General features: G+C 41.3%; 1 protein-coding gene across 2 annotated transcripts; it reads left to right on the top strand.

The window, feature by feature from the left end:
* The first annotated feature begins 33,553 nt into the window (after positions 1–33,553).
* Positions 33,554–121,512, top strand: LOC148013351 (haloacid dehalogenase (HAD) superfamily protein). Of its 2 annotated transcripts, none has more exons than XM_087668004.1 (5): positions 33,554–34,190; positions 34,343–34,420; positions 76,535–76,608; positions 110,085–110,192; positions 121,019–121,512. In XM_087668004.1, the coding sequence occupies exons 1-5, from the start codon at positions 33,632–33,634 to the stop codon at positions 121,145–121,147; spliced, it is 948 nt and encodes a 315-aa protein (XP_087524130.1). In that variant the 5' UTR covers positions 33,554–33,631; the 3' UTR covers positions 121,148–121,512. The 2 variants fall into 2 exon arrangements, with proteins under 2 accessions (XP_087524130.1, XP_087524131.1); XM_087668005.1 differs by lacking the exon at positions 121,019–121,512 and adding an exon at positions 114,443–114,623.
* The last annotated feature ends 22,667 nt before the right edge of the window (positions 121,513–144,179 follow it).

Raw genomic sequence — 144,179 nt, 5'->3', positions numbered from 1 at the left:
CCTGCGTATTTTTGGAGTAAGGCATCCTGCGATCGCGATCGGTAGTACAAACTGCCACAAACGAGAAAGCATTATGAACAACGACTACACTCCAAATAGCAAAATACACAAGCCACTTACAATCCATTCGTAGTACAAACCTGACATATCTTATGCCAGTCATGGGATTTTAGTCCTAATAATTAGTCATCTTTAGAAAACACAGACCTGAGAGAATGCATCATACCCATCGGAGTGTGGATAGACTTGACTATTTGCTTCACAATACGCTCTTCTTTAGTGGACAAAATCTAAGGAGCGCAAGGTAGCTGCAAGTGACCATCATCACTCAACTACGGCCAAAGCACCTCCATCTTACCTACCTCCTTCAAATCCATTCGTGCCCCTATAGTATCTCTCTTTCTTGTGATGCGGTCCCATAGCAAGCTACCCACGTTCTTGAAAATATGCATGAAATCCAACAAGTGGTTGATTTGTAAGTGGGTCCAATATGGTAACTCGTAGAAAACTGAGAATCATCACATTCCGTTTGGATCTGACTCCATGTGGACCATTTTCAGCTCATACCAGCTTTGGGCATTCATACGTGCTGGAAGTCATCCAAGAAAACCTTCCCTGAGTTTATGACCCTCTGGCAAGAAAGCAGTGTGTCCTTGATATACCATCTTCTTCATGGTTCATGACCTTCAAGAGTCTAATTGTGGCCCGCACAATGGACATGCACGATAACCTAAGGTAACCAGACATGTCCCAATACCTCTATCCAGTGAATACAAACTTGAATGAGCTATGATAGATATTACCAAGGAGAACGGAAGCCTACTTACCTGAGCACTCTCCGAATCCCGGAAAGTCATGCATCGTCCACATGAGAATGGCTCGAATATTGGCAGACCGTCGACCATCGCGCTTGCTTATATATTGCATGAGGACCCCCTCCTCCCACAAAATCTTAAGCTCATCGACTAATAGACAAAGATACACATCCATATTTTTAACTTTGTAGTGGTCGGGAATGAGTAAGCTAAGAATAAGATGTCCTTTCTTCATAGAAAGCCATGGAGGGATACTGTAGTTGACAAGGACTATAGGCCACACACTGTAAGAAGTTGAGCGCAGACTGAATGGGTTCACACCATCCATTGCAAGACCGAGCCGAAGATTCATTGGCTCTCGAGCAAAGCCTGGGAAGGTAGAGTCAATGTCAAAAATCACAAATGTTTTTAATGATAGTGCCAAAAAGAAATCAACAAAGCGTACGTACAAGGTACCTGATCAACTCGGTCACACTCGCATCGCTCCACCCGTATTTTGCTTGCAAACTTAGGAGTGCAAGTAATGTCTTCAAGTGAGATACTTGTCACCCACCATATAATGGTATGGATGCTTCCTCTCTAAGCGAATCAAAAGTCTCAACATCCATGGGCATCAATGCATTGATCATTGCCTCCATCTCAGGCTCCAAGATTGTAGGTAAGTCTCGAAGGCTGTCTAACTCCTCTGGTATTGATGGTATAGATTGGATAGTACCTTCCAAGTGGTGGATTAGCTTAGGCACTCCATCCATCGCATGCCTACGAACTCTTCTAACTAGGTGCAAAAGGTGCACTCCTCCTTGGGACGAGACATCACCTCCCTGGATAGAAAATTTGCCAGCCACACCTAATCTTTTTGTATATGGTATTCAATTAGCTTGCAAATACAATGCATGATTGATATAAACTTTTATTACTGTTTGCTCAAAATCTAAGATCGCTTGATCAATGATCTCAGATTGAAACTCGCCGAAGCATCATACCTGTTCTATAGATAATCAATGTTTTCGTCTAATTGCCAACTTACATTGAGAGCAAGGACACGGGACATGCTGATTAAGATATGCCTCACGATCTTGAACATCATGACCTTCATCGTTTTTCATTTTGTCTACGTTACGACATATTTCACTTTCTATCTTATTCATTGATATTTCAAATCTCTTACTATGTAGGAAAGATGGTTACGTCTAAGGTAGCCACAAAGAAGCTTCCCCTTAGAGCCCCATATCATATTTAACTTCACGGAGTATCTACTAGCTCATATACAATCTTGGACAATAGCACTTCATAGCCTACAAACTGACCACTCAAGCTGCCATGAGAGGGATCTTCATCAGCATCCCTATAAGAAACATAGTGAAAGCCAGGTATAGTGGCCCTGAGAGAAATCAGGAAGTATCAGTTCTCTTTTGATCTTGTCATTTTTGAAGGTGAGTTTCTCAAGGCTTGTTCGTGAGATTGTGCAAGACCTCTACCAAATAGAATATAGGAGGTGGTTGTAATGTCCTCATTACTAATGTGCGTATATATTCCAAAGAAAATTGATTTATGTTGCACATTTAAAAAAAAATAGCTCTAATTATGAAACTGACTCTTATTATGAAGATAATAATTATTATTAATGAGGTATTATATGCCAATACATGGAAGAAAGACTTGGGAGACCCTCCTAAGACTAGCTTATTAAAACTATATTTGTAGTATAGAACAACAAAAAGAACTAGCCTAGTGGATAGTCACTTGGCAGTTAAGTGCACTTAGGTGACGACATTGTCGGGATGGGTGACCCCCCGAGAAGATTTTACTACAAGCTAGTGGGAGCTTCTCATGGGCAGCCAACGGCCCCAACAAAGCCTTCATGGCCCGTTGTCAAGTATGCCAAGGCCAAGATGCCAAGTTCTATGCCTTCGCTACCTTGGCCGTAAGCCTTGGAGTACTCGACGATGCACTATAAAGATGGAGCTCCCTCTTTGATGTCATCATAAGCGCTAAAAGAAAGTGCTCTCTCTTTGTCATCGATGATGTCATCAAAAAATGCTAAATAAGCAAGCATCCTCTCTTTTACCCCCCCTACAAAACTATAAATTGAGGGCTTGGGGATGACTAGGAAGAGGGAAAGCACAAAGATAAAGAGCTCCCTCTTTGATGTCATCATAAGCGCTAAAAGAAATTGCTCTCTCTTTGTCATCGATGATGTCATCAAAAAATGCTAAATAAGCAAGCATCCTCTCTTTTACCCCCCTACAAAACTATAAATTGAGGGCTTGGGAATGACTAGGAAGGGGGAATAAGAGCAATCTTGATGAGGATGAGACATTGATCGAGAAGGAGGAGACTCTATTCCATGAGACGAAGAGACATCATTCCATTCAACCCAAGGAAAGGGATACGCAGAAGGTCTCTCATCCTCTTCTACTCTAATTCGAGAAGAGAAGACACTGAAGAACTTTATCATATTCTATCAATCTGGTTAGAAGTCATACCTCTACTCTCATCCTATTCCGTCTATTAGAGAGAGAGAAGTATTGCTCTCCACGAGGCAAGAAGAACCATCCGTGAGGCCTACATCATTGAATCCCACAATAACCATCATCATCATCGAGATTCTTACACCCTTGCCAACCGGTATTATTGATGTGTTCTTCTCCTTCTACGAATCATATTTCCATCATGGCCCCAAAGAAAAAGAATTCAAAAGCAGAAATCGTGAATAACCCTACTAACGTAAAAAGCAACAATTGAAGTTGCAAGCATGGGAGTCACTAATGGAGTCACGGGTGCGGATAACAACCCTTTACCAATTTCGATACCATAGGTTTTTTTTTCCTAAAATTTTCTCAATAGAAATAAGATACGTCTCTTAAGAAATATTGTGATCTTAGAGTATTCACTTGGTAAATTATTAGAAGATCTTATAAGCTAGAAACTATTAGGGAAACTACAAAATTCTAGAACTCAAGAGAAATTATGAGGAATTTTTCAAGACAGATTTATTAAGAACGAATCCCGAAGAAATTAGTCAAGGATATAGTTTAATCTAGAAGCTTTGATAGAAGATTTTAAGACCGAAAATATCTCTAAGTTAAAGAAACTGACTTAATGCCAAGAAACTTGGTTACAAGAATAAGCCTTAAACTGGAAAGTTAGAGACCCCAAAATCTAGATACCCTTAGTTAGATTCCAAGGGAAAGAGTTCATTATGTGAAATTCAAGTATCGATTGCAACTAGATTAATCATCATTTGAAAGTTGTATAATTAATTGAAGTCGTAATAACTGCTTGGAGACATCAATCTTGTTTGTGATTTTCTAGATTAGATCCTGATTGAATTAAGTATTGGAACATATATAAATTGAGGAGCCTTATACCTCCCCCAAGGATAGGTGTTGAATCCTCATACTAAGAGGGGATGTTTTTATCACCGTGGAAGCATGGACCAACTCCGATGGCGAGAGATCTCCCAACAAGGATCGTATTAAATAGGAGGTGGTTAAGGTGCCAAGGGGGCTCTAGCTAGTAAATCCTTTACGCACCTAAGAACTACTTGGTCCCTTGTATGGCCCAAGTTCTATTTGGAACACCTGAAATTGCTAGCTATAGGTGGATTTGATCTTGGTGGCGTGCAGATGCGCCGGATGAGGCAACATGTGAAATTATAATTTTTCTCCTATATGGGCGGGAGAACACACATTATGGAATATAATCAGTGAATTTTTTTATTTTAATTGTATGTCCATGAGTAAATTACGCAAATGAACAACTATGCATAAAAGGATTCTTTTTAATTAATGAAGTTGTTTTTATATGTTTCACATAATCTGGTAGGTAATTAGATAACTATGAACTTCCATAGAGGGTATTGGGTGCCGACGAATCTAGTCCTATGGCAGGGTGGTCTCGGTTAGCCGAGAGGTTTCCCCAAAAACTAGGAAGAAACTCTAGGAAGGGCCAATTTGCTGACTTACCTAGGGTTTGGTCTCAAAACCCAAATCGTAAATTATCTTAGGGGAAAGGTACGACGTCTGTGCGAGAGCACTGCAAGGGATTTCTAATGCCAGGAGGCATATTCCACGGTGGATTCCGTGAGGTTTTGCGATGGATTCCGTAAAATTTTATTACCGGGGCTCATACACAAGGTGGATTCTTTGTGCGAAAAGTCGATGGGGACGCCTATCCTTTTCAGGCGTTTTGTTAATTTCATGTGTAAGTGGGTAATTCCATAGCGGGTGATTTTGCAAAATACATATTGAAATTAATAAACATTTATGAGTTTAGAGTGCGCACTCGTAATAAATTAAGGTTAGGATTGAGTTCTAACCAATTTATTTATTTTTGTAGCTAAAGATTGCTAGGTATTCACTTTTGTCGGTTTAATTGTATTATTTTTCTAACAATTGTGAATGCTTCAATTGTGTGTAGAGCAAGCAGCGATGGCATTGGGAAGCATTGGAGGATAGCGTGTATTCAATTTATCATCAATTTTTTATGGGAGCGCGTATCTTAGGCATGGCGCCCATATTTTGACGCGCTTATTTATTAAAGCGCTTGATATTTATTTATTATTTTTGTATGTGCATGGGCGCACGATTTCAATATTTGTATTGGAGATTGTATTTGGGTACCGCTTGACTCCTTGGGTGCCCAATAGCTTTAATTCTTTACTGGCACAAAAGCAAACACAAAAGCTAAAGTGTGCTAATTGTAAATTGGGCTATTTTTTGAGCTTGAAGATCAATAATATATAAAATACATGCTTTGTGGAGCGCTCACACAAGGCATGGGGGGAGATTATACCCAATTAGTCTTTTGCTTCATGTCATGCAAGCTTTCTTCTCTGTTTTTTGTGCAAAAGTAGAGTTCTTTTGTTCTTGGGGACCTTCTGACGCTCACTATGCACGCATACGGTGTCCAATCTGTGCCCCAGTGGTATTAGAGCGAAGCTGAGATCGAGAGCTTCCAACAATCGCTTACCATCTCACGCGAAGGCGAAGATACTGAAACAATCGAGCTCTACAATCAGTCTCATGGCAAATGGTCGATACCAGCGTGTTCCTAGCAGTCAAGAAACCCCTGCTGTACACTCAGATAGCGAGGGACCGGCCTCTGCACGCGGAGGACCATGTGGAAAGATCCTTCATCAAGTCATTGATTTTTTCTCAACAGATAAGAAATTTTCCCATAGCTCTTAAAGCTTCAAAGATAAGCTTGCAAGGCTTAAAGAGAAGCTTATTAAAAGCTTCAAATTTCGTTTTAACCTGTCGGCAGGCGACAACATGTACTGCCCGTCGCCGAAATGGGCGAAAACATACTCATGTCCTTAAAATCCACGATTAGTTAGAAAGACTAAAAACTCTAAGTCACCAAGGTTCTAAAGATCATAAGCTTCAATATCCAACAGCTACTATAGAGGCATTTCCTATTCGATAACACACGAATCTACTTACTACTCTCTGGAAGCCCCTGTTCACACCTATGAATTGACAGAATTAGATTCCAACGAACAATCGGCAACACGCAGTTCATATGCAAAATTATTTTCTCCGAAGACGACTGTGACATCGAATTTTACAATCGTAAAGGAAAAATACTCCAAAAGCCAAACTATATATATATATATATATATATATATATATATATATATATATATATATATATATATATATATATAAGCCTTGTAAACCCGCCTTTGAGCTACGGTCATCCCGCTAACAAGATTTCGAGTGTGTGAGGTCTTTTGGAATTTTGCAGGATGACTGATCAAACCATGGAAGATTTTATGGCTGAAGGTGATCTACCCGAACCAACAATGGAGCAAAAATTAGATTTGATTATGATGCAGCTTCAAGAAGAACGAAGAGCACGACAAACTTTGCAAGCTCAATTAGCCAATCTGCAACAATCTACCGCCGACCAAGATGGACCGCAACGTGAAGATCTTATACGACGTACTATCGATGCAACACTTGAAGCCCAATCTATTCGGAAAGAAACAAAGATAAGTAAAAGAAACTTCAAATTTCGTACTTTCAATGGATCACGCGATGAAAAGACTGTACTTGCTTTTATCAGTCAATTTGATGATTATTTCCATGAAGAATCATATGCTGAGAAAGACAAAATTAAATGTGTCACTAACCATTTAGTTGACTGAGCATCCTTATGATGGACTGTTGTCCGCAAAAGCGTTGATTGTCCACTACCTGGGAGACTTTCCAAAAGAAATTTTTGCAGAATTTTCTTCCACCTCAATTCCACGAAAAAGCAATCAAACAATGGGATCTTCTACAACAAAGGGATCGTGAACCTATTCACAATATACTGAGCGTTTCTGGAATGCTCTATTGCAACTACGAATGCTCGAAGATGTACCTGAAGCAACTCATAAACGCAAGTTTATGTCTAGCCTACTTGGACATTTTTATGCGGAGGTCAATATGTTCAAGCCAACAACCCTTAAAGATGCAATTTCCTTAGCCCATGACACTGAAGACAAAATTCACGGATGAGATAAGCGACCACAACAATTTCCAACTAATGGTAACTTTGGTTCCAAGCAATTCAATTCAAATTTTCGAAGATTCAATCAAAGTCATTTTCTTCCATCTTCATTCCGTAAATCTTGGACACGACCACCTGCCTTGCCATCAAACACAAATCCAAACCCTAAGCTATCTCTTTAATCAAATCCCAACATTCCTAAACTTCCTACCATTACCAATAATGTATCCAAAGCAAAACCCATAGTTTGTTACAAATGTCATCAACCTGGACATCTAGCAGCCATTTGTCAATCCAAAAAGCCATATGTTCATATCAATTATCTGGGAGCAATAGAAGATGAAGAATGTGAAGAGATGCTAGATTTTACGGAAGATGATGACGACATTGGTACTACTTCTGATACTTTGCCAGGTATGCCAACTCCCCATTCCTTATTAACAATGAAATGTTTTGTGCATGGTAAAGAAAAGACTATTTTTACATGATGATGGGAGCACACACGACTTTATTTATGCAAAATTGGTCAAAGAATTGAATTTACATACTATTTCTACATATTATCGCATCAAGGCTGCATTCCTAAGTACGAGATATAATGGAACACAAGAGGTGTATAATTTAGAAATTAAAATTGGTGATTATACTGAACGAATAAATTTCTTATCTGTACCTTTGCAGTCTAGTGACATTATCTTAGGAATGCCTTGGCGTTATCAATACAATCCTGATATAGATTATTCTATGCATTCAATAAAAATTTATTTTCAGGGAAAACAAATCACACTGCATGGTATGCACACTTTCAATAATTTTCCATTGCTTACTCATACTCAGGCTAAACGTGCATTATGTAAAAGTAGCAAACCCTATTTAATGTGGGTGAATGAAATTCAAGCTAAAGAAAACCAGATGCATCCTAGGCATGCACAATTTCTTTCCCAATTCCAAGATTGTTTCGCTGCTGATTTACCACCTGGATTACCACCTGTACGTCCTGAAGATCATAAGATAGATTTAATTCCTGGATCACAACCCCCATGTAAAGCACCATATAGACATAACCAAATTGAACAGAAAGAAATTCAAAACCAAATAGACGAATTGCTTAACAGAGGATTAATTAGACCTAGTAGTTCTCCATTTGGTGCACCTGTCTTATTAGTGAAGAAGAAAAATAATACCTATCGCATGTGCATTGATTATCGTGCCCTAAATAAAATTACTGTTAAGAATAGATACCCAATTCCTAGGGTAGATGATCTTATGGACAAGCTACAAGGATCTGCCATATTCAGTAAGATAGATCTTAAATCTAGATATCATCAAGTAAGATTGGACAAATCTGATATATTCAAAACTGCATTTAGAACACAATTTGGACACTATGAACTCCTGGTTATGCCTTTCAGTTTAACTAATGCACCAGCCACATTCAGTCGTATGATGAATCATATATTTTTGAAATATCAGCATTGTGTCATTGTTTTCTTTGATAACATATTAGTTTTTAGTAAAAATGAGAATGAGCATTATGAACATTTGTCTTTAGTTTTTAAATTATTAAAAGACAATCAATTATATGCTAATCCTGAAAAGAGTGAATTTTTCCAAACAAAAATTGAATATTTAGGACATATTATTTCATCAAAAGGTATTAAAGTCGACTAAAAAAATAGAAGCAATTTTAAATTGGCTAATACCCAAAAATGTGCATGAATTACGTTCTTTCCTAGGCCTTGCTAGCTTTTACAGAAAATTTGTGAGGAATTTCTCATTACTTGCATTACCTTTGACAAAACTCTTAAACAAGGGTATCGTGTATAATTGGTCTGACAATCAACAAAAGTCCTTTGATTTACTGAAACATACTTTAACTCATGCTCCTGTATTACAATTACCTGATTTCAATAGACCATTTTTCTTAGTAGTTACTGACGCTAGTGGATCTGGAATAGGAGCAGTCCTTATGCAAGATTCTCATCCCATAGCTTACTCTAGCTACAAACTCAAACCAACAGAACTTAAATATTCTACCTATGACAAGGAATTGCTAGCCGTAGTACAAGCCTTACGTCAATGGAAACATTATTTAATGGGATTTGAATTCATGAACAAAACTAGCCAACAAAGCATTAGACATCTCCTTAGTCAACCACAAATATCTGACCGGCACATTAAATGGGCTGCTTTTATTCAAAGTTTTCATCCCCTTATACAATATTAACTTGGAAAAGAGAATATTGTTGATGATGCTTTGAGTAGAAGTCCGACAATTCAAAATATTTCTGTGATATCATTTGATTCCCTTATCCCTATGAAAGATACTTATCACCAAGATCCTACTTTTCAAGCTGATTGGAATAAACTAGTTGCAAATAATTGGATTCCTATTGGTTTATTGTCTTACACTAATGGATTTATGTTTTATGAAAAAAGATTATGTGTGACTGTTCCATTTCGATCATTTGTTTTGCATGAAATTCATTGTCCCCCATATCAAGGTCATAGAGGAACTATATCTACTTTGCGTACATTGATTGAAGATTTTTATTGGCCACACATGGACACTGATGTATCTAATTTTGTATCTGAATGTCTAATTTGTCAACAAGTAAAAAGACACCATGGTAAACAATATGGTTTACTAATGCCGTTATCCATTCCATCATGACCATGGGAACATATTTCAATGGATTTTATCACTAGTCTACCTAGCACTAAAACTAATCATGATATGATTTGGACTATTGTAGATAGGTTTAGTAAACAAGCATATTTTATTCCATGCAAGAAAACCTTAACTGCATCTCAAGCTGCTCAATTGTTTTTGAAAACTGTTTTTACTAACCATGGTTTACCAAAAGTCATTATTTTTTATCGTGATTCTAGATTCTGCAATAATTTTTGGATTAGTTTGTTTGCTAACTTAGGAACAAAGATTGATTTTTGGATTACTTTGTTTGCTAACTTAGGAACAAAGATTGATTTTTCATCTGCATTTCATCCTGAAACAAATGGTCAAACAGAAGCTACTAATAGTACTATTTTAGATCCTTTGCATGCCTAGACAATTTCAAAACCACACACATGGGATACATATCTACATTTACTTCAGTTTGTATATAATAATACACCACATACAGCTACAAAGAAAGCACCATTTGAAATTATTTATGGATATCAATTGCCTACACCTATTACATCATTATCAAACAAAATTCAAACTGCTGATGATATTGCTAACATGCATGCTACTATTTTTGATGAAGTTAAAGATATGATTGCCAAAGCCCAACAATCATACACAAAACAAGCAAACAAGAAAAGAAAAACTATGAGTTTTAAAGTTGATGATTATGTTTGGTTACGAATTGAAAAACGAAGATTACAAAGTGTAGATAAACACCCCGTTGTCAAATTAGCACCTAGATTTTATGGACCATTCAAGATCATACACAAAATCAATGACAATGCATTTAAACTAGAATTACCACAACATTGGAAAATCCACAACACCTTCCATATCAGTTTATTACGACCTTTTAGAGGACAACTACCTGTACACCCTATCTATGAAAACCCTCCTTTGCTAGACGAAGAAACTCTCCTTTGCTAGACAAAGAAACTGAAATTCTTGAGCCTGAAACTATTATAGATACTCACTTTATGACCACTAGAACTGGCCGTAGATATTCTAGATATTTGGTTAAGTTTAAAAATCATCATGTTGAAGAGGCCCAATGGATGCACGCTAGAGACATAAGTGCTTTTCCCACACTGTTAGCTCCACATTGAGCTAATAGCAATTGAGGACAATTGCTATCCCACCCCGGGGGTATGATGCCAGGAGGCATATTCCACGATGGATTCCGTGAGATTTTGCGGTGTATTCCGTAAAATTTTATTACTAGGGCTCATACACAAGGTGGATTCTTTGTGCGAAAAGTCGATGGGGACGCCTATCCTTTTTGGGTGTTTTGTTAATTTAATGTGTAAGTGGGTGATTCCATAGCGGGTGATTCCGCAAAATACATATTTAAATTAATAAACGTTTATGAGTTTAGAGTGCGTACTCGTAATAAATTAAGGTTAGGATTGAGTTCTAACCAATTTATTTATTTTTATAGTTGAAGACTGCTAGGTATTCACTTTTATTGGTTTAATTGTATTATTTTTCTAACAATTGTGAATGCTTCAATTGATGTATAGAGCAAGCAGCGGTGGCATTGGGAAGCATTGGAGGATAGCGTGTATTCAAATTATCATCAAATTTCTATGAGCGCGTATCTTAGGCATGGCGCCCATATTTTGGCACGCTTATTTATTAAAGCGCTTGATATTTATTTATTATTTTTGTATGCGCATGGGCGCACGATTTAAATATTTGTATTGGACATTGTATTTGGGTACTGCTTGACTCCTTGGGTGCCCAATAGCTTTAACTCTTTACTGGCACAAAAGCAAACACAAAAGCTAAAGCGTGCTAATTGTAAATTGGGCTATTTTTTTAGCTTGAAGATCAATAATATATAAAATACATGCTTTGTGGAGCGCTCACACAAGACATGGGGAGAGATTGTACCCAATTAGTCTCTTGCTTCATGTCGTGCAAGCTTTCTTCTACTGGAAAAAAGTGTTGTACTCCATGAACCAATGGTAATGGCAGTCACTCCTTCCGGACAAGAAGCCTCTTGAAGGACACCTCCGGATGTGAGCTAGTTGTTGATAGGTGACTATTAGTTCAATTAGGAACCTTCAGGTCAGTCCTTCATGGGGTAACAACAGGACACTTTTCTTGCAAGGTAGACCTAGGGTTATAGAATCGAACAAAATCCGATCATTCTGGTTAGAGTACGAATGGCGACAGCTAGAAGGTAAACTCTAGGCGACTACTAAATGTTGGGGATAAAGGCGCCTCCGCCTAACCGCCCATGTATTACTACACTGACAGTATCCGCTACTACACATTGTAGGTGGTGGGCACCCGCCATCACTGTCACTTTATTCTTTATTCTTTTAGTGACAAGTTGAATAAAGAAAGGCCCAAGTACACATTGTGACTAGTGGAGTTTCCATTTTGTCTCTCTCTTTATTGCTCTTGATCTCCCGCCATAGCTCTTTCAACCAAGCTTCAATCCTTCTCACCTTTCAACTAGTATTAGAGCATGGTTTCTTGAGCATTCCGACTTGGTTTGTGATTCCTTCAGCTTCCTATTGATTACCTACACTCATTGGGTCTCTTCCTGACAGCCATAGCCGACTCTCTCGAGCTCCCATCACTCCTCGGCTTCTTGAGCACCTACCCAGCCCCTTTGGGCCCCCTCAAGGCATTGCATCATAGGCATTTGTTTATTTGTTTCAAGGTTTCATTGAGTTCACAAGTCTATAGATCTAAGAAGAGAAAGGGGGCAGCACCATTGAAGCTCTCATGCTTCATATCTCATTATAGACCTCTTGTGGCAACTTGAGGCTTCTTGTGTGCCTCCCTTGACACTTGATAAATCCCTTTAGCACCCTCAATCCCATCATTTATAGAAGTAGCAACCTCAGGTAGATCAGTGTGAATAGTGCTTGCTATAGGCTAAATTGGATAACAGCTCCCCACATCAAATAATGGTCATGCCTTACTCCTAGATCATTGTGGCACCCCTGGTAATGATGCTTGATATGCTTTGAAGCCTCCCAAGCCTTGAACAATGATTTGAGGTCTTGTAGCACTGTTTTGAAACAATTTACAGCAGCTTACAGACACTAAATTTCAATGCTACACTAGCAGTTGATGCCTATGCTTATTTGGAACTTCCTAGTTAAGCAGTTTGATGCCTATTGATGACCAATTGTTGGGGGATGGAAGGCATATGTTTTGCCATGATCTTGGACTAATTTTTGGGCTGAAAAATCACAGTTTTTAGTAGTAAATCACATTTATAAAACAGTGGCCTGAAGCCTATTACTTCATGTTCGCCTATGCCTCTTGGAATCGGGACATGCTTTGGAGATGTACTTTGATGTATTGATAGTCAGGGATCGGACTTTGAGCTTGATATTGCTTCGGATCATTGGTTGAGCTTGAGCTCCACTTTGTAGCACTTGAATATCTGCCTTAGGATGTACTTTGGCATGTACCTCACTTATGTCTGACCGGTCTTGACATGCTTGGCTTATGCCATCTCTATACATGCTAGTTACATTGTCTTGGAGTTGAATGCTACTGCAACTTACTTGGGCTTGACATTGGATTGCCCAGAGCTTAATTTGGCTATTTCTTGGCTTTCCATAGTTACAGTTTGGATGTACTTGATGTCTATGTATACTATCTGTGGATGCTATACGGCCTACATGCTCGGGATGTCTTATTGATACTTGATCTTGGACACTTGTCACTAGTGTACTCTTACATGCTTTGTTTGAGCTTTCTTGCTTGACACTTATGGCTTTTGTGCCAGTAGGAGCATCTTTGGATGCTTGACAGACATTGAGCAGGTGGCTTATGCTATTGAGCACTTTGGATACTTGAGACTACTAGAATTTTTCACTTTGGATGATGCTTGGCTTCTACTGTTTGGTCCACTGTACTTGCTTATGAGCTGACTTGGGTCCCCATTCTTTGTGAGCTGACACCTAATTGTATCAAGTCTTGGCAGTGTGGCGGGTACATTTTGCTCCATTGATTGGGAGTGTACCGACTCACTAGCAAATGTTTGTATGATATGTTTGGGTGTTGTTTTCATAATTATCAGCTGTCATATGCTATGCTATGGCCACATGATGGTAGTTTTGGACTTGGCAATATTTGATTGACTTGGGATCCGCTTCTGACACTATCAGCTCTCACTTTCACAGTCATGTAATTTATTACAACAAGCATTTATGTATGGACTGACGTGGAATTTTCATGCTGAATCATCTTGATTTTATGTACTTTTGATGGTACTTGGTGCGCAGCATCATTAGCTATTGGTTCATGGTCACTTTGCGTTGGCTTTGGTGGTATTTTGGATGTTTATAGTAGAAAATAGCAAGTAGTTTTGAACTTTCTACATTGTTTTGGACTGTAGTATGGCATTTTCTTCCACTGACTGTGCTATCTTCAACATCACTAGATGGTACGAATTATGCCTATTGGAACAGCCAAGTTTGGCAAGTATTAGTGTAGAAATAGCATATAAAACCACTAAGGTTGCATGGAGAGCAGCCTGAAACTATGATTGATGACGAATGGATGGAGCTTGATGAGTTATGCAAGTCCACTTTTATCTTGTCTCTCACTGAACAGGTGCATTACAATGTGGTTGAGGAAGCACAGAGTGCTTGGCAGCTTTGGGATAAGATCAAGAACCTCTATGACAAGAAAAGTCCAGCAAGTCAGATATATTGGCTGAAGCAACTTATGGAGCTGTGCATGAAGGAGAATATGATGACATCTGCTCATTTGAGCCAATTCCATTCTATTCTCAAGAACTTGACTTCGTAGGGAATTACCTTCAATGATGAGGTTCCTCCATTGTTTTTGCTTGGGACTCTGAGTGAGTCATGGGATGTATTCTGCACTACCTTATGTGCTCTTGCTACTATTTTGAACTTGCCTAATGTAGAGAGTGCTCTTTTGCAGGAAGAGATCAATCGTAAGAACTTGGATGCCTCTCGCGTATTGCATGCTTTGACTATTAGAGACATAGATGGTAATGGAAAGAATGACCATGGGAATGGCTGTGGCAGAGACTCACAAAAGTCTACGTTTAAGTCGCATGGTAAGTCACGCAGCAAGTCTCGTGGGAGAAATGCTAATGTGGCATGTCATCATTGCAGCAAGAAGGGTCATATATGCCCACAGTGCCATGAGTTGCGCAATGAGAAGCACAAAGAGAAGGGAAAAGACACAATATAGGAAAAGTCCTCTGATTGCAACTTTTGTGCTACGAAATCCAATGTGAAAATCGAGGAGATAAATGTCATGCAGACTAATGACTCCGATGGGAAGTACATACTTGCAACTAGTTCTTGTGATGCTATGCCGTTGGACCGAGGTTCACTCTATGTATATGTAGTGCTGGCTTTTGGATTCTAGTGCTTCATTTCATGTTACACCATGCTGTGAGTGGTTCCACTCCTACAACACTGTCTCTAGTTTAGTTTGCTTGGGTGATGATAGGTCACTTGCTATTGTTAGCATTGGGGATGTACGGCTGTAGCTCTCTATTAGGAGTACTTTTCTATTACAGGATGAATGCCATGTACCTGTGCTTTCACATAGTCTTATGTCTACATAGGGTAGCTTGATGATGTTGGGTTTTATGTCTCTTTTGGGGATTCTTCCTAGAAGATCACACATGGCAGACTTGTGCTTGCTAGAGGTGCTAAGGCTAGTAGCCTCTATCCTCTCGTAGTTGATGGATCCTCTGTTGATCATGTTTTGTCAATGGGTTCCATCCCACATGTATCTCTTTGGCATGCCCGTTTGGGCCATATGTCCTTGAAGGGAATGAAAATGCTTTCTGTTTGCAGTACTTACCACCCCTTGACTATGCATACTTTGATTCATGTGACCATTGTCTTGATGGCAGACAGACTAGGAATATGCATAAGAAGTTTGGTAGGACACGCATGAGTGAGCCCATAGCATTGGTACATTCGGATGTCTGTGGGCCTGTGCCCTGTCAATCTATGGGTGGTGTAAAGTATTTTGTGATGTTTATTGGCCATTTTTTGCATAAAGTCTGAGCCTATCTCATTAAGCCTAAGTCAGATGTCTTGGATGTGTTTCAGAGATGGCTTGCATTGGTTGAGAACTAGATTGGGCATAGGCTGAAATGCCTTAGGACTAACAATGGGGGAGAATATGTGTCATGTGCCTTTGAGTAGCTATGTCACAGTTGGATGTCCCCTATACTCCACCCCAGAATGGTTTGGCTGAACGGATGAATAAAACCATCCGGCGTGTACACAGTATGCTTAGCCATGCAGGCCTAGCACATAGCTTATGAGCTGAGGCAATCAATACAGCTGTGCATATCATGAATAGATCATCTTCCAATGGTTTGGATTTCCATGTTGCAGAGGAGATATGGACTGGAAAACCTCCATTTTATGCTCATCTACATGTCTTTAGATGTGAGGCATACTACCATGTGCCCAAGGACAAGTGTAGTAAGCTAGATCCTAAAAGTGTCAAATGCATTTTCCTTGGCTATGGAGATGTAGGCAAGATGGGTTACCACCTTTGGGATCCACAAGCGCGGAAAGTCATCCACAGCCATGATGTAGTCTTCCATGAAGACAAGATTCATCGACAGCCTAATAAGGTGGTAGAGATACGCATGGTTATATTCCAAGAGGAGCCACGTGCTCTTGCACAGCCAATTGGACACCCTGCAGCAGTAGTTGGTACACATGTCCAAGGTGTTGGACAGGATGTTGGACATGCAACAGCCTACAGTGAGATGGTCTACTAGAGATAGATGTACGCCTAATAGATTTGAGCCCTCGATGCATTATGTCTTGGTTACAGATGCAAGAGAGCCTCTCACCTATGATGAGGCTATGTGTAGGGGTGACAATCACTCATGGGAGAGGGCTATGCAGTTTGAGATGGACTCCCTACATAAGAATATGACTTGGGATTTGGTTGCATTGCCTAATGGCAAGAAGGCTTTGCTATGTAAATGGGTGTACAAGCTAAAAAGTACCCCTGGGCACCCCAAGCCCGCTTATAAGGCAAGTATTGTTACTAAGAGTTTTAAATAGGAACATGGAGTTGATTTTGCTGAAGTCTTTTCTCCTGTGGTCAAGATGACTACCCTATGCTTGGTCTTGGGCTTAGTTGCGTAGCTTGACTTGGACATGTATTAGATGGATGTCAAGACTGCATTCTTGCATGGGGATTTGAATGATATACATGGAGCAGCCCAAGGGATTTGCAGAACCAGGTAGGGAGCACCTAGTGTGCAAGTTGAAGAAAAGTTTTTATGGCTTGAGCAAGCACCTAGGAAGTGGTATCATAAGTTTGATGCCTTTATGCAGTCACAGGGCTACAGTAGGAGTGCTATGGATCCGTGTCTTTACAAGAAGAAAGCATGTGATGCCTCATTGCTTATTTTGATCCTTTACATGGACGATATGCTGATAGCAGGGAAAGCTCATGATGAGCCTGATGCTCTTTAATCTTAGTTGAAAAAGAGCTTTGAGATGAAGGATTTGGGACAGGCCTCTCACATTCTTGGTATGCGCACTAAGCGCGACAAGCATCAGGGACTTCTGTACCTCTCACAGAGGGAGTACATTCATAAAGTCCTCGAGCATTTTTGCATGCAGGACGTGAATCCTATTTCCTTTCCATTACCTTCTTATGTGAAGGTCTCACAGGCCAAGTAGAGGGTCGAGACAGCCAAGATCCCTTATGCATCAACCTTGGGAAATTTGATGTATGCCATGATAGCCACTCCTCCAGATATTACCTTTGTAGTTGGTATTGTGGCACACTATATAGCCACACCTTGTAAGAAACATTGGGATGCCATGAAGGGTATCATGAGATACCTAAAGGGCATAGAAGATATATGTTTTTGCTATGGCAGCTAGGATACAGGAGTTGTGGGGTACACATACTGTGATTATGCAGGACATGTAGATAGTAGGAAGTCCACTTCTGGCTATGTGTTCACCTATGCTATAGGTGTTGTCTCTTGGATGTCCAAGGTTCAAAAGTGTACGACTCTTTCTACCACTTGGACTGAGTATGTTGCAACCATTGAGGCTTGCAAGGAGGCCATATGGTTGGGCCATTTGGTTCATGACCTTGGGATTGATGCTATATCTACACTGCATTCGAATTCTATGAGTGCTATTCAGTTGGCCAAGAATTCGGTCTTCCATGCGAAGACAAAACACATTGAGATGAGATATCACTTCATACATGGGGTCATGGAGGATAGGCCTATTGACCTTGTCAAGATCTCCACTAACCAAAATCCTACAAATCTACTCACAAAAAGCCTCACTACTGAGAGATTTGCCTTCCTCAAGAGATTGATGGGCATTGGATGAGATGACGTTTTTCCTCATCCTATTGTACATGTGCACATTGTACTGTCTTTTCCTTTTTCCTTTCACTCCTCACTGGGGAAAATTCACCTTTAAGTAGGAGGTTGTTTGGGGTAAAGGCATCTCCCCCTAGCCGCTCGTGTATTACTACACTAACAGTAAATAGCATCAATGGCACTATTTTGTATTATTCATCGAGAAAAAAAGGAAATCATTTGAATACACAAAAAAAGAAAAAGAAACATGATTTAGATTAAAATCCCTTTCAAAATGAGGAATTTAATTAAACAAAAAGGTCAAATGTAAGGCTTGACATGGATTTTCTTTCCCCCAAAAAAACATATAATAATAATAATAGTAGTTGTAATCTATAATGTATGTGTGTATTATTGAGGAGAGTGGGGACTGTGGGAGGGGGGGACATAAGTGTTAGGGAGTGGGGAGTATGGGCTTGTCGCATGGTAGGCCGTTCAAATCATGGCCTGCCACAAGTGGCAGGTTCATATTCAACAATCCATTGAACATTCTCTCTCTCGATAGGTTTGCAAGTAAAGCCCCTCTCTCTCTCTCTCTCTCTCTCTCTCTCTCTCTCTCTCTCTCTCTCTCTCTCTCTCTCTCTCTCTCTCTCTCTCTCTCTCTCTCTCTCTCTCTCTCTCTCTCTCTCTCTCTCTCTCTCGCAAGATCTACAGGGCACAGAATACAAAACAAATCCCATCCCTCTAGGGTAAGGGGGTCAATTTAGTGACAGCTACCGGCCCCCCTTCCGATTGCCATGGATTGAGCTCAGATGATTGTCACCAATAGAGGGTTGGTGTCGCTGCACATAGCTAGACTACCAAAAAAATTTATGGACTCTTTGCTTCACCTCACACCTAGGCAATGGCTATCAACATGAATTCTAGTATTGCAAAAATTGCCCACATAAATGTGACAGTGGTGGAGAGCCTTGAAGAAAAAGCGTTAACAACCCAATTATGTGATAGCCATTAATCACTCTTTCACCAATCAAAAAACTCCATTTCATCACTTTTTGAAGAAATCACATCTATTAGCATTATAAAATTGGTCCGCTCTCATGACACTTCAAATTGTCACTAATTTGGGGGCCTTCATTTTATCGGCCCCTTTACCCTATCTCTCTCTCAACAAATTTTTGTTTGTTCACCCATCCCTATCTCTTTGTCGATAGATTTGCATAGAGCATCGAGTGCATCACAGAGCCCTTCCATCTCTCTCTCTCTCTCTCTCTCTCTCTCTCTCTCTCTCTCTCTCTCTCTCTCTCTCTCTCTCTCTCTCTCTCTCTCTCTCTCTCTCTCTCTCTCTCTCTTTGTGGGCAATTTTCTATGCTCATCATCCTCTTTGACTATCCATTCTTCCCACTTGAATACAAGAGGTTGTCACACAAATCAATTCTTGAGTTTGAAGGTGTAGGCCCTCATCCTCTTCGATAGATTTTTGTTCGAAGCCCTTCCCACTTGAGTGCAACAGGCTATCACACATAGCACATTCTTCAATTCAAAGGCATAGGCCATCACACAAAGCATGTTCTTCAATTCAAAGGCTTTGTTAGTGGGGGTGAAATAATCTCAAAAGCATTAACAACAAGAAATCTTGAAAGGTTAAAAGCATTGATAAGAGGAAGCCTTGAAAGGTTAGTGATATGGTGATGCTAGCTCATACTAATCATTGCCTTCTTCTCATTTGTACTTATTTTTGTACTACAACATTCTAATTTATGATATCTATCTCTCATTTCCTTCTTCCCATTCCCACACTCACCCAGTTTCCATTCTGCCACAAATTTAGCAACTACTACTGTAATGTTGTCCAATTCTCACCATGTTTTCCATCTCTACCTCACAATGCAACAAGACCCCTCTATGCAATTGAATATCTAGAATGGACCTGACAAGCATTGTGAGCATTCAGTCAACTGTAGTGGTTGCTATTATCAGTAGAGCAAGAGGTGAAGATGCCCTTCATAGCCGTAGTAAGCAAGGCTAGTGCTATAATGTTTTGACTTTCTAGGGTGTCTAAGTGAGAGGCTTCATTAAGTTTACAATATATTGTGTAGACCTCTTGGTTATTTAGGTGCATTCAATTGATTTTATCTCTATCTCTTTGGGCAGCAATAGAGAGCAACCATGAAGGCAGTGAGAGACATAGAAGAGGAAAAGAGGCCTTGGTGAACCTTCATAAGTGAACAGATGTAAGGCTTTCAATGGTATTTTGTGCCTTTTAACGGGTTCTTGCCCACCAAAAGAGATTTGAACTCTTAGCCAAAACTGATGTTTGTTTAAAAAGAGATAAAGTCCATTACCAAAAGTATTAATTCTAACGGTATTGGTTTTGAATACCAACAAGCAAAGGAATATTGAAAATCGATTAATGTTATATCTTCAATTAGAAGCGCTTTAATGAAACATCTATCTCAAATGAAATCTATCCCATCACCACACAATCCTATTTCTTTAGGCAATAACTTAATATTTAAAGCCATAAAATGCAAAAAATAAATGCCATAGAGTGCAAGAACTTACCTTTTCATCTTGAATATGAAGTTATCCAGATATTCATCTGTCCGCCTATCTAATGTTCCCTTCTTAGCCTCGCATATGCGTTCTATTGAACACCAGGCAACTCCCAAACCAAAGAGCCTCCAGCAGTGATGCTAGGAGGCATATTCCATGGTGGATTCTGTGAGTTTTTTATTCCACGGTGGATTCCATGAGGTTTTGCAGTGGATTTCATAAAGCTATATTTATTTGTCGGGGCTCGTATACAAGGTGGATTCCTTGTGCGAGAAGTTGACGGGGACGCCTATCATTTTCAGGCATCATGTTAATTCAATGTGCACGTGGGTGACTCCACAGCGGGTGATTCTTCAAAATACATATTTAAATTAATGGACGTTTATGAGTTTAGAGTACACTCGTATTAAATTAAGGTTAGGACAGAGTTTCAACCTATTTATTTATTTTGTAGCTGAAGACTGCTAGGTATTCACTATTGTTTGTTTATTTTATTTATAAACAATTGTGAATGCTTTAGTTGATATGTAGAGGAGGCAGCGGTGGCTTTGGGTAGCATTGGGCGTTAGCGTAAGTCCAAGCATAAATTTTATTATTAAAATTATTACTCTATTTGTAAGTTATACGTTTAAACTTATTTAGTAATAATTAGATCATTGTTCACTACAAGGATATAAGCTTATAGCGACAGCGGGTAGTGACGCTCCACAGGGAAAAAAAACAGGCCGAAACCGAGTGCGGCTTTATTTCGCGTCTTTGTGTTTTGAGAGCGAGAGCAAGGGAGAGAGCGACCGTCGTGAGAGAAGGAGAGGAAGAAGACTTATCGCCGCCGCCGCCGCCGCTGTTGCCGTCGTTCGCGAAAGAGAGGAGGAGCCTTCATCGCGAAGAGGAGCCGCCCCACAGTCACCATATCTCATCGGTGAGTCTCCCTCTCTCCTTCTTTTGCTTATTTAAGGTTTAAATCACTTTCTCTTTTGCTTATTTAGGAGAGAGAGAGAGAGAGAGAGAGAGAGAGAGAGAGAGAGAGAGAGAGAGAGAGAGAGAGAGAGAGGAGAGGGAGAGGGAGAGGGAGAGGGAGAGGGAGAGGGAGAGGGAGAGGGAGAGGGAGAGGGAGAGGGAGAAAGAGAAAGAGAGGGAGAGGGAGAGGGAGGGGGAGGAAATGAGAGAGGGAGAGAAAGAGAAAGAGAGGGAGAGGGAGAGGGAGAGGGAGAGGGAGAGGGAGGGAGAGTGCATTCTCCCTCTCCCTCTCCCTTTTGCTTTTGGAGAGTGTTAGGATATATTGTGAGAGGGAGACGAAATGAGAGAGAAAGAGAGGGAGAGGGAGAGAGAGGGGGAGGAAACGAGAGAGGGAGAGAAAGAGAAAGAGATGTATACTCAAAAGGATAGCTTTATGGAGATGTATGTCTACTCAAATGGATAGCTTTTGTCTACTCAAGATGTAGTCCACCTGTGTGTGTATATATTGGAACGATAGCATATCCATGATTATGGTAATGGTATGCACTTTGCTTTTTTTATGGGTATCATTACATCGACTCCTTAAGAGGGCTAAAAATTGGTCATACACTTTATAAAGTCTAATTAGGAGATTTAAGATACACGATAATAGACTTATCGATAATGGTATGCAATGTGCTTTACCATGGGCCACATACATTGGTGACTCTTTAAGATGGCTTAAAATTGGTCATATCTTTCATAATGTCCAAGTAGGGGATCTAATTGTGATATGCATAATTCCTTGTTTTTGTATTAACTTTATAGGCATAACAAATTAGTAATCATGCCAACTAGTCAACAGAAGGACTAAAAGAAAATGATCCCCTAGCTAATGGTCATTATGGTACTTCATCAAAATGAAACCAAAAGTATTGCCATAGAAGAAGAATCCCCTAAATTGAGCATAGTATATTTTCTTCAAATGTTATGACTATGAGTATAATTGATTGGAACAAATTTTATAACTATGGTACACACACACCCCCCCACACAGGCACAAACATTTTTACTATTTGATATTGTCTTTGATATGGTAACCTTGTATTACATTGTTGCATTTGATGTCTTCCAATCATTACAATAAAAGTTGATAAATTTCATAGATGGCATTAATTTTTATACATGGACCTAGGACAAAAAAACCACATTACTAAGATGCTTTTTGTTGAGACTGATTTATTATTAGACTAAGAGATCCTCAATGATACTCATAAATTTTGTTGACTAGGATTACTTATACTCAAAGTCCTCTAGTGCAGTTGTATAAGTAATCCTAGTAGAGCCCCTCTAAGATACTCAAAGTACATAACCTAGAGACCGTAGCTAGGTATATAAGGTATAATGGCCATATAAGAAGACACCTCAATAATTGATTGATCACCACTAAATCCCAAAGAAGAATCGTGTTCCACCCCCTTCAACTCTATATTCACCTCGTGAAGAACCTCATTAATCATAGCATCCTTGTCACCAATCTTTTTGTTGCAATGATGAAGTAACATATTCATCACTTTTCCTTTTAGCATCTAAGGCATTATCCAATCTTTTAGTCAAGTCCAAACATTTAGTCTTCAACTCATGAACCTTATGAACCAATGCTTTTTTTTTCTACAATAATAAATAATTATCTACCGGGACAAACAAATCCTTGAGCATGATATATGGCCGAGATATAACATTAATAAATCTCTCAACTACTATGTCCCATGCATTTTTTACATCAATCAGTAAAGCATTTCTTATATCTTGAAGTTTAGATTTCAACACCACGGATGCATCAATATCAACCTCAATGTTTTTCAAAATTTTCTTCTCAACCTCTTGCAGAGGCTAAAACCTCTCAAGCAAGAGCTTATGGTCAACTTGCAACTTGACATGCATCTCCATAAAGCTATCCATTTGAGCCTCGTTTTCCCAAATTGTATTACGAGTCATTAAATTGTTTGTTGTAACGTAGACAAGATGGAAAACACAGAAGGTCTTGTTGTTCAAGATCGCGAGGCGTATCTTAATCAGCGTGTTCCATGTCCTTGCTCTCAATGCAAGTTGGCAATTAGACGAAAACGTTGATTGTCTATAGAACACGTACAACGATTTGGCGAGTTTCAATCTGAGATCATTGATTAGGCGATTCTGGATTTTCAGCAAACGGTAATTTGAAGTTAATATCAATCATGCATTGTACTCGCAAGCTAATTGAATACCATATACAATAAGATTGGATCTTGTTGGCAAATTTTCTATCCAGGGAGGTGATGTCTTGTCTCAAGGGGGAGTGCACCCTTTGTTGCCAATTAGAAGAGTTCATGGGCATGCGATGGATGGAGTGCAGGAGCCAATCCACCACACTCGCAAGGCCAATCTATACTGTCAATGCAGAGGAGACAGACAACCTTCCAGACCTACCTACAATCTTGGAGCCTGAGATGGAGGCAATGATCAATGCATTGATTCCCATGGATGTCGAGACTTCTGATCCGCTTAGAGAGGAAGTATCCATACCACTATATGATGGGTGCCGAGTATATCGGTTGAAGACACTGCTTGCACTCTTAAGTGTGTAAGCAAAATACGGGTGGAGCAATACGAGTGTGACGGAGTTATTCAGGTACCTTGCACATAGGCTTCATTGATTTTTTTTTTACACTATTATTACAAACATTTGTGCTTTTTCAAGGTGTTTTATGATTTTTTTTAGGTTATTGAAATATCATATATTACCACCTGCAAATACTATGCCTGAGTCTCGTGATGATGCACGACATGTTTTACGGAAGCTTGGCATGGACTACAATAACATCCATGCATGTATCAACGATTGCATACTATTTCGAGGAGAATACGAGACTATAGAGAGATGTCCAAAGTGTGGTGCTCACAGGTATTGACAGGACTTGCAAGGGCAAACCATCCCTCAAAAAGTTCTCAGACACTTTCCACTCATCCCTGGCATAAACCACATGTTTCGTACGTCCGGCATGGCGAGCTTGACAACATGGCATGTGCAGAATGGGTCCACGGATGGAGTTCAACGAATATCAGCGGATTCGCGCGCATGGAGCCACATTGACTCTACCTTCCCAGGCTTTGCGCGAGAGCCAAGGAATCTTCGGCTCGGTCTCGCAATGGATGGCGTGAACCCATACGATCTGCGCTCAACTTCTTACAGTATGTGGCCTATAGTCCTTGTCAACTACAACATCCCTCCATGGCTTTCTACGAAGAAAGGACATCTCATCCTTAGCTTCTCGTCCCAGGCCGCTACAAAGTAAAAAATATGGACGTGTATCTTCGTCCATTAGTCGATGAGCTTAAGATTTTGTGGGAGGAGGGGGTCATTGTGCAAGATATGAGCAGGCGTGATTGGTCGGCGGTCAGCCAATATTCGAGCCATTCTCATGTGGACGATGCATGACTTTTCGGGATTGGGAGAGTGGTCAGGTGAGCAGGCCTCCGTTCTCGCTGGTAATATCTATATTTTATCTCATTCAATCAAGTATTTCACTAGGTTGTGGTGTTGGAACAGGTCTGGTTACCTCAGGTTATCATGCATGTCCATTGTGCGGGCCATAGTTAGACTCCCGAAGGTCACGAACCATGAAGAAGATGGTATATCAAGAACACGCTTCTTTCTTGTCAGAGGATCATGAACTCAGGGAAGGTTTCCTTGGACGACCTCCAACACATATGAACGCCGCAAGCTGGTACGAGCTGAAAATGGTCCATGCGGAATCACATCCAAATGGAATGCGGCGGTTCTCAGTTTTCTACGAGTTGCCATATTGGACCCACTTACTTGTTCGATCCCATGCATATTTTCAAGAATGTGGGCAGCTTGCTATGGGACCACATCACAGGAAAGAGAGACACTATATGGGCACGAATGGATTTGAAAAGGTAGGTAAGATGGAGGGGCTTTGGCCGCAGTCGAGTGCTGATGGTCGCATGCAGCTTCCTCGTGCTCCTTGGGTTTTGTCCACTAAAACAGAGCGCATTGTGAAGCAAGTAATCAAGTCTATCCGCACTTCGACCGGTATGATGCGTTCTCTCAGGTTCGCATTTTCTAAAGACGACCAATTGTCGAGGCTAAAATCCCATGATTGGCATAAGATATGTCAGGTTTGTGCTATGAATGGTTTGTAATTAGCATGGGCATTTTGCTATTTGGAATGTGGCCATTATTCATAAAGCTTTCTCATTTGTGGCAATTTGTATTACCGATCGCGATCACAGGATGCCTTACTCCAAAAATTCGCAGGGCCATTTACAAGTTGTCGACTTTGGTGCAATGGATCTCACAGAAAGAGATTAAGACGTTCTCTATTGAATCCGCGAGGCGGGGAGTAGTGCAGACGGTCTGTCTCTTTGAGAAATACCTGCCCACCAGCATGATTATGATACAAATCCACCTTCTTGTGCATCTTGTGGACAAAGTGAAGATTGTTGGACCTGTCCATATGCGATGGATGTTCTTCCTGGAGCACTTCATGAAAACCCTGAAAGGCTTTGTGCGATAATGAGCTCGGCCAGAAGGTAGCATGGCCGAAGGTTGGTTGGTGTCTGAGGCGCTAGTGCATATTTCACAATGGCTACCAACGGTGGAACCAGACAATGAAATGCTATGGTCGCTGAAGGATGATGATAGACCGACTGGAGATGCGGTGGTTGGAAATGGGGTAGAAAAAAGAATGAATGTCTCAATGGAAGAGAATGTGAACCGCTTTTGTATGTTGCACCATGCCTCTATGGAGACGTGGCTCACTAAGTACCAGATTACAAGGCAAGATCTAGAGGAAGCACGAGCTGAATTCCGACGTAGTATACGTCATCGACCGATTCGATATCCCAAAGGCATAGAGGAGATGCCGCAGTTTATGTCAACGCGATGGTTGTATGGAGCCTTGACCGCAGCATCTCGCGAAGGGACGGAGGTCTCAATGGAGGAGTGGGAATTCTCGAGGTGATGTAGTCCAAAGATGATAAGGGGTTTAGAATCTGTCGTATCTAAATTTTATATGCGACATCTAATTTGAGTATTTCAATATACAATACAAAATATATAGTGCAGCGTGGTCGCGCGGACAGCATTTTCGCGTGGAGCGTATTGACAAAATGCGCTCCACAATGGACTGTGGTGTCATAGCAAGGTTCGAGCAAGAGAGCCGGCGACGAGCAACGGATCCAAACATGGTTGTGGATGAAATGGAGTATTTTGGAAACTTGCAAAGTATTATTATGGTGGATTATCGTAGCTTCTCCATGATACTATTCGATGTGCAGTGGTTCAAAGTAGTACTTGGAGGAGCTAGAGCAACAATTCGATGCGGTCCATCTGGATTTCTCGAAATAGATTCCGAAAAAAAATGGACGGATTTGCGCGACACCTTTGTGTTGCTAGTCCATTGTGAACAGGTGCATGGAGTCATTTGCTTGCTAATTGTATTACGACATGGTTTATGTCACAATGGTTTCTCTTGTACGTGTTTGTGAACAAGTAATCTTCTATTCAAACCCCCGACAACCTCGATGGTGGTATGTTATACCTTCAACTCCCCGAAGTGCGAGAGTATATGATCAAAGCGATGTTCCGAGCATAGATGAAGATAATATGCAAATAGAGGGGTCGATATTGCAAGGGGTGGAGGCCTCGAAAGCTTAGAGCCAGCATCGTCTAATAATGATGAAAATACAGGAGTCCAAGAATTTTTTGAGAACGAGGTGGACTCATTCTTTTGTGGTGACATGTCTATCGACCTTCTAGTGTATGCAGAGTTGTGTCAGGAGATTAACATGGGACCATAGGATACTTCATACTTGGAGCATCCACTTACTCAATTCGTTGACCAATCTCTTATAAAGGTACATAAGATATGCATTTTAAGTGAGATTTTTTAAAAATGATTTATATTACTGTGCTTTGTATGATTTAAATTGATTATTCTAACATCATTTTTTGTCTGTGTAGGTGACATTTTTAGGATGAGTCGAGGGATGAGCGATGAGGAGTTACAGGACATCTTCGCACGTATGTCTCCAAACCAGATCGCCAGATTCAAAGAGATGGCAGACCAGGAGCTGTCTCGTTCTTCGTCACGGCGCTCTCCTAGATCTGCTTCAGCGCGATCGAATGCTTCGGCTTTGAGCAAACGATCTCGACGCTCGCGACTTGGGCCAGAGGGAGGGAGTGCATCGGGATCAGGGGGATGCTACTGTGGAGACACGGATGTGGTGTCTCCATCTCGTCGTTCAGCTGGAGCTGCGTCATCTCCAGGATTTGTCACAACTGTGGGGACGTCTACTCCAGTTACTCTGGCTTTTGTGCAGCTGTCATAGCAGGGTGGCACCCCTTTGGGTGCCACTCCGAGAGAGATTACCCCCGTCGGTACACCAGATGAAGAGGGGTCTCCTGGATATGCCCAGGAGTGTGGACGCAGATGGGAGAGGACCCATCTTAGGTAGACTCCTAGGGGTTATGGATATCTGGTTGATAGTAGGTCAGGAGCCATCATCATGAATGATGAGGGGAGGAGGGTGATGGCTCGCATGAGAGAGTTGTGCCAACAAGTTTTTCGGCACAACGTCTTGGATCATTGGAAGAACATATTGGAGGGGAGCAAGGACTACATAGTAGCATCCTTGCACGAGGAGTTTCTGGTGCCAGCCGCAGTAGATAGATTCTCTACGGGCTGGATGATGGATTGCATGCGTGCATACGTCACATAGACGATCCGACGCACTTAAGGCAATCAAGAGTGGGGCTGCAAAGCCCGAGTGGTTAGATGCAGACGACTAGCGTCGACTGAGGGAGGAGGCTACATATTCTCCAGGACGTTGGAGTCAGCAGCGCGAGGCGACGAGGGCATGACTTGAGGTCGGAGTGGTCCATCATCTTGGGAGTGGTGGCCACAGGACATATTTGGAGGACTTTGTAAGTTTGTCTTTTGTTTTGCTTGTTTGTTTTTTTGAAATATTCTTTGTACTGACAATCATGTTTCTAACAGTTAGCATTTTGTTTTCTTTGCAGCACTCCACTACAAATCGCGATCCGACTGGCCTTGAGACTCGATATGCAGAGAGGCACGGTCTCACTGCATTGATCGATCGGTTGTATAGACGCGGTGGCCTTGTAAGTCGCTCATCTTTCTTGTCCGTAGTTACCATGAGATATTTGAATGCATTATTGTATGGTGGATTGATGTGTTGTTTCTTTTTCTGTAGAGTCCGTTCGATGCTCCTTTGCGATGGGATGAGCTTTCGGGGGACGAGGATTTGTAGCTCGCCCTTGGATCCCTGGAGCTCATACACCTTTATTTTTGAGTCGCCTGATCTATGTAGACATTTTCTATGTATTAGTGATATTCTGTCGTGATTGTACCAATCACTTTTTATGCGATCATGTATTTATTTCATGTATCAGTTTTATGATTTCAGTATACATTCTTTTTGTTTACAAGCGCTTTGTACACAGTAGTGCAGAAACTATTTTGTATGGCTCTCATAAAGCACACATTGCTATATGTGGCAGGGTAGCTTGCTGCCCTACCACAAATTTTTTTAATCCCTGTTACCGTCGATATTAGCGTCACAAATTTTACTGCTCGCGTCGCTATTGCCGTCACTATGCGCGTCACAAAACGTCGGTATTAGCGACGCTAATACCGATGTTTCTATGGCGTCGTTAATAATGATGCTTTTTGCGACGACGAGGGCAAATTTTGTTGTTTGTATTTTCGTCGCTTTAAACGTCGGTATAAGGCCTATATCTTGTAGTGGTTCTTAGTACTATTAATTAATTTATTTTTAATATAAATTATTTTAGAATATGAGATTTAAGACATGCTTTTATTGAAATAAGCTTTCGTTATAAAATACTTGTTATTTTCTTAGTGTGGTTAAGTTTAGAAGGATTTTCTAGCTTTCTTTATAAAAAAAGCAACAGGATCACGCGCAAAATAAGAGAACATGGTGAAAACTTAGTTTTTTTTGTTTCTTTCTCATTTGGAATCGAAATTCAGAGCTTCAAGAGTCATTTTGGGGGTTTTGGCACACTTTGGATGTGATGGTGATGTCAAAACGTCAAGATTTAAAGAATAGAATTTTCTACAGCAACTGCACCATGTTATAGGATACCTCTTGACTCTTAAAACTCTGTATTTTCAATTTATATTTGTACTTTCTTTGTAATTATATGTAAGATATGTATGTAAATATCCAAAATCATAGCTTTTGCATTGGGGGAGGTTGGGCCCAGTCGTGTGTTTTTCTCAATCTATTGAGTTATTCAAATTCTCTTATGTATTATAATGTTGTTTGTATTTAATAGTTGAGATGTTTGATTTATTAGATTTTTTCACTAAATTCTTTGTTTGTGATTGAGATTTGATTTGCTAGATTTGCCATGTGTGCTGCTTTGCAGTAAACAGCCTAGCCTAAGACCTTGAAAAAAAGCTTAAGAATTCAACACTCTTTATATTTCAAATCATAGGTCATTTTGTTTATTAATTTATGCACTTGTAGGTGGGGCAAGATCAAAAGGTAGAAGTCCACTTTGGTGCTGCAACCTTCCTTGTGCTTGAAATTGCAAAAGGCATGATTCACAGACATAAGTATGACAATCATCTTAATTCTCAAAATCAAAAGCATCACTATAGAAATTAACCTATCCAAAAGCTCACAAAAGCAAAATAACACTGATAAAGCTATTCCTTATATAAAGATCAGATGGTGTGTAAGGATTGGATGGTGGAAGATGGCATGGGATATCATAATTGCAAGTCTAGTCTTGGCATCAACAATTACATGTTCATTGCCATAATCATAATCTCTATCTCTCTATACTTTCTTTACCTATTTCCTAAAAATATAGCTATATTTGGTTCTTTGAATAGAGCCATTGAATAAGAGTTAATAACATTTGTCTAATGTAATGAAAATTTCAACAAAAGAAATTTAATTTCCATTCTTTTGTTCTTCAAATGTAATTTTTGAGAGGGCTTGAGAGGGATTTTAAATATATTTGTGCACTTATTTTTTGAGTTATACTTGTACGCTTGCTTTTTTAGGTTTTTTGGATAGAGTCCCTCAAATAGGGCCACTGACTATGAGTCCATAATGAAAAATAAAAATTTCGATGGCTTAACTAAGTTGACATGTGTAGCTCAATAAAGGAGTTTAAAGTTCTATATGCAATTATTACATGTTTGTTATGTAGCAGTTTTATTGATGGTGTTTAGACATGCATCGTGTTTCAAAGTGAAGTACGTTTGTAGATAAGTTTTTGTGTTGTTTAAATACATGGAGGATGTCAAAAGGAGAATACATATGCATATGTAGTTCGAGCCATTGATCGTGATTTTGAACGTTCACATTTCTTTTGGTCGTAGGCGCCATGGCCAAGTGGGAATAAGAACCGAAACACTACATTTCCAAGGTGATATCTAGGCAAGGTGAGGTTCTTGCAAGTAAGCTGTCTTTCCTGAATGTTGTTGTTCTTTCAACGATATGGTTATTATTCCGTAGTATGATGTATGTGAACTCATGCTGATCGACTCTTTGTAATGTTTGTCGTTGGCTTGGGTCGACTACATTTTTGAGCAAACTATAATATCTTTCATTCTCGTGATGTGCTTGGAGCATTGGGTCGAATGGAGAGCTTTGATGACGGAGCTCTATAATCCTTTCAATGGATCGCATGTCGAGGATGCAAAGCCCTATCCTTGGATGTGGATGTTCTGCTATAGGTATGTACTTCTAGATTAGTGGATTATATAGCATGTTGAAAGCAAACACATCCGCAATATCGGATGTAGTCAAGTCAATTCTAGTAGATGGCTATGAAAGTGATCCATCATTCCAAGAGACTAGAAGGTTATCAAGAATAGATTGGCAGTCCAATGTTCCGCTCGCAATCACTCTTGTTGTTTTGTAGACCGAGATGGATGCATCAATGATGCTCAATAGTTGAAGTCGTAACAACTTTACATTGAGAATTGATTTTGTTCAGTCTAGTAAGAGTGTCACTACGTATTTGTTTTTCTCTTTCTTTGCAAGACACGTTTGGCATTTAGTATCATTGTATTGACTTCGTGTTGTTGGCATGCAAGGATGAGAGTAGTGCTTGATAAAGCCATTGTAACTTGTATTAACAGCGTGATGTTGTATTTTGACTATACTGCAAGATGCATACATTGTTAGTCTTCCAATGATGCTTTTACATTTTGTCACCCAAGATTATTCGAATTTTTCTATGTCATACCAAGTTGCAGTAAACGGTTTTAGTAATGTTTTTTTGGAAGCCATAGTTTTCATTTTTCTAGAAGTCTTGAAGGATGCCTTGTGACTTTATTTCTTCGTAGTGCCCATTAATGTTTGTGAGAACAATATATTATTCTCAGAAAATTATAGTACACTTGTTCATGGAAAAACATGCTATACTTCGTAATTTTATTAAAAAAATATAGTTTATTTTTTGATGTGCAAGAATGATGTTTAAAAAAAATATTAATTCTAATAAAATAAATAAATAATAAATAAAAATAATAAGAATACTTCAAAAACTTTAAAAAAATACATGAAACAAGAAAACATGTTATATAGCATACTGAAGAGTTGGCACAAATCTCTTCATAATTAAATAATTATGGGAGAAGGCGCCATTCCTCCATTCATTTAAAATATCTGCTTTGTTGAAGTTTTGCGTTTTCGTTTTTTTAGGACATTCGAAAGTTCGTTACGCTTTCGTTTTCGCCATACGTTTGAAAGATTGTTTTCTTTTGTTTTTGTTTCACTACTATTTACTAATTCTAAAAAGAACGAATGATGAAGATTTGAATCTAACCGTAGTAAACTAAAAAGACGAATGACATAAAATGAGAAAACATGCTATATAGCATATCAAAAAGTTGGCACAAATCTCTTCGTAATTAAATAATTATGGGATAAGGTGCCATTCTCCTATCCATTTAAAATACCTGATTTGTTGAAGTTTTACATTTTTATTTTTTTCATTATGTTCAAAAGTTCGTTATGCTTTCTTTTTGCCATACGTTCAAAAGATCGTTTTCTTTCATTTTTGTTTCACTACTAACTAATCCTAAAAAGAACGAATGACAAAGATATGAATCTAACTTTAATAAACTAAAAAGACGAAGGTCAAAATTGTTTAAACTAATCCTTAAAAGAATGAATGACGAAAATTTGAATCTAACTCTTTAGCTTGCAAATGTGATGACCGAGGAATTGATGTACGCGTCTCCACGCACTTGTGTATGACCTTTCTCTCTCTTCAAATAAGAAACAAATTTCGTAATGAAGAGAATGAACCATACTACTTAATTCTCCCTCCTTTATATAGGCTTAAGGCTTCCCAATGTTCAAAGCTTTCTTTTAGGCTTTTTAAAACTTTTGTAATTGACAAACTCGAAAAACCTAAAAGCTTTCAAATGTTTAAGCTTTTCTTCAAATTTTAAATGTATGCTTATATTTTCCTTCTTTAATCCAAAAAATAACAAAAATAATGATTACAAAATGTCACATAACTGCATTTGTAATAAAAATTTAATTTTCTCTGAAATTCTAAGAAATACATGTTTGGTGAGAGGTTCGGTTACATCCTAAATTAAATTAAGAGAGAGTATAGATATAGATTGTCTACAGCATGGATCGTTGAATTGAAAGAGCATTATTTTGCCCAGAACAAAGGACTTTGTTAACAGGCTTCTGGCAGCAAAAGTAAGCTGCGGTATGCATGCCTTGGCTGCTTGCTGTAACGTGCGATCCCCTCTAGCGTGCCTGAGCGCATCGTACCACTCCCTTGAAAGGGTATCGGTATCTGTCTCGACTGCAAAGGGGCTCTCAGATTGCAGGAGAAGATATAGCAGGAGCTCCCGGTTACATCTAGCGGATCAATCAGACATTTACCGGCGTCCTCTGTTCAATGTGGCATGCAAAGGAGCCGCAGGCACAGAAAGCAGCACCATCTCAGATTCCATAAACAGGAACATGCCTGCCAGTACCATGTTCAGGAAGCTTGGACAGAGTTTTAACCCCGCTGGTATCATCTTCACTTTGAAGGTTGTCTTCAAGGAGCCTCATTTGGCCTTGCCTCACTTGTCTGTCCCAGACATCAGCTGGATCGATTGGAGCACTCTCCGGCAATGTGGATTTCGCGGTGTTGTGTTTGACAAAGATAATACTCTCACTGCTCCCTATGGTATGACAGTGTGGCCATCTCTTATCAGCTCCCTCGATGAATGTAAGGCGGCTTTTGATGGTCGCATTGCCATTCTGAGCAACTCTGCAGGCATGTCAGAATGCAAATATTTTATCTGATCATTGCGTCATATGTGAGGTTTATACCAGTGAAGTTTTTACTTGTACAATATTTCAGATAAAAGCGTTTATTGGTTTAGAATACAAGCTGACCCTTAGATCCTTTCTTGGCGGACAGCACAGGGCTTTACCAATATGATCCAGATGGGGTGGAGGCTAGAGCTATTGAAGATAAGCTTGGAATACCTGTAGTTCGCCATGGTAAGCAGCAGAATGTTTTTACCATTTTTGTGGCAGTTTTCAATGTGGGGTTCCCTGTATCATGGTTTTGATAAATCTCTGCCGGGATTGTATTGAAAAGCAGGATGATGTTTTCTGTATTATGGCTTTGATCAATATTGATGTTGATTATGAGCTCTGATGCTTGTATCAGAGTAAAAAGTTTGTTAGTTCTTGAAAGTAATGTGGGATATGTTAGACTCTCATTTTCTTTGAATTTTGACCTCAGCCTTCCCTACAAAGGTGGTGGTTGACGTGCTGGACAAGCTAGGGAATAGGAGGTTAGCTGTGTGGAGCTCTTGGGCGATCCTCATCTAGCAAAGGGAGGTGCATTGTGTCCTTTGAAGGAGGAGAAGATGTAGTCAGGGTAGGAGGAGCTACCCTCTCCGAAGAGGAAGGCAACCGATTGAAGATCACATTTTTACTAATGACAATGGAGAGTGTCTCCAGATCCTAAAGCTGGTAGGCCCTGAAAATAGTGCCATACACACAAAATTATCCTTCTGAGACTTGGGGTCCAACTGCTTCCTCTTCTGTGCTACCACATTGTTCATCATGTCCAAAAATGTAGGATTGTACAACTGAAGGACTATATATGTGAGTAAGCATGATGTCATCTAGTGCCGATGTAGGACAGCGGTTAATGATGTACCTAGCAATTGACTGCTCTGAAAGATAGTCTATGCTGTGAGTGCACAACATGGCCTTGGCCATCTTAGTATCTGCAATCCTGATATCGCCAGTCAGCCTGATGATGAAGAACAGTTGGGCGGTAATATCTGCACTGTAAACACAGCCTGATATGGATGGAACAGGGTGCCAAGCAGCAGACAGCTACACAGGATTGTCCACGGATTGAGATGTCTTCCAAATAGGAGCATAGACAGCATTGGAGAGGCTGAGGAATAGAGTGGAGAATGATGGGAGAAGAGAGTGATTAGATAATGAGGGAGGGTAGAGTTTCAAAGTTTGTGCCCTATTTATAGATATGGGGGTGTCTTGGGTGGCACCTTGGAATGTGGGTGTTAAGCCCTTTTTGGGGCTATAAGTGTAAAACCAAAAGGAATTAAGGAAAAGAAACGAACTTAATGGATGGGTTTCTCCACACCTAAGGATGAGGCTACCTATGTTGGTTGCCTCGTAAGCAGCTAGTGTTGAGCTAAAATATGCATTACTTGCTAATTAGCTTCTTAAACAGCCCCAAATTACACTAAACATGCTCTTTTAGAGTAACACCCTAAAATGGGGAGCGGTTTGAGAGAGTTCAGTGGAAACCCAAAACGGGGAGCGGTTCGAGAAAGTTTAGTGGAAACCCTAATTTTTGGGGCACCCTTTCACATCTATAAATAGACAGGCTGCCCCCATTCAGCCATCATCCTTGTTTTGCAGGTTATACCAGCCCATACACCCTCTGCTGCTGTTGGCGCCTAGTTTCCATCCTGCAGCCCGCCTCCATCTGCTGTCCAACCATCATCGACTGCAGCCACATTATCTTCAGCCTGTCCATTGCTGTAGGCGACAGCTCTTAGCTGCTGGCGACTGCTCCAAACTGTCCCAAACTGCTGTTCAGCCTGTTGTCCATCATCTCCGGGGTCAGCCAGCCTGCGTTTTTAGCATTGCAGGCCCTGACACTCAGACATTGTTTTAGCTTGCTGTTTACAGCAAACTGTGCACAGTTTCTAGCCCTCGATCGGTGGTACACTGTTGCGTTTACCAGTTTTCAGCCTCCAGACTGCTGCGTTTTGGTGACCAGCCTGCTGCCATTCACTATTTAGCACTCCTACACTCCGACTGGTGGTCACAGACTTGGGATCCGTCTTCGGTGGACGTCACACTCCGACATTGCTCTGCCCTTGAGCACACTGTACACTCTTACATTCATTTACAGTATTCATTCATTTTAAAGTTGTGTTCTCTCTCTCCCTTCTTCTGTTTGTGTTTGAGTTTTTGTGTTTGAGTTTTGAGTTTTGCATTTAGGGTTTGAGTTTTGCTCTCTGTGTTTGTGTCTGTGTGTCTTTGTGTTTCTGTCGTGGTTTTATACTTTGTGTGTCCTCAGTGCAAACCCTAGTACTCTTCTTAACTTTTTATCAGAGCCGGTACTCTTGTAAAGAGTATCCTGCGGATATTGTTGAGAGCTAGTCTTTGTGCAAGGCACACAATACGACTCGTAACTGAATCACAATGTTCTAGACACCTCCTTCTTCAGTTCCTATGATGTCTTATTAGGCTTCTCCATCATTGGAGGCCTTGAGATGGCATTATGGACTCGGTGAGGAGGACGACACTCCACCTTCACCAGATTTCACTAGCATGACAGAGGACTTTGAGGAGTACTATCGCAACAAGTACGGTGATGTTTACACCCCTCCTACTAGTTTTGCTACCACATTTGGACCGATCGGTGAGGCTGGCCACTTCTCCGATCATGGAGGACATACGGCATTCGGAACGTCTGGCGATCCATCTTCATAATCTCTGCCAGGTCTAATGTCAGGTTTGTGCAATTCTTTTATGTTGCATGAATCAAAACCCTCGCTTGTTTATTCTTTTGAGGTACAGGATCTGGATGGCTTTGCATATGTGAACTTCAATAGAGGGGGCTCACGAAGCAGACGAAATTCAGGTACATCTATAGCTTCTGTTTCATTTGAGTATATTATACACACTCCTCACTTCCCTCCCATCCCACCCTCTTTTATATCACTCCTCCATAATCTCTCATCATCTTTTCAAAATCTTGGATTATACTCCATATCTTCATCACACACCCTAGGGGTTGGATCTACCATCTCCGCTCCTAGCACCTTTTTCTTCTCCACCCCATTCTCTACCTCTTTGCACCATGGTACTTCGTTAGGGGGAATGCCACCTTTTAACACAGTGCCTCTCTCCTTTCAGCAAATGAGCACACCCATCACTCCTGGGTCGACTGTGATGGGCATTCCTCTCACTATCCCCAGCTTCACAGCTCCCATGACCACTCATACGCAGGGGTTTTCATCCTCAGCTTATGGTGTGTCTTCACACTCCTTGGGTTACACCTACGCAGGGATTCCCATCTTCTGCTCCCCATGTTCCCATCCCACCTCCTCGGGTTCCTCATGTGGCTACCATGCCCATGCCTAGTCAGCCCATCCCTACCTATGGATCCACCTTGCACACTACCCGCATGCCTAGTAGGCACTTTGGGGCCCATTCCCAAGTGTACTCCACTCTCCCATCCTACCCCCACTACACTTTTTCACACTATCCATCTCCGAGCACTACTATTGTTGCAACGGCCAAGAATGCCTTTACGGATAAGACACGTTTTACGGGTCAAATTTCACTACTTGGTTGAATTTCATGCAACAAGTGCTTGAGTCTCAGGGTCTTTGGAACCTCGTCATTGGTCTAGAGCCTATGCCGGATCCTTGACTAGCTCACCCTGACTACATCCGTCAATGGAGAGTTCCTGAGTTTCACTCTTAGTTGAGGATGAACACTCTTAGCTGACTACATCCGTCAATTGAGCTTCCTGAGTTTCACTCTTAGTTGCAGCACTTCCCGCTCGCGTCAGAGCGTTGGAGTCACCTTCTCGACCGCTATGCGGCTTGTGATCGTACTTGGCGCATCAATCTCGACTTTGAGCTTCAAGAGTTCTCTCTTAAGGAAGGGGATGATCTGAATGTCAAGCGGCTGACTATAGGCGGTTACTTGCCAAGTTTGCCACTACTGGCTCTCCAAAGTCAGATGACGATCAGATTACATTCTTCTTGAATAAGTTGTTCGCAAAATACTTCAATTTCATTCAACACATCATCTCCCAACCTCGATTGCTAACCTTCTACGAGTTTGAGTGCGAGTTCTTGCGTTACGCAAGGCTGCATGATCAAGTCCACAAGAAATCCTCATCACAACCTTATTTAGAGCAGAGGGGGTTGGTTGCTTCTTCTTCGAGAGGGAAAACCACCAGTGGCAAGAACTTGCTAGATGCGAAGACAAGCCAATCAAAGGGTGACTTCTCTTCCTCCGATGGAACCAAAGAATCAAGACCTATCTGGCAGCAACTCCCTAAGAAAAACTGGTTTTGCACACACTGCCAGAGAGCAGGCCATGTGGACGAGGAGTGTCGCTCCAAGGCCCAAGGTCTTCCACCTAAAAAGCCTCAGCAGTCCGCTGCGACTTCACAGTCCAGTGGGGCTACGCCTTCCGCTGCTGCCCCATCTGCTTCTCCAGGCTCCACAGCGATTGCTGGATATGTGGCATCCGCACAGCCTCAGTGGCCATCCTTCTCTACTCCTGAAGTATTGGTTGATTGGTCTGCAAGTTTCGATCCCGTTGCACTTCATGCATGCGGTGAAGCACAGCCTAGTGGCCTGTATCACACAATATAATCTCTTTTCGAGCCGACAATAACTGAGAGCTCTAAGTTTCACCGCTTTCAAGCTTTAGCCATTGCACAAGAGCCTATAAGCACTAAGTGTCTTTGGTTTTTTCGCTTAGGACATCTTGGATATGTCTCTCTTGATGAGTTCTTTGTCGACAAATGGTTGATGGCCTTCCATGCCTAAAGCTATCCTAGGATATTTGTAAAGCTTTTCAACTCGGGAAGCAACAACATATCCCATTCCCTCAACAGTCTTCATATAGAGTTGAGACGTCTCTTAGATTGATTCGTGTTGATCTTTGTAGGCCAATATCCACCACTGCCTTAAATGCCACATTGTATTTCTTTTTGATTGTGGATGATCGTTCTAGACACATGTGGGTGTACTTTCTCAAGTATAAGTCTGATGCCTTTATATATTTTTCTGCTTGGATGTTGCTGATGCATAACTAGACTGTGTGTTGTGTAGAATGCATGAGGAGTGACAATGTATAAGTTTGAAGCCTTTATATTTTTTTGCTTGGATGTTGTTGGTGTATAACTAGATTGGTTGTCATGTAGAATGCACGAGGAGTGGCAAAGGGGACGAGTTTATTGTAAACGCCCCGAACAACGTAGTATGCTTAACAATTATGATATTCGCTTGTTTTCGAGATTTAATATAAAAGAGAATGAACAATTAAAGCTGAAAATGAAAATTACTCACAAAATTACAGTCATGAAAATGTAAAAGTAATGGAGACAAGATTGAGGGTTGAAGATGGGCAACCCCCCCCGAAGGAATGTATTTCTGCTCAACCCAAGTCCCTTAGGGAAGAGCACAGTTACAATCAACCTGAGAGTGAGGAGAAGTAATTCTCACTCTCACAAGATCATGCAAAGATGTACAAACACACATGCATTATCTATTATGCAATGATAAGAACTGATTTCTTTACAGTATGAGAGAAGAAAGAGGGGAAATCAGCCTTTCTCCATCGTTGAACAGTAGTACATGGATAGGGCTTGCTTATTGTTGCTAAAATGGAAGAAAGAGCTTGAGAAGGAGGTGCTGTAATGAATTTACAGGCTTGCTGTCCTGTAAAACAGCAGTGATAGAAGAGGGAATATGGAGGAATTTGATAATGGAAAAGTGGGGGATGATGATGGGGATGGATGGGGCCAGTTTCTGGCTATCTGGGGGTGCTGTACATGAGTTTACAGTAAAGAAAAATGATGCTGAATGAAGAAAAACGAGCTCTTATTTATAGGAGAGGGAAGAGCTAGTACAAAAGGGGAAAGTGGAGTAGCACAAGACAAGTGTCCAGCCACATGTCATGAGATGTGACAAGTGGTGGGACACTTGAAAACTTGTGTGACAAGTGTCTTGACACTTGTCTTTTCTCTATGGCCTTCCTTTTTGGGCTGAATGCTGTCAAGAATAGAAACAACCAAATTTAATAAGCACAGTCAGAGTACAGAACTTACTATTTTTAGAATAACATCCCTATTTTTTAGGACTAGCATTTTTAGGCTAATTCGAGGCTCCTAAAATTTAGGGACCTCCTAAAATTTAGAAATTTAGGGATCCCCCAATTGGGTGTCATATGAAAGCTTTTTCCGTGTACATCGCAAAAACGGTATCAGAATCTTCATGTGACTTTCCTATGCAAAGAAATGTGCATTTCAAGCTTTCAGCCCACACATGCACATTATACAAGCATTTCATGATCATGCCATCTTGTTGATTGTAACTGTCTGTTCTGGTGGATCTAGCCCACACTTCAAGGCATCAATCTTTTCTGTGTGCGAGTCTAACCCTGATATGCGTGAGTTCTGGTCACAGGCGCCCAATCGGGCCATATAGGTGGAAGTGTGAACTATCTTTTCTCTAACCCACCGCGTGGGTCCACCATAACCTGTGACCACTCATCAGTGGCCAGCTCCAATGCACTTTTCTTTATATCTAATTAGTGCAAAGGAAATAAATTTAATAAATCATTATATAGACAAATTAATGAAAAAGGATACAAATTCTGTTTCTATAGAGTTGTGACAGCCCTCTGGCTTTTATTCAGCTGTCCTCAGCTGAAAAGCTTCTTGATATGGCTGAAGAATGTTTGGGTAATCCTTCATGAATTTTTCATCTACCCACAGTGCATCTGTTGTGGGTAGATTCTTGAATTTTAGTAAGAATTTTCGTGTCACAAGGCCACTTCTCGTGGTTCGATCCTTGTGAAACAAAATCTGTTCAGGTTCCAAGAGTTGCTTTGTTTCTTCAACTTCTAGGGGATCTTCAGTAATGGGTTCCTTTGGTTCTGGTCCTATGTAAGGTTTTAGCAAACTTACATGAAAAGCATTGTGTATTTTCCAATGAGCAGGAAGCTCAAGTCGATAAGAAACTTCATTTATTTTCTCAATCACTTTGAAGGGTCCAAAGTATCTACTGGAGAGCTTTGGAAAAGATAAATTTTGACCGGAACCTTGTTTGAGCCTGCTTTTATCAAACTTTAGCAAGACATATTGACCTTTTTCAAAAGCCAAAGGTCTTCTTCGTTTATCTGCTTGCTTCTTTTGTCGCTCTTGAGCAACTTTGATAGTGGCTCGAACTTGATCCATTGCGGTTTTTAAATTTGAAGCAAACTCATCAGCAGCAAAAATCTTATCTTTAGTGCGAATAATTGGAGGAGGAATCACTTTACCCTGTACTATTTCATTTGGAGCTTTCCCTGTGGATGAGTGCACTGTATTGTTGTAAGCAAACTCCAATAATGGAAGATATTTCTCCCATTGTGACTTATGTTCACTAACATAAGCTTTCAACATATCCAAAAGAGTGAGATTCATCACCTCTGTTTGGCCGTCAGTTTGAGGATGAAAGCTGAGGAGAACTTTAAAGTGGTTCCCAAATTCTCAAATAAAGCACGCCAAAAGTTACTTGTGAATTTGGAGTCTCTATCTGAAATGATCTCAGAAGGCATACCATGTAATCTGAAGATACGTTGAATGAAAAGTCTTGCAGCTTGTGCGGATTTCAATGTTTTATGACATGGAATAAAATGTGATTGTTTGTTGAATCTATCAATTATGACCCAAATCATATCATGACCTTGAGGTGTTCTTGGAATACCTGAGATGAAATCCATTGTGATAGATTCCCATGGATCTTTGGGCACTGGAAGAGGTTGCAACAATCCTGGAATCTTCTGCCTATCATACTTGGATTTTTGGCATACCAGACAAGCCTCAATGAAGTTATGTGTATCTCTTCGTAATGTTGGCCAATAAAAGTAGCGCTCAATTGCACTTAGAGTGGCTGCCCTCCCTCTATGCCCTGCATAAGGGGGTTCATGACTTTCTTTAAGCACCTTTTGTCGAACAGGAAGAGTGACACAAAGGCGATTGTTCATGAGAAGGTAACCGTCTTTGATGGAATAATCTGGATGAGAACCTCCTTGCTGTAAATTTGACCAAATTGCTGCAAAATCAGTATCTTCATCATAAGTATTCTTCATCGTTTGAAAATCTTCATGATGAGCCACTGTAACAGTTGCAATGCGAGGCACTCTAGAAAGTGCATCAACAACTACATTTTGTTTCCCTGGAGTGTACATAATTTGTCTATATAATGATTTATTAAATTTATTTCCTTTGCAAAGAAATGTGCATTTCAAGCTTTCAGCCCACACATGCACATTATATAAGCATTTCATGATCATGCCATCTTGTTGATTGTAACTGTCTGTTCTGGTGGATCTAGCCCACACTTCAAGGCATCAATCTTTTCTGTGTGCGAGTCTAACCCTGATATGCGTGAGTTCTGGTCACAGGCGCCCAATCGGGCCATATAGGTGGAAGTGTGAACTATCTTTTCTCTAACCCACCGCGTGGGTCCACCATAACCTGTGACCACTCATCAGTGGCCAGCTCCAATGCACTTTTCTTTATATCTAATTAGTGCAAAGGAAATAAATTTAATAAATCATTATATAGACAAATTAATGAAAAAGGATACAAATTCTGTTTCTATAGAGTTGTGACATTTATCTCCCACGAGTTTTCTGAGTTTCTACAGGAGCATGGAATTTCACACTAGCTTCTCTCTACTAACTCTCCTTCATAGAATAGAGTTGTAGAGTGTAGGAACTAGACCATCATGAACATTGCACGCTCTATATTATTCACAGCAAAGCTCCCTAAGCACCTTTGGCCTTTGGGTTGAGGCTATTAACACTTTGATATACGTCCTCAACCAGTGCTTAATTGTGGCTCTCTCTTAGAGGACTCTGTAGGAGGCATTTTTTGGCTCTGGTCTTGTAGTGTTCTACTTTATGCTAGGTCAACAAGCACACCTATAGATTTGTGGTAGGGAAAGTCCTTTGGTTGATTCACACTAGGCCAGATGTAGTATTTCATTGCACCTATGTGTTAGCAGATTAGTCAGCTTAGGTGTGAGTTTGTGCTGCAGAGACTACAATATTTTTTCTGGCATTTTCTAGTGCCCTTTTTAGGGCTAGGGAGCATTTAATGCTGGCCGACTGCATTTAATGCTCCCCCCATTTTATGCCTATATATTGCCGGGCTCCTACTCCTCTTCAATACTTCAGCCATCATTTTTGGATTCTTCTGAGGAGAGAGGAGCCGGTGCCATGGTGCCCACACAGCCAGTGACTCACTGTTGTATGCTGCTGTCTCGTGTTCGATATGGATTCTGTTTCCCGGGCATACATCTGAGTTCTCATCTGTATTTGTGTTTATTTTTCTTGTCTTGTGTTTCAGCAGTTTATTTCAGCATGTTGTTTATGCTTCCATTGCTGCACCACTTTTGACATGGTATCAGTTTTCAGGTTTTGTGTTTCTGCTGTGTTTTATTGCTGATTTTTGGACTGTTTTCACCCTTGCTGTTCAGGCGGTTGCTGCTCCATACAGGCGACCTGTTTGACCTGCGTCTTTTGCAGATTTGTCATTGCCTGCTGTCCAACACCTCCTGCTGTCTGTGTTTTCATCATCAGGCTGCTGGCGACAGTTCCCTACACCTGTTTATGCAGTGTGCAGCCTGCGTTTTGTTGTTTTCAGCACTATTTTGGGCTGGGGGACTGGCAGAACAGGCCGTTTTTTGTTGTTTCTGGCAGATTTGAACTAATTTTTTGACTTTGTGCAGTAGATTTTGGCTTCTTTTGATAAGCTTTTGGATTATACTGTATGTGAACTTTTGTTTTTTGCAATCTGTGCTTGTGGCTTGGCTGTGTTCCCTCTCCCAATCCCTTCTTTTCTCTACTTCTTTTCTAAATCCTCTCCAGCTCCTCCATGCACATCCACTGATGACAAGCTCCATGGACCTGATTATTACACGTGGAGTGCAGTGATGAAGGCTTGGTTTATTCAAAAGTGGTTATGGTATGTGGTTAACGGAGCTGTGGCACGTCCTCGACAACCTTCTCGAGTTCCCTCTGATTTTGATGAAGACAACCATGAGGAGGCAGTGCTTACATGGGATTCGGATGATGCCCGTGCTTATTTAGCATTACTTCGATGTATTTCCAAAGAAGTCCTACCAGTGGTCACCTCTTGTACGACGGCTTCAGACATATGGTCGAAGTTACAATTGATGTACGAGGCTCCTTCCACCATGCAGGCCGTTACTCTCTATGGCCAACTCCAGCAACTGAAGTTTGAATCCAAAGATACGATTCAATCCTTCCTACTTCATGTTACCCAACTCCAAGACCAGCTTCGCACTATGCAGTCTGCCCTATCAGAGGCACATCTTGTTGGTACGGTACTCTACAAGCTTCCTCGGGAATTTGATGGAGTGGTGAATGCTTTATGGGCGCAGACATCTACGACTCCTGTCAGTTTTCTTCACATGTCCTCCATGCTACTTGAGCATGAGGCTACTTTGTGACTACAGGGGAGGCTTCCGTCACATTATGGAGGTTCAGGTGAGGCTCTTGCAGCTTCAGAGAGGGGTTCCCAGTTGAAGAAGTCGAAGGCCTAGTGTTATCACTGTGGCAAGAAAGGTCATTTAAGGAAGGACTGCAAAGAGTTAGCGGCTTCCAGGAAGACAAAGGAGCAGAGGACAAAGCGGGATGCGGACTCCTCCGACGAGTCATAATCTGCCTCAAATTCCGATCTCGATCCTCCAGCCAAGGCGAAGTCCAAGGCATGGAAGGGATCCTCTTCTTCGGATCGTGAGAAGGGCTTAGTGGCCCCTTCCTGAGCTGCTTTCTAGTGGTGGTGATGCGGACATACCTCACAACTCTCTAAAGCCAGAGAGGGAGTGTGAGAGGGTGGTGAGATGGGGCAGCCGTGCCTCATCTATATGTCTATACAGATGCACAGGATCCAGAGAGGGACTTCCTTGATGCATCGACCGAAGTCTGGCAGGTACAAATCCTGGAGCTAGGATTGACATCCAGGTTCATGATGGGCTGGTTACTTGACAGAGAGCGAGAGGTTTTCGTCTGGAACTCACATGAGGGGACACTTTGGTGGTTTTGGCCGAAGGCGGGGATTCCATGGTCACATGTTCAGAGACGTGTTTGGCAGATTGGTCTTGTATGTCCTGAGTGACATAGGTGACATAACACAGAGAGCTGCTATGATTCTTCTCTATTTTCAGGTGGTGCTGCTATGATCGACATCGACGTCAGATACTCTCCGAGGCATCTTGGTGGTGGGATGGCCACTCATTGCTTGGATATCCATGGTTCTTCTGGTGGTTCTATGTTGTATAGTTTATGATACCCCATCATTGTACTATTGTCTTGTATTAGATCACCCCTGATTTGAGAGAGGATGTTAGCAGATTAGTCAGCTCAGGTGTGAGTCTATGCTGCAGAGACTACAGTATTTTTTCTGGCATTTTCTAGTGCCCTTTTTAGGGCTAGGGAGCATTTAATGCCGGCCGACTGCATTTAATGCTCCCCCCATTTTATGCCTATATATTGCTGGGCTCCTACTCCTCTTCAATACTTCAGCCATCATTTGTGGATTCTTCTGAGGAGAGAGGAGCCGGTGTCAGGGTGCCCACACAGCCAGTGCCTCATTGTTGTATGCTGCTATCTCGTGTTCGATATGGATTTCGTTTCCCGGGCATACATCTAAGTTCTCATCTGTATTTGTGTTTATTTTTCTTGTCTTGTGTTTCAGCAGTTTATTTCAGCATGTTGTTTATGCTTCCATTGTTGCACCACTTCTGACACTATGATGTCACATTGGATTGCATATCTTCATGTTTTGAGATATTTGTGGTGTACCTATTCTTATTGCCTGACTTATGATTTTGGTTTATGTTTGCCAGGGTATATTGACTCTGACTGGGTTGGAGATCTTGACACTTGGCATTCCCATGCAACTACCTATGGTACCATGGAGGCTATTTACTTGAGGAGCTTATTGGGGCACTTCAGTTTCCATGCCACTCTGCTACCATTGTCTATTGGACAACTAGAGTGCCATTGCCCTTGCTAGTAATCCGATCATTACACCACACGGACGTGGCATGTGCGGAGTCCACTTCCACTTGACCAAAGAGCAGGTTGAGCTAGGCATAATCTGCCTAGAGTTTGGGCATTCATTAGATAATTTTGCTAACATATTGATTAGCGCGGTCAATCGGCTGGTGCTTTAGTATCTGTTACATAGAATCGGCTTGGGTATCCTCCCCTACATCTTTCGATTGATGGGGGGAGGGTGATCTCCTCTAGCTTTCTCTTCCCGTTTGAGAGGGGGTGGCTTTCTTCTCTTGGTAGTGACAGGATGTTGTTTACAGTTTCTTTTTTAGACATCATGCTTATTGTACTTTGTATCTTCATCCGCATCATTAGGGTGACATGACTGTAAAAGGGTGCTTGGGCAACTGAACAATTGCCTTGCGAGGGCATTGTCCAAGTGACACCATTGTAGCAAATGCAGTTGCTGCCCTGTCCCAACAATAATAAATGCTATCGCCTACACTTGGAGACCCAAAATCAACTGAGGTCTTTAGTCTAGGGCTGTCATCCAGCTGCCTAGGATCTCGTGCAGCTATTGGCTGCTCCGAATCTGCAAATGTTTGCTGGTAATGGCAGACACTTAGCTCACAATGGCTGCTCTAGCTTCTCACAATGTGTTTCCAACAAGAATGAATGATTCTCTCTCTCTCTAAGCCTCATTTTTGCTCTCCTAGCCTTCTCTATATTTTTCCCAACCTCTCTTTGGAAAATTTAAAAAGTGGCAGTCTTTCCAAATGAATTTCCAGCATTGTCCACATTACCATATTAATTTTCAGTCTAAAAGTACTGAAATTAATATAACCATTATTTCGGTGCTTAGAAAAATACTCAGACTAGCCATTAATCAAATTGGGGAGGCCACTTCATCTGCGGAATGCCCATGTGCCATTTTTAACAATCAAATTAGTGTTAAGTACCATTAAACGCTACATCTCTAATATCACCAATTGACACTTATGGTCAAATAAATGACTCAGGCCAATAACTGGCACTAGATACCACCTAGTATTTGTGTGACATAACTAATTGCAACTTTTGCCTTTGACATCCGCTGATTCCCTCGGTACCTGGGCTCATTAATTTGCATTAACCTTAGTTGCACCTCGCACGTGCAACATTTACTTAAACATGTGATTAAAAATTAATCCACATGTTAAGTGAGGCTTGCAAAAATACATGTCCTCATCACAACCCTCCCCCTTAAATCCTTGCAATTATCCTTGATTGCATTGCCAGATGTATCAAAAGCAAAGTACTGCATTGGAATTTCCACAAGGCATCATAGTCAACACAACATTGAGCACTGTTGTTCAACCATTCTATATACCTACACACGTTGAAAATTACGAGTCAACATAACATAACACAAGACTCACAAAGAATTTGAAAAACATTGCTAGTTTATCATGCGATGGGTCCATTAATCATGAGCTTAATTAATTTGACAAAACTAAACCATAGTGTAGCATAAAGCAAGCATAAAACATGGTTGAAACATCAACAACATCATAACATATGCTGTTATCTATAAAATCAGTTGAATACAACAGAAAATTAATGAGCATACTCTGAAAACAAGTATTCGATAATCAGCCCTTGATGATCATTAACTGATGCAAATGTACAATTTTAGAGCTGCAGATAGTAAACCATACCATATGCATACCAAGCATAGTGCCCAGGACACTGAATAGTGATCTCTTGGCAAACATACAGTTAGCTAAAGCACCTTGAATGTATTCTAAATACATCTGAGATCCACTACATCTAGAGTTGTCCATCAGTGAGGAGCGGAGGTTCAAGCTCCCTCAAGAGCATTAGGTAATACTCTGGACCCTTGCGTTGCTGAGCCTGACTGAGCGTGATCTAAAGCCGGCTCTAATTGGAAAGCATCAAGGTAGAGTTGTAACAACTGAGGATGGTCTACCAAGTCATTCTCCTTTAGACATTTGGCATTCATCAAGGAATACTTCTGAAACTTTACCAAGTACCGTTTGGAAACCTTATCCTTGATCTTCCGCTCTTTGTGTGTGAAAAATTGCTTTGGTACCAGTACCCCGTTGAGCTCTTCAACCTCAGGCTGAATTTCAGTAAGTACATGCTTTGACACATCACCATGAAAGGGCCTAAGCAAACTCACATGAAAGGCATTGTGTATCCATCAGTATGGAGGCAATTTCAGCCCATAACGTGAATTAATGTTCCTCTCTTAACACTTGAAATGGCCCATGGTATTGCATACTTGGCTTTGGATATAATCTCTCTTTGCCTTTCATCTTTTTCAGTTGTGCCTTTTCAAAATACAGCTACACATAGTCGCCTTGTGTAAAGTGCAAAGCATGCCTATGACGATTAGCTGCTCTCTTTTGCTTATCTTGTGATTTTGAAGCGCATACTTGAGCTTTTGATAAGCTGCATCCATGCTCTCCACATAGTGATCAGCCTCAAAGATCTTAATCTTTTGTGTGCAAAGTAGGGGGTGCTTTCTTACCATCCTCTACCATCTCAAAAGGAACCTTACCAGTGGAACTATGCACCGTGTTGTTATATGCAAACTCAACCAACGGCAAATAGTGTTCCCATTGCGCTCTATGGTCTGATACATAGCACTTTAAAAGATCTTAAAATGTGGAGTTAGCCTCCTTGGGTTGACCATCAGTTTGTGGATGGAAGGATTGAGAGAATTTCAGCGTTGTGGCCATATTCTCAAACAATCCTTTCCAAAATAAACTTATCATCCATAGGTCATGATCACTAATGGTCGACTCTAGCATACCATGGTACTTAAACACATGTTGCATAAAAAGATGTGCCATACGATCAGCCTTTATCTTTTTCCTCATTGGAATAAAGTAGGCTTACTTACTAAAATTGCATATGATAGTCCATATCCCATCATTCCATGTAGATATATGTGGTTTGAGCTAAAACATGCATTACTTGCTGATTAGTCTCTTAAACAGCCCCAAAACACACTAAAAAATGCTCTTTTAGAGTAAAACCCTAAAACGAGGAGCGGTTCGAGAGAGTTTAGTGGAAACCCTAATTTTTGGGGTGCCCTTCCAGATCTATAAATAGACAGGCTGCCCCCATTCAGCCTCATTCCGTTTGTGCGGGTTTCTCACTCCACGTGCAGATTTGAGCCATTAGCCTCCTCCCACGTGGTCGTCTAGCCCTCGAGATTGTTGCCACTTCATCCGTGTTTGCTCCTGCTGCTAGCTCCTTCATCCATGTTGACGTCAGTTGTTGGCGACATCATCATCTGCTGCGATCTGATCATCTAGTCATTGCCAGCCACATCAGACACCGTTTCAGCCTGCTGTTTACAGCAGATTGTGCACAATTTCCAGCCTTCGATCGGTGGTCCACTGCTGCGTTTACTAGTTTCCAGCCTTCAGACTGCTGCGTTTTGGTGATCAACATGCTGCCATTCACTATTCAGTACTCCTACACTCCGATTGGTGGTCACAGACTTTGGATCCGTCTTCAGTGGACGTCACACTCCAACATTGCTCTGCCCTTGAGTACACTGTACACTCTTACATTCATTTACAACATTCATTCACTTCAGAGTTGTGTTCTCTCTCTTTCTTCTTCTGTTTGTGTTTGAGTTTTGAGGTTTGTGTTTAGGGTTTGAGTTTTGAGCTTTGCACTTAGGGTTTGAGTTTTGCTCTTTGTGTCTGTGTCTGTCTCTTTGTGTTTCTGTTGTGATTGTACACTTTGTGTGTCCTTAGTTCAAACCCTAGTAGTTTTCTTCACATGGTATCAGAGCCGGTACTCTTGTAAAGAGTATCCTGCGGATATTATGGAGAGCTAGTCTTTGTGCGAGGCACACAATACGACTCGTAACCGAATCACAATGTTCCAAACACCTTCTTCTTCAGTTCCTATGATGTCTTATGAGGCTTCTCCATCATTGGACGCCCTGAGACAGCATTATGGACTCGGTGAGGAGGACGACACTCCACCTTCACTAGATTTTACTCACATGACAGAGAAGGACTTTGAGGAGTACTATCGCAACAAGTACGATGATGTTTATACCCCTCCTACTAGTTTTGCTACCACATTCGGACCGGTTGGTGAGATTGGCTACCTCTTCGATCATGGAGGACATACGACATTCGGAACGTTTGGCGATCCATCTTCATAATCTCAGCCAGGTCCAATGTCAGGTTTGTACAATTCTTTTGTGTTGTATGAATCAAAACCCTCGCCTATTTCTTCTTTTGAGGTACAAGATCTAGATGGCTTTGCGTATGTGAACTTCAATAGAGGGGGCTCACGAAGCAGATGAAATTCATGTATTTCTACAGCTTTTGTTTCATTTGAGCATATCATTTACACTTCTCACATCCCTTCCATCCCACCCTCTTCTATATCACACCTTGATCACCTCTCATAATCTTTTCAAAACCTTGGATTACACTCCACATTTGCATCACACACCCTAGGGGTTGGATCTTCCATCTCCACTCCTAGCACTTTTTCCTTCTCCACCCCATTCTCTACCTCTTTGCACCATGGTACTTTGTTAGGGGGAATGCCACCCTTTAACACAGTGCCTCTCACCTTTTAGTAAATGAGCACACCCATAACTTCTAGGTCGACTGTGATGGGCATCCCCCTCACTATCCCTAGCTTCACATCTCACATGACCACTCAAACGTAGGGGTTTCCATCCTAAGCTTATGGTGTGTCTTCACACTCTCCTTGGGTTACACCTACGTAGGGATTTCCATCTTTTGCTTCCCGTGTTTCCATCCCACCTCCTTGGGTTCCTCATGTGGCTACCATGCCCATGCCTAGTCAGCCCATCCCTACCTATGGATCCACCTTGCACACTACCCGTATGCTTGGTGGATACTTTGGGGCTCATTCCCAAGTATACTGCACTTCCCCATCCTACCTCCACTACACTTTTTCACCCTATCCATCTCTGCGCACTACCACTCCTGTTGCAACGGCCAAGAATGCCTTCACGGATAAGACATGTTTTAACAGGTCAAATTTCACCACTTGGTCTAATTTCATGCAACAAGTGCTTGAGTCTCAGGGTCTTTGGGACCTCATCATTGGTCTAGAGCCTATGCCTTGACTACATCTGTCAATGCAGAGTCTACAATGCTACAGCCAATGCTGAGCTAATGCAGGGGTTGCTTCCTGAGGTTCACTCTCAGTTGCAGCACTTCCCGCTCGCATATCAGAGCATTGGAGTCACCTTCTTGACCGCTATGCGGCTCGTGATCGTATTCGGCGTATCAATCTCGACTTTGAGCTTCAAGAGTTCTCTATTAAGGAAGGGGATGATCTGAAAGTCAAGCTAGCTAAATATAGGTGGTTACTTGTCGAGTTCACAACTAGTGGCTCTCCCAAGTCAGATGACGATCAGGTTACATTCTTCTTAAATAAGTTGTCCGAAAAATACTTCAATTTCATTTAACACATCATCTCCCAACCTCGATTGCCAACCTTCTACGAGTTTGAGTGCGAGTTCTTGCGTTACGCAAGGCTGCATGATCAAGTCCACAAGAAATCCTCATCACAGCCTTATTCAGAGCAGATGGGGTTGGTTGCCTCTTCTTCGGGAGGAAAAACCACCAGTGGCGCAAGATGCAAAGGCAAGCCAATCAAAGGGTGACTCCTCTTCCTCGGATGGAACCAAAGAATCTAAATCTATTTGGCAGCAACTCCCTAAGAAAAATCGGTTTTGCACACACTGCCAGAGAGCAGGCCATGTGGACGAGGAGTGTCACTCCAAGGCCCAAGGTCTTCCACCTAAAAAGCCACAGCAGAGCGTTGCATCTGCATAGTTCAGTGGGGCTACGCCTTCATTTCCTGCTTCATCTGCTCCTTCAGCACCCGTTGTTACTGTTGGACATGTGGCTCGAGTACAGCCTCAACCACCTCTCTTTCACTACCTTCAGGCGTTCCCTTGGTAGAGCCCTGTTACTACTGGACGTACGCGATGGTAGCCACCTTTTTAGACTAGTATGTCTCTAGGTCCTTTCGGATACCCTAGGTCAGTCTAGCATTTATTTTTCGCACTCTTAGAGTCGGGCCCATAGGATTCATTGTCCTTTGCTTTTCCATTCTTTTGTCTTCCCCTACATTTACTTACACATTCATTGCATTTATTTTGAGTTAGATTTCCTTTCTGTTATGTTTTGCTTTGGAGCATCTCACCACTAACCTCTGTATTTGCAGTTTCTCATCTCTTTTGCAGGATTTTGTCTTTCAGTGTAGGGCTAACTTGCAGATTGCTTTGGTCCTACCTAGGCTAGAGACGTGGAGATGCGTACCATTCCTTTCATGGTTTCATCATCCTAGGAGTGCTTGCTCTTCTTCCAGCATGGTGGTTTCCCCTCCCGAGGTGGATCATGAAGCATCTCTCGTGATGCTATCATGGTGGTGACTTCTACCTTGCTCTTCTAGCGGGGTGCTTAATCCACTTCATCCACTTTCTCTTCTTTCATTCCTTATGGTTCTCAGCACCATACGAAGACTGACATTAGGCTCCTCTTCCTTCTTCGGCATCTACATCCAGGTTGAGAGGGGGTTCCTACCCTTCTTGGTATTCTACAGGCTTCAACATCTTGTCTTCGCCATCGGCTTCTCCTCCCTGCTATACCTTACCCTTTGCATTGCATGATTTCATCATCTTTGTATTAGGGCACTTGGGCAAGTGAACAATTTTCCCATGAGGGATATTGTCCAAGTGGCACCTGCTGCATGAGCATTCTTCAGCATGTAGCATACTTTGCATCTCATTGTGCAGAGCACCACTTGAGCAGATCCTAAGCTGTTTCCTTTGGAGGCTGTTGTTACCTCACCACCATCCTCCTTCATCACATGGATACCTCATCACCTATTTTTCCTCATCCTCAATACCTTGAGTGGATGGGTTCGCTTGTACTATTTTGTGATGTGTTGGGTGTACCCTTCCTTTTCCCATCTTCTGGGTCATTATTTCTCAATTGGCTGCATACCATAAAATTTACCTCACTTATTTAAAAAAAAAAACCAAGTTTCATGTGGTTCCATCTGCCTTTGTAGGGCTTGGTAGGCCATTGGGCAGCCAATGTGCACCCTTTGTCCGATACCTTGTCCTCTTTGGGGTGACTACTTGGATTCCCTTGGTAAGATAACCATCGCCTTTGTAGTCTTGGTAGGCCACTGGGCAGCCAATGTGTACCCTTTGTCCGATGCCCTGGCTGCTTTGGGGTGGGATACCTTGGGGTCAATAAACATCACAGTGGTTGGCCTACTCTTTCGGCTCAGTTTTGGGGCTGAGAGGGGGTGTTGAGCTAAAACATGCATTACTTGCTGATTAGCCTCTTAAACAGCTCCAAAACACACTAAAAAATATTCTTTTAGAGTAAAATCCTAAAATGGGGAGCGGTTTGAGAGAGTTTAGTGGAAACCCTAATTTTTGGGGCACCCTTCCACATCTATAAATAGACAGGCTGCCCCCATTCAGCCTCATTCCGTCTGTGCAGGTTTCTCACTCCATGTGCAGATTTCAGCCATCAGCCTCCTCCCATGTGGCTGTCCAGCCCTCGAGACTACTGCCATTCCATCCGCGTTTGCTCCTGTTGCTGGCGCCTTCATCCATGCTGATGTCAGCTGCTGGCGACATCATCATCTGCTGCAATTTGATCATCTAGTTATCGCCAGCCACATCAGACATTGTTTTAGCCTGCTGTTTACAACAGACTGTGCATAGTTTCCAGCCTCCGATTGGTGGTACATTGCTGCGTTTACTAGTTTCCAACCTCCAGACTGCTGCGTTTTGGTGACCAACCTGCTGCCATTCACTATTCATCACTCCTACACTCCGATTGGTGGTCACAGACTTGGGATCTGTCTCTGGTGGACGTTATACCCCGACATTGCTCTGGCCTTGAGCACACTGTATACTTTACATTCATTTACAGCATTCATTCACTTCAAAGTTGTGTTCTCTCTCTCCCTTCTTCTATTTGTGTTTGAGTTTCTGCGAGTTTTGCATTTAGGGTTTAAGTTTTGCCCTTTGTTTCTGTGTCTGTCTCTTTGTATTTCTGTCGTGGACGTACACTCTGTGTGTCCTCAGTGCAAACCCTAGCAGTTTTCTTCACATGTGGAAGCTCAAAGATAAAACCTATAACAATACTCTACCAAGGCCTATCAAGAATAGGCAAGGGCTGCTATAAACTCGACATCTTTTGCCTATCATACTTGACTTTCTAGCATACTATGCATGTCCTGACAAATTGTTCAACATCATGCCTCAAAGTTAGCCAATACAAGAAGTACTCAAGTGTCTTAACTGTGGCATTAATGTCTCTATGACCTGGATAAGAAGCATGACTCTTAGTCATCACCTTGGCGCTCAATTGCTTTGTGATGCACATCCATCCATACATCATCACAGAGCCCTTTTGAAGTACAAAGTGATTATGCCTCTGGCCATTGCAAAGTTGATCATATACATTTCCAAAGTCTGAATCAATAGCACATTGATCTTTCATGGCATCCAACTCAATATGATAAACCATATTGACAATTGATAATTGAGGCTTACGAGACAACGCATTAGCCACTACATTCTTTTTGCCATCTATCTGCACAATCTAAAAGTGAAACATAGACAAGAAATTTACCCATTGCATATGCTTCCCAGATAACTTCATTTGAGTCGAGAAGTAGCGCAAAGTCTGATTGTCATGGGACATAAAATTTTGAGATGCTTTAATTTTGCTGATAACATTTGATTAAGTTATTAATCAAATGTGTAAGGTTGTTTAGCACGTGTGATGCACATGGTAGTTATTTCATGGTAGCAAGCCAAGAACCCCAAGGATGCATTGGGTATCAAAGGTAATATTTGTGATAAGTTATGCCAGTTGGGCTTTGGGGGTTAGTTGGCGTCAATTTTGACCCTAGGATAGTTGTTTGGCCAATATGTGTCAGTGGTGATACTTTGCACTAGCATTAATTAATTAATTAATACAAATTTAAGGGGTGGGGGAACCACTCCAGGTTGTAAATGGCCCAGCCAATTTAATTATGGATGGGCACATTTAATTTTGGGCAGGGTTAGAAGGGTTGAAATTAATTTTAGGATGATTTAATCTTGAAAATTAATTAAATGGTTGGATAATGTTGAAAAATGGGTTTAGAAGGTTGCCACTTGGTAAAAATGCCCATGTAAATTGAGAACACGTTTTTAGGGGCTAGGTCTCAGCTATTTAGTTAGTTTATAGCCTAGAAGAGAGAGAGAGAGAGAGAGAGAGAGAGAGAGAGAGAGAGAGGGACTCAGGAGGGAGTGAGAGGGAGATGAGATTAATCATGTAGTATATTGGCCCCTCGTGGTTGAGAGAGAGAGAGAGAGAGAGAGAGAGAGAGAGAGAGAGAGTGGAGAGATGGCGAGGAGCGATGGCGAATCTGGCCGTGACGGGACGTTCCTGCTGCGCCGATTTTCCCTGCACCTCCTGCTCGTCTAGGGCAGCGCGTCAACCAGGATTCGGCTCCTGCCCCTCCACGCTGTGTTTTTCGTGCGCTTCTGCAGGCGCGTGTGTGGTGGCCGACCTGCGATAGCCTGGATCTGCAGGCGCACAGAACGTGCACACAGAGAGAGAGAGCGAGAGAGAGAGAGAGAGAGAGAGAGAGAGAGAGAGAGAGAGAGAGAGAGAGAGAGAGAGAACGGCCCCTGACGTCGCCCACTCCTGTGCGACTTGCTACCGTCGCCCGTTTAGCCTGTGAATCGCGCCCCCTGCCGTCGCCCTAACCTGCGCCCTCTATCACACGGCTCCGTTGACGCCCGACATCTGCTCGCCAGATCCGCCGCTGGTCGCTGGTTCTGCGCCAGCGAGCAGCGCCCTTCAAATCTGCCCCCTCGACGCCTGGCCTGTGCCTGACCCTTTGACGCCTGCCCCGTCGACGTTTGCCCTGTGCAGAGACCTCCGTCTGTGGTCGACTGCTCTGCGTCAACGTGCAGGACTGATGCAGCCGTGTTGAAGCCTCACCTGTGTCTGCCCCGTTACCGTGCGCCCCGGTTCATCTGCGCGTGTCTGTCCTGTTCTCCACAGGAGCCCCGTTGCAGTCCTGTTGCTGCAGCTGGGTGGTTCCCTGATTTTGTAGGTCTGCGGGACTTGCACACACAGAGAGAGAGAGAGAGAGAGAGAGAGAGAGAGAGAGAGAGAGAGAGAGAGAGAGAGAGAGAGAGAGAGAGAGAGTGAGGGAGCGAGCGAAAGCGAGAAGACAGCAGTATGGCTGGCTTGGATATGGATTTTCTAGACCGGACGGTGGCAGCCATTGGCCCTGATTCCGATACAGAGGAGCCGGAGGATATGGTGCCATGCACGGAGGAGCTGCCTCCGGGTGAACTGCCGCCTACAGGCAAACGCTCCAAGCATACTTCTGACGAGCCAATGGGTCCTCAGGAACGTTCCTATGCCCAGGTTGCCTCTGAACCTGTGGATTCGCAGGAAATTGACTGGGAGCATTTGCTGGACTTTGCCAATACTCTGCTTGGCGATTATGTCCAGCATAATAATGAAACTTTTTCTGATGCGGGAACGGATGATGTGCTGGAAGCCACGGTGGACCCGAAATCAGTCTTGCGGTCCTTCTCGGTGTTTTATGACCGTGCAGTTATACTTTTCTTCACTGGCAGGATCCCAGTGCTTTCACATATTCGCCAGTGGATGCACCATTTATTGCAAGGGGAGTGTGTTGAGGAGATCTTCCTTGGACCTCGCGGCTTTTATGAGGTGCTGTTGAAATCGGAAACGCATCGAGCTGAGCTCCTGTCCAAGTTGCCACTATTCTTTGATCGCCGATTGGTCCATGTTGTACCATGGCGCCCTATGGCCGACTTCCAGCGTCTGCTTCAACGAGAATGCCCGGTGTGGGTGGAAGTGGAAAATTGTCCGGCGGTCTATTGGCCATTGTTGAAGGATGCGATGGCGGTTGTGGGAACAGTGCTGGTTCCCCCAAGCCTCAGGGCTATGAACCGAAACCGTTTATGCATGTTATGGGACACGGCCAGGAAAAGGCCTGCGTGGCTTCGCCTCAATTGTTCTGGCATGCATCCTTTGCATTTTCGCTTGAAATGGGGCAACTTTGCCGGACACTGCTTTTCATGTGGTAAATTAGGGCATTTTATGGCCGAATGCCCGGAACGGCAACCGTCTTCTGAGGATGCGCAGGTTGTGCTGCCCAAGGATGACATGGTGCTTGATGCCCCGACACAGGAGGCCCTTCAGCCACCTAATGTCATGGATAAAGGCAAACAACAGGTCCGGGGTTTGGATTTCCCTAGCACTGATTGGATTGAGGCACGTCAAAAAAAAGGTAAAAAGTTGGACACAGGCCTGGCGGATCCTGGGCCTATTGCTTCCCAGGATTCCGTGCGCACGTATACGCGCAGGAAAGAAATGGTCACTTCACAGCAAGCTGCGCGTACTATGGCCCCGTCTGCCCCCCGTAATCAGTCTTCAAGGAAAGTCTATACAGACGGCCCCAAGGGCCCACCTGCTAAGCTGGCGTTTGATGCAAAAGGTAATGTGATTACACCCTGGGATTGGCGTTATCCCCGCCCCACTCCAAAGGCATTGGATTTTCCTTCTACCTCTAAAGTAGGTCGCCCGAATTCGTTTGCAGTATTGGCTGATTTTCTGGATGAGGGTGTCCTGGATGCTCTCGCGGAAAAGGTGAAATCGAGGCAACAGGCGCCTCGTTCCTGACTTCCTTTTTTGAAGATATATGAAGATAGCCACGTGGAATGTGCGAGGCATTTGCTCTCGCCATAAGCAACATACCATGTGGACTGTCTTGCATGCGAACCAGTGGGATGTATTGTGTGCAGTTGAGCACAAAAGTCACGGTGAAGCAGGAAAAGTTGTGGATTGTCATGGATTCCGTCTGTTTTATGCAGGGACACATGCTACGCACTATTCGGGCGTGCTGATGATTGTCCATGAGAAATACCAGCCTGTTCTTGTTAAAAAAGATGTGCAGGGCCACTTTCTGGTAATCAAAGTCTTATTTGAAGGAGAGATTTTATGGTTGCTGGGCCTCTATGCTCCGAATGATCCCGCATCTTGATGGGATCTTTGGTCGACTTTGCAGGGCTCCATGTCACTTGGCCGAAGGGGGTTTTTGATGGGAGATTTCAATACGTGTGTTGACTCTTCTCAGTCCACTTCAGGGCATTCGGTAATGGATACGCCGGAAAGCCGGGTGTGGAATTCCTTTGCTTTGCACGTACTTAAGCAAGATCTTTGGTCGTGGCTTCACCCTTCTTTTTCAGGGTTTACTTTTCATTCCGCACAATATGCAACTACTTGGTCGCGGTTGGACAGAATGTATATCATGCAGGGGGATGATTTTCTTCCCGAGATGCTGGAAATGAAGGTCTTGCAGCAATATGCGTTGTCGGACCATTTCCCCCTCCAGCTTGAGATGCAGGCACAATCTATTGCACCTTTTATGCAGTTGCTGGATAGGCTCCCTTTACGTTTCAACTCCTCTTATTTGAAGCATCCAATTTTTCAGGGCTATATGCAGCAATTGATTGAGAGGTTCTTATTGGACTTCGTCTCTGAGGGCTTGGCTTCATTTGCACGGCTGCTCTCTAATGTGCAGCGGGTTGCTCGGCAGTATGGGATTCATCATGCCTCTCTTTGTCGCCGACGTCGACATGCAGCAGAGGACTTATTGGCTTTGGTCCGTTCCTTGCTCCTGGACTCCCCAGATGATGATTTTCTGCTGTCACTGGAGAGGCGTTTGGCCCATCTTATTCAAGTGTTTCAGTTGAAATCTTATCAGCAGGCCAAGCTGCATAACTTGACTGACACATTGCAAGATAGTGCCTGCCAGTCTCATAAGTTCTTTCGCGCCTTGCATGTTTCTCCGGCTCGCGAAAATATGACTCGACTCCAGGATTCGGAAGGTCGCATGGTCACTGATCCGCAGACCATTATCAATATGTGCAGAAATTATTTTATGGATCTTCTTGGTTCTTCTCCCTCGCCTTCTAGCCAGGTTACGCATGCCCGCTCGGTCTTCTATCATCTGGTCCGCCAGCAGGTTCCATTTGATATGCAAGCCACTTTGGAGGCGGATATTTGCGAGGAGGAGGTTATGGATGTTTTGTTGCACCTGCCTAAGGATAAAAGTCCTGGTTGGGATGGTCTCACTAATGAATTTTTTGAGAACTCGGCCACGCAGTTGGTGAAGCCATTGGTGGTCATGTTTCAGCAGGTTTGGGAAACAGGGGTCATGCCTTCCTCATGGAAAGAAGGCCTTATCAAACTGATTCCAAAGGTCCCTTCGCCGTCAAAGCTGCAACACTGGAGACCAATTTCTTTGATGGGCTCGATGTATAAAATCTTCTCCAAAGTGCTGGCAAATCGGCTTCACAAGCACCTTCCAGCTATTGTGCATCCTCTCCAATATGGTTTCATTAAGGGCCGCAACATTCTGCATAATATCTTAAATGTGCAAATGGCTATTGACTATGCGCGGCACTCCAGTCAGGAAGTGGTATTGATTCAATTGGACCTGGAAAAGGCGTTTGACTGTGTGGACTGGTCTTTCATTGCAGATCTCATGTCTGCTATGGGCTTTGGTATCCGGATGTCCCGATTGATCTACACCATTAGTGCTGCGGCTTCTTCAAGAGTTATGCTCAATGGTGGGGTTACAGAGCCATTTGTCCTTGCACGCTCGGTCAGACAGGGTTGCCCTTTGAGTCCTCTCTTCTTTGCCCTGGCGACTCACCCGGTCCTTTCAATGTTATCCTCCATGGCGGCTTCTGCTCAGCTGGCAGGGTTGTCTCTTCCTTTGGGGCAGCACTTCATTAGCCAATCTTTGGCTGATGACACCTTTATGATTTTGCAGGCGGACAGGGACAACATTCGAAAGGCATTAGATGTTTGGACGCTCTTTGGTCAGGCCTCTGGTCTTCGCATCAATGCCTTTAAGTCAGCCATTCTCAGTTGCACGGAGCCTGATTTACACTCATTAGGCTGGCAGGGCCAGGTGGTTTCCCGTGGCTCCATTGTCAGGCATCTTGGATACCCATTGGGGGTGGATGTACGGCCAAAGGACCTGCTGGAGTGGATTTCACAAAAACTGGCAGCGAAGTTTATGTATTGGAAGTCGCAAGCCTGGCCATTCCATGTCCGGCTCAAAGTGGCTCAGACAATTATGCTACCAATACTAACGTATTTCCTGCCATTACTGCCATGGACGCCTACTACTTTGAAGGCTCTCACTCATCCCATTCGTTTCATGCTATGGAAGAAGGATTCACTGCAGGCAGGCATTTCCTGGATTTCATGGTCACATGCATGTACCCCTAAGCGCATGGGTGGTGGAGCTATTTTGGATGCAGAAACTCATATGCTGGCTCTTCGTTGGTCTCTTTTTCGTGCCATGTGTGTGGATCATCACCCGTGGACCATCATAGCCCGTTATTTTCTTGAGGACAGCGGGCTCCGCCATGGTAACACACGGCTTTGGGCCTCCTGGTGGCATGTCCTTAATGCTGACTCTCGATTTTCCAGTCCCTCTTCCTCTTTGTTACTGCACTTGGTCGGCTCTTGGAAAGTAGTGCTCCAAAAGGCCCGTTGGCATCTAGTAGGGGACCGCTTGCAGACTAACTCCTTTCAGCTGGAATTGTTGGCAGTATCCAGATTACTTTCATGGGAAGATAAACATCAGCTCAGACCAAGATTTAACCGCATGGCCCGTTTGGGTGTGACTTCGATTGTGGATGCTACCCTTGCCACTCGCAATGTCCTCGCATCGTTTCGGACTGCTAGGAGACTTTTCAGGATCCCGCGCGGATACCGTGATTTATGGGGGAAGCTTTCGTCGGAGCTTCAGGGTAGGCAACCCTTTCCTGCCCTGGCTGTGGATCGCCCTTGGCAGGACTGGGACCTTGCAGGCCGGTTGAGTCTGGAAAAGGCCTCTACTAATCAGGTGTATCATCTTCTCATTCAAGATCACCAATGGCTGGGTGTGAAAGCTAATACTGTTTGGGGACTGCGGAAATCGCTGTCATGGTGGCAGGCAACGCTGATGGAGGGCTGGCGGAATAAGGCACCTTTCAAATGCAAGGTCTTTCTTTGGCGGGTAATGATTGGTGGTCTTCCTCTTGCCTCGGCCCTTTCCAAGCGTCGAATCTTGAATGGCAATTGTTTCTTCTGTACCACTATGGCGGAATCGGCCCGACATCGTTTTCTTTCTTGCCCGCTCGCCAAGAATATCTGGTCACTCTTGTCGCAAATCTGGCGCGCAGTGGTGGGGTCCTCACTAACTCCTTTCGATTGGGTTTTTGTGCGCCCAAAGTATCCCACACCGCCACAGTTACATATGAAGATCTTATTTCACTTTTTTAGATATTGGGGATGCTGGCACATTTGGACCACGCACAATGCTTTTCTCTTTGATTCGGCCTCTAATGTACCGAGACATATTGCAAGGCTTAAAGGGCTCTTGCATTGGGAGCTAGATCTCATCAGGCACTCCGACTTGCTCCCTCGGGAGGATTTGCATTCCTGGCATATGGCAATTGCCTCTGGGTCCTTGCCATGATTGGTGTAACCTTTTTAGTGCATTAGTACGGGGATTTCCCACACGTTGGCCTAGAGCCCTCGTGTCTCTTGTACTCATGTAATCATGTAATCTTGTACCTTTTTTCCGTAATTAATACAATTACCTTTTACGAAAAAGAGAGAGAGAGAGAGAGAGAGAGAGAGAGAGAGAGAGAGAGAGAGTTACTAGTTCATTTTCTAATTAGAGAACGACAATTTGCTGAAAATGATAACCATTTGGGGGTCTTAGCAGGGAGGGGACAGCAAGGAGACACCTTCCAAGGGTTGGGAACAGCATTGCTGATTAGGTGATAGCATTTTGAAGGTGCATGGCATAGGTGGCCACACCAAGTGCAGATTGGAGAAGGTAGTAGGTAGATTTTAGGGTTTTCTTGCAAAGAAAATCAGATTTCTCTCTCATCTTGGCTTTCTCTCATCTTCTCCAGTCAATTCTCAAAAGATCTCAGCATTTTCAGCCATTCTTATCAAATCTCTACCAAATTTGGTGGATAGTAAGAGGATTTTTGTTGTAAATCCTAAATTTTTGTAGATATTAAGGTTTAGCAGCCACCTTGGGATCTGTGCCATCAAGATAATGCATCGTACACTTAAATCAGTACCTACAATTTGTTGTATTGATAGGGATTTCAGATGCCAAGCCATCTATTGTGAATTGGGATAGCATTTGGCTAGTTGGTGGTTCCATTTGTTCAAGTCATGGGTAAAAAAATTGCTTGCTGATTGTTTGTACAACAAGGCGCTTTTGGATTAGCCAAGGAGATCAGAGAATCTCGGCTTTTGTATTTGATCCATTTGCAATTGAAGTTAAAGAAATATTGAAAGAGACGCCAATTTTGGGGCCAATAGTGTGTCTATTGTCCAAGATTGTTAAGATAATGTGTGCATTTCAGTTTATGCTCAATTATAATTGCTATAATTAAGTGCTTGATCAAGTTTTACCACCCTATCGAGAAGGAAGGCTAGTTTCATTGATGGTTTGTTTGCACCGTGAAATTAGGCCCTAAAAGATAGTGTTTCCATGTAAAAAGTGCATGAATTACAGTAAAGAGCTCTTTCTCATAGACTTGCAAATTTTTCTTTGCACCATGGAGAATAGGACTCTTATAAGCAATTACACAGCCATCTTGCATTAAAACAACCCCAATGCTGTTCCCACATGCATCACATTGCACAACAAATGACTTCGTGAGATCAAGCAATACAAGCATAGGATTCGAAGTCATTTCATCCTGTAAGTCGTTAAATGCTGAAATTTCCACTGTTCTCCATTTGAATGGCACATTCTTCTTCGCAAAGTATGCAATTGAGAAGCAATTTCAGCAAAGTTTCATACATACTTCCTGTAGTGCGAACAAAGATCCTTGAAATTGTGGGTCTCATGAACATTCTGAAGATGTGGTCATGAATGAATTGTCTCTACCTTAGCAGGATCCATACGAATGCCATCAACCAATGCAATATAGCCCAAAAATTGAATCTTGTGCAAAAAGAATTCACTTTTCTTGTCATTAATCAACAATTGATACTTGCACATCTCATTGAATACTATTCTCAAATGCTGGCGATGCTTGGCCTCATTCTTCGAAAAGACAATTGTGTCATCAAAGAAATTGCCCACAAATTTCCTATGCTATTGAAAGATGCAATCTATCATTCTATTGAATGTGGTAGGAGCATTTGTAAGCCCATATGGCATGACAAGAAACTCATGAAAACCAAAAGATGCTCGGAATGCTGTCTTGGATACATCCTCAAGCCTAGTCTGAATTTGATGGTAACCACTTTTCAAATCTATGTGGCTGAAAATGGCTATCCCTTGCAATCCATCCAAGATATCATTGATCCTAGGGATCGAAAATTTGTTCTTTATGGTGGTTATGTTCAAAGAATGATAGTTAATGCACATGCACCATGACCTATCGTTCTTCTGCACTAGACGCATTGGAGAACAAAATGGGGATGAACTAGATTGAATCAGCCCTTTTTGTAATAGCTCACCAACCTGATTTATTATCTCCTCTTGGTGGGTTGTACTTGACTCTATAAGGCAGCTTATTAGGAGGGCTATTACTAGGGATTAAATTTATGCCATGATCCTCAGGCCTTTAGGTGGCAAGTATCTTGGAAGTGATAGAGAAAAGAAATGAGCATACATTTGCAAAAATGATATGTGATCTTTATCCAAACAAGTCACATTACCAACATTTTCATCATCACTCTTATCCTTAGTGAAAACCAAGTAAGCGGAAATATGATTTTTCATTACTTTGGATTTAGCAGAAGTAGATACAAGAGGGATAGATTCTCATTTCAACTTTATATCCAAAGTATGAACTTTGCCTCTATGAAAGAGGGTCACAATTTGTGAGAGTGCACAACGAAAAGGAACAGAAACACAAAGACAAAGAAACAGAGAGAGATTGCAAGAAAAAAAGAATGAAATTTGCACTTAACAAGAAAGAATGTTGATACAAGGGCGAAAGCAAGAGATTGATTAGTCTTTGCACATAGTCCACATCGTTAGTGAGGACAACAGATCCGACTAATGATGATAGGAGTACCAAGCACGGAGGAGACAAGAGTGTGGGAGTGTGCAGTTGCCAAGGAGGATAAAAGACTGGAGAGAATGAATGCAAAGTACGGGAGAGGCATGCTATATATAGCCAAGCATCCCCAAATCTAGCTGATTGCACCTTGTAGGTACCAAAAAATTGGCTGACTAGCATTTAATGTTGGTCATGGCACAATAAATGCCATTAAAAAAATCAGATGGCCACCAAAAAATCTTAACTGTTGGCAAAGACAATGCCCAACAAGTGGAGACAGACTGGGAAATGTAGAAACTGACCTAGAAATGCATACAAGATGTCGACAACTGAAAAAAATGCATAGAAATGCACTTAGATGATCATTCTAAAGTGAGATGTCTCCTCCATCAAAACACATGACAGACATGCCAGAGCTCCTAATGTCCTCGTTTAACTTAGACTGAGGCTCACAGGTAGGAGATGACAAGGCATGACAAACATGTCAGCTAACACCTCCTCTCAAATCCTAGATGGGGCTGAAGGCCAAAGAAGAAACAAATCCTTGCGTGGCGCGAAGAAAACTGATATCAATGAAGTTTGTCGATGTAGACTACTACTGTAGAAGCTCCTCATGATCCTAGAAATCCCCCTCTAAAAGCACTAGGGTCCAGGGAACAATCCATAGGTGCATCACCAATATTGTCTCCCTCTGAAAGGGATGGGGGTTATGAGGGAACCACTGGAGGAGAGGGTGGAGGATGGGAAGGAACCCGTGGAACAGATGGTGCAGAAGCAAGAACGGGTGTAGCAAGAGACAACTGCCTCAGAGGACCCCACATAAGAGAAGGGGAATGGAGCTAGTAAAGCCCTCTCTCCTGCGAACATATCGATAAGATAGCTCATGTAGAAGAAACCTTAATCACAACATGCTTGGTGAAGATCACACATGTGTCAAGTCTCGTAATGCCAGAAACAAAAATAGAGGAAGGCCCAAGCTCTCAGAACATGGAGGGCCTGAGAAAGGAAGTTCGATGGTCGGTCTATAAACAAAGACAATGTGCCAAGACCATTGATAATATGTCATCAACAGTGACTGAATCCTTTGATATGACTCGAAGCACCACTGTCCACCATGGACTAGTGTGTAATAGCGGGGCTAGAGGTAGTGGAAGGCTTCGATGGAGATCCATCCTTCACTCTTGGACCAAGGTGAGGGTACTTCTTCCAACATTTCTTCTTGGAATGCGTCTCCTTCCCTCAATGTGGGCACTTTGGCTTCTTTGAATCTAAGTTAGAGCCCTAAGAACTTGCTTGCTTCTTTGCCTTTGACTTCTTCTTCTTCTTCTATCCTCCTCTTGAACCTGCAACAAAAGCTTTAGTGGAGTTGGATCCACTAGCATTGACATCTAAGAGTTGCTCGTCGTGCTCCAGAACAAGTGGTGATAACTCCTCCCATAGAAGGTTCTCACGCGTCCTTCATGTCAAAAGGCTTGTGTTGAAGACATCAAACTGAGGAGATGGCAGTTGAGTCAAAAGGATCATAGCCATATCTTCAGAAGATATTATTTGACCAAGAGAGGCAAGCTTACCCCTCATGTCTTTCATCTAGGTATGTATGTGGGTTGGCTAAAGTAATTAGGGATTTTTGCATTAAATCCACTATGTCTAGCATGTTTCAGCTCATAAAATCTAGGATTATATATAGTTGATGTATTGCTGTGTGGAAAAGATCAGGCTTTCAGGATAGTAGTGAGAAGTTGAATGGGAAGTTTTCAAGGGCTGAGAAAAGGGTTAGATTTGAAAATCAGGCTGAAAAGAGGTCAAAACAACAAGGAATAGTATTTTCTTTTGGTAGAGTTTGTATATAATAGTACTGTATATAGTTTCACAGGCAAAGCTCCCTTTGAGATTGTGGAAGGTGGCAAGAAAGTTCCCTCTATTTTGCACACAAAGGACAAGATCTTTGAGGCTGATTGGTATGTAGAAAATGTTAGGTTAGGATTCAATAACATGCACACACTCATAGTGAACAAGTAAAAACAATGAGGGAAGAGAGTGCTCGACGGGTGTTCACATGGTGAAAAAACCCTTCTCTAGCTAGAAGATAAAGAGTGTTCTTGGGATAAGGGAACATTCACACCAAAACTTAGGAGGAACATGATAAGTGTAACAAATCTCCCTCAATTGAATGATGTGAACGTATACAAAGAATAGGTAGATCAATCCTCAAATGGTATCAAGCCAATAGCCTTATGAAATGCTTAGCGTGAGCATGAAAAACAGGATTCCTTGCAATTGCCATGGCACTCTAATTGTCAGTGTAGATAGGAGTGGGTGACTGTTGTCCCATGCTAAGATTGACCGAAAGGCGTCTGAGCCATACACATTTTAATGTAGCTATAAATGTTGCCCTATATTTAGTTTCACAGCTAGCTGTGGCCATTGTAGATTGCTTCTTGCTCAGTCAAGAAATGCATGAATCACTAAGCATAAAACGATTGCCACTAGTAAACATCCTTGTGCCAAAACAACCAGCCTAATCATTGTATGTAAATGCATGTAAGCAAAGAGTAGTGCCTTTAGGATAAAAAAGGCCCAGTGTTTGAGTGCCTTTGAAATAACGAAAGACACATTTAACTCCTGGCGAATGTGTAGTACCAAGGTTGTGCATAAAGTGTGCCAACTAAGAGACCCCAAATTGAATATCCAACAATGTATTACACATTACACAAATACATTAAACAGCCAATAGCTTGCTGATAAAAAGCATCATCAAAGGTTCTCCTACATCCCCAAGAGTAAACTTTTGGCCTGTCTCAACGGGAGTAGGGATAGGCTTGTAGTCGCATCTGAAAAGGCTCAAGAATCTGCCCAACATACTTAGACTTTTACAAAATAATGCCCCCCTCAATTGAAGTAAATTGTATGCCAAGATAGTAGTGCAAGTGGCCAAGATCTGTCACATCAAAAGCATGCCGTAATTTAGCTTTTGAGGCTGAAATATGTGTCTCATGAGGTTCAATTAACAACACGTCATCCACTTAAAGAATGGGAATCAAGAGGCTATCCCCGTCTTTGCGATATAAAGTGTGCTTTTAGTGTGTGCATTACTAAAGGCAAGAGCAATCAGGTGTGCATGTATCTTCTCATACTATGTCTTATGTGCTTGCTTTTAACCATAGAGAGTCTTATGCAAATGACACTTTACTTTTTGACCCTTTCTGAAGAAAGCCAAGGGGTTGAGTGATATAAATCTCCTCATGAATATCACCATTGAGAAAAGTAGTCTTCACAACCAATGCACATGCCAATCATAATGAGTAGCCAAAGCAATGACACTGCGAATGGTAGTCATATGTGAAAAGTAGGTGCAAACATCTCATCATAATCAATCCCGTGCTGTTGGGCATATCCTTTGGTAACAAGAGGTGTCTTGTAACGATCAATGCTACTATCAGATTTGCGTTTTAATTTGTAAACCCACTCAGTGCTATAGCACACTTGCCAAGAGGCAAGTCACATAACTCCCATGTGTCATTTTAACAATAGAGTTTTACTCTGATTGTAAAGCATCATGTAGAGAAATAGGTTTTTCATTGCATGCAGTAGCTACAAGTGCCTACACAACCAAGTTACCTCGCGCATGGCAAGTGATTGCTCTAGTTTACTCGGAAGAGGAACGGGCTATTTGCTGTATGTACCTAATAGCCATCTAGGGACTGTTTTAGCTTTCCGAATAGCAGTCCTTTTATCAGCCACTTCATAATCAACAAGGCTTTGACCAATGGGCTGGAAATGCGGTTGCTGTTCAACATGTGTTTGCTGCTATAAACCCTTAATAGGTTGCTGAAATTGACCAGAATCCATTAGGTTCACTTTATTGAAATAAAGGCAACAAACTATCAAACATGTCCATAGGTCTCACATTGGGCTGATTTTTGTAGTCCATGAAGGGTTGACCAGCATGTTTAGCGAATACCACATCTCTACTAACAAAAATCTTGTTGATGGAGGGTTGGTACAAGAAGTACCCTTTACTTTTTGCACTATAACCAATAAAAATGCATTTGACAACCTTGTCTTTTAGTTTATGTTTTTGTGGCTGTGGTATCAAAGCATATGCCAAACAGCCAAAGACACAAATATGTGACACCACTGGTTTCTAGCTATTCCAAGCTTCATAAGGTGGGCATTCAGCCAATGCTTTAGTTGGGCTGTGATTTAGCACATATGTTGCACACATGATAGCATCAAGGCAAAACTTTAGGGCCAGCTTATTGTGTGACAACATACTACATGCCATTTTCATCAAAGTGCGATTTTTTCTTTCAGCCACAACATTTTGTTGAGGTGTGTAAGGTGTAGTACACTGATGGATAATGCTCCTTTCAGCCAAGGAGAAGTTGAACTCTCGTGATATATATTCCTCCACTCGATCGATGTGTAGTGTAATCAACTTGTATCCATTGCGATTTTCAGCCAAGGCCAAGAATTCAATGAAGATAATAAAGTACAAGTATCCTTTGATGGATTTGACACGCATGGGCCCACAGACATTACTATGCACAAGCTGTAATTTTTGGTGAGCATGCATAGCTCCACTTCTGGAAAACAAAACATGATGCACTTTGCCAAGTATACAACTTTCACATACATTGTGATTAGCTGCTTTCAACAGAGGGAGATTGAGCACCATATTTTTGGTTTTTAGGCGAAGTAAGCTACTATAATTAAGATGGCCAAAGTGAGCATGCCATAACTCAATGTCTTCCACAATGGTGGCATCAATATTTAACATATCCTTTGACGCTCTTCTCCCATACAAATCAAGCTGATAGAGTCCATTGTACAAAGTACTAGTAACAATGCGGGCATCCCTATCACTAGAGTCATAGACATTGCATCGATCCATGTGGAATTTAACTACAAAACTAGCACATGTAATGGTTGAAATTGAAAGCAAAATTTTCTCTATGCCTGACACATACAAGACCTTTTGAAGCATGATAGTTTTCCCATCCATTGCAATGATGGGAATCTAACCAATACCTTGAATTGCATATGAAGTATTATTTGCACATACAATGGATCCCCCCTTTTGTACATTTGCATATGATATAAACAAGTCATGAAAGGATGTTATGTGCTTAGAAGCTCCACCGCCAAAATACCATGTGCTGCAATTTTCAGCAATTGAAAGACCATGCTCATGTGAAGAAGGATCATCCAGATAACACAAAACGATATAAACAAAGGATGCTATGTGCTTAGAAGCTCCACTGCCAAAATACCGTGTGCTGCAATTTTCAGCAACTGAAAGACCATGCTCATGTGAAGAAGGATCAGACAGACAAAGAAAAATAAAGGTATAAGACGGACCAATGTCCAAGCTTACCAAATGTGTAGTTGTATCCTTCGCACTTGCTGAATTTTCAGCAACACATGCCCAATTGTTTCTTCTTTTCACTTGCCATCCCTTTTTTGTATTCTTTAATAACATGCCCATTTTTTTTGCAATAATTGCATCTCTTTTTCTAAGCACCATCATCCTTGGTGCTTGAGAAGTCCATAGAAGAAGCTACTTTGTCTTTTTCCTTTGAGTTTGAGGGTTGCCATGACATTCCTTTGTTTCAATGGCTAGCTATAAATGCTTGATTATCCATACTTATATTAGAGCGATTTAGCCTCGATTGCTCGTCTTGTAGCAATAGTGATACCAACGTAGTTAATGTATTTGCATTAGCATCTCCTTTTACAAGTTGACGAAGTGTAGTGACAAAACTCATTAAAGTATCAAATAGACTAGTGAAGACTGTAGATACAAGAGAGACATCATGAATTCTCTCATCGATATTAGTAAGCTGCTCTGTAATGTCCTTGACATGGATAATGTATGCATCCACAGAATCACCTTTGTCATGTGCTTCATCTCAAGTTGCTTATATAAATAGGCTACATGAGCCTCATGAGCTTACCTATCTCTGACACAAAAGTGCAATCAAAGCATGAGCTTGGGTATCACGCCCATCCCATTTCAACTGTTGTCTTATTTCTTGAGGATGAAGATTGTTTGGTCTGAGGGAATTATCTTTTTGTCACAGCGGAAGTACGTCCTACAGCTAGTGGAATAATATTGCATTGATCAGATATGGCTAGTGGCCACACCTCTTGATCCCACTGTCCATTTGTATAAAGATATCTTTGGTTAGCCTTTTGATGCTCATACCTATTGCTCTGTTTCAGGAAAACGACTTTGGTTGCTTCATACTAGGCTAAATTTTGTATACTCGGTTAGTTTACTTAGTATTTTCATGCACCTAGAATGTCTCATTGGACTGCTTGTCTTCATGTGTGAAGATATTTAAGGTGTATCTATAATTATGTACTAACTTAAAATCATGGTTTATGCTTGCAGGGATACATTTATTTTGATTGGGTAGAAGATCTTGATACCCGTCGTTTCCATGGCGGCTACCTCTACACCTTGGATACGCCTCCCATCTCTTAGGCAAGCTATAAGTAAGAGATGGTGGTGGCTTCCATAATCAAGGTAGAGTATTGGGCTCTCTTCGATGGTACCACTGAGGTCATCCATCTGAGGAACTTGTTGGTTGGACTTCAGTTTCCTTGTGAGACACCTATAGTTGTCTACTATGACAACTAGAGTGCCATTGTCCTTGCGGGCAATCCAATCATCACACCTCAAACACAGGATGTGGCGGTTCACTTCCACTTTACTAAAGAGCAGTTTGAGCTAGGTACTATTCGCTTAGACTTTGTACCGTTCAATGATAATTTTATAGATATTTTAATGAAGATAGTCAATATGCCGGTTCTATAGTATCTTCTACCTCGGAACGGCTTGGATACACCTTTCTAGTGGTTTTCTTCTCTTGATAGTGACAGTGATAATGCTTATAGTTTTTCATTCTAAGACATTCATTAAATATTTTGGATGTTTTTAACTTTATCCGCATTGCGAAGATGACATGATTGTAAAAGGGTGCTTAGGTAAGTAAATAATTTCTTTGCGAGGGCACTGTCCAATTGTTGCCATTGCATCGCATTCTGCATGAGCATAAGAATTTGCATCTTCCTTTGCATTACTCTAATGCATTGGCATTTTGTTCATGTAAACATGCATCTGTGCAGATTCATTTCTTTTTGGTTGCCCTTGGAGTGATGGACTCCGGATCCATCATACTTGTGGTATTGCACAAGGCAATCTCCAAAGGCAATTTTTTGTATGCTTGCATGTTGGCTCTATTTGTTTCGCTTGCTCATCTCTCGTATTACGTCTCTTCACATATTCTCCATATGATTAGCAGACACATTAGGTCATCCCTAGGTATTTATCCTAGTAGTGTGAGATTGTTTTGTATGTTTTATGAAGGTAGTGGAGCTGTCCATTTTTATTTTCCGTCCTTCGGAGCACAGTGACTCAATGGGACAAACAATTATTTGAAACTTTTAGTTAATGCTAAATCTTGTGACAAACTATACCAAAGTCATAATAAAAAATTTTAAAACAACAAAATAAAAAGGTCCATTATTGATTCCATGTGCCTTTGTAAGACTTGGTAGGCCTCTAGGCAGTCGACAAGCACCCTTGGTTCGATACCCTTGCCTCTTTGGGATGATCACTTGGGCTCACTTGGTAAGATAACCATCACCTCTTGGTAGTTTGCGTAGGTCATTGGGTAGTCGACGTGTATGCATGCATGCCTTAATGATTCGTGAAGATTGCATATGTAAACTTAGCTATTGGAGAATATAATATGTGAGAAATTGGATCTACAGGTGGGCTGATTTGCATGCAACAACAAAAGAGGTAATTTGGGGCTTGATGCAATTGGTTATTTAGGACTTGCATGCAAGTGTTCTTGACCTAGCATAATTGTTCATTAGATTAAGGAGCAAATTAAACTTGGTGGTTGCTGGTTATAGAGGACAACTTATTATTTCAAATGTTGTAGGAGAATTGGCTCAACTTATGCTTAGTTGTAGAACAAGTGCTTTGCAATTTATATAAAAAGAAATATAGCAAGAAGTGCCAATGTTTTGGGGCCAATCAAGTGTTGGTGTATCTCAATCCTCTTGGGGAAGTTTAGCCCAATGTGATAAAATGTTAAGTTTTCAATTTATAATTTACTTTATGATTTATTGCTTGCTGTAAATTGTTGTAAACAAATGCATTTTAGGGTTCCACCACCCTTCTGTAAAATGGAAGACTAGTTTCTTTCTATCTTAGGAGCTCTTGGTCACCTTTGAGATGGCAATCCGTCATGCCATCTTTACATCCGAATTGGAAGATTTCAGCATAGAGATTCTCCAGCTGCTAATGCTTCGAACTACTAGTGGCTAGTTGGATCATTGATTTGGTTGCTTAACACTTGTCTCGTTCTTTGCCTTTCAGTATGTTTGCTTATAGGGTTTATAAGTAAGCCCAATAAAACTCATTGGTAGGCTGCTATGAGGACTTTGGGATTCCTCATGAGCACACTTGATTGTGGGATTTTCTATCCAATGGGGTTTGGAGATACCACCTTGGTGTTGCATGGATGGATAGACTCCAATCAGGTTGGAGATGTTGATCATCGGTGATTGACTATTGGTAATTGCTTCTTATGTGGTACATGTGCTACCTCTTGGAGTAGCAAGAAGCAATTGATGGTGGCCCTATATTCCACAGAGGAAGAATATTGAGCAGCATTGACTACCTCATGTGAGTTCGTGTTGCTTTGGAGGTTGTTAGGAGAGCTTGGCTGTCTGTAGAGCCATGCCACTTCTATACTATGCGACCACTAGAGTTGCATATCCATTGTATGGAGCTCAGTGTTTCATGCATAAACGAAGTACATTGACATGCAATATGATACAGTTGGGAGAAGATATTGGACAGCATAGCCACAACTAGTGGATCTCTTCACCAAAATTCTTCCTAAAGCTGCTTCACATCAGCATTCAAGATCCTTGAGCTTATGCTGCATCCACGATCTTGGAGGGGGTGCTAAAGGCTACACCTCCTGGATCAGGCCGCGGGCTGACTGCATTTGGGGAAGTGGGCATGTGTGGGCAGTTGCCAAGTGTAGAAAGGCAGTGGATGTGCAGTCAGGTTGCACGACAGGCGGCCAGGCAGCGGGTAGGACTCGGACAGTGGCAAACAGTTGGCCAGTCTGCCACGTGGCAGGCTGCAATTGTTCAGTTTATGCTGGCCAATCTGCTCTTCTTTTATGTGTCCCAGCAGCCTATTTTTAGGGAGTTACCAGCTTGTGTGGTCTTGTACTTTTTGTCTGTCAGTGAGAGAGAGGTGCTGGCCCTTGTACATGCTCTGCCAAAATTTCAGTCTTCAGCATGCTTAATTTCTGAGTTCTTTCTCTCTTTCTCTTTCTCTCTCTTTCTTTCTTTCTTTCTTTCTGTTTTCATTGCATTTGGACAAGATCATGGAGCCACCATGTAATGGCCGACTAACTACGTCTCTAGCCCAATTAAGATAGGGTGAACTTGCAATGTTAGTCCTTAATTGAATACAAAATCCAGCGTGTAAGTAATAGAAGAGGCAACCTGCATAGTAGTGCTTCATATTGAAATACTTTGGTACTAAGCTGAGAAAAGAGACAAAGCTGAAGTAAATAGTAAAATGAATGAACAAGTAAATGAATGTGTGCAGTAGAAGATAGAGGAAAATTCTAAAGATAAGTTGCTTAAAGGGCAACATAGCCTATGGACTTGACTTGATAGTCTAAGAAGTGTAAATGCTAGACCTGCTTGAGGATGTTCTAGTTGAGGGTATCCTAGAAGGTGCTACCCTAAGGGTGTGGCCACTATTGTGTGCATCCTTTGGTAGGTCTTTGCCAAAGGCCATTGTATTGAGGTGGAGGAATTGAGTGGATTGTTGCCACATTAGGAGCCCTTGTTAGAGTGGCTAGACGAGCCTATGGGGCGAAGTCCAATGTTTCTAGTGCGCAAGACCAATGAGCCATACCTTGAACTATCTTGAAATGTATCGATTGAGGGGTTGTCCATATGCGACATGTTGAGTGGTTTGCTACTATAGTGGATGGGTATTAGGAGTTGTTGGCCACCCTCTCAGCTGCGTGGGGGGTATCACCTATGGGTGCAGCCATAGTCTGCTGAGGAGATGATCTAGGTGGAAGATCCTAGGTCCTGAGATGCCACTCCTCGTCTACATGACCTAGGTGATGGCAATGAGTGCAGTGTCTATTCTTTTAGGCAAGTGTTGTCAAATTGGTTTTGTATCATTGGTTTCGTCTAAAGGTGTATCATCCTTTTTAGAACTTGTTTTACCTTCTTGAGAGTTCTTGCCACCTCTAGATTTATCCTTTGAAGAAGCGGATACTAGAGCCCCATCTGAAGTAGACAATGGGGGGGAGCCTGGAGGTCTTTTTGTGGACGTGGTCATATAGTTGGGCATAATGCAAGAGCTGACATTTGAACTCGTAAAAGGTCGGCAATTGGGGTGAAGAGATGACTTGTTGCATAAACCGTCCCCTTGCTTAAAGGAGAATTCCTGCAACTCATGATCAAGATTGATGGGTTCTATCTCCAAAGCTGTCGATAAGATGACTCCAATGATTAGGTGTTAGGGGAAAGATAATAGTGGGTGAAATTCAAGAAGTAACTCCAACATTTACTTGACAATGGCTTGAGGGTTGTAAAGAGTGAGTTACCTCAGAACCATTTTGGTAAAACCAGTGCATGTTTGGGATGGCAAATAGAAGAGAGTTGCAGAGGTTCCAACGTATGTGCATGAGCCACGTATGTGTGTGGGATGATGCTTTTGTGCATAGGTGCAGTGTACATGTGTGGGACGACCCAATTGTGTGATCAAGTGTCTAGGTCCTTGAAAGTACGACTTGGTTTTTAATCAACTTTCATCTGCAGATTAAATGCATAGAGTCTAATCTTAAATCAAGTCACATTATGAAACTTGTAAAAAACAAAATGAAGGGTTGAATAAACAAGTAAGAAAACCCATGGACATGGAGAAATCGCTGATGTGATTGGAGGAGGGTCCAAAGAAGAAGGTCATTATTGTTTATCTAAGTCGGCTTGCTATTTTCCTCTTCCCTTCGGTAATCCTTTTTGCGCACTTTTCACTTTTCTTGTATGTCTCAGCTGTCTACAGTCTATAGGCACTTCATTGTGCCATTATTGCCCTTGGTTTCATAACTTAATTGTCATTAACAATGGCTGCTTATTAAGAACTGAGAAGTCACACTGTTTTTGGGAGCTTGTTTGTTCTTGTGATCTTGCTTTTGTTAATGAAACTCACAAATGAGTGGTACATATGTCAGTTGGAACTAGTTTGGTGTTGGTGCAGACATTGTAGGTCACTTTATCTCTATTTTTATTCATTTTTAATTGCGCTCATGGATTTGGTGGAAGTTATTGATGCACACTTGCTGTAACAAAGCCTTGAAATCAGCATTTAATATGCTTTGTCTTGTGATAATGGTCTCAATTCTTTTGCTGATGTGTTGACTTGTTGAATTTCCATGGACTCTAGTATGTCTCCAAGGAATGATGATATATCAGAAACTACTGACCAAAGAATGGCTAGATTGGTAGAAGAAAGTGAAAAGTTGCAACAACAATTAGTTGTCTTGAAAAATGATGTGAATTTACAGGCTTATGAGCAAAAGGGATCAGCTATGGAGCACTTTGTATGCAATGCAGCTGATTAGGCAGGTTATCAATAGTTTGATTGTTACTCAAACAATTGTGTAAAAGATATTACATTTGCAATGTCAACATCCAAGGTCTGCAGCTCAATGACTGATCTGAGAGTTTTGACTCATTAATTAGTTGCTATATTTTGGTACCAAAATAGGGCTGAGATGAGCTAAGGGAGCACTCTTCTTTTATTGATCTACATTGGGAAACATTTTCCTGGATTACCCCTCGTGTAATGTTTTGCCTTAATTCTTGAGAGTCTTCAGGTGTTCCTGACCTCAATGCTGATTTGTTTGTGCCTTGTTTCTTAGAGATTTTGGGATTGATATGTCACTTACAACGACAGTTCTGTTTACAAATCAATAATTAAGATTTTCTTGTCGTTTTAAGTTGAAATGTTACACAATTTTTTATCATAGGGTCAAAGAAGCCGGGTGGATCTGCTGAAGATTTGGAGAAGTATTTTGAATGCGAGTCATCCTTTCTAGTAATGGTCAGGTTTTTCTTACTTTGATCTACATAGAGAGAGGGTAGAGGGATGGAGGAAGAACAATGTAAAAATGTCATAAATGAAAAGAATAGCAACCAAAAAATGCATTTTGTCTAGGCAAAATTCAAAACCTCGAAACATGCGAAATGTTTTATTTCATTTCGTGAAACGAAAATTGTCTAGAAAGGTTTTCTTTTATTGAAAAGAACATGTGGATGGTTTTTCTTTTACAATTCACATTTTTTCCACCCTCCTTGTGTGCCCAATCACTTCCTCCATCTCTTGCTACTTTGTTTTGTTTTACAAAATATGGTCGTGAAATGAAGAAGTTTTTTAAAGAGTTCCTTTCATTAAAAATATTCAGGCTATTTTTCTCTTACAACCCACATGTTTTCTATGTTCTCCTTGCACACACCATCACCTCCTCCTCGTGCATCTCCTCCTCCTCCTCCTCTCTCTTCCTACTACACCTTGTGCTCCTCCATCTCCACCTCATGTCTTCCTCCTCTTCGTCCTCCACCTCGTCCATACACTCCTTCACTTTCCCCTCTACCTTGGCCCTTCATCTCTAGTGAAAATTGTTAGCAGAAATGTCAGTCCATGTGTGAGTCTCTGAATGTTCCAGTGGGTTGGGTGAAACTGAGTATTTTAGGTATTTTTCTAGTGCCTCATTTATGAGGGTTTGGTAATTTAATGCTAGCCGACCCGATTATTATTATTTTATTCAGCCGACTGGCCTGATACATTTTTTGCATTATTTTATGCCTATATATTCAGGCTCCGTTTGCCTTTGTTAGTTGCTCATCTGCATATGTCCATAGTAGGTATTGAAGGAGTGAAGGAGCAAGTGCTAGTGCCCATACAACTGGTGACTCACGTTAGTTACTCATTTGCATATGTCCATAGCAAGTCCACTTCTTCTGACAAAAATGTGTTTCCATGAGGGTTTCAATCATAAACATTATTTCCTACTTTCACTTTACATTATGTATTATATGTATGCTGTAGCCTATGTATTTTGATTTGTGAGTCATGAATGCTAATTTCTAAATTAGTACGTGAAATGGATGTTTTGGTTTTAGGCTTGTGACTCTTGACTCTAGGATCTAGGTGGAATGAATATTTTTATTTTATGGATCTTGTTTCTTTCTAATAATACTATATATGGATCTATTTTTCTTTTCCTAATATTACTAATATATAGTAATTTTGATTATTATAAATAATATATTTCGAAACATTGAAACCTTAAGGTAGCTAACGAAACAAAACGTGAAATGAAACCTCGAAACATGAAACAAGACGAAATGTTTCCAGTGGTGACTATAAAATGGGCCTATTAAAGACCTTAAAAATGATTTTTAGAAAGTTATTTATCACGGGGAAGGATGACATTGTAGTAACAACTACTCAATTAGTAGCCTATTTGCTAGTTTACAAACTACACCATTGAATATTGTAACCTATTCTTCATGACATCTATGAACGGGTTTCAAAGTAAGGGAAAGTTTAATTGAATGTTTATGGAGGAATTTGACACATTATTAAAATGGTTGATTACTTGGACAAAGGTGCCTTGGTCTTTTCTTTTGGAGTTGTAAAGGCAAAAAATTTGTCATGTAAGAGAGACCTACTTGGACTAGGGGCCCTTTCCTCTAAAGACATAATAAATGCTTGTGTTAGGGAGACTTAATAGACCCACCTACACCGTTTTCCATGTAATTATAGACACATTGCTATATGGGATGTAACATGGCAATGATAATTGTCGTGGGAACATGAATTTTTGATTCTTTGCTTAGCATTTGACTTAGACAGTAAATTGTGCGCATGTGAAGTGTAAGTCAATCAAGTCATAATGATGAGCCTAGGACCCCGAGATGTTAGTGCGTATTAAAAGCAAAAGTTGTAATAAGCTATATTGGTGAGGTGTACTAGGTGGTGCATGGTGACAGTTTGGGCCTACAGTATTGAATTAGCCATTAAATATCAATACAGACTTTAGGAACTTTGCGTGAGTTAAGTAATAAATGTCAGTTGAGGGGAGTCAAAATGGCTTAGCCAATTCAATTGTGGATGGGCACATTTAATTTTTTGGGCAGGGACAAGAGCTGAGATTAATTCTCAGAAATATTAATTCTGAAAATTAATTAACTGGCTGAAAATCCATTAGGAAATATGAAAGCTGCCACTTGGCAAAACTTTTCAATGCAAGTTAAGGGAATGTTGTTGAAGGTTCATTCGAGTAGTTTGGAGGTAGAGAGAAGGAGAGGAGGTTGTTCCAGCAGGTGCCATTTGATTGGCAGCCATTCCAGCCAGTAGGTCACTGATCACAGCTAGGTGAGAGCATCTAGGAGGCCTTGACCAGCAGCCGCCAGCTTGTAGAGGCCAAAAATAGCAGGCAACATTTTGGAGCCTCTAGGCTGTAAACAAGTGCATGTTTGCTGGTAAGAAGGCAGTTGACTGACAATTTAGGCACTTGCAAGTTAATTGTGAAATTTCTCTCTCCTCAGCTTTCTCTAACAATCTCTGGTAAGATCTCAGCTGTTTTTTATCAGAATTCATCCTTTAATAGTGGAAGTAGGAGCATTTACTGCTGTAAACCTTAACTTACAGTAGAAATTAGGGTTAAGCAGCCACTTTGGGTCTTATGTGAGGAAATTGAAGGCCTACACTTGAAACCAGGAGTTGGAATTTGAGGATTTTCAGAGATTTCAAGAGGCCAGCCTATTCCAATTGAATTTGGGGTTCATTTTACCTAGCCAAAGGTCAATCGGAGGCCAATCCCCTATTAGATCAAGGGGCAAATCAGATTGAAGGCTTGGTTATTTTTGGCAGTAAGAGACATTGGATAGTGAAGGAGATTGGTGCCAAATCTCAATGCGCTTCATCCAATTTAAATAGAAGCTAAAGAAATATCGCAAGAGATACTAGTTTAGGGGCACCCGGGAGTCTATTGTCTAAGATTATTTGGTAATATTTGTATTTTCAGTTTATGTGAATTTCATGCTTGTTGTAATCAATGCTTAATCTTGTCATTACCACCCTTTCGGAGAAGGAAGACTAGTTTCAATAATAATTGACTTTGGATTAAGCTTGTGTATGTTATTGTTATTTATTTGCTTTTAGGATTTGTGCCATAATCAATATACTAAACCCATAGTTAATAAATACTCTAGTACCACTCTATCTTTGTCCCCACACACCCCCACACTAGTGATCCATGTGGTTTTCATATAGGATGCTATTATGGTTGAAGATGCATCCATAGGTACTTTGCTTTTGGACAAGTACACAAGAGGGTGGGGCTTTGACTTTGGTATGTGACTTTTGATAATCTAATGTAGCCTATTGCTTAGTTAAGTATGCTGTAAATCAGAGTTAGAAGTATGAGAGAGTGTACACAAGAGGGAGAGAGAGAGCTAAAGTACAAGAATAAGATCTTACTTAGTCAGTTGTTCAAGGTACAACTAGTACAATGTACACTCTCCTCTACTGTGAGTGTGTACTTTGGGCTGTTTATATAGCCTTTGGAGGAGTTAGGGCTAGGGTTTTCCCTGTCCTCCAGTCCATTTACACCTAGCTACCCTTATCCTCTCTAGTATAAGGAGAGTTTCCATGCTTACTTCTCAACACCCCCCCTCAATGCCAGGTGGCATTGGATCAAGCATGATAGGATGCCCCCCCTTAATCCACAATGAGATGCCTTTATAAATCAAGCTACAAAAGAATGTTATAGGTAGAGAGTGTTACAAGACTCAAAAGAGTCTGTCATCTGTGGATTGGGAGGCAAAGTTGGCCTTCAATTCCTTAGGTACTTCTGAAACATTGGGACACTTACTGGTGATATGCTCGGTCTTTTTGCATTTATTGCACTTCATTTTGTCAGGATATTTCTTCCAGCAATTGCTTACAATATGTCCTTTTTTGTGACAAAAGGAGCACTTAGTAGAAGCTGTACGGACTAACACTTGCTCACAGGAAGTAAATGCGGAAGTTCCTTCAGTATGATTTCTCTTTTCTTCATCTAGGCAAGACTGGATGGTACTTGCGAAGGTTGGGTTTGGGATATTAGTTAGGGTAGTCACAAGAGTCGGAAAGACCTTCTTCACAGACTTTAGAAGAATAGCAATGGCATCTTCATCATGAATTGGTGCTTGAACGGAGGCCAGCTGTGCCATGAGTCCCTTCATATGTGAAATAAACTTGCTTAGATCTTCTCCCTGTTTGTACTCCAAGCTAAAAAACTCAATCTTTAGAAAGATCTTGGAGTTCTTTCCTGTAGCCTCATAGAGCCTTTCAAGCTCATCTCACTTTTCCTTACCAGTGGAGAGTTGGTCAATATGATGAATCAAAGATTCATCTAAATGAAGCATGATGATGGCCTGAGCCTGTTCATCATCTTCCACATCAAGGTTATTGGATGGGCTAATTACTTTAGTCCCTTTTATGAAGGGCCGGTAGCCTCGTTCCATCATTTTATATTTTACCAGGACTTGCCAAGGATGGAAATCTTTTCCATTGAACTTGCGAATTTGAGGCCTTACATAGCATAGGTCATGGCCATTATAGGAAGGTCTTACCTATTGCCTTGAGCAATGGAAGTGTCTAGTCCTTTATAGGTGGCCAAGTACAAATCAAATAGCAGAACTAATAGCTCTACAAATGATAACTTGTAGAGATGAAAAAGGTTGAAAATTATACATATGTAATATCTAAAGATAGGATTTTGGAGGTCCTGTTCTTTGAACAACCCTTGATTTAAGCTTTACTGTATTCCTAGGTTTCAATGAGGTGAACTGGACTTCTGTTTCTCCTCCTTGCGGTCTAGTATACGAGCATTTGGTTGAGCAAGGTTGACTAATGACCTCGACACTTGATGAAGAGTCTAAGGAGATTTCGATCACATCAGTATTCATAGGGCAGTAGTATTGATGACATTAAATGCCTTTTCAGTGCTTAGAAGCACTCATCTCAAGATTGAGATGTTTAGGTATTACATTGTCAAAGCTTGGTGAGGCACTTGGCTTATTACCGGTATTGAAGTCGCACTTCTCAGTGAACTTATAATGTCCCCCAAGTGTTGGAGCTACTCACAGACCAGGAATACACTTCAGAGCATATGCTTCAGTGATTAGAATCATTGTTAATGCTTAGAAATTGAAAAAATTGTAAAATGGAAAAGCTTGAAGTTTTTTGGCTATGGTTGTCAAAAACCCACAGTTAGGGTTTTGCTCATAGCAGCCAGCAGAGAAGGAATTTCCTCAAACCCTCTTAGAGGGAGTTGGCCCACTAGGGGGGCTATGAAAGCCCTACGATAGCCGGGAGGATTGTGCTGTCCACAGGTCACGCCAAGCTCTGGGACTTCATGCTGTCAAAACTGCACCGATTTCTGCGTTTGTTACAATGTTACTCTCTATGTCGTCTAATGTTAGCGAGAGATGCGCCATGCTAGAGCGCCCTAAGCTGAGGATGAAGTCTCTAGAAGAAATCAGAAACTAATACTGCCTCATTTGCACACACACCAGCTCCTTTAAGGTCGGGGGGTCTAGCTGGCTATGGTGGAAAAGAAGGTAACTGAGATGGCAAAAGAACTTCTTGTGCACTTAGTGATGTAGGGAGGTTGAGGGAAGCTGAAGGATCAGAGATGGCTTTGATACCATGTTGTAAATCAGAGTTGGAAGCATGAGAGTGTGCACAAGAGGGAGAGAGAGAGAGTGTGCACAAGAGGGAGAGAGAGAGCTAAAGTACAAGAATAAGATCTTGCTTAGTCAGTTGTTCAAGGTATAACTAGTACACTCTCCTCTACTGTGAGTGTGTACTTTGGGCTGTTTATATAGCCTTTGGAGGAGTTAGGGTTAGAGTTTCCCGTGTCCTCCAGTCCATTTACACCTAGCTACCCTTATCCTCTCTAGTATAAGGAGAGTTTCCATGCTTACTTCTCAACAAAGTGTTGGTTTTGCCTAACCTTAGTCTCTTGAATTTGAACACATACGCATTGCCTTTTGTGTCCTCTTACAAGATTGTAGTTCATGGGTTGTTGAGAGGAACTTGAACATATTGGCTCTTTTTCACACAAAAAAGAGAAACAAACTCAAAACAGTCTAGTTGGAGTGTCTGGTCTTTTATTATTGTAATTTTTAGCTTTTTGAAAAGGTAGCTTTGTCCCTCGAGCCTTCATAGGCAATGAATTGTAACTTGTTTAACCTTGGATTATTTGGGTGTGTTGACCATAAGCAGTTTAGTTGTAACTTCTCTTATATCTTTGTCTTGTTCACCTTTATATGTGAATGTCGATAAAATTAATATAGTGAAGGTACATGACATCCTAGGGACACCTTGAGAGGAGTGTGGCATCTACCTTGTGCTGTACCAGGAGCTATAAACATCAATCCATGAGATTCATAGATAAAGGGGGGCTATAGTGAAGACCGCAGGTACAACAAAGCTAGAGCGAGAGTTAGAGTTAGAGTTAGAGTTAGAGCATGAGCTAGAGGTAGAGGTGGAGGTTGCTTGATTATCCTTTGAGTCAGGGAGGGAGTCCTTGGATGAGGGGATGGTGTGTGGGTCCTTGAATGAAGCTTAGAGTCTAGGCATGCACCACTGTTACTTGCTCATTGCATTCTAATTTCTTTGTAAACTATAAGTTGTAAGTTAGTATTTTATGTTTTTCAATCTTGTAATGATCATGCAAGATGTAAGTTGTAACATATTCAAACTCCATGAATCATGTGACATAAAGATTTGAAGTTTCGTATGAAATTTGAGTCAATGTTATTGTGGGTATTGACATATTAAAATACCTATGTATGGACTTTAGATTGAAATCTGAAACTCCTTCATTCATTTCCAAAACTAGCCAAAATCTCGAAACTCTATTTCTTTCAGTTTTCGTCTCTCCCATTGTGAAGAAATGCTCTAAACATAGAAAACACAAAACTGATCGTATGACAAAGCATAAACTGATAACACAGAACACAATTAGGGTTAGGGTAATTCAGAGACAGTGAATAATAAAGTGAAGGGCTACTGAATATATAGTGGTCATGCAACAAACACACTATACAGTGAATACTGAACCTTGAATTGATGTTGGAATCAGGCGCCAGATGGTAGCAGCGATACAACTCTGATTATGATGTCCTCCATGAACGAAGTGTGGGCAGTAGAGATACAACTCCTGAAACCTTGCAAAAATGAGATTAAGAGAGAGTGGTGGGCTGCATGCCTATTTATAGAAAGTTTGGGATACCCAAATTAGGATTTTACGTGTGGGACATGAGAACTCTCTAGGATTGCGTTTCTTTTTAAAATAATAAGGTTTATTCATTAATTAAGCGTGTTTTGGGGCTGTTTAAGTCAGGCTAGTGCATTTTCAGCTTAACACCCATTCTTCAAACTCCCCCATACTATGAGAAGAAAATTGTCCATACTATGACACTAGGAATGTGGTCCTTGCTTCAGCCCATAAATGAGTTTTTGTAAAATGAAATACCTTATCTTTATAATCTAGAAGAGAAAACCCAAAAGAATGCTCCACATTGACTTCATCATTTAAATAACCAATTTGAAAGGCACTTTTGATGTCCATTTGATAGATGGGCCAACCATGATGGGAGGCAAAGCTAGTAACACACGGAAGGATGTCATCCATATAGTAGGCACAAAGGTTTCTTCATAATCAATCTTGCTTTTATTGAACCCTTGTACCACAAAGGTGAGTCTTGTATTTATCCAAGGCTCCATTTGCGTTGAATTTGGTATTGAAACTCCTTTTAGTTGCGATGGCATTTTTGTGGCTTGCACGATCGATTAAAGTTTAGATTTTCTTTTGGTCAAAGCTCTCAAGTTTCTTGTCCATGGCCTCTTGCCATTGGAGATACTTTCAAGCATTTATGTAAATTTCTTGGCTCAAAGTGTGCTATGTAATTTGATGTAAAGATATATGTTTTCTGAGCATTTGGGGTTGAAAGTCTACCACGGGGGTAAGAGATAGTAGGGTGAAGGGAGATTTAGGGAGAGGAGTGGACGGAAGAGAAGGGGTTGAAAGAAATAGAAGATATAAAAGAATACTCACAGAAAGAAATAGAAGATGTGGAAGAATACTCATAGAGATGAAGCTTGTCAGTTTATTTCTGTATTATCAGGAGTTGAAACTCTTGTAGACAAAAACGTGCATAAAATAATACCTTCCTCTATGCTGCTCAGATTGCCAATATGATGCTTCCATTGGCTCCGAAAGAGGGGTAAAATACTAGCACACTTGGCTAGAATTCTGCCAGATCGGTCACTTTGGAGTGCTGTTCATTGCCTGAAAACAGCGATCGTGCGTTGCGCGATTTCGCTTATCCTTCTTTTTACATAAAATCCTCACAAACATGCTTTCTTTTACATGTCATCCTATTCTTGAAGTTATCTACAATTCTTGGATTTTTACAAGAGAGAATATCTAAAATATCATAAATTGGCTAAACTTGTCCAAAAATCTAATATGTTTGGACCATTCACACTACGAACACTGACACTAATGGCATTGGCTCTCTAGATTAATAAAAAAGCCGCACTCTAGAGTTTTTTTTTACAGTGTGTGTGCGTAGCGGCATGACATCCACCCCCTTCTAACCTACACATCCTCTGGCATGTGCCAAGTCTTATGGATCTGCAGTGTTAGAAGAAGTATCCTTTGCCATGTCAATGTCTTCATCTTCTGCTTCTTCTTCTTCCATATTCTCATATTCATGTTGAGTATCCAGCTCCTTCAACTCATATGCTAAAGACTCCCTATGTTTAAAGAGCTTGATATGTTTTTCAGCCATTGGAATCTTTAGAGCTGTCCCATCCATCTCATTTAATGCATAGGTAGTATTGTAAAAAACAAACCTTAGCACATATGGACCAAACCACCGCTTTGCCACATCCAATTCTCCTCTATCTGCAACCACTTTACCAACACAACCATACTTGCAAAAGACTTCTTCCAATAAGAACCTGCAAACTGCTTGAGTAGTCTTTGTATTAAGAGCTCGACCTTCCACTTGATTTGTCAAGTCTTCTCGTGCAAGCACAAGATATCTCATATTCCATAAACCTGTAGGCATGGTAACTAGATCAACTACCCATTTGTAATGCATAGACAATGGATAGGTCGGTTGCAACCCATCTCTATGCTTTTACCATGGAATACATTTGACAGACACTGCATGATTCCACATAATGCTCCACATCTTTATACATGTTTTGCTACCAATACTTCTCTTTGATCTTGGCAAATGTGTCCCACACTTCTCTATGTCCAACTCATAAGCTTTCATGAAACTCCTGCATCACCTGTTGTTGAGAAGTCCTATCTCCTAATACACGTACTGGAGCTCCTCTCTTTTTCTTTGCATGCTTCCATAAATATCCGTCTTTCAAGAAAAACCCATAAGCTTTTCTTTTAATCCTCTTGAATTCAGCTTTAGATCATTCGGCCTTCTTTGTCATGAGGCTGAGATATTGACCTATTTTCAGCCAATCATCCTCATACAACTCTTCCAGAAATTGTGTTCTCACAGAAGTATAACACTGATGATGCTTTCTCTCTACTACCCATCTCTTCTTCATGGCTGTTGGAATCCTTGTTATAACAGTTGTACCTGTAGTAACAACATATTCATTCCTTGCTGTCAGAAAGTTGTTTTCAGCACCTATCACATCATCCTCTTTATCTTCCATTAGCTCATCTTCATCTTCAAACCTTGCTCATGAAAGCATATCAGCCACGGGGTTTTCTCTACCTACAATATGCTGAAAATTAGGGTTAAGTGACTTTATATATACAATCCACCGTAACATGGCAATATCAGGAGTTGAGCAATTTGCTATCGTGCCCAATAGAGGTAGACAGTCTCTACCACTACATGAGCTCCCATAAAATACTCCCTATCACACTTAAGGGCTGTCACTACATCCCAAAGCTCTCTTTTGACTTGCGAATACTGCCGTTGCCGTTCATTGAAAACCTTTGCTCCAAACCGAATGGCATATCTATTCCCATCAGCATCATCCTGACCCAATGCCCAACCAATGCCAATTGGGGTTGTATCCACGGTGAGAATAATAGGTTGTTCATTCTCATAATTTGCTCTCTTTAGTGTTGGGGGTTGAAATCAATATGCTCTTTAACTTCTGAACTGCCTTCGTATGCTGTTCTCCCCACCAAAACTTTTGCCCTTTTCTCAAGAGCTGATATAAACTTTCAGCCATATGAGCAAAATATGGAATCTATATCAAGTAAAAGACACATGCACCCAAAAAGTTTCTCACCTCGGATACATTCGAATGCGTCTCCCGCATCTTGCTTATGGCATTAATCTTTACTAGTGAGGGCTTTCTCCCATATGGTCTACACATGTGCTCAACAACTAATACTTTCACTCCAAAAACTGATTTTTCTCCTAACAATGTCAAATGCACTTCTTCAAGATGGCTCAAAATCCTGTCACAATCAACAATATGATCAGCCACAAATCTTATGTATCCTTCTGATTCAACTCTTCATTCTTCTCATGGATATCGCATCCTTTGATGGGTGCATCATCAAGAAAGGGTAAGGTCAAGGGAGGAATATACTCCCTCAAAACTTTATGCATAGCATTCATCATATGTGCCACTGAATTGGTTGCTCCTTGTGGAAGTGTACACATCCTAACCAATCCAAGTGGTGTCTTCATGGTAGTGATACCCCGGATTTCTAATGCAAGTTGGAACTGATCATATCCCGAATATAAATCTCCCATAGAGTAAATTGCCTTGCCTGCAAATGCTTTTGCAAATTCATCCACTATCGGGCTTGATCCAACATTTCTTATGGTGACCTTATTAACTGGCTGTAAATCCTGTATAATTTCAAAGAACCATTCTTTTTGGAACAGTAAACCACTGATTCGAATATGGAGCTGAAGAGGGCTTCAAAATCCGCATCCTGATCTTCTCGTTCAAAAGTTTCAGCAGCTTAGGCAAATATGCTCGAGGTACTGGAATAGGCTTTAAGTTCCATGGAACATGAGGTATTGTAAAGATCACCATAGGTGCAACTATGGTTGGATCAACACATCCAATTTCATCTGGTTGAAACGCAAAGGCTTTCCCATGCCTTGCCAACATATGCAAGAAACAATCTCTTTCTGCAGGCAAAAGAAAGCTTGTATCACCAATTTTTAGCTTTTGTAAAGTTTCAGCTATAAATTTATGTCTTACTCCATGTGGATCATCTTGTAAACTAGGCTGTTGTGTGGATCCCGTAAACTAGGCTGTTGAGTCACTTTTTCAGCCAACCCATCACTTTCAGTAAAGGCAAAGCCACAGGCTTAACCTTCTTTGTAATAGTTTTGTACTTTGTATCCACCCCTTGCTTCAACCCTGTTTTGCAGCCCATGACATTCATGCTCAACAAACTCTTGAATGACTTCATACATCTCTAAAGTGTTAACATAAATAACCTCTTTTTTGGCCTTGTTTTCAGCATTAATTGCTGTAGAAATTTCAGCCACTGTATCAACATCAACCAGCCTTGAAATGCCTTCATTTACAGCCATCAAACCATATGTCTTCAGCTCTTTTTCAGCCCATCCTACATATTTCTTTTCAGCCTTGCATATGGCTGAAATATTCTTAAAACTACCAAGACTATATACTGTCCATTCTTGCAATCCAGACACAAACACAGTTTCCCTCTTTCTTGGAGGCATAATTATCTTCCTAGAGGCACTGCCGTAGCCTTCACTTACAACAGTGCTATCTAAAAACCCTTAAACTCTCGTGCATTAGGTGGCATGGGATTATCTCGTTGCCTATCCCGATTGCGGGGATGATTCACACAAATAGTGAGAAACTGTACTGCTGTTGTATTGTCTTTACTCCAAATCCGAGCATATGAAGAATCATCATCCAAGGTTTTTGTTTCCAGCCTTGATTCTGAAATATAGGGCTACTCCAAAATCACAAGATAACTATATGAATCCTACACAAAAAAATGATATTCATCCCTAACATCTCCAATAGTTATGGGTACATTTGGACAAGCTGCATAAAGATCCCCTGATAAATTGTTTGCTGCCCGCATGCGCCATCTCAAATCTACATCAATCGGCTAACCTCCATTCTCATACAAGCTGCGTGCGACAACATTGATTTCAGAACCATGATCCAAGAGAGCTATGCAAGGCGTCTCTATTTCTCCCATTTTAACAATTGTCTGTGTTATAGCACGAGCCCAATGCGTTCGTGAATAATGACTGCTTGGAATAAAATGAGCATCTTCTTCTTCATGTGCTTGTTGATGCATCATCATATTCCGGAAGTTGTTTCTCTACGTCTTTATCATATTGCATCAATGCTTGCAAAACTTCACCATCAAATTGTCTTTTTCGTTTTAGCATATCAATGATTGTATCATGAAATTCACGCTTTGCAATTCCAAGAACTTCGCCAAGTGTGAATTTCACTCTACTGCCAAGTATGTGACCTTCCAAGACTTTTTTAAGATTTGTAGCAGTCTCAAGATCCGATTGTAACTTGTAACCGGACTGCTTGCCTCTTTTTTTCCGTTCTTGTTTCTTCTCTTGAGATGCATCCTCCATAACATGTTCAGGTATGGCTTTTTCAGCCTCTTTCTGTTGCTCCATTTTACTTCATGGTATGCGTTTAGATGGGCCTAGAGAGGAAGGACCAGCAATGTCCTCATCTCTTCTTCTCTTTTCTTCCATAAGAGCTTCTTGATTATGAATCTCAGCCAGATAAGCATAGGCTGAAAATGAATCCACTGGTGCATCCTGTTCTCCCTCGTATACTTTGACTTGCATCAACCAATTCAGACTTTGCTGTTTTGCTCTTTTTAATGCAATCTAATGCTTGCATCCAAACACGAGATTTTGCTACAGCCATGCCTTCTTTATGAGCCTCTTCGGTCCTTTCAATTCTCAATCCATATGTGGCTGCATCTATGGCAACAAATGCTGTCCTTGCATCCATATCTTCCAACCTATTTTGCATGCCGCAATTTTCAAAATTTAGCTCTATTGGAAGACCAGTTTCTATCTCTTTTCATGTTGTAAACTGTCACACCAAATGCATCTCCTCTTGTATCCTTCTTTGTACGGTCTTTGGGCTATTATGCGAGCCTTCTCTTCTACTTTAACATCTAACTTTTCGACCTTTGCATAGATCTCTGTCAAATTCAGCCTCAAATCACGCATGCCTTTGATTGATTCATCCGCATCATCACCTTTAAGAGCTGGACCAAGAGGTATAGTTGGTTGTTCCACCATAGCTACAGGCACCTTGGTTGCAATTTCAGCCCTCTTTTGAGCACTGGTAGTTGTGGTGCTTGTACCCCATCTTAATTTCATATGCTCTCTCTTTACCAACATATGCACTACTTCAGTTACATTAGCCCAATCTAATTTCAGCCCTGTTTTAGAAGAGGCATCTTCTAAACGATCTGTCAACTTCTCTTGCAAAGCAGGATCTGCAGCCTTCAGAAACAAATCAATTCTCTGACTCTCCAATGATTACTGCTCATCGGCATTCAATTACGAATATTAACTTTCAAATTTACAGAGCAAAGCTGTAGCAGCTAACCCTTTATTGGGCTTTTCAATCCAATATATAAATGTCTTTTTAGTTACCAATCCTGCATCTTCTAAGAAAAACTCTTCTCTCAAAGCTTTCTTAAAAGCTGTCCAATCAGTATCTCTTCTATGTAACTCATCAATCCGATCATGCAATGCATGCATGGCCAAACGGGAGAAATACTGACTCCATGCATACTGGGTATCCCATGAAACATCTTTTCTTCATACAATCGGATGAAGGTCGAAACATTTTGACCTTTAAACTGCTTCAATTCTTGTCCCATTGCCTGCAATGCATTCACATCTAAGGAATCAATTCTTTCTGCTTCCTGCCGAGTTTGCATCTGTTGTTGTAACAACTGTTGTTGTTGTAACAAAGCAATCATTTGTTGTAAAGTATTATCACCACTTGAAGCTGTAGAATCCCCCATCTTCACACACTTCTGTTGCCGACTTTCACGTTGGGTTTACCACTTTCGGAGCATTTGGGGTCGAAAGTCTACCACGGAGATAAGAGACAACAGGGTGAAGGAAGATTCAAGGAGAGGATAGAAGAGAAGGGGTTGAAAGAAATAGAAGATATAAAAGAATACTCACAGAAAGAAATAGAAGATGTAGAAGAATACTCACAGAGATGAAGCTTGTCAGTTTATTTCTGCATTATGAGGAGATGAAACTATTGTAGACAAAAACGTGCATAAAATAATACCTTCCTCTATGCTGCTCAGATTGCCAATCTAATGCTTTCATTGGCTTTGAAGGGGGGGGGGGGGGGATAAAATACTAGTAAACGTGGTAGAATTTTGCTAGATCACTTCTCCTTCATCTCCCACTTTGGATTGCTGTTCACTGCGTGAAAATAGCGATCGCATGTTGCACGATTCTGCCAATCCTTCTTTTTACATAAAATTCTCACAAATGGCTGAAAGCTACAGCTACATGCTTTCTTTTACATGTCATCCTATTCTAGAAGTTGTCTATAGTTCTTGGATTTTTACAAGAGATAATATCTAAAATATTATAAATTGGCTAAACTTGTCCAAAAATCTAATATGTTTGGACCATCCACACTATGAACACTGACACTAATGGCATTGGCTCTCTAGACTAATAAGAAAGCCGTACTCTAGAGTTTTTTTTAACGCTGTGTGCGTGTTGCGGCACGACAATGTGAATATTGGAGTGAGCACAAGTCTAGCAAGTCTTCTAGGGTGGATTGTATCTGGTGGAAGGATTCCTTGAGCCTTGCATGGTCTGTTGGTACTGAGGTAATAGGTCCCTAGGAGGGGCCCAAAGAGTGAAAGACTTTGTAGGTGGGTTAGGAGTGGATAGAATGCTAGGCTTTGATGAGACTATCTTAGGACGTGTAGGTTGAGGGATGGACTTTGTAATGTCCCTATTACTTAGTTTACTTTAATATGCGTATATGTTCCAAAGAAAATTGATTTATGTTGCACATTTTTAAAAACTAACTCTAATTATGAAAGTGACTTTCATTATGAAGATAATTGTTATTATTAATGAGATATTATATGCTAGTTCATTGAAGGAAGACTTGGGAGATCCTCTATAAAGACTATGTTTGTAGTATAGAACAACAAAAAGAACTAGCCTGGTTGATAGTAACTTGGTAGTTAAGTGCAGTTGGGTGACGACACTGCCGGGATGGGTGACCTCTCGGAAAGATTTTTCTACGAGCTAGTGGGAGCTTCTCATGCGTAGCCAATGGCGCCAACGAAGCCTTTGTAGCCCGTTGTCAAGTATGCCAAGGTCTATGCCTTGGTCGCCGCCTTAGTCGTGAGCCTTGGAGTGACACCGCCCGACAACGAGACGTGCAGTGCTGACCCATATATTCGTTAAATTGGTATCCTAGCGCTACGAAAATGAAGCCCCTCCGTGGCGTCATCAATATCATCGTAAAAAATGCTAAAAAAAAGCGTTCCCTCTTTATCATCGATCACGTCATCCAAAACGCTAAAGAGCAAACGCCTTCTTTTACCCCTCCTTCCCCCTCGTCTCTCCTCCCCCCTTCCCTGGTTACTATATAAATAGGGATAGAGCGTCATGTCAGGAAGACACATAAACACACATACCCACTACGACCCGTGCAGAAGTCTCTCTGCTGTTGATGCGACGAAGTTCTGCTACAGTATGCCGAATCTCTCCCTCTCTCTCCATACCTATGTGGAAGCGCTGCTTGAATCCATCAGCTTCTTTCATGGCTCCTAAGAGACGTCGAGATGCTGATCGAGGTCACGCTCAGAGAACTTTCCAACGTGAAGAAGTGGCCGCTATTGAGGGAACTCAACACGAAGTTAACCTCGAATCCATTCAACTCGAAGGATGGGTTATTCCACAATAAGCTGAGGTTGTGGCCATAAACCGTAATCACGATGGATGGCCGAATGGAGATAATCAGGTTAATACATAAGAAAAGGATCACGATTAGTTAGAACTTACTTAAATTTGTAAAAGCATGTTAGTATTATCAAATGCTTTTTAGGAAGGAACACAAAAATTGATGAAGGAGATAGATTCTATGCATCGCTTACATTGATAATTGTGTTAAAAATGTTTTATGGTTATGATTGCTTTTGGATTTGTGAATGACGAGTTATGGCTCTTATGATTCCGAGCTTGCACAGCTCGACGAGTTATGGATTGTGGTTGTTTAGAACATTGAGATCCCCAACCCAATGCTCCCTAACACTCTGTGGAGTGTGCTCTTCCGAGGAAGGCAGGTGTTTTTACTTTTTGATCACTCGAGCACCTGAGAGAGAAAAGGGCCGAGTGGTAAGTGTCTTTGTTATGTAGGACAGCTCCGGAGGCTCAGGGAAGCTTAGAGGGACTTTGAGCCAGTAAATTCCCTATTGACCGCAGATGGAGTGCGATCACATACAGCCCAATCCCAAGGGATTGGAAGGTCCTCTCCTAGATTGGATGGTGTCTTTCTGCGGAAAGACGGTTCTGTATCAATTTGCGGAGTGATGGTGAAATAAAGTATTTGATTTCCGAATTGTTTGTTATGTGCTAAAGATTGAGTTTAACGAACCTAGTTTAACAGAGTAATAAAAGGAAGCTGATTTTATATGTCCAAACAGTGTGGTAGTATGCTTTGCTAATTAGAAAACTAAGCAAACTCCATCGAGGAAAATGGGAGGCTTCGATCCTGATGATTGGATGCATGTGGCTAGGTGGACCCGATAAGTCTCCAACAGTAGATAGGGCTGATTAAATCGTGAACCTCCCAATATCGGTAGGATTAGTTACTAGGTTTAACACCGTTTTAGGGGGCCGGAGCTGAGATTTCACCTTATGGGTAGGGGGATTGAGTTTCACTCTCCCCCGTCTCTCCCTCTCTTTGAACCAAGATGCGGTGTTAACCTCACTCTTGCCTTTGATTGATTACAAAGTGGTCTTTCTTAGGTGAGTGTTAAATTGCTGTTAGGGGTGACTTATCTACACTTTCCCTGTGAAGTAGAATTGAGATTCCCATGTTCAACTAAGTCCAAGGTTTCCCATGGGGAGACAGGATGACGATGTGTATGGATATGAATTTCAGTCGACTACTAAGAGGACTCCTCCGGGTCTGTTAGAGGAGGCACCTCACAAGTGGTATCAAATCCTAGGTTTCAAAAGAGCCTAGGTTCCAAAAGAGCTTTTAGTGTAAGGTTAAGTAGTCAACGTATAAAAGGAATTAATAAGATAACCACACTTGTTTGAAGAAAACTGTTGTTGATTATTTTGCACTAACACTAGCATACACATCGTGCTCATCAAGAACTTAGCTATGAGGAAGCTGCATGTTTGCGGGATATTATTCCCATCATGTATCAAGTAACCTTAGGGTCAAATAATTTCTCATATCGCGAGGCTATATTTGAGATAATGAAATTGATTTTTATTCCTTCAATTGTTTTGCAACTCATCCTAACTCATGGTACATGAGAGATTTTTGGCCAAGGAAAAGGTCACATATGGAGATATATTATGGGCATAACATCCTTCTTCATTACGAACTATGGAGGGTTCGATGGGCTGAACAACTAAGGATAGTTAAGATATATCTTTTGTTCAATGTCTTCGTTGAATGGTTACTAAGACATTGGGGATGAGCTTGTATCTGAAACCCTGTGGGTATATCTGAAAGTGCTACAAATAGTACCATCTGAGAGAGTTGTTGTAGTACCAAGAAGGCCTTATTTTTGTGCGGGATGTTTTGGTTACCCCAAAGAGCCACCACATTATGTTGTTTGCCATGTACATGAGAATCCACCAAGATATGAGAATATAGACCTTGATACTTTTCATGAGGAAAGGATCCATGAGATGATGTATTGGTAGATCATAGTATGATCAAATACGTCTTTGTAAATACTTTTCATAAATATAAAGTCTCGTTATTATTTTTGAAGACTGAGTTATGAGCTTATGATGATAGTTGAGCTGCTTTGACAAGTTAATGATGAAGTATGCTTTAATGTGAGTGATTTTTGAGATCAGGTACTCCATTGCTTGTGTGCTAGTCAAACATGATTGAAATTAAGAAAAAGCATAATGGCTATCTTAGAGAAGACTCGTCTATGGAATTGTTTAAGCTTAAGAAGGGGCTAAAACTGGAGCCCAAATCTGGGGAAGGCGACCTTACCTTTACTTAGACTCAATTCTGTATAGATATGTGAAAGTCCATCCCAAGTTGTTGAAATGGTTCAAAGACCTCAAATTGATAAGACTTTACAAGTATGATACTCTTCGAAATGATAAGGCAAAATATATAGATGGAAAATTTGTAATAAGAAGTAAACGGGTGTATGACCAATACACAAAGGTTATTTCTCCCGATAGGATTGCCTTTACCAGGAGTGTATAGTTAAAAAGAAAAAAAGAAAAAAAAAGAGCTTCCAAAGTATCCCGATCTTCCAAAATCTTATCGATTCCTAGAGATGAAGGTCAAACCACCTCGTTTTGTAACAAAGAAGTTACGGAAATAATTAGAATCGCCAAACTAGTGCGAATTCATGAAACATACAAGGAACTCCAAGAGAAGAAGTTTCTTCTCAAGTAGATACTAACACCTAGGTTTAGTTTTAAGGACTCAAGGTGAAGCAAGATGTAGAAGCGTGGATTGAGGCTTTGGACGACTATTTCCTAGCCACTGAAACTGCTGTTGCAAATCAGTCCATGATTGCTCGTCTTTGTCTTACTGGCGAAGCTAAGCTTTTGTGGAAACAATTTTGCCGAGATAAAGGAGTAACAAAAGCTTTCCAAACTTGGGAGGAGATCAAAGAAGCCGTGAAAGGACATTATCTTCCCCCATCTTTTGAATCAATCAAGATGAATGAATTCTATAACTTACGACACGACAATTAATCCTAACCTTGGAAGGATTCTATTCTAAGTTTGTGAGTCTGCACAAATATGCACCCCTAATGACAACGTCTCAACAGATTGCAAGGTTCTACCAAGGACTAAATCCACCTTTGGACACTCACCTTGAATCAATGAGACCAACGACTCTCGAATATGCTCTTATGCGAGCAAAACCTATAGCCAAGGAAATCACTTGAAATGGCCAAAGGAACTGTCTAAATAAACAACTATGGAAGGGGCTACTCAAACCGTAGTGTCGATATGGCCAATGCTAGAGGGAATGGTAGAGCTAATGTAATCACCCAAGAACCAAATGGGATAGGAATCAGACATTGCTACTAGTGCAGAAGAATTGGACACCTTAGGGAAAATTGTCCTAACCGTCCTCAAAATCCTAGCCCAAACTAGGTTGGTGAAAGAGGCCGAGGGAACAACAACAATGGAATCTCTGTAGACCCTACCAAAGTAAAAGATATCCTAGAATGGCCAATACCTAAGACAATAAAAGAAATCCGAGGATTTTTGGGATTGATAGGATGGTATGAAATCTTCATCAAGGATTAGTCCCTCATTGTTTCAACCTTGATAAATCTTTTGAAGAAAAATACAGTAATCATTTGGACCAATGAGCATCAAGAAAGCTTTGATAAGCTTAAAGTTGTAACCACTGCACTTGTATTAAAACTCCTTGACTTTAGTCAACCATTTGAGGTGATCACTGATGCAAGTGGACTTGAGATCGGTAGGGTGCTAGTACAAGAAGGAAGACCAGTGGCCTATACTTCCAAAAATTGAAACCCTACGAGTCCGACTATGCCACTCAAGGCCTTGAGTTACTCGCAGTAATCCATGCCTTGAAACTATGGAGACACTATCTATTGGGAAGGGAATCCACTTTAGTGACAGGTCATAAAAGTCTTAAGTGGATCTTCACCCAAGCTAACCTAAACATGAAGCAAAGAAGATGGATAGAGATACTGCAAGAATTTGATTTTAAAATCAAATATCGCCTAGGGAAGGGCAATATTGTTGCAGATGCCTTAAGCCGAAAAGTCTTTCTTAATAGTGTTGTAGAAGTTCGAAGCTTAAGAACCGTATCCATACATGATAACCTATACTTGAGCTTGTATGCCAAGCTATTTCTCAGGATAAGGAATATGAAGGACTCATGGCTAAGGTACTTTAAGGAGAAAGCTCTGACAAAGAAAGGTCTAAGATTAAGGATTATCGTGCTAGCAATGGTTGTCTATATTACCATGATCACCAGAAGTGAAGACCAATATCTTATGGGAAGCACATGATAGCCCCATTACAGGACATCCGGGGTATGCCAAGATACTCAACATAGTTCGTGAGAGCTATCATTGGCTAGGATTAAAAAGGGATGTATTAAAGTATGTAACTCAGTGCTTGACTTGTCAAAGAGTCAAGGCAAAAAGGATCAAGATACTTGGAGAGTTACAACCCTTGGACATTCCACAAATGAAATGGGAGTCAATAAGTATGGACTTTGTTGTTGAATTACTTACTGTTGGTGGTGGATATGATTTCATCATGGTAGTGATTGATAGATTGACAAAAGTTGTACACTTGATCCTAGTCAAAACAACCTATAAGTCATCTGACATTGCTCGAGTCTTTATTAAAGAAGTATTTAAGTTACATGGATTCCCAAAGAGCATAATCGGTGACCGAGACTCTGGGTTCACCTCTAAGTTTTGGACTTGTCTATTCCAAGCAATTGGAACACAACTATGCTTCAGTGCTGCTTATGATCCTCAAACTAATGGCCAAACTGAGAGGGTGAACGAGACCATTGAAGATATTCTAAGGTTTTATTGTGGCAAAGAACCGAAACGGTGGATTGAACATTTATCTTTGGTGGAGTTTGCTTATAATAGTGCCTTTTAACAAACAATCAAGATGTTGCCATTTCAAGTCTTTTATGGGCAAGAATGTTGTACACCTCTAAACTTCTGAGATTCCTCTCTCAAGGTAGAGGCTTCTAAGGCTATGCTTGAAGAGATGGATCAACAAATCCAATTGATCCGACATGATATCCAAGCTTAAGATCGGCAAAAGTCTTATGTAGATCTTGAAAGATCCATAAGAACATTCAAGGAAGGTGACATGGTGTTTCTAAGCGTGAGGCCCGACAAGAGCTCATTATCCTTTGGGAAATACAAAAAGCTTAGTCCAAGATATTGTGGACCATATGAAGTAATCAAAGTAATAGGAAGGCAAGCCTACAAGCTTAAATTGCCACCCCATCTCAAGATTCACAATGTATTTCATATAAGCCTACTGAAATTTTATGTACCAAACCCTGATCATGTGCTTAATGACGAACAAATAGTTATGCTTGCCCAAGAAATTTTGGAAATGCAACCTGAGAAGATTCTAGATACAAGAGAGAAACCTCTAAGAAACTGAATCCCAAGAGAACACCTAGTACAATGGAAGGATTATCCTAAAGAGGATGCCACTTGGGTCGATGAGATAACCCTTATAAAAGAATACTCCCAGTTTCTCTCGAGATGAGGACATCTCGATTTCTCTAAGGAGGGAAGAATGTAATGTCCCCATTACTTAGTTTATTTTAATGTGCGTATACGTTCCAAAGAAAATTAATTTATGTTGTACATTTTTAAGAACTAACTCTAATTATGAATTCGACTCTCATTATGAAGATAATTGTTATTATTAATGATGTATTATATGCCAGTTCATGGAAGAAAGACTTGGGAGATCCTTCCAAGACTAGCTTATTAAGACTATGTTTGTAGTATAGAATAACAAAAAGAACTAGCCTAGTGGATGGTCACTTGGCAGTTAAGTGCAGTTGGGTGATGACACTATCGAGATGGGTGACCTCTCGGGAAGATTTTCCTACAAGCTAGTGCAAGCTTTTCACATGCAGCCAACGGCGCCAACAAAGCCTTCGTAGCTCGTCGCCAAGTATACTAAGGCCAAGATGCCAAGGTCTATGCCTTGGTCGCCACCTTAGTTGTGAGCCTTGGAGTGACACCACTCGACGACGAGACGTGCAGTGCTCGTCCATATATTTGTTAAATTGGTATCCTCGCGCTATGAAAATGGAGCCCCTCCCTAACGTCATCAATGATGTCGTCAAAAACGCTAAAAGAAAGCGTTCCCTCTTTATCATCGATGACGTCATAAAAAACACTAAAAAGCAATCGTTCTCCTTTTACTCCCCCTTCCCTGGTTATTATATAAATAGGGGTAGAGCGTCACGTCAGGAAGACACATAAACACACACACCCACAATGACCCGTGCAGAAGTCTCTTTGCTATTGACGCGATGAAGTTCTGCTGCAATAAGCCGAATCTCTCCCTCTCTCTCCACACCTATGTGGAAGCGCTGCTCGAATCCACCTGCTTCTTCCATGGCTCCCAAGAGACGTCGAGATGCTAACGAGGTTACGCTTAGAGAACTCCCCAATGTGAAGAAGTGGCCGTTGTTGAGGGAACTCAACACGATATTGAAGCACAAGCAGAAGTTAACCTCGAATCCATTCAACTCGAAGGACGGGTTATTCCACAACAAACTGAGGTTGTGGCTATAAACCGTAATCACGATGGATGGCCAAACGGAGATAATCAGGTTAGTACATAAGAAAAGGATCACGATTAGTTAGAACTTACTTAAATTTGTAAAAACATGTTAGTATTATCAAATGCTTTTTAGGAAGGAACACGGAAATTGATGAAGGGGATAGATTCTATGCATTGCATACATTGACAACTGTGTTAAAAAATGTTTTATGGTTATGACTGCTTTTGGATTTGTGAATGATGAGTTATTGCTCTTATGATTATGAGCTTGCATAGTCGGACGAGTTGTGGATTGTGGTGGTTTGGGACATTGGGATCCCCAACCCAATGCTCTCTAACACTCTGCGGAGTGCGGAGAAACTCACATGCAGGTGGGGGTTCTACGCTCTCGAGGGAGGTAGCTGTTTTTGCTTTTTGATCACTCGAGCACTTGAGAGAGCAAAGGGCAAAGTGGTAAGTGCCCCTGTTATGTAGGATGGCTCTGGAGGTTTAGGGAAGCTTAGAGGGGCTTTGAGCCAGTAAATTCCCTGTTGACCATGGATGGAGTGCGATCACATACAGCCCAATCCCGAGGGATTGGAAGGTTCTATCGTAAGTTGGACTATGTCTTTCTATGGAAAGACGGTTCTTTTTTTAAATTTTGCAAGTAAAATGTTGTTGATTATATTACTGAGAAAAACTGATTACAATGAAGTGCTCATGCTCAACAGACTAGCGTAAGCTGATGAAAGTCACAAGTACATCATATATACAAGCCTCTCAAGGCGGTCTGGGGGGGATGAGGGCAAGAAGCCATGGAGGGGGGTGTATTGCCATCTGGGGCTGTCTGTCTACATCACGAAAAACATGTAATGGCTGCCCCAAGTGCGCATGAAATGACATCGGAGCTCTTGATGAGCCCTAGATTCGCCTTGCACCTGATCCCATCAGCCACGGAGAGAGTGGATGATGGAGGTCCAGAGCTCTGCTAAGGTCGCTTATACTGAAAGTCTCTCCGTCGAAAGTCTCCTGACACCGTGCCGTCCAGATATGCCAACTAGTAAGACTTCCTATGATCTTCCATACCTCAGAGTGGTCTGCTGTGGGATCCAAAACCTAGCGGATGGGTAGAGCTTCCAAACCGACCACTGTGCACAACCCTGCCTTGATAATGAATATCGTGTCCTACATCCCGGCCTTATACAGAAGGTGGTGGCCCTGGTTGATTGCCTGTCAGTAGAAAGCTCCCCATGAGATACATCCAAGACTGGGTGCTATACGGCGAAGGATGCGGCATATGCCTCTCCACACGAGCTGTGCTGCCTCACATGACCAAAAGCAGTGCTTTGGTGTTTTCAGAGGTTGCTGTGTGCAGCGCATACAACCTCCCTCCTCCTACATTTGGACAAGCCAACTTCCCACTACAAAGCCTTTATGTGCCACCAGCCATAAGACATACGATACCCTCCTCGGCCTCCAACTATCTCAAAGGCGGCGCCAGAAGGTTCATCGAAAAGGCTTTGTGATGCCGTTCTTCGCCCAGTGCCTGCTATGAGACGACGCCCAATCCATATCCTCTTGCATCAGACGTGTTTGCCAATCCTGGTTGTGTACTCCAGGAACCTCGGTGGCTTCTTGGCGACTTCTGTGGCCAGCCATAGCCACTCTCCCGGGTCCCACTCTAGCTCATCAAGTGGCCTGTCCTCCCAGATCTAGAGGCGCCACTCCTTGAGCTCCTGCCAGAAGACAAAAGGTTTCAGCCACCATGCCTTCCCTTGAAGGCCAATCACCCGGATCCTCCTCCATGAAAGGGCAGCTATCCCCTCATCTTGCTGCCCTCTGTCAAGGGCCAGACGATCCCCCTCCTGTATGGTGAAGAGGGTCCCAGTTTGAGCGCCGCCCACTCTGCTTGCCACCTATAGGGGAATGCCTGCTGGTGAAAACCTAGCGGCCTATACCTCCCCTTGTTCTATCGGCTCTCGTCTTGGGGGAGCAAGCCACTCTTGAGGTATTGCTGCATCTATCTCCCTTCTCCTCAGCTCCACTCCTCTCTGGCAGCCAGATACTCGCTGCAGCACCTCCTCGTCCACCATCTTGTACACCTCCCGCCATGTCCTGATGGTATGAGCCAGACCGGCCTCCCAGCCAGCCCACTAGATGTGGGGGTGCTCGCCAATCTGTGCCCCTTCTCGATCTTTGACATGGGGGTTCCAGATTATCAGCTGACGATCTATCTCCGCCTGGCAGCTTGGGGGACTTTGGATTAGGGCCTTACGGAGGCCTTGCAACACACGGAGCAAACTGCACAGGAAAGGTGATCTGGGCGGGTGTGAAGATCCATCTTAGGGACAACCTCCACTCATTGCCAAACCTCGGTCTACAGTCCTGAAGACCCTCCTACAATAGGTCCTTCCATGTTTGCCCTCCTGGTGTGAGACCGCGGACAACTAGCTTGCCGAAGAGGGCTATACTCTGATACACTGGTGGGTCTATGATCCCCAAGCCTCCCTCTCCGATGCCGTATGATGGTCGCCCAAGCCACCTTGGCCCTGGAATCCCTGGAGCTGTCTGACCTGGACCAAAGGAAATTCTGCACTAGGCGGCGAAGCTGCACTACGCACGACGAGGAGAAGCATCAACATGAGGCGATGTACTAGGCCGTCGCTAGGAGGACCTGGTTAACTACTAGGGCTCCACTTGCTAGCGAGAGGCGAGCCGTACATTAGTAGGTCAACTTTCTCCGAATAGAATCGAGGACTGGAAGAAACTGCTGGGTAGGAGTGATGTTGAATCCCACCTGGAACCCTAGGTAATAGACGGTCTGCCCTGTGCTCACTTATCTAAATCCCAGGTGGACGTCCCACTCCGTGCTAGAGTCCGGATTTGTGAGGAAACCAAGTGACTTTCGCCAGTTGATTTTCGCTCCCACTGCAGAATAGAATACCTCAAGAGCCAACCTCACTCTTTTCAACATCAACTCATCGTCCTCTATGTAGAGTGTTGTATCATCAGCATACTCTGAGTCTAACAACCCAGTCTCCTCTCTCACGGAAAGTCGGAGGCCGCGTAATCCACTCATGCGTGACCTGAGGAAATGAGACATCGCCTCTGCAAAGAGTAGAAACAGGTATGGGGCCAGGGGGCAGCCCTGCCGGACCGATCTCTCCAGTCGAAACTCCACCCCTCACCTACCACCTATGAGAACCCTGCTGGTGGCCGATCTGTAAAGTGTGGAGACCCCACGAATCCAAGCTTGGGAGAAACCCAGCCTCACCATAGTGGTGCCCTCCAAGAAATCCCAGTCGACCCTGTCATAAGCTTTCTCGAAATCCAAGAGTAGTACGGCTAGTCTCTGTCCACTGTGCTACGCTCACTCTATCGCCTTAAAGAAGGTGAATACATTGTCTAGGATGCTTCTATCCTGGACAAAGCCGGTCTGTGTGTCATGGATGATATATGGAAGCATGGAGCGTAATTGCCTATCAATCATCTTTGCCAATGCCTTATAGGCCACTGATAATAAGGTGATGGATCTCCACTAGGAGAGCTCTATCCGGTCTTCCCCTTTGGGGAGAAGACTGATAAGGCCTGTCAAGAGACTCCTTGGCATCTGTCCTGAAGTGAAAATCTCCTGGAAGGCCATTAGTAGGAGGTCCTTCACCACCTCCTAGTAGGTGGTGAAGAAAGCCTTAGAGAGGCCATCCTCTCTCGGGCATTTCTGCCTGTTCTGTGTATGAAAGGCCTCCTTTAGTTCCTTCTTTATGAAGGGGGCTAGAAGGGAGCGTCCCATCTCCTCTGTGACGAGGGACAGGATGTGATCCCAGACCTGTTGACTGCATCATTGCCCTCTAGCTGAGGCTGTCTCCTGCTGAAAAAGACGTCTGTAGTAGTTGGTGGCAATCTCCATCACCTTGTCTGGGCTAGAACGAGCGTTTTCATACTGATCTCGAAGGGTGCGTATTTGCTCTCCTGAGGTGCGAGGCTGGTGCACTTGGAAAAACTCCATGTACATGGTATCCCCCTTCCGCGCTGAGAACGCTGCTGAGGTGCGGAAAGAGAACTCTAAGCGCTTGTCCTCTAGGCTAACAATGGCTGCTCGCGTGCGCGTCTCCTGTGCGTGGAGGGTGGGATCCCCTGGTGCCTCTTGTAATAATCTATGCGTGGCTACAAGGTCCTGCCGCAGTGCTCTCTCCTCCTCCCAGCTTTGCTGCCTGGCTCGTATGGCTGCCTCTTGGCAGATCGTGCTCAACTCGGCCAGGATCTCCGCAACCTCCTATGTGATCCGGTCCCTCGTGCTCCACTCCCACTCCCTGTTTCAAATCAGCTCTATCTTGTCACCTCCTCCCTCCTATAAATCGAGCCAGCGATCCGACAAGATCATGTGTCTAGGGCAGATGCTGGGGGATCAAGTGTTAGGAGAATCGGACAATGGTCGGACAACGTGGTACCCGCCAACTGCCCAATTTGGCCTCCACGAGAGCCTCCCCACTCTCCCACATAAAACTTGTCCAACCGCTCTAGCAGGATTTCACCTAGCTGCTTGTATCCCCAAGAGAAGTCCTGCGACCTCTCCCTTCTATGGAAGGCAGGGTCTCTCCGGGCATCGTGTGCTCCTACTGCCAGTAGAAAGACCTCCCATGCCTCCTACTCCTCCCGAGCCATGCCCTGGTAGTTTCTGCCTTTGCCTTGCTGGTCCTCCAAAGCCTCCAGGTTGCTGAAGTCTCCTCCAACGATCCAGGAGTCCACCTCTAGGAGTCCCTCCACGATCTCCACCCAGAACCTATTGCGTGCCCTGACCTCCGTAGGGGCTTAGACATTGAGAACTCCAAGGCATGAGTCCCCAATATCCAGTCTGATCCATAGAACCCTCCCTGCCACTATTGTCTCGTGATCTCGTACACATGTGGTGAGACTCGGGCCGATAGAGATGCATACGCCTCCACTTCTGCCGTGGGCACCTATGGCGTGCTTCCAGAAAGTGTGTAAGCTGCCCGGGAATACCTTCCCTATCCGCTGGGCCTGGGTGGGCGTGAGCTTGTGCTCTTGTAGTAGTAGAATGTCGATCCGTCCTGCAAGGGCAGGTTGCATCTTTTGTCGAATAATCAACTTCTTGGACCCACGTGCCCCATTGTAGTGGAGACTATTCACATTCCAGGATGTAAGGTGTAAGCTCGTGGGGAAACCTGTGACTGACCGTACAGGCATCTGTTCGGTGTGGAGGCTGCTGATGAGGAGAAACTATGGGGCATGCAAGTATGCTTTGCCGCAGGTCTGGACAGTGAACTCCAATCTCCCATGATGGCTCCTAGCCGTGACCATAGGGATGACAGATGCTCTAGGTGGTACTATTAATGCATCTATCAGCCATGCTGAGAGTCGTGACTTTGTATATTCGTAGAAACGGGCCGCCTGTGCCAGGGGCCACTCGATCACATCCTGTGGAGCTCTCCATTGTGGAGGGGCTCGAAAGATAATGCTCAAGTGTGGGACCTCAGCACCAGCCCACTAGTTAATGTCCATCATGCAGCTAGGCCACTGCTGTGCAAACAGTGCTAGTCCTCCTTCTCCCATCCATTGGGAGATGTGGTCCTCCACCTGACTCTTCAACTCCTCTATCTGTGTCGTCGTCCAATCCCCTGAGTGAGAGGACTAAAAGAAGAAAGCGTAGTTTGGTCCATCCGGTGGTGCTAGTAGATGGACCTTGCCCCTCGTTGACTTACAAACCACGAAGATCCCTACCTCTAGAGGTAGTGGGAACTCTCTGCGCTCCGCAACTCTCAGATAGGACCATGGGCCACTGCGGAAGAACTCATGTGGCAACAGCTGTACCTGTCTCAGGAAGGTGTGACGGGCGGCAGGGGCAGATAAGCTGGTGGCTGTGTGGTAGGGGGAGAACTGCTGGTGCGAGGAGGATGTAGGCGCGAGTGGCTCATCACCTCCTGTGGGAGGGGGGGTGGGTCTAGGGGGGATCACCTGAACCGGGGGCGGTGCTCGGTAGGGGAGGTGGTAGGGGGGAAGAAGATCGAGGGATGGTTAGAGGTACGTGGCGGGTGTGGGGATTGTGGGATCTTAGGTGGGTTAGCTTGTGGTGTGGGTGGTGGATGTGGGGGTCTGCGGTCTTGCCGAGTGGGGCGGGCAGGGGGGCTGCGGAGTGCTCTGCCGAGGGGGCGTCGCTCGCTCTCCTGCTCCCTACTGTCGAGGTTGCGTTTGAGGAGCCTGGTTGCGGCCCTCCCCTGCCGTCTCTCTTTTTCTCTCTCTTTCGTCTCTGGATCCGTATGAAGCCGTCAACGTCCACCTTCAGGCCTGTCGGCGGAGCCGCCTTGGCTTTGAAGCGCGTACAGTCTGCTGCTTGATGCCCAAAGTCATGGCAGCGCAGGCACTGCCTTGGTTGCCCGGTCACAGTGACCTGCTGCCTAAAGGAGCGACCTCCTGCCTCAATATCCAAGAACTTGGGTATACTCTTTGTGTCTTTTACAGCCACTTGTACCTTGGGGACTCCTGCAGCTGTCATTGCATCCGTGAAGGAGGCAAGAAGAACTGTGCTGAAGAGTCATCCAAAGTCCTCCACTAATTGGCGGTACTCTATCGCCAGTCCGAGGAAAAGTAAAGTGACTGGGTGTCTGAGAAACCTGTTGTGGAGCTCAAATGATTCCATTGTGAAGCCGCTGTACTAGGGAACCATGTGAATGACCCCCTTCATGGAGGCTTAGGGCGAGCTCTCCACTAACTCATGAGCTGCGTTCGTAGAGGTGAGACGAACCATGAAGATACCTCAGCCCATGAGGATTGCCTCCATGATCTGCGCTATGCCAATGCACACTGTAGAGTGAAGCCAATCCCGAAGCTAGGCCCTGGATGGAGTGTCCTATTACCTGACCGAAAATCACTGTTTCTTTAAGCTTCAGCTCTGTGGCACAGACGGCCAAGAGCTGTTCCTCAGAGAGGACAACACGCAAGGTGTTTGACTGGGGGACACTCGCAGAATGCATTGGTGTCTGACCAGGGGTTTCCATTGCACGATCTTGTTGACGACCTACCAATCCCACTACTATTTTGTCGAAAGGGGGAGGGTGTTGCTACAAGTGGAGAGAGCAACGGTATGGGGGGGGGAGGGGGGGTGGTTGATGGCCCGGGGGGCGATTACACTCTTCGGGCCGCATAGTAAGTCCCGGTGGCCAGCCAGGCCGAGGGGGGGGATGGGAGGAGAAGGATTTGATGCCGGGGGGGGGGGGGGGGTTTCGTGCAATGTGTTAGAGTAGAGAGGGTGCACAACATTGTAGGGGGAGGCGGGTGGTGGGGACAAAGGGGGCGTTGGCAGAAGAGGGGGAGCTGATGAGAGCTGGTGGGTGTAGCATGCTTGTTGTAAAGCAGCGCAGGGCGGAGGGAGAGAGACGGCTGGGTGGCGGGAGGAGGGGGCGAATGCTAAGGAAGACAGGGGGGGAGCTCTGGGTGAGCGCGATGGAGGGGGGACAGAGAAGCGTTGGCGGAAGAGGGGGGAGCTGACGGGAGAGGGGTGGGCGCAGCGTGCCTGCTGTAAAGCAGCGCATGGCGGAGGGAGAGGGATGGCTGGGTGTGGCGGGAGGAGGGGGTGAATGCTGAGGAAGGTGCCGGGGGGGGGGGGGGGGGAGCTCTGGGTGAGCGTGAATGGAGGCGTTGGGTGGGCACGATGGCAGCGGAGGTTTGACGCGGGGGCAATGTTTGTGATGCGACGGGCAGGGAGCTTTACTTTATTTCTTGTTTTCTTTCGTAGAGGTTAATAAAAGATCCGCGGAAAGACGGTTCTGTATCACTCTGCGGAGTGATGGTGAAATAAAGTATCCGATTTCCGAATTGTTTGTTATGTGCTAAAGATTGAGTTTAACAAACCCAGTTTAACGGAGTAATAAAAGGAAGCTGATTTTATATGTCCAAACAGTGTGGTAGTATGCTTTGCTAATTAGAAAACTAAGCAAATCCCATTGAGGAAAGTGGGAGACTTCGATCCTGATGATTGGATGCTTGTGGCTGGGTGGACCCGATAAGTCGGGTAACTTCCAACACTAGATAGGGTTGATTAAATCGTGACCCTCCCAATATCGGTAGGATTAGTTACTAGGTTTAACACCGTTTTAGGGGGCCAGAGCTGAGCTTTTATCTTATGGGTAGGGGAATTGAGTTACACTCTCCCCTGTCTCTCACTCTCTTTGAACCAAGTGCGGTATTAACCTCACTTCTGCCTTTGAATGATTACAAAGTGGTCTTTCTTAGGTGGGCATTAAATTGCAATTAGGGGTGACTTGTCCACGCTTCCCCTGTGAAGTAGAATTGAGATTCCCATGTTCAAATAAGTCCAAGGTTTCCCATGGGGAGACAGAATGGTGATGTGCATGGATATGAAAATCAGTCGACTACTAAGAGGACTCCTTTGGGTCTGTTGGAGGAGATACCTCACAGACTCAGAGGTTCATATTAGTGTAGGTAGCAACACAATGTTTCTTTCATCAAATGCATATTTTCTTTGCAAGATATAATTTCTCGTCTTTGCAAGATACGGTTTGTTTACGGATCAAATGATCAGTAGACCTTAGCTTTGGAAGAGTAGCATACAAAAATTAAGAGCTCTCCTCTATATATGAGCTTACTGATCTTGTCATCAAGAGTATACGTGTATGTAGGACTCCCAAAGACTTGAAGGTGAGAAATAGTAGGTCAAATGCTATATAATGCCTCAACTTGTAATGGACCGTTGTAGTTAGGTACTAGTTAAGGGTGTACACCGAACTGTCAATAGCCTTAGACCATAGGCGCTTAGGGAGTTCAGTTGCGAACAAATTTGAGTGGGCCACGTTCATGACAACTTGGTTCCCATGCTCTAGGTCTTCGTTCTAAGAGGGGGAGTATGTAGAGGTGAGCTGGGGCTAGATGCCATACTCTTGTAAGAACTTGGAAAACTCATGGGAGATGAACTCACCACCATTATCATTCCTTAGTGTCCCTATTTGGACACCTATCTGATTTTGCACTTACTACACCCATGTGGAGAGAGCTGAAAAGGCTTCAAATTTAGCCTTGAGATGATATGCCCACATATATCGCAAAAAGCCATTCACTAGTAATAAACAATACTCTGTTTCATTTAAGGAAGTAGTGGATGCTGGCCCACTAAGGTCAATGTGAATCAACCGAAGATGATGATCTAATGGCTAATGCATGTGCTGCGCCCATCTCTACAAGGCCCAATAAAATGGCCTTTCCCTCCCCTGAGAACTCCCAGATGTCCTCATCCAAAATTGTAAATGGTGATTGCCCCTTGAGATGTTGTAGGAGAGTAAGTATCACATAACAATGTGTGTGCCCTCCATAGTTGTCAGGTACGAAAGGTACGATATGGTACGGTACGATAAAATACGGTACTAAATGGTACCTTAAAATTTTATAAAGTACGGTACGATATTAGTACGATAAAAAAAATAACTTGATTATTTTGGACCAAAGATAATAGAATAGAGATTTCAAGTTTAAATAGCAATGCTATTAGAGTATATAAGATGAGTACTTGAGGGTAACATGCCAAAATCTAATGCGGAATGCGCAACATGCGCTACTGCTACCTACAACTTATAACTACATAGATGGGAGTGGAGACATCATACATGCATGATCATACAAATAAGAGAAGTGTGGGCTTGAGAGAAATTGTTTGAATCTCAAATAACCTAATCTCATGGGAGAATCATATTAATATAAGGAGCATTTAGCTCGTCCCAAAGTGCAGTTCAAATGGGAAAGATGCATCCATTAAGTTGGTACCTTATGGTACTAATATGTAAGGTACGGTACCTAAAGTATGGTATAATATCAAACCTTTTGTACGTGGTACTAGTGCAACTAGAGAGAGCAAGAGGTTAGAGAGAGAGAGAGAGAGGCCTTGGGGAGAAATAAGAAAGAAAGAAGCAAAAAAAAAGAAATGAGAAAGAAAAAAAGAAAGTTGTAGACTTAAGTAGAGTGGCCAAAAAGTGCCCATTTTTTCGTACTAAATCGTCTGGATACGTACCATACTGTACCGTACGGATCAGTCCATACACGTACGGAGACAACCCTGGTGCCCTCCTTGCCTTGAACTCTCATACACACATACTTGGCCTGCTCATCCCTAGGAACTATCTGGATCATTGGGTACAACTCCTCTCTAAAAGCACCATCTAACCCACTGCTGCCTTGCTTACTATCTCTGTCTTTCTTATATGCTGACTCCCATCTGTATCTCATCACTTATGGAGTGTGCTCTGTGCCTTGATGTGTCTCCGAGTAAATACAATGACCCTCCCTCTGAATGTTTCCTTAAATGCATCAACATCAAGTCTTAGTGCTCCATTGAAGTTCCAAACTACTACTGCAAGGCTTATCCTATAGGTCTCACACTGTCATTTGGTACCCTTCTCCATGATCACAACTCTTCCTCGTCTGTAATTAGCCATCTCATCTTGAGCTGCCTTGATCCTTGGCATACACTCCCTCATGTGAGTCAGTTGAGTCACTGCGAGATTATCACCCAAGAATACCCCTCTCTCCTTTAGTGTCCTGTATTGTGCTTGGCTGATATCATCCAGTCATTACAGCATTCATTCATCCTCTTCTTCTTTATTTGTGTTATTGCTTGAGTTCATTGAATGTTAGTTGTGTTCATACACACTGTATTTTCTCTACAAACCCAAGCTGTATCCTCATAGATACATCTGAAAAGAAATCCTTTTATAAGATAAAATAAGGTTTTGCTAGAGTTTCTTGTTGATCCTTATTTTTCAAATAACTCGAGTGTGAAAAGATATTCTGTAGATTTAGCTATGCATGCATTTTTTCATTTAAGCTGGTTTTCTTGACTTAAATATTATAGATAATGGTTCAAAGTCTCACCTAAAGAGCTGTAAAGATTTTGTGATGATAATTTTGGATGTTTTGCAGGTAGGGGATCGACCTTTAACAGACATCGTGTATGGCAACAAAAATGGGCTACTTACAGTTGTTACAAAGCCCTTGACTCTTGTCGGTGAACCTTTTGTTGTTAAACAGGTATAACCACGTCTTTGTGCCATTGTGGTCTTCTAACTTTGAAAAGGATGTAGGAAATATTAAGGATTTAGTACTTGTGATAGTCGAGCACCCCTTTCCTCCCTCTCCCCCTCTTTGTTTCAATCCACCTCTCCTTACCCCCCCAGTCCATAATATGTGTTTTCGTGTCTCTCGGTCTTAGGATTATCTTGAGTTTCCCTTGAGGGGCTATATCACCATCCTTTTTACCAGATAGGGAGCTCATCAAGTACCAATTTACATTCAAAGGAGAGTCATTGGAGATTGTTAGAACATGTATACCTCAGGGTTACCTTCCAGGGGCCATAGTGTTTCATGAAGGAGGTGGCTAGTGCTAGGTTAACATGTGGTTATGCAACTTTGGGTCCTTGGAGCACTTGAGAGATAGTGTGAACACATATAGCTTCAGGATTCATGCATCAAGTTATGACTCTTCAACATGTTGGTTACACAAGATTATTATATGGTGCTCTGATTTGGGGTCCTAGTCTTAACCACAAAAGGAGGGAGCCATTTCTGTAACTAAATGGACTAGAGAGAGACTTCTTAGATGGTTGCTGTCTATGGAATGCTGGTCCTGATGATAGCACATTGATCTGGCAGAACTGAGATGGGCACTGCACTCATAGTGCCAAGGCTCTTCTACAAGCAAGGACCTTTCTTTAGCGTGTATGGGAGATCCCCAGTCAGAGATACCCTCATGTAGCACTCATTTTTCCCCGTCAATTGGCAACTGAGGGAGACACCTGATGTTGACATGTCTGAATGTGCACCTGGTTAGGGCTACATATCATGAGGATTGATGCACTCCCTCCCTTTGACTACAACCTTGATTGCCCTAGTTTTGGTCTGAGCTACTCCAAGTTGAATAGATTAATCAAAATGGAAATCGTGATGTTGGACATGGTTCGGGCCCCCTTAGTCTCTAGGCACAAAGATGCCTCCTTACCAGAATCATTTTTCACATCTTTTCAAAATGGCCTTGCTGCACATTCAACTTATTGTTAGCAGTTGTGTGTCATGTATGGTCATCTCCTGCTTGTGAGCCTCAGTCTGAGTCAGACGAGGACATTAGGAGCTCTCATAGTGTGGTAGTCCGTCCATTCATTCCAGACATCAAGGTGGAGATTAATCTCTGCATTTGTCACATGACAGCGTATTTCTGTCATTTCCAGGCATGCATTTATTTGTAGAGGCAGGATCCATTTTATCGGGCACGGGCAACATTTTTGTCTATTGCATCTGGCATTTTTTGGGCATTTACACTAGTCCAACCTGCATTTAATGCAGGTTGGCCAGTTTCAACATTTTGCCCTATATATGTGTGCCTGCCTTCTCCTAGTTGTCCAGTCATTCTTGTGCCAGCCATCCTTATCATTCTGTTCCTTATCCTCTTGCCCCCATCCAGCACCCATGCTCATGCTGCATGCTGCGTGTAGGGGCTGACTGAGACCAGCCTTGTCATTCAGATTTCTGTCACTTGCGTTCCTTCAATTCATTATGTTCCATTTGTTTCTTCACTCTCACTCCATGTTCATTGTTCCTTTCCATTACGCACTTTGACATGATATCATTCGCCCTTGTGGGAGCCGGAGTTCTCTGAGAGGAGTCTTCTGCAATGCTGTGTTTTGCTGGGTGGCGTGATTGGATGCTGGGTGGTCATTTCCATCGGCAAATTTGGAGTGCTAAAAAGCTGTGTTTCATGGGCAATGCTTCTCCAGGCTGTCATGTCAGATTCAGCCTACAGGCTGTGTTTTTTGTCCCAGCCACTTTCCCAACCTGAATTTCCCGGCTCTACACCCTTAAACAGCACCGTTTTGACTGCAGGCCTGGATACTCCCTGATCTACCTGCTGACGACATCAGAAATCTGCCATATGGCAGGCAGGCATGCCCCTCATGGGCTGATGTCATAAATTTTCAGGTCATCTAGACCACAGCACCTTTGCTTTGCATTTTGCAGGTTTTCTTGAAGGACAGAGATGACAGACCTCTAAGAATGAACAGGGTCCTGTGAATTGTGACCATGAGGACCACTGAAGTGATGATTGAGATTGAGAAGACGGTGTTCGAACCACCATGGTGGTGATGATCATCACGAATACTCCGAAGATTGAGATAGAGATTGTGATGGGGATTGACAGGTGGAGTGTGAATGTGTTCCCTCCCAAGCACCTTCTTACCATTCTCTCTCCATGCCCCCTTCTGTGGCTTGAAGTCCATGATTGTTGACTATGGTACCACCTGTAAAGGTGCTCGTCCTACTCTCTCCCTGCTTTCGAAAAGCAGGATGGGACCAACTATTGTCTTGGGTCGTGCAAGGTTGAAAGCATCCTTGACATTTTGACCTATATGACTTTGTTGAGGTCCCTCATCATCGACCTACCATGGATCCCCAAGTTGGAGTGGCTCTAAGACTTGTGACATTTATGGGATCAAGTCAATGCGAGAACCCACTCATTTCTCTTTTTGAACTGTATAGATTTTGTGCTCATGCACCTGAGATGTATTTGCACCACTATAGAGGTGTGAATCCAATTAGTATCCTTGTTTCAGGTTTGAACATTCAAGCATTAGGTGTTCCTTGAGTTGAAGCTATTGCATCTCTCTATCCATAGATTTCCCTATAATGAAAGATCGTATCAACCAGATGGAGGGGATTAAGGATGAGCTTGCATCCTTGGGGTGGATTGTGGATGAAGAGTCATTGTTGGTGACATGTCAGCGGTTCCTATTTGTAGTATTGACATGTTGCTCTTGTTTCCCTATCATTCATCTTTGAGCTCTGCATCCAAAGTCGTCCATTGTCTGGACTTGGGCTTCCATCTTCTCTCTATTCAAGGCCTTGCAAGACTCCATACCTAGGTTTTCATTGAGTAGGCGATATTTGTTGAGGATTCTATGTTAGGAGCTAGCCTCAGCCAAAGCATGAAGTTTTCATTTTTAAGGAGTTACAACAGATCTACTGCCCTTCCTTAATGTCTCTTCTGACAGGGAAAACTACTGTGCAACAACCAAGTCTTTTCCAGCCTTTCCTACAATCGGGTGACACTGCTGAAAAACTCTTAGAGTATCTTGAATTCATGTTTCCTGATTGGTCAGACCATGACTACAAAGTTGCTTTTGATCAAATTGATGAGTATGTGTTTGACAGAATCCATAGAAAGAGAGAAGCAAATCAAATTCTAGATCAAATGCCCTTATTTATTGACCAAGAAGACAAGCAGAAGGAAGGCCCTTAGTGAAAAGTGGAATCTTGCATTAATTCTCACATGATGAGTGAAAGCATCGAACAACATCCTCCTTATGGCCCTGCTGATGAACTACTTGCATGGTATTTTAGAGATTAGGCTGCTTTCTAGAATCAAGCTACTTATACATTATCATCCTCTAATGAAGATGGTGATAGTATAGTAGATGATTTTATCCCAATCAATCCACATAGAGCCAATGCTCCTCTAGACACATTGTTACAAGCTCTATTGAATGCACATGAATCTACTGTAAGTACTCTATTAAAGACTCTTCGTGCGAATAGAACTACTAAATCTAGTGGTGCTATCAATGCTTCTTTTTTCTATTCAAAGACTTCATATATAAATTTCTATAAGAAGATTGGAGTCCGTGAAAAAGTTGCTCCTTTCCAATCTGGTCCATTGATGGCAAATCTCCAGAAGAGATTAAGTTGTTGATCTATATGATGTACGCCTATGTTGGCCAGAATGGACAAACCTTAGACAAGCCGCATTGACATCCTTAATGCCATGATATATGGTTTTGTTGGTGGTTTGAAACAATAGTGGATATCGATACATCCGCATGTCAAATTAGCCATTGTCCAACATCAAGATCCATTGCAGTTCTTCTTTGAATTACTCCTTGGTGAATTAGTAGGAAATAAGCTTACTGTATGAAAGTTTGGGAGCTCACGACAATAGCATGAAAGAACACGTGATATGTTCTTTTTCAGAACCCATTTCCTTGTATTGTAAGCAAAAAATGAAGAATGATAATAGAGATTTCTCAGACAGTGTGGGACAAATAATACAAATCATAAAAGAAGTATGTCAATATAAAAAAATGACAATGCTCAATAAAAAATTCTCAGTCAGTTTGTAAGTCTGTTACAAAATATGAAGTTGATTTTGGTTGCAAACAATGTGCTTGTTCATCAAATAGCACTTATGGCAATTATAACCGAAATCCCTATTATCGCTCTTTTTGCTATCACAGGGATAGATGCTATCGTTATTTCAACAGACAAGACAGACAAGAATCTCAAGATTATCATTCCCGAAGACATCGAATACATTCTTACAAGAGTGGTAGTGGCAAATCCCAACGGCACAGACCCTCTCACTCTTCCAACAAGAATTCTTTTCAGAAGAATTTTAGCCCTCAAGAAAAGAAAAAGGATTTGAAATGTTACTTGTGTGGTAGTTCTTCTCACTTGGCTAATAATTGCCCAAATAAGAAAAGTAACCTAATACTGCTGCTAAGGTAAATTTGCATTATCTTAGTGAAGCCTCTTCAAGTGACAGTGACTATTCTGGCTATTCGGATGGTTCTATCAGTCTTAGTGAGTCAGATAGTGATACTTCTTGGTATACTGTTGGCTCTCATTCCAAAACCAATTTCAACTCAGCCATTGAGTTTGTGATTGACTTAGAAGAAGATGATGCTTTGAGAGACGATGAAATGCTGTATACTGAATCCAGTCTAGACAGCCCCATTTCAGAAGTCTGAAACGTATTAGATGATCATTCGGTTCATTTTGATACCTTTATGTCGGTCAGTGCACATTCTGTTCATTTTTCTGGCAAAAAGGATAAAGTCTTTCTTGGTGCTACTACATCTACTGGTACTCCTTCTCACAGGCATAAAGACAAATATAAAAAATCAGAATTTGATGATGACAATGATTCATCTAAAGAAACAGGTTCCTTAGATAAGAAGGCTAAATATAAAATGCTTAAAGAATTTTTCAACAACCCTTATGACTTACCAAAGCCAGGTACTTTAAGTTTCGAAACTAAAGGAAAAGCTAATATGTTCATGCCACATAACTTGGAATAGATGCACCATCCAAGGACAACAACCCAATTGCTACAATCACTCTCAGCTACTTCACACTCAACTCAAAAAGGAATGGAAATGCTTCAAGCATTTACTGAAATGCAATAGGAACTACACTCCTTGTACAAAGTATTCAAAAGAATCCTCAGAGGACAAATATAGCTAGCACAAGGAACGACAACTATCCTATCATATCTTCAAAGTCAAACCCTAGGATCAGAAATTTCTGTTAAGCGAGTCAATCAAATAAGGTTGTCCGAAGCAAAGGTACACAAGGTTAATGTTCTTACGACAGGTGGTCCAATTCCTATGATTTATGTACAATTGAAAAACATGCCTCAATTCTCTTTGTATGTAGATGCTCTTTTAGATACTGGTTTTAGTTTGACTATAGCACTTATTCTCTCCAAATTGTATAAAGATAACTAGTCCTATTATAGTGGAGTTGTCAAATAAAAAAAAGGTGACACTAATCATGTTACACAAGCATATTTACAGCTAGGACATATCGAAGTGAAGAAGGATTCTTCAACTCCAGTGTGCTATGCTCACGATACATCGCAAGCACCTTTATCTTTACCTTGAAGAATGTGACAGTTGATGTAGCTTTGTGGACCACCCTCTTCACCCACTTGAGTTTCCCAATGTCCTCAATGAGCAAGTCCAAACAATAACTTGCACATGGAGTCCACACAGTCGTAGGAAACTCGGCCTCAAGCAAACGGCCCATGGGTCGACAATTGATGCATTGTCGGTAACGACTTGCACCACATTTGAGGGGCCCACCTACAATCACAATTTACAAATTACAAGTTATGTATAAACCTCTTGCCGGTATCTACGGCCTGCAAAAAGTAAGTGCCGACTGGATATGAGACGAGTATGTCGATGATGTCCAGTTTCTTACGATCACTCCATCCGTCGGTGAGAATGGAGCAACCATATTTTATCCATGCGGCCCGAATAGGATCAAGGGCTCTATCAATCCTCTCCTCTTCATCAATCTTTCTCGTTCTCATGTCGTTGTATGTGACACCGGTCTATCCTTCACATGGATCCACATTGGCAATGGCTTTTATCATCTTCTTCCATTGCTCTTGCTTTAGGACATTGAATGCAAGATTGCACTCAATCACCGTGCGTGTAATTTCAATGTCCGCAAGTCGTCGCCTTTCTCTAAGAAAGGCAACCGATCCACATACATGACCGGGAGCTTGAGAGAGAGACGATTGTCTCTCTGGCACCCCATGAGCATCCACTCTTTGTCTTTTACCGGGGCGCGATGTGGATGTGGAGCCCCCACCACCAATGGTACAGGCCTCTCCTGCATCGGTTGAATATACGCCCACATTGGATGTTTCCTCATTAGTAGGCATAGGAGTTGGTGATGATAAGTCACTTTCTTCTCCTCTTGTGGATTTCCCTCTCATCTTGGCGAGAATCTCCTTCGCAATGTTTTGAGGGATCTCCTTGCATGGAGCAACTTGCCCCCTTGTCTTGGAAAGATGTTGGAGAAGTCGAGTTGCACCACTTGTGTAGTGCTTCTCACAATACTTGCATGTTCAATGGTGGGAGTTGGACTTCTTTGTGTCTCTCTCCACATGGATCGCATGCAAATTGAAGGCCTCGTGCTTCTCATGAGTCATGGTATCGATGACGAATAAAGAGGCCAGAGAGAGAGAGAGAGAGAGAGAGAGAGAGAGAGAGAGAGAGAGAGAGAGAGAGAGATGCGTGAGTCTCGACTCTTGAAACTTGAGTCTTGCAAGTTGAAAGGGAGAGAGACTCCAAAGGCTGGAGGGTTGGGGTAAAGTTGAAAGAGCAAGAGTGGGAGATGAGAATGGCAAATGCTTTGATAGGGTGTGGGATAGAGGGGATGGGAGATGAGATTCGAGAATGGAAACTGCTTCGATAGGGTGCGGAAAAGAGAGGGTGAGAGGTGAGATTCGAGAATGACAAATCACAAGTCCATTCAAGAATCAAGATCCAAGAGAGGGAGATGAGAATGATAACTTGTAAGTGCTTGTTGAATTGGTGTGGAAGCATGGAGGAGAGGAGCACCTTTTGTAGATGAGAGAAGGGTCAAAGTTCAAAGAGTTAAAGAGAGAGAGGGGTCAACGGTCAAAGAGAGAGTTGCAAGCTAGAAGGAATCCAAAGAGAGGGTTACAAGCTAGAAGGAATCCAAAGAGGAGCACCTTTTGCATGGTTGGAATTTAGAAAAGAGGGTGGGATGAGATATCCAAGGCTTCCCACCCCCCCAAAAAGTGCAACAATGCAAGAAACATGGGAAACGCGGGACGTGGGGGCGTAGGAAACACAGAACGAGGACGTGCAGGCCAGGTGGCTCAAATAGGCATGTTTTAATGTACGAATTCGTACCATACGGTACTGTACGGATAGTACCGTACGGACTGTTCGTATGTTGTACGGAGGCAACTATGGTAAAGAAGAAATCCAAACACTAACTACTAGATAAAGGTTTTATAGAAGCTATAAACTTCCCTTGGGCATGCCAAGATTTCTATGTCATGAGAACAAAAAAGAGAAACGAAAAGAATGGTCATTAACTACAAGCCATTAAATGTCTCTCTCATTGGCCATGGACATCCTATTCCGTTCAAGGATCTCTTGATCAAGAAACTGAAGAAAGCTAACATTTTCAGCAAGTTTGACTTGAAATTAGGATTCTACAGCTTCCTCTCAAGCAAGAAGATATGTATAAAATAGGGTTTTGTGTTTCTCAAGGGCATTACCAATGGACGGTACTACCATTTGGCATCAAAACAACACCAACTTGCTTTCAAGGGTTGATTGATTCAGTGTTTTTCAAATTTTTCTTTTGTTTAGTTTATATTGATGATCTTTTGGTGTTCTTAGAAACCATAAAATAACACATTGATAAGCTTTATTAGTTTGCCAAGGCCGTAGAAGATGCATGTATGGTGCTATCCCCTACAAAATCTATCATGTTCACTACTTCTGTTGAGTTTTTGGGGTTAGAGATTCAACATGGTATCATCAAGTTGCAAGAACATGTGTTAACTAAGGTTTTGGAAGTGCTAGATGAATTGCCAAACTGCCAAGCAACTTCAACAACTCCTTGGTTAGCTAAATTGGTTGAACTCTGCTACTCCCAATTAAGTGGTATACTCAAAAGATCTATATCCTCTACTAAGAAAAGGACAGTTTAAGTGGAAACCTCTCCATACTTTAGCTGTTCTAAATATTAAAAATTTAATCCGCTATTTACTACTACTCAAGGTGGGGTGCTTGTTTATGTGAAGAAGATATTTCCATTTCTCCACCTACCATACACATTTGCCGATATGGGTCCGGTATTTTCAACAAGACTCAACAAAACTACCCCTCGTATCAAAGAGAAATCTTGGCAATGATAAAAGCTATTAAAGCTTTTCGTGTATTTGTAGAATTTGTCCCTTTCACTATAAGGATAGATCTCCAGGATGTGCCAAGTTACCTCACTAAAAAAACACTGATTGAAATTGGCAACAACAGATTGTTAAGGTGGTTTCTCTTTTTTGATGTCCTTGATGTAACTTTTCAAGATATTCTGGGCGTATACAACACGGTGGCAGACCTTTTGTCACACCAACCACCTTGATCCACCTACAGTTGTATGTCTTTTATTTTTTGTACAATATTCCATGCGCACTATGTGCTAGCAAGCACGCACTAAAAGATGCACTCTCATACTTCACTAAAACTCAATGATTGTTTCCACTATTAAGAGCCTATAACCACCCGTTGTATCTCATTTGAGAGGAGCAAGTGAGCTTTCTAGCACTCAATCTTCAATCTTTGTATCCTCTCTAAGCTCTCTTATCAGCCTTGTAACACTTAATAAGCTAATATATTTCGCAATTCTCCTATCTGCTGTCTCTCAAAGTAACGTTCCGTGTTAATTCTTTGCCTTCCTGTCTCTATGTTCTCGCTTTTGCCATGCTCTCCGTGTTTAGTATCATCGTGGATGAGGCACACCCTAGCTCCAAATGGATACTACCAGATATTGGTGTAGCACACATATATGGTGAGAATCGGATCTTTAAGTTCAAGGCTTCTACTGTGTATATTGAAGATCAGGGTATCTTAACAGTGGGAGATACTTTAGCAGAAGACCAGCATATCAATCTCTTGTCTCTAGTGCTTCCCAAAATTCAAAAACATCAATAGAAAAAAATTATCATATTTGCACTTAGGATACATAGCCATAGGCATAATCCCTTTGTTTCGTAGAGGTCTTAATATCTCTTGCATGGTTGCAATATTAGACACTAGACATGTTGAGCTTATGGATATGATTGTAGACGCAGTTGTTTCGCCCTTATCCAATGGACTCATTTTCTTTGAGCTTCGCCCAAATTATGTGATTGCCATGGATGACCCTTATTTGCATGAATTACTTATGCTTCATATTAGGACAATGGGTTTACAAATGAAAGTATCTTCTGCACATTTAGCAATACAATATCATATGGTATTTTGAGTAGTAGAAGGAATGAATTTCTCTAAAGACAGAGGTTAGACAATAATTATGAAGTCTGATGAGAGTACACATATTTATTCCAGATTGTGTAAATTGGTTCGAAATAGAACTTCCTTGTGAGTGGCAATTAGATATTGCATCTCTTAGGAAAAAAGAACTTCCATGAGTAATCAAAGTCCAAAATATAAAAGGCAACACCCTTCATCTTCCTTAATGTATGGCTCCAGAAGTTGAAGAAGAAAAGGCATCTCAGAAGCTTCTTGTGCCCATGCAACCTCAACTCAGGATTTCACCATCGCATAGAGCAAATGTCTTGAAGTTCCAAACACAACCTTGTGATCATGCTAATATCATACATGAGATCTGTCAGCATTGCAAGAAATTGATAGAGCAGACTTCCTCCTCAATTGTGAATGTTATTCAAGAGTTTGAGTATGAAAATAACTAGTACAAAGCCACCCCTTACTTGCGACCACAAGACGTTGCTTCCTGGACAACTGAATTGCAAGCTTCAAATTGGACACCTCTAGCCCTTACAGGTCTTATAGAAAAGGTAGACAATTTACAACAAGTGTGTGATAATATTGTAATCTTATGTCAACAATTGGTAAAAGCTCAAATCCAACCACAACAATCAATTGGAGTTGCTTTTTCCTCTACAAATGGTGCTCCATCAACACTCGTGCCAGTCTCTCCTTTTTCCACTATCATTGATGGAACACTCTTTCCACAAGAAGGTTACAGAAAGGTTGGAGTTCATATTTCTCCTCTTCTTCACCAGGTTCTCTCAATATGTATCAAGTTGTTCCTGTTTCTACCAAGGGCAAAGGTAAAATAATTATTGTTTTTGAACATGGAAAAAGCAAAATACATGAAGGAACTTCTACTTCCTATGATGTGCCTTCTACTTCTTATGATTTGCTTGACTTGAATGTAGAACCTCAAGATTCTACTAACTCCGATGACCTTGATGCTATTTTTAAGGAGTTACAATAGATAATTTACACTATCAACAAAGAGAACATATTTATTTTGAATAGGTCCACATGATAAACAAATCCTTTTCACACACACACACACACACGCACGCACGCACGCACGCACGCACGCACGCACGCACATGTTTATTTGTATCTTGTGTGCACGCATGCGTGCATGTGTGCTAAAGCCTATTGTTGGGTTGTGGGTTTTGGTGCTATTTTTAATGAGGATATTTTTTAATGCTTGGTTAGGTACGGTCATTGGAAGGGTTTTTGTTGCAACGATGGCGCAGACAAGGTTTGGCTCCAATTAATCATAAGCTAGTTTCTATTGATGACTACAATATTGTAAAAGACCCCAAATCACATTGTGGATCCTAGTGTATCATCAAATGCATGCATCATTTAGTTGGATTTTCTTAGAGTTGTGAGGACATACATATCCTTACAATTGTAATGAATATTAAGGGAAGTTAACTTCTCGATTTCCTAATTGTAATAGTTTGGTAGTAGCTAAAGAAATCGAGTGCAATTGGCCAATTGCTTTATGAGATTGTGTGAGGATGCTTTTTGCATACAAATCAAGGGCATGTAGTATGGCAGCAAACATTCCAACTAGCTACATAACTTTAATAGTTTATCAATGACATGGAAATCATGTTAAATGTGTCATCATTGTGACATGAGTTATCACCACCCCATAATTGTAGCATTAGATGTGAATACCACATCCTTGCCTCTTGTTTCTTTCCAAGCAATCAATTTTGTTGATTTATTGTGTACGAACTCTTGTAAGTGTACACACAGAATGATAAATAAACATTTTCTTGGTTTGTGGGTGGTGATGTGCTCATGACCATATAGAAATATTTCATATAGTATACCTAGTGTCAAGTGTGCGGGTTGCAACACACCATGTTAAGAACATACGAATGGTTTGATTGCTTTTTATAGAGCTTGAAAGGTAGTTGCCAAATGCGATACAAGAATCTAGAACTCCAAGGCAACCATAGATATGTTGACAATGGGTTTTGCAACTAGAAGCCATATTTGAAAATTTCTCAAGCTTTAGTTCTACCAAGTCTAAAACATATCCAAACTATCACGTTACACCTACCTATGGCAAAATGCTTGGGGCCTAATGTTTGGACATGATGAAAAAATTAGGCCACGAGCATTTCATAATAAGTAGGCATGATGTAATAGTTTAGATATGTGGGTCCACATAGGTATTGTTGTAAGGATGTTAATATGGTTGCTACTTGAAAAAAAAACAAAAGGACGTTATGCCTTGCTATACTTAGTGCTAGATTGTCTTGTGTGATTTATAATGTATTAAGATAATTTGAATTGAGTACATTTAAAAATCTAAGATATACGTCTTTTTTATAGATGTATAATGTTCAAGCATTTCAAAGTCTCAAATGTGAAGTATTTGAGCTAACCTTCCAATACAATTGCTATTGTTTGTATGAAGAAACAAGGGTTGCTACTAATGCACCATAACACTTTTTTTTGCGGGGCAATTATTTTACAAGATTTTCATACGATCATCAATGTGAGCCAAAGCATAATATACCCCATGCTGAGCTTATACAGAAGAGCCATATAATTACTGTAATGAAGGAGACCTAACTAATCTAACTAAGAGAGAGAAGAGAGAGAACAGATGGCTGTCCAGGAGTAACTAACGTGCTGTCCAAGTCAGGATGGCTGGAAAAAAACAGCCATAACTTCCTCTAGGAAACTTCGATTGGGGCAAGTGAGGGGTCGTCGCAGAACCCTTGAGGTGTATTTTCAGCCCATGTATGGGAAGTGGGGCTGAAAATGTGTCAGGACCAAAACTGGTGCAAAACAGTTGGCTGTCTAGAAGCAGACTGTAGCTCAAAACAGGGGTCAAGTGTGGTTAAGTTCCAGCCAATACGGCCTCCTTGAGGTGTGGAAACTCATCCAAGATAGAGGCCGGGCGCCAAGAAGCTTCCTCTATTGGTAGGCCTTGCCATTTGATTAAGTATTCATGAATAGAATGGATACAGAGTTGATTTTCATGTTGCCCAATGACCGCTTCGGGAATATATTGAATAAGGCCCTCCTCATCCATGGGGGTAGCTCCTCTACATAATCTTTGGGAGTGCCAATGAAGGGTTTCAATTGGCTCACATGGAAGACATTATGGATCTTAGTAGTAGGAGGGAATTGGAGACGGTAGGCCAATTCCCCAACCTTCTTAATGATTGTGTAGGGCCCATAGTAGCGGTGTGCCAACTTGTTGCAAGAACCATCCTTGAGTGTAGCATAACGGGACTTGGGGACCTTGAGGAGTACCAATTTATCCTCTTGAAAGTCAAGGGGTCTCCTTTTTGCATCAACATAGAGCTTCATGTGCTCTTGAGCCCTTTTGAGATTTGTCTTGCATTGTTGAAGTAAAGCTTGCATGCGGTCCAACTCTTCTTTTCCAAGGCGGTTGAGCTTTTCATTGAAGATCACGATGGGGAGGGGCACTCGATAACCATACAATGCTTCGAAGGGGGAGACCCCAATGCTCGACTGAGTGGAGTAGTTGTAAGAAAATTCAGCCAAATGCAGCCATAATCCCAAGAATTCTACACATCATGACAAAGATGCCGCAAATAAGTCTTAAGCCACTTGTTGACTCGCTCAGTTTGCCCATCCGTTTGGGGATGATAGGCTGTAGATGGAGCTAATTTGGTTTCCATGGAGCTAAAAACTGTCTGCCAAAACTGACTCATAAATTTGGTGTCTCGATCATGTACTATGATGCGGGGCAAGCCATGCAACTTAAATACATGCTCATAAATTGAGTGGCAACTTGAGATGCTGTAAACTGAGATTTTGTAGGGATAAAATGGGCTGCTTTAGTGAGCCGGTCAACTACCACATAGATACTATTCCAACCCTTCTTGGTTGTAGGTAAACCGGTGATGAAATCCATGGTAATGTGGGTCCATTTGCCTTCGGGAATAGGCAAGGGTTGCAATAATCCACCTGGTTTAAGAGTGCTATCCTTATGTTGTTGACAAGGCACACATCTAGACACGAAGTCTTTAACATCTCGTCATAGGCCTTTCCAATGAAAGCTTTTTGAAATGCGGTCATATGTTTTGAACACCCCTAAGTGGCTAGCAATCAGTGAAGAATGCATCTCTTCAAGTATCCTTTGGGTAAAAGGAGAGGCATGGGGAATCACGATACGGCCATGGATCCAAATGAGGCCATTGTTGAGCTGATATTGAGAGTTGTCATCCATAACACCTTGCCGTAATTTCTGAAAAAGAGGGTTGAATTCAGCGTCAAGCAAGTAAGCCTCTTGGAGCTCTTCAATCCAATCATGGAGTTCACTGATAGATGAAACCTTGCATGTCGACATGCGAGAGAGTGCATAAGCCACTATATTGTCCTTGCCACGGGTGGGTGATCTCAAAGTCATAGTTCTGCAGTGTAGCTACCCATCTACGTTGTTTGGGAGTGAGGTTGGGCTGAGTCAAGAAGTATTCGAGCACATGGTGGTCACTTTTCACCTTAAATTTACTGCTATACAAGTAGTGGTGCCACTTTTTGATAGCATGAATGACTGCCAACATCTCCTGATCATAGACATGCAACTCTCTCTTTATCATCCAATTTCCGGCTCTCAAAGGCTATTATACCATGTTCTTGCAGCAAGACTACACTAATACCCTATCCACTAGCATCACACTGAATGGTAAATTCCTTTGAAAAGTCGAGGCATACGAGGATGGTGGTTGAAGTGAGCAATTCTTTCAGCTGTTGAAAATTGCGATTAGCCAAAGCATCCCAAAAGGCCTCTTTTTTCAGCCTGTCAGTTAATGGTGCTACAATTGTGGCATAATGGCGAATAAATCTTCGATTAAAAGAGGAGAGGCCAAGAAAACCACGCAAGGAGGTAGTGGTAGTGGGTGTGGGTCAATCTCGAACACACTACACTTTCTTAGGGTTAGCTTGGATGCCTTTCTCACTGACAATGTATCCCAAGTACTCAACCTCCGTTTGCATGAAAACACACTTGCTTTCCTTGACAAATAACCAGTGCTCTCTTAGTATATCAAAAATTTGTCTGACATGCTTTAAATGCTCATGTAGTGACTTGCTGTAAATGAGTATATCATCAAAGAATACCAACACAAACTGAAAAATTCATGGCTGCAATATTTTGTTCATTAGGCTCTGAAATGTGGCAGGGGCATTAGTGAGCCTAAACGACATGACAAGGAAATGGTACAAGCCACGGTCAGTCCACAAGGCTGTCTTAACTTCATCACCCACTCTTATTCTGATTTGGTGGTAGCCTGATCGCAAATCAATCTTGGTGAAGTAGCATGCTCCCTTGAGCTCATCAAGCAAGTCATCGATTCGAGGGATGGGGTATCTATTTTTGACGGTGATCTTATTGAGATCACGGTAGTCAATGCACAATTGGAAGGATCCATCTTCTTCTTAACCAATAGAACTGGGGAGGCATAATGGGAAGAGCTTCAGTGAGCTCCTTGACTTGTTTAGCTACTTCCTCTAACTCACATTTAGAGAGCCGGTATATGGGGGTTTATTGATGGACTTGGCATGGGGCTCCAAGCCAATTGGGTGATCCACTGATCTCTCAGGTGGGAGAGTGGTGGGGGGTTGCAATAGGTCCTCATATTCAACCAAAAGTGCTTTTACTACTGCATTTTGCTTCCCTAAAGTGTGCTGGTCATCAATATCCTTATGCAAATGCAAGACAAAGATCTGTGAGCGTTTCTTGAATTTCTTTTTGAGTTGTCTTGCTGTTATAAGCTAAAAATCTGCAATTTCTTTGATCGCATCCAAATGTACAAGGTGCCCATGCATTAAAACTCCATATACAGCTGAGAGAAGTCCATAGAGATTTTTTCCAACTGTTGCAGCCAATCACAACCTAAAACAACATCCACGGGGCCCATATCAAGGGTAATTAAGTCCACCTTGGTTGCATAATTTTCAGCCAACCTGAGAGACACTTGTGTGCATACATGGGTGCTTATTTTCTCACTTCCATTGGCCACTTGAACCTTAAGAGGTTGCTGTAATTTAGTAGGAATACATGTCAAACAGGCAAGAGTCGATTTATTCACAAAATTGTGTGTGCTGCCACTATCTATAAGAATGTATACATTCTTGCCATCAATGTTACCATGTACCTGCAGGGTGTTCGGGCTCCTAGAGCCAGTCCATGCATCCATGGAGATTGAGCAAGCTGATATAGTGGTAAGTGTGGGGTGCAAAGGGTCATGCTATTAAACTTGACAATGGCGTTCTTAAATGGGCATTTGGATGCATGATCAACCGTGTACTTATCCCCACATTTAAAGCACAAGCCCTTAGCCTTGCGATCCTTGACAACCTCGGGAGGGATGAATTTTTGATCATTAGAATTGAAGCCATTTCGTGTCTTATTTTTAGCATACTTTGGGTCACTTTTGGAAGGGGGTGCTCTCCCAAAACTGCCATATTTTCTTTCAGCATTAGAAGTGGGGTAGGTGGGGATTTTGGGGCTGCCATTCCTTGCATTGTTGCTATGGTAATTACCAGCATATGGGGGCTGCCTAATAGGGTATCTTTGCTGTCCTGAAATTGGCTGCATGCCCTGATTGCGACGGTATTTTTGACCATACTGTTCAGCCAATTCTATGGCTGCAAACAAAGTGGCTGGCTTTTGAGCCATTACATCAGCTGAAAGATGTGCATCTAGCCCATAAATGTATTTATGCAATTTGGCCTTATCACTGACGGTCTTTACATACATGGATAGGTTCATAAACTGGTTGGTATACTCCCTCACAGTGAGATTTCGCTGATCAAACTGATACCATTGCTTAACCAAACGCTCTTTCTCTACCGGGGAGACAAAAACTTGGACCATATGCATCTTGAAATCTTTCCAATCATGAAACTGCTGGTTTTCTCTTTGAATAAATCTCCACTATGTGTGGGCAAAATCCTGCAGGTGAAGGGAGGCAAAAATAATCTTTGCCTCATCGGTACGGGAAAAAATGAGAAAATAGGCTTCCAATTTAGAGGTTCATTTCTCTAATTCAGCCGGGGATGAGGACTGCCCATTAAACTTAGCAAACACAATCTTGTCATGTAGCTCATTTGGGCCTTGCTGTCCATGTATGCCATGTGCTACATGCTGCCCATGTATGTTGTGCTGCCCATACATGCCTTGCTGTCCAAATCTTGGTTGTCCAAAATTTCCATGTGGGCCATGCTGCCCATGCATTACATGAGGACCAAATTGGACATTAGGACCTTGCTGTCCAAAATGACCATGTTGCCCATGCATTAAATGCGAACCGGGCTGAACATTGGGCCTTGCTGCCCAAAATTGCCATGTGCATGTTGCCCATGTACACCTTGCATTCCATGCTACCCAAAATTTGCATTAGGTCCTTGTTGGCCATTCCCATGAGTATGCATATAGCTTCCATTACGGGGGAGTTACTGTCCCAAGGATGGGCTTGAAGGGTTCGTAATGGGGGAGGGAAGGATGGGCTCATCATGTCGAGTGGAGGGCTCTCCCGTCTCATAAGTGCTATGGGGAAAGCCATGGGTGCCACCAAAACCTTGTGGGCTACGCCTGGTCTCCAAGGAAGGAGGGCGGTTGGTCTCACGAGGAGGAACATGCTCCTTGGGCTGAGCCGAGGAGGGTGTGATGGCGGGGATGAGGGCGCCCATGCGCTCGATGAGTAAGTCCATCATGGGCATCATCTCGGAATGATGCTGATCTTGGCGGGTTTCCATCTCCTTGTGGCATTGTTCCAACTCTCGATGCCGGTCGGCATGATGGGTCTCATGTTGACATAGAGTATGGTTAAGCATAGCCAAGCGGTCCATCTCGGGGGCACCATCTTCAAACATGTCTTCACGATCCTCTTGGGCTGAGCTAGGATCATTCATTGAGACACGGGAGCCCCTTATTTCATGCTGGAAGTCCTCTTGGGCCTTTGCTTTTCCCTTGTGGCATGCTATCCTAAGTGCAGTCCCCTAGACCCCCTGTTACAGAAATGGCAATATCTTGAGCTAGGAAGCTCCGATCGCTGAACTTTCTGATTCAAATTAAAGCTCTCAATCCTCTCTACGAGGCTATGTGTAAATATCTATGACAGTAAATGATTAGGGCTTTGCTGTAATTGACTTTTGTGGGCTGATTGTGTAGGACTGCTGCCTATCCCACAGTACCTTTGAGCACAAAATTGGGCGTATCTCCCAAATCGTAGGGCGGGATGGGGAGATTTTTGGCTCAGATCGAAGGGGATGATGCCCTCTTCGAATTGAGCTATGGGCTCCACGCTTAGTCACACAAGAAGGCTTTGTTGTAATTGACTTTTACGGGCTAACTGTGTGGGATTGGCTGTCTGCAACACCCTACAAGAACTCCTTCAATGAGCATATATTATTCCAATGCTGAGGTGCTTATTCCAAGACATCCTGGGCCTCAATGGTGGTTCTCAATGCCACATAGAGCCATACATCATTTGCATCAATAGTTCTCTTGCTGAGACCATTTCTTGACTGCATACCCTGCCCATCACTGCATAAATCCACCATACATTTTTTGGCTTAATGATCATGAATCAAGACAAAACACGATTATGGGTTAGGAGTTAAATTCTCAGCCAATAGGAAAGAAATTTGAAGTGTGCTCAGTCATGCATGTATTTCAAGAATGTGGAGTGGGGATGGAATTCAATTGGCACTCTCAAGCTTCAAGAAGGCGTGAAATTCTTCCATCTCTCTCTCATCAAGTGGCTGAGCTCAACAATTGGATGTAAAAGAGAGACCAAAAACCGATTGACATACCTTATTCAAGCTCGAGGAAGAGTTAATGGCTGCCCTCTCCAAGAAATTTGTGGTTGCCCTTCTTCTTGTAGCACGTGGTTGTATGGGGGCCTTCAATGTCGTGTATCTTCACTTGTTGAAGCTTGTGGCTGCTCCCAAGGCTCCCGGGGGTAAGAAATTGAAGGGGCTTTAGTGTGCCATGAGCTGGGATCAACATTGATGATCTTGAAAATAAGAAGTCGATGAAGTAATGTTGTTGCAAGTGACAATCGTTACAGATCAGGGCCTGAAGATGAAATTAGCTGCCCAGGACTTGAAGCATCACACAGAGATGTGATGATGCCCTACGTGCAACTGCCAATTCCTGTTGGGCACGATGATACTCCCCATTGACAAGTTGAAGGTGTTGATGACAATCTGCAAATGATGGAGATGTTGGGGACCATCATGATGATGATCATGAATACCCAACAAGCGCCCCCAGTGTGTACAATAGCACGATTGATGGAGAGGATGCTAAAGATGCTAATGATGATGAAGATGATGACGAGCATCCTACGAACGCTCCCAAATTGACGTGGATAGAAATAAACAGAGACCAAAGATGTTGATGAAAAAGGTAATGATAAGGGTGTGGCTGCTGATGCTAATGATGAAGATGATGATAGAGGCGTGGTTGTTGCAATAAACAAAGTCACACCAGACCTATGTGTTGACGATAGCAGCAAGGCATCTAGCAGACAATGATGATGCTGATGAAGAAGATGATGGTGATGAAGAAGTCGTGGGTGCTGCAAATAATGACCTCAGGAGGCTCTAGGTAGGGCAGACAAGGCTCAAGGGTGCTCTAGATGTTGAGTATGAAGTGGGGGAAACTGTAGGACAAGCCATTCCAGTTGAGGAAGAGGGGGAAGCAAGATCTCTGCACTTCTTGAGCTGAAGGTTCCATGGCAGATTGAAGGGAGGAAGAGAGCGAAGGTTCTCTTGAAAAAGTAACTGTGCTTTTGGTATTCTCTAACTCTACTACACTCTTTTTGCCCAAAACCCTCAAGAAACTTACATGGAAATTAGTGACGACTTGCCAAATTTATCTTCTTACCTCCAGATGTGTCCATGGTTCTTGGGAAAGCTCCAAGAAAGGCTGCCATAGTCTTCGAGAGGGCTGACAGCTTGTGTGAGTACTCCCTGTCTACCTGTGAGAAATATGTAACTGAGATTTTCTAACTGTGAGAAACTGTAAGAATCCTAAATCTATGGGAAAGAGAAGGATCAAAGACAAAGCTCTGATACCAATTGTAATGAAGGAGACCTAACTAATCTAACTAAGAGAGAGAAGAGAGAGAAAGACTATAGAAGAAGAGGGGGAGGAGAGAGAAAGACGGAGAAGAGAGAGGAAGAGAGGAAAGAGAGAAAGAAGAAGAAGAAGCCATGAAAGCTTGTGAAGGTGAAAAGAGAGATTCTTGATAATTCCGTGATACCTCAGAATACCCTCTTACACCTTATATACCGTCAGTGTGATTGGTATGTTCCCATGCCATGTTCCCGTGTCCCCTGCTCGTTACAATTGGGTTACTCTCTCGTATTCTCTTGTTCTCTATTATTTTTGATGTATGCATACAATGCATTTCAATATTGTTATTGGCATTTGTGTTACTTCTTACTTAACACCCTTTTGGTGGCTTCGTCTTGAAATATAGATGTTATCTAGTAGCTTATGGAATATTCACAAAGCTTAATAGTCACGAGTTACACTTTTTCAGTGTGCATTGTGCAAGCATTATATGCATATGTAAAGTAAATGCTAGGAATCAAGAAAAGTCGAGTTTAATTCCATGGACATAAACTCAAGTTGAAAAAATTAGTACTAGTAGTTAAATATTTTTTAAGAGATTAAGGTGTAAAAAGTAGGTGAAACATGTAATCTAAATGTTAGGAATCAAGAGAAATTAAGAGTTTAATTCCATGGACATATAAACTCAAGTTGAAAAAAGTAGTACTATTAGTTAAATAATGTTTAGGAGATTAAGGTGTTAAAAGTAGGTGGAACCATGAGCAAGGCTTCAATAAATGAAATAACTATTTATGTTTCATTTGTTTTATTCGCGAGACTTGATAGAAGTCCAAATAGTCAAAGATACTAGCTAGAATCGAAGTAATTGTCTTTGAGCCAATTAATACTGCAATAGATTTTTGAAAAATTTGCAGGGAGTAGTTATGCAATATTTAATGTTAGGGGAAAATAGCTTGTAGTAGGACTAGGTAGAGATGATCATTGATTGAAAATTGTTCTAAAGGATAAAAACACTCCATAGTATTTAAAATATTTGTGAATTATGAGGATATATTGAGGTGTGTAAGTATACTCAAAGATGAAAGTTATTCCCAATCATTCCTTGGGGCTATGGAGCTAGTGGGCAATGACTTGAAATCTTGACCATCAAGGTGTGAGTTCCTGCCTTTATATGCATCCCTTCAGTGCTATGGGTTAGGTAATGTTTTGGTACAATTCGGTTGGCTTGCACTTCTCATGAGAACTTTCTTTGGAGACATGATTTGTAGTTTGTTTTGAAATATGAGATTCTAAAATTGTTATAGTGGGTTTCTTGAGGATTGAAGATTTTAATTGTTTGATACCATTGTTGCAACTTTGTTAAAGTATTCTCTTCCAAGAATTGATGAAGAAACATCCATATAGTGCATGACCATTTCCTTGGATTTTAGCTCCCAATGGTTTTAAATCCTTTGATAGCACAAGGGTGTAGTCCCATGCAACAAGTTTCCTTTTAAGGAATGGTTAGATGAGTGTTTTAATTATGTCGACATGGGTTGGTTTTGAATGCTCTTTAACTAATGAACTTTGACCCTTCTGTAAGGGGCATCATTTTCTTTTTGAGATTACGAGATTACCTTCCTAGGAAGTTGTTCTTTGAAGAGAAGTTGATGCAATTTCTTCACCTTGCCAAATGGTTGTTCTTGCACCATTGCCACCATAGCTTTTTGCAAGATTATCTCCTTGCTATTTTAGTAATGTGGAAACTTCCCTATAAAAGTAATTATTGCTACACAAAATGTGATTTATGCAATACGTGAACTTGACTTTTCACTTTCAGATGCAAACTAATGTTTTTGTATGCAATTATCCCTCTCAAACAAGTCATGGATTTCTTTCAAGTTCCAAGACTACCAATCATTAGCATTTAAATGTATCTTATGTGCATTTGTGCTTGTGGATACATGTGCACATGTATGTGTGTTTTTGTAAGTGTTCAACATGTAGGTTTGCAGAATGTTTAGAGGAGTGTTGCTAATTAAGACAAAGCAATATGATTGAAACTTGCACAAGTTTTTGGAATACACTTCACAGCATTGTTTTTTCCATAGTTGATACCTTTTTACAAATATTGTTTCCAAACCTTGTAGCCATCAAAGCACGTTACTTTACATGGCATTATTTGTGTTGTTGCTTAAGGTGAAAATGATTTTAAACCTTCTTTATGGTCATCGTAACCACATTTTTGTTGAAGAGTTACAAGATATGGTATTGGTAGGGAAAGTAGAATATCCTCGGCTTTGCTCATGATTGTGCAAATATCCAAACTGAGTTTAAATAAAGTTTTAGACTCATTTGCATGAACTTGAATAATGCTTGTCCTGAATGTTGTGGCAAAATTTAAAAAGAGTACAAGACATGGAATGGAAAAACTAAAAACTATGCAAACAAGGATAAACCCTTGGAAGGATATTTTTATAGTGCTCTCACAATAGAGTTGCAAGTGACTAGAATCTATATTTTGAGAATCAGAAAATCCCCTTATTGAATAAACCTTGATAAGTAAGCAAGGTTGTCAAACTATGGATATGAATGCATTCAAATGGAACATTTGCAAATTCTTAAAACAATCAAATTTATACAATGGTACCATGTGTATGTCATTTCTTAAAAACAAACATGTGTGTACCATGGTATAAACTCTCATACTTTAGAAATTTGTACCCATGGTGTTGGTAAAAATATTAGCAATTTGTTTTAATTTCTCTTATGTTTTACCATGCACTCTTCCATAAGTAATACCCCTTGACAGAAGTGCCTCAAAGATCTCCTTTGTGCTATACAATGTGTATGTCATTCCTTAACCAATAACTTTGCCTATTATAGCAGTAAGACTCACAAATAGTAATTAAGAAAAGTTTGGTGCATTAATATGCGATTATGTCTCATGCAATGAGTACTATGAAGATGCCTCTTGAGGATGTATGATCAACATAATATGTAATATCCATGACCCTTATAGTAGGCATTAAGATGTGATTTGTACTATTGCAATCGCGATCTTAATTATCAGCCCATGTGACATATTTATGAGACCCTCTATCTAGTAAGAGAACAAGTTAAAAATGAGGAGTAGAAAATAACGAGCTTAGAAGTTTAGTGCCTCCAATAAAAGAACCCAATTATGTAAATTTAGTGCACTAGTTGCAACGAGCAAAGTTTCCAAGAGGTTGTAGGAGGTTATAAGCCCTTAAATGATGAAATGAAATTGTTGAAACAAGCTTTTCACGATAGTAGAGAGGTGACACTGCTTTCTAAATATACAATCATACATCAGACTAGTATTTGTATACCATAAACAGTTTAAGGTTTATCGAATTTTCCATGAAATAGTAATAGCTTCATTATAGCATCTATACTGACAAAAGATTGTGGTTATTGGGGCTATAGTCAACATTCTGTGTGTGAGATTGAGGATATACAAATATGATCATGGTTGAAAGACTATAGAGTTGTTTGCTTGTTAAGGAAGGTTTATGTACAAAACACATAAAAAATATTATTTTCCTTTGTGAAGAAGAGATTAAAGAGAATTGAAATATTATTCTTCTAGGAATCTTTGCAATAAAATCTTTGAGTGGCCAATGATATTTTGTTTCATGCTAGACTTGTACATTGCCACCAAAGTTCTTATGAGCGACATATGTGGCTTAGACTTGATTGATTATACTTAATATAACACAAGAACAATATCATAATCTTATGAGGCTTTATAATATCTTAGAATCAAAGATTTAGAAGAATTATAATCCATAATCCACCATCATCGATATAGATTTTGCTTAATGCATTGAAATTGACAAACAACATGAAAATCTATTTGAGACTATTGAAAAACTCGAGAGTTTTTATCAATTACCATTTCATTAATGGAAATGCATGGTCTATATTTTAGAGTATTTTTCATTCGTCACCCCAATATCCACCATCTTTCAAAATAGATTTTTCTTGATGCGTTAAAATTGACAAACAACACGAACATCTAGTTGAAACTATTGAAGAAGTATATTTCATTAAAATTTTAGCTTGAAAAAAATTTAGATGCTTTTGATTAGGAGCACTGATAAGTTATTGTTTTCTTCAAATTTAGTTTTGATGGTGGTCATGGAAATGACCACTCAACCCTTGCTATTTTGTATATATGGATTTACTTTTTAAGATCTCAAGCCCAAAAAATTAGCACCATTAGCATGAAAATCTCTAATTTTCCCTTGGTACCATCTTATGTTGGTGATAAGAATTTGAAAAATTGTCTTCTTATTCTTTATCATTGGAGAGCACCTTAACCTTTTTAGATTGTCCAAATAGTTAGGATTTTATTATTCTTTATGAAGGATATTGTGAATTGATAGAATACACATGTAACTTTATAAAGCACTTCAAGGGTTGTCATCACGAAACACTAGTCAAAATATGTATGCTCTTTTATAAAGTACTCAGTGGATTGCCAATGGGAGATGCTCATAGTGAATACTCTAAAATCTTGTTGATTATGACTCTTTGGCATCGTGCTACTTGCCACACACACGCGCGCGCGCAATTTGGTACCCCACATAGCATGATGAATTCATTATTCACTCGCTATTGGCTCACACTTTGCATCCTTGTGGCTCACCTTAGGGTGACTTTAATATGATCATCAGCATTGTGTTGCCTCACATTGTTCTCATTGCTTTTGTAATATGGTAAATGATTGTTGAATCGATATTCTAAGGAGATCTTTGTGGCTCATATGCTAAGAGTACCTTATGGTTAGGATTAGGGGATATTTAGGCTAAGGAGGTGTTTGTTGCTCACATGCCAAGAGTACCTTATGGTTAGGATTAGGGGATATTTAGGCTAAACTAATAGTCCTTTTAGGAAAATAGTTGGGGATATGGTATTTGTTGTTAGAGTTTGCAAATTAGAATTCTACTCATCAAGAGCCATAAACTTATGAGAGAATGAACCCACGAAAGAAGCAATGCAAGAGATTGCAACTCAATTCAAAAACTTGAGTTCGCAATTCATCAATGGTAGAAAAGATGGACAAGGAAATGGAAAAGGGTTTAATATAGTGATGCTTCAAAGAATATCTAGGAGCGAATGTTAAAAAAGGTGTTAACTTAATTAGTGTAGGTAAAGGAAAAGTTGATGTAATCCTTATTAGGAAAATAATTAAGAAATGTAAAAAGGAAAATAAACAAAAGAGGAAAAAGAATGAAGGACATTAGGGAAAAAAATGCCTAAACATGGGCCAAACTTTTGAATGCTAAAGTAGTAGTGAATGGATGAATGGAAAAATTCCATGTATTGTTAGATGTTACATGTAGTTAATATTCACGTACTTAGAAAAGGTGAAAAAGGGTCTCTCAATTTTCCCTTTAGGCATTCCAAACAAAAGCTCTACTTGATGTGACCTTATTTCGCCTACTGTTTTAACTTTTAGTTCTTTTGATATAACTTTTGACAATTGATATATGTTTTAGCTACCTTCAAAATTTGAAAGTTAGAAACATTTTTCCTAATCTAAGAGTTACATTTAAATAGATTATTTGTGCATTATTGTTTATATTTATCTCCTAGCTTCATTATTTTGGTACCTTAGCTCTAATCTAAAACCCATTCTTTTGACATCTTAGTCTTATAGTTTCTTTATTAATAGAAAAATGGACTAAAAAAGAGCCTTGTAAGAATTTGATGAGGAAACCTTAATCTTGGCTCCTCTACATTCTTTGGTTCCACCCACTTTTTGTGGTAGACCTTACCTAGAAAGGAGGGAGGTCTCTCTTTCTTTTCACCTTGGTAACTAGCCCATTTCATTCTCTAAGTTGGACCACCACTCTTTTAAAAGTGCCACATCAGCAACTTGGATTTATTTTTGTACCAATAAATGAATTTTTAATTTTTTAATAAAAATTAAGCTTTTTTTCTTAAAAGGTATCCAATCATGTTGTAATTTGAAATACTTATTTTTGTACATTTTTAAACATTAAAGGCCCTCTAAATCAATTTATCCTCCAAGAAGGAGCCACCACTCTTTTAAAAGTATCACATCAATAACTTAGATTTATTTTTATCCTAACAAATACAAGTTTAAAAATTTTCACAAAGAATAAGTTTCTTTTTTTTAAAAGGCACCCAATCATATTTCTTTTTTTCAAAAGGCACCCAATCCAAAGCAGCTCATATTTTTAACACATATTGATGTGATACTTGGGACCTTGTAGAGATAGTTATATACCTACTTTGTACGCCATTACTACTCCTAATAGTTATATTAGCAAGGTGGACTAGTTTTGATCCCAAAAAAACATCTTTTTTTCCTTCTCAAAACATAGTCTTTTCCATCTCTAGTAGTGTCTAACCATATTATATATACATCTAAGTATTTTTCATGCTCTCTTTTGTTCTCTAGCTCTTCTAAATAAATATTATACAATGAAAACTTAATCTACTTCATTTTCTCTCTTGCTCTAATGGAACCACTTAGGGATATAAGCAATCATAAGAGGAAGGTGGATTTGCATGTTCGCATAGATGAAGAGTATGCTATTGCAAAGTCCCCTTGTAGCAATAATAAGCTTAGATGCAACAACTACATTTTAACATTGTTTAGAGCAAAAGAAAAATATTGATCTTTTGATGGATGGTTCATTGTATCATAATGATCATAGCACTAGACTAAATCCACCTTTCAATTTCACTTTTCTCTTGCTCACTTTTGTCAAGGATGGTGAAAATGGTCTACTAGGTTGTTGCAAATGCTTAGATGAAAATATTCATATGTACTAATATTATACAATACTCATCAATCTTTGTTACAATCTTAGGGTTCTTTAAATGTGTTGCAAAAAGCCTTGCAAGATTAATAAATTAAAGTGTAGAAGCTTGAATAAATATTGAAGTAGTGTAAAGACAAGGAACAAGACATGGCAAAGTACATGCAAAGAAATTCAACCTTGGAGGAGGAGAATGATTTATTAAAATCACTTTTGAAGCAAATGGAGAAAAATAAGAACATTACAGAAGTAAAGTTGCAAAGGTGCAAACAAACTCCTGTGGCTTATAAGGAAAGAAAACATGGATTACTATCAATGTTATCGAGATCCTTGAATGGTGGAGCACAAAAAAGATGTGTATAAGTATTGAGGTTCATCATTTTATATTGAAAGACAATCTAAATTTACTTTATTATAAAAAAAGACCTATTTTTTCTCAAGAACTTTTTTGATGATATTGGAGTCTAAGGCGAGGGTTAGCAAATGGAGCTTTTAAAAGCATTCTTAAAACGTAAGCATTTGATTAAAATTTTGAGAGACTCTCGATATCAAGTCCTTCGGCTTGTTGCTTTGAATGAAGTTCTTATGTATGCTTTTAATAGTTTTATCCGTGGAAGAAGTTCAAATAACATGTGATACAACTGCAATTAATCGAGAAGACAATGAGGCTATATACGGTATGATGGCAACTACATTGGATTGTAGCAAAATAAAACACATGATTTGCCTTGTCCATTTTGATTGAGAGGTGTAAGATGAGCAATAAATATATCCATTATTGATTCAATAGGAGAATATGTTTTTATCAGTGACAAAATGGAAGTGGACGGAACTAAAGCTAAAAAGATTTCTTGTAACTATGATAACTTTCATAATAATTTTTTTGACTTGGTTAAGTTGCAATGTACCATAGCTCATTTCTAAAAGGTGCAATGTTTACAAGGTATTGAGTTGTCCTAATATAGCATTATGGATTCAATACAATACACTTATTTCTACTAAGTTTGTACAAGCTATAATTGCTAGGATTGTTTCAACCTACGTCAGTTAATTTAATGTGCAAGTGGGTGATTCCATAGCGGGTGATTCCACAAAATACATATTTAAATTAATAGACTTTTATGAGTTTAGAGTGCACACTCGTAATAAATTAAGGTTAGGATTGAGTTTTAACCAATTTATTTTGTAGCTGAAGATTTCTAGGTATTCACTTTTGTCAATTTAATTTTATTATTTTCTAAGAATTGTGAATGCTTCAATTGATGTATAGAGCAAGCAGCGGTGGCGTTGGGAAGCACTGGGCGATAGAGTGTATTCAAGTTATTTAGAAGAAATTACTATTTTTTGATGGGCTCGCATCTTAGGCGTGACGCTAATATTTATTTTGATGCGCTTGACATTTATTTATTATTTCGTATACGCATGGGCGCACGATTTAAATATTTGTATTGGACATTGTATTTGGGCACCGTCCGACTCTTTGGGCACCCAGTAGCTTTAATTCTTTAGTGGGACAAAAGCAAACACAAAAGCTAAAGCGTGCTAATTGTAAATTGGGCTATTTTTTGAGCTTGGAGATCAATAATATATCAAATATATGCTTTATGGAGCATTTACACAAGGCATGGGAGGGAGATTGTACCCAATTAGTCTTTTGCTTCATATCGTGCAAGCTTTCTCTCTTGTTTTTTGTGCAAAAGTAGAGTTCTTTTATTCTTGGAGACCTTCCAGTGCTCACTATGCACATACAACATCCGATCTGTGCACTAGTGATATCAGAGCGAAGCTGAGATCGAGAGCTTCCAATCGCTTATCATCTCGCGCGAAGGCGGAGCTCCTGGAACAATCGAGCTCTACAGTCAGTCTCATGGTAATCCGTCAATACCAACATGTTTACGGCAGTCAAGAACCCCCTGCTACACACTTGGATCACGAAGGATCGGCCTCTGCAGGCGGAGGACCACGGGAAAAGCTTCTTCATCAACACATTTTTTTTTCAAAGACCAGAGAAGCAGATAAGTTAATTTTCTAAAGTTTCATTAGAGAGCTTAATAAGCTTTCTAAAAGAAAGCTTAACTTCCCAAAATTTCAACATCCGTGGTGGCAGGATGTACTGCCTGCCACCACGCGTCGACGCCGTTCAGGACATATCGACGTCCTAATTTCAAAAAAAGAAACGATTAAGTTTAAAGCTTAAAGCTTAAAGCTTCTTAAGTTTCAACTTATTAACTCATAAAGGTCAAGATTCAACTCTCTTCCATAGCGGCAGTTTCCACTGGATTAAACATGAACTTGTCTTCAACTCTCTGCAAGCCCCTGTTCACACCTGTGGACTGACAGAGCCAGATTCCAGCAAATAGTTTGCAACATGCAGTCTGCATGCACGAATTATCTTCTTGGAAGATGATCGTGACATCAAATTTGGCATCTGCAAAGGAGAAATACTACAAAAAAAAAGCCATTAAAATAAAAGAAAAATAAGCCTTGTAAATCTGACTTTGAGCTACGCTCATCCTGCTAATAAGATTTCAAGTGTGTGAGGTCTTTTGGAATTTTGTAGGATGTCCGATCATCAAACCATGAAAGATTTTATGGCTAAAGAAGGTGACCTACCCGAACCAACAATGGAGCAAAAATTGGATTTGATTATGATGTAGCTTCAAGAGGAACGAAGAGCACGTCAAACTTTGCAAGCTCAATTGACCAATCTACAATGATCTACTGTCGACCAAGATGAACCGCAATATGAAGATCTTATACGACATACGATCATGCAACATTTGAAGCGCAATCTATTCGGAAAGAAACAAAGATAAGTAAAAGAAATTTCAAATTACGTACTTTCAATGGATCATGTGATGGAAAGACTGTACTTGCTTTTATCAGTCAATTTGATGATTATTTCCATGAAGAACAGTATGCTGAGAAAGACAAAATTAAGTGTGTCACTAATCATCTAGTGGACCGAGAATCCCTATGGTGGATTGTTGTCTGCAAGAGCATTGATTGTTCTACTACTTAGGAGACTTTCCAAAAGAAATTTTTGCAGAATTTCCTTCCACCCCAATTCCACGAAAAAGCAATTAAACAATGGGATCTTCTACAACAGAGGGATCATGAGCTTATTTCACAATATACTGAGCGTTTTTGGAATGCTTTATTGGAACTATGAATGCTTGAAGATGTATTTGAGGCAACTCATAAACACAAGTTTATGTCTGGCTTACTTGGATATTTTTATGCGGAGGTCAACATGTTCAAGCTAATGACTCTCGAAGATGCAGTTTCCTTGGCCCATAACACTGAAGACAAAATTTGAGGACGAGAGAAGCGACCACAACAATTTCAAACTAATGGTAACTTTGGTTCAAAATAATTTAATTCAAATTTTCGAAGATTCAATCAAAGTTGTTTCCTTCCATCTTCATTCCCTAAATCTTGGACAAGACCACATGCTTTACTATCAAACACAAATCCAAATCCTAAGCCATCTCTCCAGCCAAATCCCAACATTCCTAAACTTCATGCTATTACCAATAATGTATCTAAAGCCAAACCCATAGTCTGTTACAAATGTTATCAACCTGGACATCTAGCGGCGAATTGTCAAACCAAAAAGCCAACTGTTCACATCAATTATTTGGGAGCGATAGAAGATGAAGAACATGAAGAAATGCCATATTTCATGGAAGACGATGACGATATTGGTACTACTTTAGATACTTTACTAGGTATGCCAAATCTCCATTCTTTATTAACAATGAAATGTCTTGTGTATGGTAAAGAAAAGACTGTTTTACATGATGATGGGATCACATACAACTTTATTTCTACAAAATTGGACAAAGAATTGAATTTACATACTGTTTGTACACATTATCGCATCAAGGCTGCATTCTTAGGCACTAGATACAATGGAACACAAGAAGTGTATGACTAAGAAATTAAAATTGGTGATTATATTGAACATAGAAATTTCTTAGTTGTGCCTTTGCAATCTAGTGACATTATCTTAGGAATGCCTTGGCGTCATCAGTACAATCCTGATATAGATTATTCCACGCATTCAATGAAAATTCATACTAATGGAAAACAAATCACATTGCATGGTATGCACACTTTCGATAATTTTCCATTGCTTAGTCATACTCAAGCTAAACGTACATTACAAAAATGTAGCAAATCTTATTTAATATGGGTGAATGAAATCGAAGCTAAAGAAAATCAAATGCATCCTAGGCACACACAATTTCTTTCGCAATTTCAAGATTGTTTTGTTGCTGACTTACCACCTAGCTTACAACCTATACGTCCTGAAGATCACAAGATAGACCTAATTCCTGGATCACAACCACCATGTAAAGCACCATATAGACATAACCAAATTGAACAGAAAGAAATTCATACCCAAGTTGAAGAATTGTTAACCCGAGGACTCATTAGACCTAGTAGTTCTCCATTTGGTGCACTTGTCTTATTAGTGAAGAAGAAAAATAACACCTATCGCATGTGCATTGATTATCATGCCCTAAATAAGATCACTGTTAAGAATAGATATCCGATTCCTAGGGTAGATGATCTTATGGACAAGCTACAAGGGTCTACAATATTTAGTAAGATAGATCTTAAATCTGGATACCATCAAGTAAGATTGGACACATCTGATATATTCAAAACTGCATTTAGAACACAATTTGGACACTATGAATTCCTTATTATGCCTTTTGGTTTAACTAATGCACCAGTCACATTCAGTCGTATGATGAATCACATATTTTTGAAGCATCAGCATTGTGTCATTATTTTCTTTAATGACATATTGGTTTTCAGTAAGAATGAGAAGGAACATTATGAACATTTATCTTTGATTCACTCCCAAACACAAATTGAATACCTAGGATATATTGTTTCATTTGAAGGTATTAGAGTTGACCCTAAAAATATAGAAGCAATTTTGAATTGGCCCATACCTAAAAATGTGCACGAATTACGTTTTTTATTAGGTCTTGCTAGCTTTTACAGAAAATTTGTGAGAAATTTTTCATTGCTTGCATTACCTTTGAAAAAATTATTAAAGAAAGGCATTGTGTATTGTTGGTCCGACAATCAACAAAAGTCCTTTGATTTACTAAAACATGCTTTAACTCATGCTCCTATATTGCAATTACCTGACTTCAATAGACCTATTTTTCCTAGTAGTCATTGATGCTAGTGGATCTGGAATAGGAGCAATCCTTATGAAAGATTCTCATCCCATAGCCTACTCTAGCTGCAAACTTAAACCATCTGAACTTAAGTATTCTACATATGATAAGGAATTGCTAGTTGTGGTACAAGCTTTATGTCAATGGAAACATTATTTAATGGGATTTGAATTCATGATCAAAACAGACCAAAAAAGTATTAAACATCTCCTTAGTCAACCACAAATATCTGACCGATACATTAAATGGGATGCTTTTATTCACAGTTTTCATCCACTCATACAATAACAATCCGGAAAAGAGAATGTTGTTGTTGATGCTTTAAGTAGAAGACCGACTATTCATAATATTTATGTGATATCTTTTGACTCTCTTCTCCCTATGAAAGATAATTATGACCAAGACCCTACTTTTCAAGCTGATTGGAATAAATTAGTTGCAAATAACTGGATTCCCATTGATTCATTGTCTTACACTGATGGATTTATATTCTACGAAAAAAGATTATGTGTATGTTCCATTTCAAACATTTTTTTGCATGAAATTCATTGTCCCCCATACCAAGGCCATAGAGGAATTATTTCTACTTTGCGTACACTAATTGAAGATTTTTATTGGCCATACATGGAATCTGATGTATCTAACTTTGTATCTGAATGCTTAATTTGCCAAAGAGTTAAAAGACACCATGGTAAACAATATGGTTTATTAATGCCTTTACCAATTCCAGAACGACCATGGAAACAAATCTCAATGGATTTTATCACTGGTTTGCCTAACACTAAAGCTAATCATGACATGATTTGGACTATTGTTGATATGTCTAGCAAACAAGCATATTTTATTCCATGCAAGAAAACGTTAACTGCATCCCAAGCTGCTTAATTGTTCTTAAAAACTGTTTTCACTAATCATGGTTTGCCAAAAGTTATTATTTCTGACTGTGATTCTAGATTCTGTAATAATTTTTGGATTACTTTGTTTGCTAATTTAGGAACAAAGATTGATTTTTCATCTGTATTTCATCCTGAATGAAATGGGCAAACAGAAGCTACTAACATTACCATTTTAGATCTTTTACGTGCATACACAATTTTAAAACCACAAACATGGGATACACATTTACATTTACTTCAGTTTGCATACAATAACACACCACATACAGCTACACAAAAAGTACAATTTGAAATTATTTATGGATATAGATTACTTACACCTGTTATATGATTGTCAAATAAAGTTCAAGCTGCTGATGATATTGCTAACATGCATGCTACTTTTTGATGAAGTTAAAGATATGATTGCCAAAGCCCAGCAATCATACACAAAACAAGCCAACAAGAAACGAGAAGTTATGAGTTTCAAAGTTGATGGTTATATTTGGTTACGTATTGAAAAGTGAAGATTACAAAGTATTGACACACACCCTGTTGTGAAGTTAGCCCCTAGATTTTATGGACCTTTCAAGACAATTCACAAAATCAATGACAATGCATTTAAACTAGAATTACCACAACATTGAAAAATCCACAACACTTTTCATATCAGTTTATTACGATCTTTTAGAGGCCAATTACCTGTACATCCTGTTTATGAAAACCCTCCTTTGCTAGAAGAAGAAATTGAAATCCTTGAGCTTGAAACTATTCTAGATACTGACTTTATGACCACTAGAACTGGCCGTAGATATTCTAGATATTTGGTTAAGTTTAAACATCATCCTGTTGAAGAGGCCCAATGGATGCACGCTCGAGACCTAAGTGCTTACCTCTCACTGCTGGCTCCACATTGAGCTAATAGCAATTGAGGACAATTGCTATCCCACCCCAAGGGTATGATGCCAGGAGGCATATTCCATGGTGGATTCCATAAGGTTTTGCGGTGGATTTCGTAAAATTTTATTTATTGCTGGGTCTCATACACAAGGTGGATTCCTTGTGTGAAAAGTTGATGGGGATGCCTGTCCTTTTCGGGTGTCTTGTTAATTTAATGTTCAAGTGGGTGATTCCGCAAAATACATATTTAAATTAATAGACGTTTATGAGTTTAGAGTACGCACTCGTAATAAATTAAGGTTAGGATTGAGTTCTAACCAATTTATTTTGTAGCTAAAGACTGCTAGGTATTCACTTTTGTTGGTTTAATTTTATTATTTTCTAACAATTGTGAATGCTTCAGTTGATGTGTAGAGCAGACAGCGGTGGCGTTGGGAAGCACTGGGCGATAGCGTGTATTCAAGTTATTTAGAATAAATTATTATTTTTTGATGGGTGCGCATCTTA

The sequence above is a fragment of the Lygodium microphyllum genome, chromosome 26 (assembly GCF_053477565.2).
Source record: "Lygodium microphyllum isolate KBCC chromosome 26, Lygodium_microphyllum_v1.1.10, whole genome shotgun sequence".
NCBI classification, from domain to species: Eukaryota; Viridiplantae; Streptophyta; class Polypodiopsida; order Schizaeales; family Lygodiaceae; genus Lygodium; species Lygodium microphyllum.
This window is presented reverse-complemented; position numbering and strand designations above follow the sequence as displayed.

Coding starts and splice junctions, on each gene's coding strand:
- LOC148013351 (XM_087668004.1), top strand. CDS start 33,632: ATGCATGCCTTGGCTGCTTGCTGTAACGTGCGATCCCCTCTAGCGTGC. Junction 76,609..110,084: donor AGTCATCCTTTCTAGTAATG/GTCAGGTTTTTC, acceptor GATGTTTTGCAG/GTAGGGGATCGACCTTTAAC. Junction 110,193..121,018: donor AACCTTTTGTTGTTAAACAG/GTATAACCACGT, acceptor ATGCTTGGTTAG/GTACGGTCATTGGAAGGGTT.